The 144,179-nt window shown below is 38.8% G+C and overlaps 5 protein-coding genes and 1 non-coding gene across 8 annotated transcripts in view; 2 read left to right on the top strand and 4 right to left on the bottom strand.

Annotated features, from left to right (window-relative positions):
• Nucleotides 1–8,803, top strand: part of ANP32E (acidic nuclear phosphoprotein 32 family member E) — an 18,919-nt gene extending 10,116 nt beyond the window's left edge. The window contains exons 6-7 of the mRNA XM_045544977.1: nucleotides 4,649–4,703; nucleotides 6,444–8,803. Coding sequence (XP_045400933.1) covers nucleotides 4,649–4,703; nucleotides 6,444–6,514 — 126 coding nt within the window. The 3' untranslated portion in view covers nucleotides 6,515–8,803. The remainder of the gene's footprint in view (nucleotides 1–4,648; nucleotides 4,704–6,443) is intronic.
• A 22,998-nt stretch (nucleotides 8,804–31,801) lies between these two features.
• LOC123633934 (39S ribosomal protein L35, mitochondrial-like) lies at nucleotides 31,802–32,361 on the bottom strand. Its single transcript, XM_045544979.1, is given in 2 exon segments — nucleotides 31,802–32,301; nucleotides 32,304–32,361. Coding segments are annotated over 2 exon segments (558 nt in total).
• Nucleotides 32,362–65,480: 33,119 nt separating this feature from the next.
• PLEKHO1 (pleckstrin homology domain containing O1) lies at nucleotides 65,481–74,523 on the bottom strand. Of its 3 annotated transcripts, none has more exons than XM_045544973.1 (6): nucleotides 74,386–74,523; nucleotides 73,119–73,265; nucleotides 68,694–68,834; nucleotides 67,879–67,983; nucleotides 67,385–67,486; nucleotides 65,481–66,288 (listed from the first exon to the last, which is right to left on the bottom strand). In XM_045544973.1, exons 5-6 carry the CDS (start codon nucleotides 67,391–67,393, stop codon nucleotides 65,587–65,589), a joined length of 711 nt encoding a protein of 236 aa, XP_045400929.1. In that variant the 5' UTR covers nucleotides 67,394–67,486; nucleotides 67,879–67,983; nucleotides 68,694–68,834; nucleotides 73,119–73,265; nucleotides 74,386–74,523; the 3' UTR covers nucleotides 65,481–65,586. The 3 variants fall into 3 exon arrangements, with proteins under 3 accessions (XP_045400929.1, XP_045400928.1, XP_045400930.1); XM_045544972.1 differs by lacking the exon at nucleotides 74,386–74,523 and adding an exon at nucleotides 73,912–74,285; XM_045544974.1 differs by lacking the exons at nucleotides 73,119–73,265; nucleotides 74,386–74,523 and having other exon boundaries at nucleotides 67,879–68,035; nucleotides 68,694–68,781.
• A 3,994-nt stretch (nucleotides 74,524–78,517) lies between these two features.
• On the bottom strand, nucleotides 78,518–140,094 carry VPS45 (vacuolar protein sorting 45 homolog). The gene is made up of 15 exons (XM_045544956.1): nucleotides 139,702–140,094; nucleotides 138,912–139,046; nucleotides 135,894–135,954; nucleotides 131,604–131,683; nucleotides 131,017–131,085; nucleotides 130,762–130,899; nucleotides 129,865–129,975; nucleotides 127,515–127,649; nucleotides 126,988–127,101; nucleotides 126,069–126,236; nucleotides 115,961–116,119; nucleotides 115,642–115,749; nucleotides 114,727–114,848; nucleotides 104,864–104,995; nucleotides 78,518–79,163 (listed from the first exon to the last, which is right to left on the bottom strand). Exons 1-15 carry the CDS (start codon nucleotides 139,792–139,794, stop codon nucleotides 79,076–79,078), a joined length of 1,713 nt encoding a protein of 570 aa, XP_045400912.1. The 5' UTR covers nucleotides 139,795–140,094; the 3' UTR covers nucleotides 78,518–79,075.
• Nucleotides 82,020–82,534, top strand: LOC123633935 (ubiquitin-40S ribosomal protein S27a-like). Its single transcript, XM_045544980.1, has one exon. It carries the CDS (start codon nucleotides 82,065–82,067, stop codon nucleotides 82,530–82,532), a length of 468 nt encoding a protein of 155 aa, XP_045400936.1. The 5' UTR covers nucleotides 82,020–82,064; the 3' UTR covers nucleotides 82,533–82,534.
• LOC123636094 lies at nucleotides 119,895–120,035 on the bottom strand. Its single transcript, XR_006734315.1, has one exon. It is a non-coding gene; the product is annotated as a U4 spliceosomal RNA (small nuclear RNA).
• Nucleotides 140,095–144,179: the final 4,085 nt, after the last annotated feature.

The following is a 144,179-nucleotide window of genomic DNA, read 5'->3' as shown; positions in this document are numbered from 1 at the left end:
ATTAATCTAATTATTAGTCTATTTTATTTAAAACAAAATATCAAATAATAAATGTGATTAGTATCTCAAGTATTTTTTAAAATTATAAATATTTAAATGTCCTCTTTTGTTAATTCTTATAAGTTGGAGATGTTTAAAATGTTTCTTCCACTTCTCTTTTCTTTCCCTTCCCCTCCCCTTTCCTACCCTCCCTCTCCTCCACCCCTCTCTTTTCTTTTATTCTTCTTCAGTTTAAGGCTACAGTTTTTTTTTTATTTTTATTGTGGTCCTTTTTGTGCTATTTACTACCCCATTCCTTCTGCTCCTTGTAGCTTACTGGTATTCTGGTATGAAGATGCTTTACAGTGTTTCAGTTGGCTGTATAAGAATGATTTCCAGTATAAGAATCATGCCGTTTGGCTGGCCGTGGTGGCTCACACCTGTAATCCTAGCGCTTTGGGAGACTGAGGCAGGAGGATTGCTTGAGGCCAGGAGTTTGAGACCAGCCTGAGCAAGAGCAAGACCCTATCTCTTCAAAAAATTAAAAAATTAGCTGGGCTTGATGGCATGTGCCAAAGTGCCAGCTGAAGAAGGAGGATCGCTTGAGCCCAGGAGTTTGAGGTTATAGTGAGCTATGATTGCACCATTGTACTCCAACCTGGATGACAGGTAGTAAGACCCTGTCTCAAAAAAAAAAAAAAAAAAAAATTATCCAGGTTAGTTTCTCAGGGGCTTCTAGCTAAATATTGGAAAATTACGTTCTCTTTAGTATTTCTAGACAAAAATGGGATGTGAGTATTGTGAAAAGGGAAGATTGTCCAAGTTTTCCCTAACTACCCAGTGGTTCTTGGCTTTTACAAATTGGTTAGAGTATTTTTGAAGAGCAATAAACTTGTATGGCATTGGGAGACCGTAGATGGGTTCAGTTTTTTGAGCATATAGTAGCACCTCATCTTTCTGGACCTTAGCCATTTGGAACATAGCCTAGAACAAAGCAGTAAGTATAAAAGGTCTCTGAGCTACCAAGATATAAGTAACAAAAGACATTTTATTTTTAGGAGAGGGTTCAAGCTAAACCTATTTTCTTTTTATATTCAATTCTGTAATAAGCTTGTTGATCTGTTTTTCTGATTCCATAGCAGATTAAAATTGATATAGTAACTGATTGCAAAAGAGGGCATAAAAACTAGGAAAAGAAACAACTCAAAATGGAGGCAAGGGTCTTTTTAAAAAGGAGAAAATCATCCTACATATATTAATAGGCTCAGAGGGAATAGTATATACTAATTGGTGTAATGTTATGATCAAAATGGTATGCATAGGCTGCTCTCTGTGCCGCCTTTGGTGGGGCAGAGGGTAGTTGCTGGCAAAAAAATTAAGAAAAGAAAATGGTGTACCTAAAAAAATGGGGACCATGATCATTCAAGAAAGAGAAAGATGTAAATTAAGTCCAGCATAAAATGGTAGAAGAGTATGCAGTGCACTTCAGAGATTTGCAGTCTAGTTGGCTAGAGTTAAAAAAAAATGGTTATAATGCTTCAAGGCAGTATTTAAGTCAGGCGTGGGGAACCTTTGGCCTTAAGGCCACATGTGGCCTTCTAGGTCCTTACGTGCGGCCTTTTGACTGAATGCAAATTTTGCAGAACAAATCCTTTTATTTTTATTAATACATTTTTATTCACCTTTTATATTTTAATTTTATTTTTAAAATGAACATATTTAAAATACCAAAGAATAAATTAAGTTTCAATGAAATAATCCTCCCAGATTGAATGGCACAATTAGAGCATTAGTAAGCCATGAGGGCTAAATTGATGGCTGCTACGCTCATGATTTAGTTCTAACTTCCCCCACCTGACTGGCACCACTACTGCACAAGGCCGGTTGGTAAGAGTTTATGGGGGTCAAGTACACCAGTCTGTTACCAGCTTTTGGATGGTGCACTGTGTTTCTTTTTGAAGTGGAATTTGTGAGTAGTTGCACAGCTCAACAATATTTTTTAATTCTGTCTGCTTAACAGCCCATCATGTCAAAGAAGACCAAGAGAATGCTGAAGGAAGAAAATAGATTTTTTAAAATGAGGATTGGGAATTGCTATGTTATCTTGTTTCTGTTAAATATAAGATGATTTGCTTGCTTTGTGATACTACAATATCAACATTAAAGAAATTCAGTGCTCATCAGCATCAAACCACTCATAAGGACCATAAATATTTTAAATTAGAGGGAGAGGTGTGAAAGGTTGTATTGCAGAAATTTAAAGCAAAAGCAAAGATGATTCTTTCAAGCAGTAATAAGACCCGGAAATAATGCCACTGAAGCAATTTATAAAGTAGCTTATATACTTGGGGGAAAAAAGGGAAGCCATTCAGTGATGTAGAAATTGTGAAAGAATACATTGTCGAAGTTGTAGGATGCTCAGACCCCAGTAATGTTTAAAAGTACAAACAACTGCCTCTTTCAAGGAGAACCATAGCTGATCGCCAGCATGAATTAGCCTTCAACTTAACAGAACAACGTCATGCATTACTTCAAAAGGAAAATATATATTATTGAGTTGCTTTGGATGAATCAACGGATACTACTGACTCGGTACAGGTTTTATACTTCATTCAGGTCATAGCAGAAGATTTTCTTTGCTACAAAGAATTACTCGCTTTGGGCACTCTTGCGAACAGAACTCAGGGAATAGGTATCTTCAACAGCTTTCAAGATAAATGTGAAGTTGGACTGAATTTGGTAAATGTAGTGGGTGTATATGCAGACGGTGCACCTTCCATGACAGGAAAACATGAAGGGTTTTTTGCACAGATATGAAAGTATTAACAGATCCAGATGCTCTTATTTCTTTTTATTGTATCTTGCATTAGCAAAATCTCTATGTTAAAGCTACTGTTTTAAGTGACACTTTGCAACAAATTATGAGTATTAACTATATTCGTGCATGTTCAGTTTTGTAACGTGCTAAAGTTGAGTGATCAAATATTCAGTGCGGCTTTGCCATACCATTCTAAAGTGCATCAGCTGTCACAGGGACAGGTATTAGCCAAAATTTTAGGTCTGTGAGAACAGATAGTTAAATTTTATGAAGAACAGAATCAGCAATGTGAATTATTGAAGGAAGATTTCTATAGGAATGCAGTATTTCTGTGTGATACGTCAAATTAAAACAACTTGAATATTTCTTTGCAAGGTAAAACTAAGTCTATATATGACATGTGGCAAAATATCCAAGCATTTTGGAAAAAGCTATCTTTTTGCAAAACACTTCTTCACAAGGAAATTTCAGATAAACTTTTTCCCCGGTTAGCAAAGGTCATTGATGAGCAGGATGATATACGTGAGTCATTTGAAGAATACACAGCTGTTATGGACCTATTAATTGGAGAATACACTGAAAGTTTCACTGACTTTGAGAATCATGACATCACAACTCAAATTAGCATTTTTGCCTCACCTAGTTGATAGCACCAAGGCACCTACAGATGAAATTGATTGAGCTATCAGTACATGACATTTTAAAATCATTATTTGATGCTAAGAAAGATCCAACTGAAACATGGAAAAATGTAGCGGAATACCCATGCCTTTGGCAACATGCCCGAAAAATGCTTTCTTGCTTTTCAACCACTTATTCCTGCAAAGCTACATTCTCCTACCTAACTCAAATCATGACACCCTTAAGGTCACAAATGACCGATACCTATCTGGAGGATCAACTGAAACTGCAGGCCTCCGTGCTGCAACCAAATATTCAAATGCTTTCCAACAAAAAGTAGACACAACAAAGTCATTTAAAGGTTAGGTAACTTTAAAATTAACAAATAGTTTTCATTTTTTGAAATTATTAAGTACATAGTAGTAGTTAGATTTTTACAAAGTAATGTATATTTTTAAAGAGATCTAATTGAAGTTTCTTGAATGTGGCCTTATTTGATTACAGTGAAATTAATGCAGCCTTCCAACATGAAAAGGTTCCCCACTCCTGGTTTAAATCATAGCTATCCAGAATAACTTACTTCACAAGAGTTGTAGATCATTTTTTAAATTGTGATTTTTATTGACATTTGCTATTTTGTTGTGTACATTTTTAGATGTAGGAGGAACTTACAGGTTTTTCTAGATAAATATTTTATTGATTGAAAAACTGAGGTCCAGAGAGATAAAGTGACTTATTCAAAACACATAACTGTATTGGGACTAGGACTCAGTGCATTCCTACCTTTATCTGTAAAATAGAAGATCTTGTTTTTAACATTGTCAAAAGTTGGTCTGTTCATTATGATAGGTGGTAGGTGTATGTGACTATTTAAATTGGTTCAAATTAAATAAAAATTAAAAATTCAGTTTTTCATTTGCACTGGTTGTATTTCAAATGCTCAGTAGCCATGTGTGGCTGGTTGTTACTATATTGCACAACACAGATATAGAACATTTCCATTGTTACAGAAAGTTCTTTTGAATAGTGCTGGTCTAAAGCATAATTTATTTTCATAAAGAAACTAGAGATTTAGGTAGATTTTAAAAAGGACATATAGAAGGTAGACAGAGGTTGTCAGAATACAAAATAACCATAGTTTCTTTGTTCTTATTGGAATATATTACAACAAACAGTGAAAAATCTGTGTCATTGTTTATTTATTCTCAAACTGAATATTTGAATTTCAAGGATGAAGAAGATGATGATGACTATGTTGAAGAAGGAGAAGAAGAGGAAGAAGAAGGTGAGTTACACTAGCCATAAACAAATTCTAAAATTAAAGACACAGCTGTTTTTCATGGGCTTTAAAGAATGAGTCTAGCAAGTTATTATTGATCCCTTTGATTTTGCTTTGTTTGTTGTAGAGTGCCTTGAAAGGTATAAAAGTTTTTTAAAGAGTAATTGTCTCAGGGCATTCATTAATTCCATTAAAAAAATAAACAGTTTATAACTTTTGTTTTATTTGATTTTATTTTATTAATTTATTCATTTGGAGACAGGGTCTTGCTCTGCTGCCTAGGCTGGAATGCAGTGTCATGATCATAGTTGGCTGCAACCTCGAACTCTTGGGCTCAAGCGATCCTCCTGCATCAGTCTCCAAAGTAGCTGGGACAAACGGGTGTTCGGCACCACACCCGACTAGTTTTTTAATTTTTTGTAGAGACGAGTCTTACTGTGTTGCCCAAGCTGATGTTTATTTTAAAAACAGTAATGAAGAGATTAATGGAAACTTGAACTGAATTTATTAATTTTTTAAAGGTCTGTCTTTTTTTTTTTTTTTTTTTATTTCAGCTCATCATGGGGGTACATAAGTTTAGGTTATATACATTTTCCATGTCCCACCCATCCCCCCGAGTCAGAGTCCCAAGCGCGTCCGTTCTCATTCTCCAGACAGTACGCCTGGCACTCATCATGTAGTCATACCTCCATCCCCTCCCCCCCCCCCACCTCCCCGGGTCTGCACCTTCAAGCATGACCATTCCCCAGAGGGTGTGCAACGCACTCATCATGTAGGCATACACTCACCCCCTCCCCCCACCCCCCATCCCAGTCTGATATCCAATTGGTATCCTTCCCTGATGTACATTTAGGTGATGATCAGGGAAACCAGTTTTCTGGTGAGTACATGTGATGCTTGTTAGGGCATTATCGAGTTCAACTGTTCCTCTTCTATGGATAAGACTTCACTCTTTCCAAAATGACAGACCTTTCAAAGAAAGAAAGGTCTGTCATTTTGGAAAGAGTGAAGTCTTATCCATAGAAGAGGAACAGTTAGGTCTGTCATTTTGGAAAGAGTGAAGTCTTATCCATAGAAGAGGAACAGTTGAACTCGATAATGCCCTTTTTAGATTTGTTCTTTGGTACTCTTTACCTAGCGCTTTCAAAATAATTGTTAAAATTTACCAACAATTCCACTGATGTCAAGTCCTGTTTCTTGATACGTACTTCATGATTTGGCCACAAGGGTGCATAGCAAACTGTCATTATTTATGGATTTGCAAGTCTTCATCACACAGCAATGGAAAGAAATTCAGAGAGGAGGCTGGGAGCAGTAGCTCATGCCTGTAATCCTAGCACTTTGGGAGGCCGGGGTGGGAGGATCACTTGAGGCCAGGAGTTCAAGACCAGCCTGAGCAACATAGTGAGACCCCATCTCTACAAAAAATAGAAAAAGTAGTCAGGCATGGTGGTGCATGCCTGTGGTCCCAGCTACTGGGAGGCTGAGGCAGGAGGATTGACTTGAGCCCAGGAGTTTGAGGTTGCAGTGAGCTATGATAATGCCACTGTACTCCAGCCTGGGCAAGACAGTGAGACCCTGTCTCAAAAAAAAAAAAAAAAAAAAAGAAAGAGAAAAGAAGAGAAATTCAGAGAGGAAACAATTTTCTTTTGCCATTAACTTTTCACTAAGATCCAAAACTTTGTAACTTAACATATATTCACATGTCAAAATTAATTATTTTACACTTTTCCTCTATTCTTTCAGAAGAAGAAAGTCTTCGAGGGGAGAAGAGGAAACGAGATGCTGAAGATGATGGAGAGGAAGAAGATGACTAGATCATTCTAGGACCAGATTCCCTAATGTTCGTGGGTGTGCAGTAGAGTGATCACATCTTCTTTGTTTCTTCATGTACAATAGCTGTCCCTACAGAAGATAATGTGTAACTTTTTATAGGAAAAATGTGGTTTTACTATTTTTGCCTTATCATTCCAAATAAGATTTACTAGTCTGTTAATGATCATATTGTATGTAGAGAAAAAATTTTTTGACCCCCGATTTGAAATTCCCTAGCAATTTATTTAGAATCTTAATTTTTCTAATGTAAGCTCACTGTATTAGTCATTTTTAGCCCATAATTAAAACATGATCACTTTTACACAGGTGTAGTATGGTGCATTTCACTCATAAGGTTTTAAAGTTATTTATAAATTAACTGAAATTACAGTCAGCTGTAATATGAAATGACAATAGTTTCTTGAATGATGGGTTGATTATTTTTTTAGAGGTGGTGCAGAGATGAATAGTTTGAAGGCAATGAATTTTTTTTTTAGTAAGAGTATTTGAGTGCTTTTTTTTGTTACATAAGTAACTTGGAAAGTAGGAGCAGAATAGTAAAGGTTCTGTTCAGCAATATATTAATAGTTCATGGATTTTGTGGAGGTTCCATTCAGTAATACAGTTCATGGAGTTTGTGGTGACCTATAATATTTTCTTTTTAAAGGATGAATTGCTTATAAGTCCAGAGATATGCAGGTGAGCCCTTTCTTCAGGCTGCAGATCATGACACGCCAACGGTTGTTTATTTTGTTTTGTTTTTAGGTGTGCATTCTTTTTCTCAGCATTTCCTTTATAATCACCCTCCCTTCTTGTTTCACTCCCTTCCCTCTATCTCAGAAGAAAGATAGGAAATTTGTGGATACCTAGGAAAACCTTTTAGTCGTATACCTCAACCACTTTTTCAGATCTGTCTGAGTTTTAAATAAGTGAAGTGAAAGTAATTGAGTATTTTCTGAGCTACAAATATTATTGATACAGTTTTATGCAACAAGGTCTGCTTACTGTAAATCTTTCTTGGTCGACAACATCTAAGACCATATTAGTAGGAAGAAAAAAGAAAAGCAGAGGTTTTTGGAAGCAGCATTAGTGTTTCTTGAAAGTCAGAACAATTGCCTATTGATAATAAGATATTCAAGTCAAATTTTTAAGTTGGCTTCTCGGATGATTTGGATATCACTGTGCAAAGTATTTCTAATTTTCCTGAGTAGAACCTTTAATAGTTTTAAAGCATTACCAGCTATAGCATTTAATTGGAATATACTAGGCAGTAGGAAAAATACTTGAAACTAAATTGGTATTAAAATTAAGATTTGTTTTCAAGTGGATGTCCATTAAAAATAGAAAAAATATTTGGGATAAGTGTGTGTGTTCCCTTATATGGCTACTAAATAAAATATAATGAGTAGACCAGTGCATCTTCCTTTTTGTCATGGATGCTCCATGTTCAAGGCAAATGCTTTTTTAGTCTTGGCTATCTAAAATTTTTTTGCTTTGTTTTGAATATTTGTAAATTTTTAAAAAGTTAGTGTCAGCAAATTAACTGAAATTATGCTTCTATACTGGGACACATTTAAATTACTGCTGCTGCTGCTGCTTTTTTAGTTTAAAATGTATGACTTGGCATTTTAAATTAAAAATTATGAAGTTATTTGTGGAGAAACTAAAAAAGTTGCACAACTGACTGAAATAAAACACTTAGGACAAGTTTAGTAGTAGGGGGATTGGAATCTCCAAAAGACTCACATTTTTCTTCTGATTTTAAAAATTGAAATGCCCTGTTCTAGTCCCTAAGAATTCTCATTGCATACATACTATACCAGATTATAAAATACTTATTTTTAAAATGAAATCTATATATTAACTTTCTTATCAATCATCTTATTGTGCAATCAAAATTAGAGTTCTTTGGTTTGAAAACAACACTTAGAGCCTCCTGATAACTTTTAAGACTTAGTTAGCTTTGTGGGTGGTATTTTCATGCAAATAAGTAAGGGTGGGTTTTATATTTTGTAGAAGTTTTTGGTCCTATTTTAATGCTCTTTGTATGGCAGTATGTATATAGTGTGTTAAGTTCCTTAAGAATCTCTCCTTAAAAACTTTGAAGTTAATACTTTTGTGCAACTGTGTTTTGAATAAAGCCATGACAGTGTTAAAAACAAACAAAAAAATGCAGTACTCTTGATTATTCTTTTATTGTTTCTGTTTCTTGTTTTTTCTGTGACTGCTGTAACTTAAAGTTTTTGAAACTGAATTGCTTCAAATAAACTGAAGATTTGTTATAATGATTAGTTTCAGTGTATAATATTCACTTTTTCAACAATACCTTTGGTGACTTTGAGGGCTTTTTAAAAATAGAAACAGGTTGAAAATTATTCATTACTCATTCAAACACTAGGATGTGATATGAGGCATTACAGTTTAATAGTTTACCTCATCATCTTCAATAGTAACTTTTTCCAAGAATCAAAAAAAATTCTAGGCAGGTGCAGTGGCTCACGCCTGTAATCCTAGCACTCTGGGAGGCTGAGGTGAGTGGATCGTTTGAGCTCAGGAGTTCGAGACCAGCCTGAGCAAGAGCAAGACCCCATCTCTACTAAAAATAGAAAGAAATTATATGGACAGCTAAAAATATATATAGAAAAAATTAGCCAGGCATGGTGCCAATGCCTGTAGTCCCAGCTACTTGGGAGCCTGAGGCAGGAGGATCGCTTGAGCCCGGGAGTTTGAGGTTGCTGTGAGCTAGGCTGACACCACGGCACTCTAGCCTGGGCAACACGGTGAGACTCTGCCTCAAAAAAAAAAAATTCTGGATTCCCATATTTTTTCCTTTTGGGGTTCAAACTGAACCAATACTTTTTGTATTTTGATTTGAAATAATAACTTTATTACCTATGGCTGAAATAAATATTATCTGTGGTTAATTAAAGTGACTATAAAACTACCGTACACCAATAGTTTTTTCTAAAGTGAATCCAGTGTCTCCATTTAGCATGTGTAATGTTTATCTTCCGAATCTTTTGATCATATAAATATACAAAATTCTTACATGTTTACTTCAAGCAAATCAAACTTTAAATTGTTTTTTCTGCTCTTTCTTTGGTTTTCTGGTGATAAGTGATTTTTAAAATGTTTATTTTTAGACAACTCTGGGATGTATTTTGTAAAGTCAAGGCACAAATATAATGCTAAGTATAATAATGTTTTCATGAGCGAGACCCCATCTCTACTAAAAAAATAGAAGAAATTAGCTGGACAACTAAAAATATATATATTAAAAAAAAAAATTAGCCGGGCATGGTGGCACATGCCTGCAGTCCCTGCTACTCAGGAGACTGAGGCAGTAGGATTGCTTGAGCCCAGGAGTTTGAGGTTGCTGTGAGCTGGGATGCCAGGGCGCTCTAGCCCAGGCAACAGAGTGAGATTCTGTCCGCGCCCCCCAAAAAATAATGTTTTCATGATTGCTTTACAGTTAAATATTCAAAAAGTATTTTTAATTTATTGTTATTTTTTTGGACTTCTTGTTCTCAGAATTGAAAAGGCATTTTAATTATAGAACTGTGCTTCCTGAGAGATGGACAATATTGAAGTGTTTTCAACTATAGGTATTTACTGAAATTAGTATTTTGTTTTATGTCTTTGAAAAATTCAAAGCCTTTCTCCTCTTGGTTAAAGAAAATGGTAGAACCACACTAAAAGTTTCTGGTGAAGTTGTTAGGTAATGAAGCAATTCAGTGACAGATTGTGATTCATAATTTTTTTGAAGTTGAATTTTTAAAAAACTTTTTATTTTTAATTATGGGTACATAATAGTTGTATAATAGGGTACATGTGATGTTTTGATACAGGCATACAAGGTGAATTAATCAAATCAGGGTAACTGGGATATCCATCACTTCAGGCATCTAACATTTGTGGCAGGAACATTCCGATTCCACTCTTTTACTTATTTTGAAGTATAATGTGACTTATTGTTGATGAATGTCACTTTGTTGTGCCAAAATGCTTTTAAGTATTGTTTATTCCTTGTTCTACGTTTTAAAGAGGAGCTTTGAAATGTGACATTTATGCTTCTAGTTCCTGAAAATTTCCCCTCTATTGTTTCTAGTACTGGATGCAATCATATTCTGCAGCTGTTGCTTAATAATAGCATTCTACTACTGCATGCCTTTTTCATGTACTAATCAGCCTAAGATTAAGAACCTTGCATGGGTACTTTGGCCCCAGGCAGCTGCTTGTGTTACTTGTCTGTTGAACAACCTTAATGTCCAGTCGGCAATCTTGTCTGTTCTCGGTTCTTGGTGTGCTCTTGGCTGAAGAATAACCAGTCACACCAAAAGCAAGGCAAGCATGAAAGTTTATTGAGAAAGGACAAGATAGGTTTACAGAGCAAGAGCAAGACTAGGTTCACAGAGCAAGAGCAAGATACGTTCACCGAAAGGGCTCTGGTTATGGTCTAGGGTCCTGTTTTATACTGTCCGGATTGGGCTCTCCTCTCATGGAACCACTCTGATGGACAGTTAATGACATGATAATTAGCCTTAGGTTATTCTAGGTCACTTTCCAAATCCTATTGTGCCTGGGCTGGGGAATTCCCTGCATTCTTTTGCAGATCGGCAGGGTGCCTGGGGCAGGATCAAGGTGGGGCAGCACCAAGAGGGGGCACCTTGTCCTTCCCCAGGTGGGGCAATTGCTTGAGGCAGCACCGAGGTGAGGCCCCTGTCTTTGTCCCTAGGATAGCCAGAGGTCCCTCACTATCTACCTAACACTAACTTGAAGGAAAACAGGTTACACCACAAAATGGAAATTACAAAATGAGTTGGTCTCCAGGAGCATCTTTAAAAAGACTTTATATACATGTAAAATACTTTTATTTCATACAAATCTAGTCACTATTTTGGGTACTAGGACTCTAAAATAGGGTTGCTTCATAACAGCCCTGATTAAGATGATTAAGAAAGAATCGTTCTGCTCTAGTCAGCAAGCAAAAAAACAAACAAAAACAACAACAAAAAACCAGGTATGACTTTTTCAACTTCATGAATATTTACAAATAATTATAATTCAAATTTTTGTTAAGGCATCATTTGGACTTGGTTACTTATAAAATGGACACATCCACATTGATGGTTAATGCTGACACAGGCCACCAAATAGGCACCCAGCACTAGTGAAAACAACTTGTTCTAGCTTCAAGAAGTAACTTTTGACACTGACACTGGCCTATTTTCTCTGGTTGTCCTATTAAACACTCATGATCTCTGCTTTCCACTTTGGTTGTGACTTTTCCTGGATAGGGTCACTCTACAGTCCCAGAATTAGTTACAGTGGCCACAGATTTTCTACACTTGGGAGGATTTTCTCCCAGAGTCCCTTTCTCTTGGCACTGAGCAGATAGCAACAGTGTAGTCAGTAGCACTCAAAGTCATTTATGTAGAGAGCTGTGACTGAGGACTACTGGGATCCGTAGAACTGGGGCCCCAGTATAATGGAAGGAACTGCAGTTGAAGCAACTATACTTAAAAACCAATGACAGAGCACCAAAAGAAACCAAGGGAAGTAGCAATTACAATCATACTGCAAGTCTGCAGTGAAGGCAGTTGAAGCCTAGCGCTCTACCCCCACCACTTTTCTGACAATATTCTGAGTTAGGAACAAACCCCTTTCTGCAGTGTTAAGGATTTATTATTTGTAGGAAATTAGTGAAATCTTCCTGAATAGGATTACTGGTGAGGAATTTTTACCAAATTTGGTAATTTTACCAAAAATTATTTTTTTACGAAGCCTTCTAATATTGGGGTATGTGGCAGGAACCACTGCCAAGGACCCTGGGCTGTAGTGGTCAGTAGTGAAGGATTAGAGCTCTAGAACTCAGCCTCATTCATTTTGCTTTTACCCCATACCCTTCTTATTTCAAGGACTCCAGCCGTAAGATTAAATTTCTAAGGCTTTGTTTCCCGTCACACTCCTCCAGGACGAACGAAACACATATTCGCAGCATCACTACTTCAGATTCTTGATAAGAGGCTTGAATACACACTGGGGGATTTTATTAAATGTTTCAACTGACAAAGTAATCATTTGAGGGTATGTTTTTGAGTTACCCGTTGTAGTCCTAGGGGACACTTGCCTCTTTAAATTTTTACCTTGATTTCCCCACTCCTCAACCCCAGAGATACACATAAAACAGTTTTCCTTTCCTTTTCTGGGGTGCTGTTTTTACAACAGGGCGCCCCTCCAGCGATTCGGGAATCTCAAACAGGAGGATTAGAATTTGAAGGCCTCGGGGAGACAGCAACAGGACTTGAAATTAGAGAAATGCCACTTTAGTCATGGAGAAAAAATAAAATTGAAAGCGCTAATCACTTTAGAGTGTGTTCCTAATGTGACTCTGGAGCACGGGCAACAATTTCTGCTAAGCCAAATTATTACACCCAACAGCGGAGCCGAAAAGTCAGAAGCAAATAAAGAGGTCACGACTCCGGAAGGACCGGGGCTACCCGAAGTGCTCTACAAGGGCGCTTTCCCAAACGCCCCGGATTGGGCCAGAAATGCCGCAATGCCGGTCACGTGATCTCACCCCGCCCTTCCCCCCCCACTCTAGATACGGGAGGGCTGGCGCTCACGGCCACACCGTTCAAAGCTAGAAGCTTGCGCGTGCGCGGGGGAAGGGTCGGGGTCGTGCCGCCGCCCCGGGGGCTGGAGGGGAGGCCCTCGCAGGCTACCGCCGCTCGCCTCCGGGCCAGTCCCGATAGCGCGGACCGAAACCCTTCTGTCAGGGGTTTAGGACTTTGCTTTTCTTTATTGTCCTTTACAGTTTGCAGTCTTCGCTGAACGATTAACAGAGCCTCGATTTTCTTTCTAATTTAATTTTTAGTATTGCATTATTCCAAATCCCACTTTCACGAATACCATCCACCTTCTCAGTGTTATGTACTTTTTCAGGCTCTCGACGGTGGAAATGAGCATTAATAATGAGTGTGGTTTATTTCTCAAGTGCTGCGTTTGAGTGCCACTTTGACTTTTCCCACTTGTTTGTGCCGGGTCTGGTTAGCACTTGGGTGACCTTTGTTCGGTGAACTGCCCCTGGGGCTAGCCTGCTATTCCGCGTTGTTCCTATCCAAATTTTTCTTATCTTAAAGCCAGAATTGCTGAATTGATCAGTGAAGTTGGTACCTAAGGACAAATCAATTCTGGAAGATAGTGCAGCAACCAATTACCCAGAGGGAGCCCATGGAAAAACGACACATGTAAAGTGATAAAGAGCTTTAATATATGTAGGCTCTTTTTTATTTTTCCCCTTGAAGGAAAGAATGGTTCCACTGGGGAAATTTTATACAGGTCAGCATGTGGGATTAGGAGTTACAATTTTTTCTTCTTTTACTTAGGGCAACTGAATTGTAGTTTGTTAGAATTGTCTCAAACTATTGAAGAAAAACTATCAAATTATATTTTTATTGGAATCAGTCACTTTCCAGGGGATGTTTGCTTCAGGTTGTCTTGTGCAACAGAAAGAGTTCTTCAAAGGTATGAAAGATAGAATAATTGAATTCTTGTATACACAATTTTTGTAAAAATATCAAAGAGTGGGTGCATGTTTCTATAGAATTAACAACTGTAAATACCTAACTGTAGGAAAACTAATGCCAATAATTTCTCAAGCATTTTCAATGGGTTTTACAAAACGACCACAAAATTGGGTAAAATGAGGGCCATTTACTTCATTTAAAAATAAGAGATGAGAATATACCTGGGTTTTGAGAAGCCAAGATTTTCTGTTGGGTAATGGCATTTCTGAGAAAAGGATTTTCTTTTTGACAGAGGAAATATTTAGAAAATTTTTGTTCTCATATTGAGGGATTGTGTATGTTTTCAGCATTGTTTTGATGCTGCCACAATATTAAAAAATAATTAGCAGGTGAAGTTGATGTCAATTTGTTGTTTATAACCCGTAGGACATTGAGAAGCTCCTTGCTGAGAAAGGAGTTATTGCCATCTGGTCTATGCTGTGAGGCCAAAGCATTACACTGATGGTATGATAAACCTACTTTTCCTTTTGTGTCATCTATTTTCCTTTCCACTGCTATTCTATATCAGCCTTGAGGTTGCTTTTGGAGTTTAGGGACAAATAAGAGGTCATATAATATAGGCAATCACATAATGATGAAATACCAGTGCTGTGGTCTGTTTCGAGGACTCTCTCCTTGGTAATAAAATGTGCTGTAATGGTTATCAAACTTTCTTGCCATATTAGATATTATTCACCATTTTTAGTTTTAATGACTGTAAATAGCTGCTTTCTTTTAAGTCTTTACATGATCAGTATTTACAAGCCATTTGCAATTAACATGAAAAAACAATGGAGAGTTATGTACAAATCCTTTTTGAGGTAAGTAGGCTTATAGCTATGATCAAAGGCATAAAATGTAGAATATTTATTTAACAAACTTTTGAATACACCTGTTTAAGGAATCTAAATGATAGGAAAACAATGACGGATGATACACAGCCCTATCGCTTGAGGAACACAGCCTAAACACAAGATTATGAGCCAAGAGAGAAATGGCTGAGCTGACAGCTTGTGCCCAGGAAGCTCAGAAGGTGCCAAAATTTGGATTTGCTCACTTTGGTGAAGGTCTGATCTTCCATTTTGCAGTGCTTGATTTTGTCAATACAAAATTGAACAGTTTGTGAGAGACAGACAGACTTGTGCCATGCATGAAAACTGGCCAGAGTCAGATGTCTAAACCAGGGTGTCAATTTATTAATTTATAGGGAGGTTGTATACATACACTGACCACAGTATTATTGTTCAATGTTTTAGATACATGTCTTCAATGGAAATATAATACAAGTGAATTTATATGTAATATTATGTGATACAATTGAATTTATATTTCAATAGAAATATAAATGCAAGTCACAGGTATATTTAAAATCTTCTAGTAGGCATATTAAAAAAGTAAAAAGAAACAGGTAAAATTGATATTAATATATTTTAATTAACCCAACATATTCAAAATGTTATAATTTCAACATGTAATCAATATAAAAATCATTAATGAGATATTTTACACTTTTTTTTCTTAAAAAGTCTTAAAAATCTGGAATGGATTTTACACTTCTAGCTCATCTAAACTGGGATTAGCCACATTTCAAATACATAACTCATGTGGCCAGGTGGAAGTCTACTATATCCCCTTCCTAGGAAAAGGTAAATGAGAGGCCAAATTAATAATCAGAAGCCTCTCTGTTGAGCATAGAATCAGAGAATAGGGTGTTAGACGGTCTTGAGCAGCAGTCCCCAACCTTTTTGGCACCAGGGACCGGTTTCATGGAAGACGATTTCTCCATGGACCGAGGGAAGGGAGGGATGGTTTTGGGATGAGTCCAGCGCATTACATTTATTGTACACTTTATTTCTATTATTACATTGTCACTTGTCACTTACTGATAGCATTTTGATATGAATCTGTAAGCAATTGATTTATTATGGTTTCTGTGCATTCAAACCTCTCTGCCAGTGTTAATCTGTATTTGCGGCCTCTCCCCAGTGCTAGCATCACTGCCTCAGCTCCACCCCAGATCATCAGGCATTAGATTCTCATAAGGAGCACGCAAACTAGATCTATCACATGTGCAGTTTACAGTAGGGTTCGAGCTCTTATAAGAATCTAATGCTACTGCAGATCTGAGAAGAGATGGAGCTCAGGCGGTGATGCTAGTGATGGGGAGGGGCTGTAAATACAGAGGAAGCTTCGCTTGCTCCCCCACCGCTCACCTCCTGCTCTGCAGCCTGGGTCCTAACCGGCCACGGACCAGTACCTGTCCTCAGCCCAGGTGGGGACCGCAGGTCTTGAGGGGTATTTTATCGACTCGGCAAGCATAGCGAACCTACCCTGATCCACACTAGAGTATTCTTTTTAGTAGTTTTAGTATTTATTGTGTTAAGCTTGTCTCACTTCGGCACTACTAGACTGGGCAGTGTTAGGCCACTGCTGCCAAATTCTTGCTTCCTTTGAGTCTATGTAAACTGCTTTCTTCTGTTAACAATACTTTGTTTTCTTCAAAGAGGTTTTTTTTAAAAAAAAAAATCTGTTTTTTTTTCTGTTTAGTCATATTTGATTACACACCAGTCTTTGATTTGCATGTTTCTAAATCCCTTCACCCAAGCAGTTACTTTCTTTCAGGGGTTTAATACTTTCTACATTTGGCTAATTTTATCCATGGCATGTTTTTTAAAACATAAATATATTTTTATTAAAATTATTTTAAGAATGTAAATGATAACTATTACTAACAATTTGGAAAATAGAGAAAAGCAAATGAAAATTGACATAATACCATAATTGCTTAGTCTTTACAGTACATTTTTATTTAGTTGGAATCACAGATTACAATCCATATTCAGTTTATTTTTTTTACTTCATGTAATAATACATAAAAACATTTTTCTCATATTATTGGAATTTGAACTGAAATAGAATTTCAAATAGAATGTCAATCTGTGGGTATGGTATAATTTATCCAACTTTATTAGGGGGTATATTTCTCTTTTTTGTATAAATAACACTATAGTGAACAGCTTGACACTGTGATTGCCTTTCCAAATTTTTGGATAGTTCTTTGGAATAAGTTTCCAGAAATGGAATTTCTGGGTTAAAGGATATTAATATTTTTATGACTCTTCAATTGCCAGATTATTTTCCAAAAGCACTTTTAACAAGTTGTCATCAATGATGAGAGTAACAGTTTTACTTCACCTGTCCACGTATTGGGTATTATCTTTCTTAAAACATTTACTTATTTAATAGGCTTGTTCCATTCATTTATTCATTAAATATTTATTGAACATCTATCATGCTCCGGGCAATGTTCTAAGTGCTTGGGACACAGCAGTGAATAAAACAGACAGAAATTCCCACTCTCATGGATTCTTCTGGGTGAAACAATCAACTGGATAAAATATGTGTGCTAAAGGAAACAAGGCAGGAAGAGGAGTATGATGTGTCATTGGGGTGAACATTGAAATTTTAGTTAGGTTGACTAGTAAAAGTCTCATTGAGTAGTTGATACATTTTTTAAATAAATATTTTAAATTTAAATCACAAAGCTACAGAAACCTTGCAAGTATAGTAGCAAAAACTTTTTTCTCCTGAACCATTTGAGAGTTAATGTCCCATCTCCCCAAATACTTGAGTGTATCTTTCCTACAAACAAGGACATTCTCCTACATAAGCAAAATATAAACATCAAAATAAAGGTATTAACTTTGATACATTAATAGGCCCCTCTCAAATTTTGCAAGTTGTCTTTTTTTTTTTTTTTTTTTGAGACAGTTTTACTCCATTGCCCTGAGTAGAGTGCCGTGGCATTAGCCAAGCTCACAGCAACCTCAAACTTCTGGGCTTAAGTGATCATTCTGCCTCAGCCTCCCAAGTGGCTGGGACTACAGGCATGTGCCACCATGCCTGGCTAATTTTTTCTATATATTTTTAGTTGTCCAGAAATTTCTTTCTATTTTTTAGTAGAGATGGGGGTCTCGCCCTTGCTCAGGCTGGTCTCGAACTCCTGACCTCGAGGGATCCTTTCACTCCTGCCTCCCAGAGTGCTAGGAGTACAGGCGTGAGCCACCGCGCCCGGCCTCAATTGGCTTTTATAGTTTAATTTTTTTCTTTTTTTTAGAGACAGGGTCTCACTCTGTTGCCCAGGCTGTGGTGCAGTGGCGCAATCATAGCTCACTGAAACCTCGAACTCCTGGGCTCAAGAGATCCTCCTGTCTCAGACTCTGTAGTAGCTGGGACTGCAGGTGTGTTCCACCATACCCTGCTATTGTTTTCTTATTTTTTTAAATATGGGATCTTGCTAAGTTGCCCAGGCTAGTCTTGAACTCCTAGGCTCAAGCAGTCCTCTCACCTCAGCCTCCCAAGTAGCTAGGACTACAGAAGCATGCCACTGTACCCAGCTAATTTTTAAAATTCAATGTGTTAATTTTTAATGTAATCATGATACCTCTTGTCATATGAGATGACAATATTTCTTCTTTTATTTTGGTTATATGAAGGTTTATTTTGGTCATATGAAAGTTTAAAATATTTGTGTAGTAAATTGATTACTGCTTTTATTTGTGATTTATCTTATTCTTATGAAGCCTAGGAATTTGTCTCATCCTCCAGAGATTTGATAGTCATTGAATTCTGCTTTATTCTAGCATTTCATTGTTTTGATTTACTTTTTTTACTAACTTGTTAACCATCTAGAATTAGTTTTAGTGCATATTGTGAGGTCAGAGTTTAAACCCATTTTCTCAAGCAAAGGGCTTAGGAAAATACCAGCAAGCATTATTTGGTTCAAGCAGGAATTCATAAATAGGAGGATCCACAGGAGGCACAGGGCCATGCCTTCACCATGCAGGGGAGAGGTGTGCTCGCATGAGCGTACCAGAGTGCACTGTGGTCAAATATGGGAGTGGTCTTGAGAATGGTGCTGAATTTGGGTGCCAAATAGCCTGAGCTTGGGTACCAATTCTTTAGGGAACTGCTAGGAACACGAGTTACCCAGCACTTGGAGATGTTGAAGGAAGATGAGATTAGCAACTGTAAATGCCAGCCAGCCCATTGTCAGGTAACCCGGGGCTGTCACGACCATTCTTTGGACCATCTTTTTTGTCTCTCCACGACCCCAAATTGTTTGTTATCTCAACATTATTTATTACTGAATAATCTATTTGCCAATGATTTGTGATGTCTTCTTTTTAGTGTATATTAAATTCTTATGTATTATATTTTACTTATATCTAATTACTTTAAAATATTAATATCATTAATATCAGGATGTTAACTTCATGAAGTTAAATTTTAAGCATGTATAAATCTGATCTGTAAGACATATATTGTCATTTAATACAAGAATAGGTCAGTGTTAAAAGCAAGCATTATTGTTATGTATTTACTATTCCTATTTCAGAGAAGTCTTAAGTTCTAATATCAACAGTCATTATTAAACAATATTGTATTTTCAGGGTGTGTAAAATTTAAATACTGTTTTCCAAGAAAGACTAAATTGTAATCTATGCAAATAAAACTAAGAAAGAATATGGCAAACTTCCTTTAAATGTCATACAACATTATCTATAATGAAAGACTGTTTTCATCTCAGTAGGTTTCCTCACAATTCCCAAGAAGTTAGCGGAATTAATGTATTTGTGCCAAAAGCAGAACATACTTTGAAGTGCAGCCTCTCTGGAAAAAAGATAGAAAGCCCAGCTTTCCCTTTGGAGGCTTATGTTATTATAGGTGAAGTAAATTCTGCAATTTTGATTTTATTTGTGATTCTGAAAATATATATGACTCAAAAGAAAAGTGGTTCATTTTACCAGGATGTATTTAGGCCTACTAATGTAAAGTTAGCATATAAGAACTTTTATTGATCTAAAGTAGAAATCTACCAGCTCCACAAATGGAAGAAACAAGTTGATATCGACATCAGTTTTGAGTAAGCTCCATGCATAATGGAATTCTAACCACACTAAAAAGGATTTTACCTGGCATGTTTTGGAGCTTTGGGAGAGAAACAGAACCATCAGATTAATAGGGCAGTCATTCCATAACTTGTCTCTCCCTCAATCTTCTTTTCTTATAGATGTATAAGGTGCACATCATTTGAATATCTCTGTTTAATAATGTTTGACTTATTAAATACTATATTTTAGTTCAGTAATTTATTTAGTTTTTTCTTTTTTTCTGAGACAGAGTCTCTCTCTGTTGCCCAGGCTAGAGTGCCATGGCGTCAGCCTAGCTCACAGCAACCTCAAACTCCTGGGCTCAAGCGATGCTCCTGCCTCAGCCTCCCGAGTAGCTGGGACTACAGGCATGTGCCACCATGGCTGGCTAATTTTTTCTCTATGTATTTTTAGTTGTCCATCTAATTTCTTTCTATTTTTAGTAGAGATGGGGTCTCGCTCTTGCTCAGGTTGGTCTTGAACTCCTGACCTTGAGCGATCCTCCCATCTCAGCCTCTCAGAGTGCTAGGATTATAGGCATGAGCCGCCTCGCCCAGCCCAGTAATTTAAAATTTATAAATTAATTAATACATTCAACAGATATTTATTGAAACTTTGTTACATATCGAGTCCCATTTTAAGCAGGGTGATATATAAGAAAATGAAACATATTTCCTTGTATCTTGGATACAAATTCTGAGAATTTTCTCTTCTCTAGCTTGAATGCCACAGTTCTCTATAGTAGAGAATTTCTAATAAAGACAATATTTTATATTTAATTGAAGCAGAAATTTGCAAGTAACTTTATTTTCACTTCATGTCTGAATACATTTGGATTGTTGTTATACTTTTTTTTGGTTAATCTATTTTAATAGCAAACTTAACAGTAACAGCACAGAAGACAGACAACATTAAAAACATGCTTGCACGTAGAACAACTCAATTAGAAAAGCATAGTGAATGGATGGATTCTACTGTGTGATGAAAATGCTACAAACACCATTTAATTGCTGTGAATAAGAAATTTACTTGTTTTAAGAGCATCCAAATGCTGGCATTGTGCAGAAAAAAACTAGGTTTATTTATAATTGGTATAAAGTTGAACTGCTTAAACTTGTTCACTAAAACATTTTGACTTGCATTAATGCTTTACCTCCTGGCATTTATGTTAAAAATTCTTACACAAGTGAAAGTGGAAAAACTGCCACTACCTGATTTCTGTTCCTGGTTTTTCTACTGTCAATCATATACTTAGGTACTTTTTGACCCCATGCAAAAAAGTATCTAATGTTCATAAGTACCCATAATAGGAAGAAGGGATTTTTTTTTTTTGAGAATGAACTCTTTCCCATCATAGCGGATTCTTTTTTTTTTATTATTTATTATTTTATTATTTAGTTATTATTTTTTTTTATGGTCAAGTGAAGCAGTGGGGGTGGAGAAGGAACAAAGGAATCTGTAACTGGTTGTGATCAATTAGTTGTAAACACCACTGCACTCGGACCAACCCATAGTGGATCCTTCAAGCACGTTATCCACGTATTTGGTGCATTCGCTGGATGTCTTTTGACAAAATTGTTACATGTTTGGCATGAATAGCACACAAGTTGTACCTTCAAAAAGGCCAACCAGGTAGGCCTCACTTGCCTCCTGCAAAGCATCCATAGCTGTGCTGTGGAAGCCCAGATTTGTTTTAAAGTCCTGAGCAATTTCTCGCACCAGATGCTGAAGGGGAAGTTTGTGAGTCAGAAGTTTAGTGGACTAAACTACCATGGAGTGCCACAGTAGCAGGCCTGTAATGATGAGGTTTTTTCACCGCTCTAATAGAATATGCACTCTTGGGAGTGGCTTTTGTAGCCGGTTGCTTCTTGGTTGCTTTGCCATTGGTGAGTTTGGGGGCAGTCAGCCTTGTACCAGCCGTAATATAGAGACCTCTCTTCTTGTCTCCCTTCTCTTCTGACTGGAGCTCAGGGGGCTAGAGGCAGCACTCGTTAGAAAGCAACGGCAAACGCAGTTCTGGATTGTTGCTGCACTCTTGAAGGCGAGGCATTTGTTTATTATTCCTTAGTAATGATCAATGGCTAATAATGTTCTGGTTTATTTTTTTCAGTTACCTGAAAGATGCCCTCTCAATCTGGAAATAAAATCATCCATTGAAAAACAGAACAAGATTAATACCGAAAACTAAAAATAAATCCTACTCATAAATATAGACTTCAAATCTTTCATAAAAAAACCAAGCAAGTATATGTTGCAATTTATTGAAAGAATAATTCATCATAACTGTTTATCTCAGAAATTTGAGGATGGTTTAATAATAAGAAATCTGACCTTAAAACACTGAATATATATAAAAATAGACCTTTTCAGTTGCTGAAAGACATCCGATAAAAGGAAACTTTTTATTTTAAGTATTTATTAGGAATGGAATAGGATTCCTCAACATGATAAAATCTTTTTCAAAATAACAACCAATATTATTGTTGTAGGGGAGGAAAAAAATAATTTTCCCTCTACCCTTTCTGAGTTCTTAGCTGGGATGGACCCTTGTAACAAAAGATAGATCAATAAGAGAAAAGCAGGTTATTAACATGTATACCAATGTAACCATGAGAGACAGATACCCAAAGAAACAAGTAAATATCAAAGAGGTGGCCTAGAGCTCAGGCTTGCATAGCATCTTCAACAAAGAACAGTACATTTTTAGAGAAGTGACTAGACAAAGGAAAAGGACTTTTTTTTTTTTTTTTTGAAAAGGACTTTGAGTCTCTATGGGCAGCAAACTGTGAGAAGGCAAATAAATGAGAGTTTGTCGTGTAGATTCCTCTGCTTTCTCCAGGCTGAAAAGGGTCTAAAGTTGTCTTCATTGATCAACCTTTGTCCTTCCTGGTAGTGAGGGGAGGAGAGACACCTTTGCCTTTGCAAATTTATGTTCTGCCTTTAGGCAAATAGAGGAGGGCAGAGAGCTGTTCTTGTATCTGTTTCTTTTCAGTTGCCCTCAGTTGAAAATAATCCTTATGCCTAAGTGGTATATTTTGGGGTGGCTTGTTCTGGTCTCCTACGTTCTTTTTTATTTTTATTTTTTCAAGACAGAGTCTCGCTCTGTTGCCCAGGCTAGAGTGCCGTGGCGTCAGCCTAGCTCACAGGAACCTCAAACTCCTGGGCTCAAGCAATCCTCCTGCCTCGGGCTCCCGAGTAGCTGGGACTACAGGTGCTCACCACCACTCATAGCTAATTTTTTATTTCTATTTTTAGTTGACGTGCTAATTTTTTCTATTTTTAGTAGAGATGGGGTCTTGCTCTTGCTTAGGCTGGTCTTGAACTCCTGACCTCAAGTGATCCTCCCACCTCAGCCTCCCAGAGTGCTAGGATTACAGGTGTGAGCCATTGCGCCCAGCCTCCTATGGTCCTAATGGCAAAAAAATTAAGAACGTTTCCATTAAAATGAAGAGTGTGCCAGGTACAGTGGCATGTGCTTGTATGCTTATAGTCCCAGCTGCTGGGGAGGCTGAGGCAGGAGGATCACTTGAACTCAAGAGTTCAAGGCCAGCTTGGGCAAAATAACAAGACTCTGTCTTAACAAAAAAAAAAAAAAAAAAAAAAAGAGCAAAATTAAGGATGCCTGCTATATTTCCTCTGTAAATAAATGAAGACCTACCAAATTGGAAAAGGACAGCCTATTTATTCTGACCTTGCTATAGCAAAGGAGTTAGTCATGATCACTGTGTTTGCATTTGGGCAGAAACTCAAAGGCAGAGGAATGGGAAAGTGTTACAGTGGAAAAAAGAGAAGGTGTCAGATGTGCCCTGATTGGAGGCTTTTGGCATGGGGAAGCTGTGAGTGGGCTAATTAGAAGTGGGGCATCCTGTGTGATTGGTTAGGGGTAGATGTTTTGCTTTGGTTGGTCTGATGTTGGACATGGGGACCAAAATTAGGGAAGCTGTCAGTTATTAATCAAGTCCTGGCCATTTTGGGCTGTTATAGAAGTTATTGTTTAGCTTCCTGGATTGTTACTAGAGATAGTAATCTCTGACTTCCTGCAAGTCTGACTTGTAGTACTCTGACTTCCTGGGTTGTTTATTGTAATGTAGATAAAGAAGTAGTTTCCTGGGCAGGTTGCTGCACCTCCTGGGTCAAAGTTTTATTTTTCATATGATCTGGCCACTGTCAGCTGGTATATTCAGTCTTTCAGCCACTATAATCTAAAGTTGTTTTGGAAATTCTTATTAATGCAATAAGATAGTAAATAAGTAAGTGGTTTAAATTCTGGGGAAAAAGCAGATAATGGGATCTTTATGCTCAACTAAACTATTTGAATTAGTAAAGTAGTTCAGAAAAAAACTGCTATAATATTCTGGCAAAAATTAGGTGGAAAATGTAGAGAAAAAAGTCCCATTCACCATGTCAACGAATGAAATTCATAGACTTAGTCTTAGTGAATAATGTACTTGATCTTTTTTTTTTTTTTTTTTGAGACAGAGTCTTGCTCTGTTGCCCAGGCTAGAGTGCCATGGTGTCAGCCTAGCTCACAGCAACATTAAACTCCTGGGCTCAAGCAATCCTCCTTCCTCAGACTCCCGAGTAGCTGGGACTACAGGCATGCACCACCATGCCCGGCTAATTTTTTTTTCTATATATATTTTTAGTTGTCCAGATAATTTTTCTATTTTTAGTAGAGATGGGGTCTCACTCTTGCTCAGACTGGTCTTGAACTCCTGAACTCGAACGATCCTCCCGCTTCAGCCTCCCAGAGAATTAGGAGTTACAGGCGTGAGCCACCATGCCCAGCCTACTTGATCTAAATAGTCCAAACTATCAAATTGTTACCAGAGAGAAAAAAATTAGAAACACCCTTAATTTTTCAACAATGAATAAAAGGAGCAATATGCTAAGTTTTTAGATGGAAAGCTTAAACATTGTAAAGAGTTCAGCCTGTCCTAAATCAACTTAAAAATTCAATACAATTACCATCTAAATTTCTAATGGATTTTTTTCGGGAGAACCAAAACATTTTTCTAAAGTTTATCTAAAAGAATAAACAAAAAGAAGCAATACAAATTCATTCATTCAATAAATATTTATTGATTTCCATGTTCCAAGGCCCAAGAATATGCAGGGGAGAAAATATATCCTTTCCTCAACCATGACAAGGTTCATGGCTGAGGCCCTTATAATGAAAGACAGGTTAATAAGGGAAAAGCGAGCACATTTATTTAATATAAGTTTTATGTGTCGCTGGAGCCTTTAACAATGAAGACTTGGCAGGGCGCGGTGGCTCATGCCTGTAATCCTAGCACTTGGGAGGCCGAGGCGGGTGGATCGTTTGAGCTCAGGAGTTTGAGACCAGCCTGAGCAAGAGCGAGACCCTGTCTCTACTATAAATAGAAAGAAATTAGCTGGACAACTGAAAATATATGGAAAAAATTAGCCGGGCATGGTGGCACATGCCTGTAGTCCCAGCTACTCGGGAGGCTGAGGCAGGAGGATCGCTTGAGCCCAGAAGTTGGAGGTTGCTGTGAGCTAGGTAGGCTGACGCCAAGGTACTCTAGCCAGGGCAACAGAGTGAGACTCTGTCTCAAAAAAAACAAAACCAAAAACAAAAACAAACAAAAAAAACAATGAAGACTCAAGGAAACAGGGAAAGCTGTATATTTTTATGCTAAGTTTGATGAAGAAATGTATAGTTGTGGAGAAGTATGATTGGACAAAGGGGGAATGATCTAGTGGTTATAAACTGGGGGGACTTAGCAAGGCCTGTTGGTTTACATTCTTCCCTGTGTCCCTGTATCTTCAGAAAGGAGGATGTTTCTTTCCTCCAGGTATAGGAGGGAACCTCTGGAATGAAAGTTTTATGACATGCTTTAGGGATGAAGGATGAAGGGAAGATGAGAGTGACCTTCCTGCTTCTGCTGTTTTCTCAAATGTCAAGGTGCCATATTTTGGGGCAGCATGTCCTGAATCCTCCCATCAGATAGATCAATGAACAAGTTATTCAATGTACTTTTTTGAGACAGAGTCTCACTCTGTCATCCCAGGTAAAGTGCGGTGGGATCATCATAGCTCACTGCAACCTCAAATTCCTGGGCTCAAGCCATACTCCTTCCTTAGCCTCCCAAGTAGCTGGGACTACAGGTGCACATCACCACACCTGGCTAATTTTTTCTATTTTTAGTAGAGATGGGGTCTTGCTTTTGTTCAGGCTGGTCTTGAACTCCTGACATCAAGCAATCCTCCAGCCTCAGCCTCCCAGAGTGCTAAGGTTAAGGGTGTGAGCCACCATGCCTGGCCAAGGTATTAAACATTTAAGGTAATCTGGTATATGTAAAATATGTTATCTTCTTTTCTTATTAATTGCTATTATTCATTAACAAATTTGATTTTGTGAAGATAATAAGGTCTAGACTTTGTATATGTTAACCTAAATAATGAACAGAGAAAGGCTCCCTGAAAGAAAATGATGTTTATTTGGGAATAGAGCATTGCAATGGGAATATGCATGCCACAGTAAACTATGTGCATATTCAAGGAGGTAAAAGAAAACTAAGGTTTTTAAAGGAAAAAATGAGGAGGATTACATTGTTGTTTTGAAATAATTATCTTTGGCTACAAAGATTAATTACAAGGATGATGCCAGTTCAATGTTGGATAGGCAGTAGTTGGGCAGATGGCCTTGTAGAAGTATTCTTTTTTTTTTTTTATATTGTGATGGCATTGGTGTAAGGTTGTGGTTTTGTAGAGTCTTTTTTGTTATCAGGTATACAAGAGTGAGAACCCTCTCTTTATGGACTCTCCCTGTTTTATTTGTCAGGGTTTTCTTTACATTAGTGATTCCATTTGATTTTGATAACTTTTGCGTATAAAAAATTAATTATAAAAATTTTAAAAGAAATCAAGTAAAAGTAAAATGTGTTACCTTTTTTCTTACTAAATTTCTATAATAGGATGATATTGCTTTTATTTATTATTTTTGAGGTCTCACTCTGTTGCTCAGGCTGGATTTCAGTGGCCTGATTGTGGATCACTATAACCTCCAACTCCTGGGCTCAAGAGATCCTCCTGCCTTAGCCTTCTGAATAGCTGGGACTACAGGTGCGTATCACCATGCCTGGCTAAATTTTTAATTTTTTATAGAGACTTGATGTCTTCAGCCCAGGTTGAAAAAAATCTTCATTACTGGAACAGATTTGGATTGGATTATTTATAAGGTTTTATTCTAAGGAAATAATGTGTAAAGCAGTAAGATGTTCATTGCAGGGTTAATTATATTAGGGAAAAACTAGAAGCAGCCTAAATGTCCAACAGTAGGTTAACAGTAAATTATCCTGTATTCATAAGTAGGATAAGTAGGATAAACCCACTGTGGAGACCTACTGTTTAGGAAAAGAAAGATTTCTTAAAAAGTATTACTGCTCATTGACAATGTACCTGGTCACCCAAAAGCTCTGATGGAAATGTACAAGGAGATTAATTTTGTTTTCATGCCTGCTAACACAATGTCCATTCTGTAGCCCACAGATAAAGGAGTGAGTTGGACTTTCAGTTTTATTATTTAAGAAATACATTTCATAAAGCTGCCATGGACAATGATTCCTCTAAATGGATCTGGACAAAGTAAATTGAAAGCCTTTTAGAAAGGATTCACTGTTCTAGATGCCATTAAAAATATTTGTGATTCATGGGAGGAGGTCAAAATGCCAACATTAACAGGAGTTTGGGAGAAGTTGATTTCAGTTCTTATGGATAACTTTGAGGGGTTCAAGATTTCAGTGGAGGATGTAACTGCAGATGTGGTAAAATAGCAAGAGACTAGAATTAAAAGTGGAGCCTGAATATTTGACTGAATTGCTGCAATCTCATGGTAAAACTTTAACAGATGAGGAATTGCTTCTTATAGATAAGCAAAGAAAGTGTTTTCTTGAAATTAAATCTACTCTTGGTGAAGTTGGTGTGAACGTTGTTGAAATGGCAACAAAAGATCTAGACTATTACATCAACTTAGTTGTTAAAGCAGCAGCAGGGTTGGAGAAGATTGACTCCAATTTTGAAAGAAGTTCTACTGTGGGTAAATGCTATCAGACAGCATCACATACTGCAGGGAAATCTTCTGTGAAAGGAAGAGTCAATGATGTGTTAAACTTCATTGTTGTCTTATTTTAAGAAATTGCCACAGCAACCCTAACCTTCAGCAACCACCACCCTGATCAATCAGCAGAGGGAAGACCCTCCACCAGCAAAAAGGTTACCATTTGCTGAAGGCTCAGATGATCGTTGGTATTTTTTAGTAATAAGATATATGTATGTACCTTGTTTTTTTAGACATAATACTATTGTCTGAATAGGCTACAATATAGTATAAATGTAACCTTTATATGCACTAGGAAACCAAAATATTTGTAACTTGCTTCATTGCAATATTTACTTAATTGCTGTGATCTGGAACCCAACCTGCAATATCTCTGAGGTATGTCTGCATACCTGGTCTTTGTCTCTGGTTCCAGGTACAGAGCTTCAAAAGTCCTTGGAATTTCCTAAGTGATAGAAGTGTCCTTTGTTATTCATTATGAGCCCCTTTTGATCATACCTGAGTTTATGCTAATAAAGTGATTCATGGTGGGTCCTTAGATATTTCCAAGGGAGGGGTTGGCCATACCAGAAAAACCAAGTACATGATTATAGATTGGAACTTTCAATTCCACTTCCCCCCTCAACCCTGACCTCCTTGGAGGAGAGAGGGTCTAGAGATTGGGTTCAGTCAATAGACCAGTGATTTAATCAATCATGTCTACATAATGAAACTCCAATATTCTGGACTCTGAGGCTCAGTGGAGCTTCCTTGTTTGTGAACGCATTGATGTGCTGGGAGGGTGACATGCCCAGATTGCATAAGGAGAGGGTGTGGGAAGCTCTGTGTTCCATCCTTCCCTCCACCACCCTTAGACCTTGCCCTATGTGTCTCCTCCAATTGATTTTTCTTGAATTGTATTCTATTTTTTTTTTTTTTTACAGGGTTGGGCTTGAGCGCAAGAGTTTGAGACTAGCCTGAGTAAAAGTGAGACCCCGTCTCTACTAAAAATAGAAAAATTAGCCAGGCATTGTAGTGTGCACTTGTAGTCCCAGCTACTTGGGAGGCTGAGACAGGAGGATTGCTTGAGTTGAGCCCTACCCAGAGACTCTGTCTCAAAGAAAAAAGGAAAGAAAGAAAAAAAGAAAGTGTGGCTCTGCCAACAACTTGATTTCAGAACTGTGAAAGAACTGTGAAAGAATAGATTTCTATTGTTTGAAGCCACCCAGTTTGTGGGACTTTGTTACAGTAGCCCTAGGAAACTAATACACCTATCTCTGTTTTTGCTCACACTTTTCCTTCTGCCTGGAATGTTTCCCATCTGTACTCATCAAGATCCTACCCATCCTCAGGCAGTCCCTTTTATGGAGCCCTCTGGACACAGTCTTTCTCTTGCATATTCATGAGTTGCTTGTCTAGAGCTCCCTCATTGTATGGCCATTACTTAGCTTCTCACCATTGTTCTTTCTGTCCCCACAAAAGGGAAAGCTCCTGGGGGGGCAGGAATTGTCTTTGCATCTTCCACCTTTTGTAGCAATGTCTTGCTTATAATGCTTGTTTAGGTCTTCATAATCGCCTTAGTTGTGATTAGCTGCCACATGACAGAAATGCAAGAAGAGAAAGGTCTCAAGTATGGCTCAAAATGGTTATAGTTTACTTTCCATCAGATATTATTCCTTAAACCCAAATTGTACTTGCTGTTTAGAATTAAACCATAAAGTTCTCTAGAGGCAGTTTAACACACAAAATAAATTATGCAAAGCATTCCATAAGAGAAATGCAGTAAAATCCCCATTACTATACACAAGTAATCTGTATATAACCAGTTCAGATTAAACAAACTGCTTAGTACAAAGGACACCTTGATGCCTGAATTGATAGCAGCTGAAAATAAAGGAAATGTTCTGTAATGAATTAATTTAGTCTGAGGACACTATTTTAAAAGTCAGTATACTACATGACCATTGGTTGTAGCTAAGAAGAAATGAACTCATGGTCTCCTTGAAGCCAAAGGGCAAATGATATTGAAACATGAGAAGACAAAATGAGAATTTCTGAAGCTTGCTTTCTCAAACTATAAGTGCTAATCTAAAATAATTTTGCACATTTCAAATCAGGGAATAAGACATTTTGGCCAATTTAGAAAACAGCAGCTGGATTAGATATTCTTGTTTTTCATAAGTACTTTGGGAAAGATGAGGAACTAGTCTGTACAGAGTTTTCTTCATAAAGTTTTAAGAGTCATAATCATAATAATAATGAAAATTATATTTGGGATTGAATCTTTTCCAAATTTGTCAATGTGTTGGCAAAGGAAGGAGAGTTGTTCTCTTTTGTGAGTATATGCTATTGCTGTAGTTATTTGAAGAAATTACAACCCTTAAAAGTTGTGATTATAATTCCTTAAGAGTGTCTGAATAATATCTCGCCATGAATATGTTGCTTGCAATCAAGAACACTTCTGGGAGCTGCTAGATATGAATGAGGCCTAGTGGGCATCACAGTGGCCGTTTCCACCAGGAAAACACTGGTGGAATGAGATGAGAGTAAACTGTCAGCCACTTCTATCTACCTTATAGGGATAAGCCTATTGTCATCATTTGTCAAGCTCAGCTCTCTCCTACAAAGACATAACTTGTTTTTAACAACTGTTAAAAAGGTCAACTTTCTGCTGAAAGGGTCACATTAAAGTAGCATTGTTAACTTCGCCATCTTTGTCTTCTGAAGTCAGTTTCTATTTTCTGAATCAAATTTCGGCTTAACAGCCAGTATGGTTGGGCTGCTGGACTTACTTTATCTCTTGTGATTTGATAGGTAGCTGCTTAGAATTTGACACATATTTAGATGTATGTGTCCTGTCCACTAAATTTTTCTTGCAGTGCTAGAGTGGATGCTCCTTATTGCATGCGCATTGGCCTCTAGATTTTAATTTTAAAATATATTATTTACTTAAAGGTAAATAGCAAGTATATTTTAGCAAAAACTTGGTTATTAGCAACCAGAAAAAGAGTGCACATGGTTTCATAACACAGATGTGGTAATAACACAAGATATAACTATTCAAATGCTGAATTTCTGACTTAATAGGATACTAAAAGTACTAAAAAATTAACAAAATAGTCCTGTATTAGTTTTCTATTGCTGCTATAACAAATTACCACCAACATAGCTGCTTAACACAACACTAATTTTCTTACAGTTTTGGAGGTCAGAAGTCTGAAATGGGTCTTATGGGACTAAAATCGAGGTGTCTGCAGGGCTGTGTTCCTTCTGGAGGCTCTCAGGGAGGATTCACCCCTTGTCTTTTCCAGCTTCTAGGTACAGCCCACATTCCGTTGCTCGTGGTCGCTTCAGGTGCCGCGCCTCATTCCCACCTCTACTCCCATCATCACATCTCCTCTGACTCTGACTCTCCTGTCTCCCTATAAGGACCTTTGTGATTACACTGGGCTCCGGATAATCTCCCCATCTCAAAATCCTTAATCACATCTGCAAAAGCCCTTTTGTCATGTAAGGCAATATATTCACAGGCTCTGGGCATAGGGGCAGGGAGTGATTATTATCATTATTTATTTATTTATTTATTTAAGTTTTAAAACTTTCTTAAGTTTAATGATGGCATTGTACATTTACATATCAATTGGTACAACTTACATCAAATTTTATAGTTACTCATTTTTGCAAAGACATCATTATGCAAAGATACCTATTCAATAACTGGGAAATCTATACTTTCGGGTTCCTTCGATCATGGTACTTCTGATAAGGATCATCAACATACCAGTTCCACCTCTTCCAGAAAGACGTCGTCATTTTATCTAAGAGTTTACTCTGAGTTTTATTACAGAACATATACTCCCTCAAGCGTTTTTTTCTTGCAGGTGTCTTCTTCCATAAGTTTTTCTTATAACCAGCCTTTCTCCTTATCCAAAGGCCAGAGTGAAGTCGAAGAAACCTATAGACGACAGCTTTCACAGTCTTTCTCTTGCCTTTTAGTGTACTGAAGTATGTTACAGTTCTGACTGGCAGCTTCAGGACACTTGGAAACAAGGGGGCCACTCTATTAAGGATTGTTGCAGTATGCCCACATGTCAGGTTTCTGGCCGATATCAAAAGTCTGGGCGCAGAGGAAACAACTGGTGTCTGAATATGACTAAAATGTCCAGTGGACAGTGCAGAAATAAAAGAGGCATTCTTGGTGCAGTTCCGATAGGCTGAGGGGCCGTAAGATTCCGTAAGCAGCCGTTAGCTGCTCTCATGGCACCGGCAAAAGCAGAGGCAGCCATCTTGCTCTCATCATTATTATTTTATTTTATTTTATTTTATTTTAATTTTATTTTTTTGAGACAGTCTCACTCTGTTGCCCTGGCTAGAGTGCCGTGGCATCGGCCTAGCTCATAGCAACCTCAAGCGATCCTCCTGCCTCAGCCTCCCGAGTAGCTAGGACTATAGGCCTGCTAATTTTTTCTATATATTTTTAGTTGTCCAGCTAATTTCTTTCTATTTTTTTAGTAGAGACAGAGTCTCCCTCTTGCTCAGGCTGGTCTCTGGCTCCTGAGCTCAAGTGATCCTCCTGCCTCGGCCTCCCAGAGTGCTAGGATTACAGGCGTGAGCCACCACGCCAGGCCAGGGGGTGATTATTCTGCCTGCTACAGTTCCTTAAAATAAAAACTTAAAGAAATATTTTCCTTGACTAATGAATTTTAAGTGCTATGAAATTAGCAATGAATATATAAACTAACTTCTAGAATAATTTGCTTTTTAAAAAAAAACTTTTGGGTGCTTTAAAATAATTGCATATTCCAGAACAACCTGAACTTTTTGTCTAACTGAAAAAAGATCCTTTTAACATCCGATGACATACACCTTTCCTCTCTCTCTGATCAGAGCAATTTCTTTCCAGATTTTGTTTTCCTTTAGTTTTTTACTTCCATCTAAGTCATGTAACTTTTCTAAGTTATAGTTTTAAATATATGTCCTGAATCATTTGTTTGCCCTTTAAAAGATAAAAGCCTGGAAACTATTTGTGCTTTGCTTTCTTTTATGATTAGAAGATTTTCTAATTGCATTTAATTAGAGAGAATAGGATGAAACCAATATAAACACAGTAAAGTAATAGCCTCTGAAGAGGAGGTAGGGGAGAGATCACAAACTGCTCTGTGTAGCTAAAATAGATTTCAGTTTTAAAGTTCTGCTAATAAGAGCTTGACAGTTATGACTTTCAATTTCACTAAATAATAAAAAATTAGGTCTGAATGTATTAATAAAGAGAAATATTTTAATCATATACATGAGTTAAAATTGTTTATTGATTCTTATTTCTTGTTTAGTTCTTTAATGACATCAATTAAGTCAGTGAGAAATTTGAGAAGTTACTCTCCATGACAGTGCAGACTTTTTATTTTTTTAAATACCTACTTCTCAGTTATTTTCAGGTTTTAAAATTTATAGAACCAGGATTTATGAGTATAATGCATTTACACGAGGAATAAACATTCGTAGCAGATCTGAATAAATCCTCCTAAATGCCTTTCTAAAAACCAGATTTAAGCTTCTTTTGATATTTTATAAGAATTTTGATATTAGGCTTACAATCAATACAGCTTCTTGGTTGCCTGCATTGTTAATGCTGACCCTCCAAGTTTTGCTAGAACCCTTTTGTTTGAGTACAAACGCTCATACCTCCCTCCATCCTTTTCCCTACCACATTCCCTGCAGTGGGCTAGAAGGGCAAGCTTTGTTTTCTAAGCACTCTGAAAGGAAGTGAACAGGTCTAAGAAGTACAGCTGGAACAGAAAGCTAACAGTGTAAGGAATGTCCCATTAACCAGGACTTCGAAGGTGTGTAGGGGAGTTGAAAATCATAATTCTCTATTTTATTTTATTTTTTTAATGCAGAAATGAAGTTCTTTATCTCACTCAAAAGAATCCAGAGAAGCCTCTTTTCCTTATGATTTTCAGGTCTAATGTGAATGTTTTGGACAACCTTTAGGCTAATACGTGGTTCTCAACCAGGAGTGAATTTGCTCCCTTGGGGACATTTAGGTACGTCTGGAGATATTTTTGGTTGTCACAACTGAGGTGTGTGTGGGGGTCCCATCTAGTGGGTAGATGCCAGGGATGCTGCTAAACGTCCAAAAATGTACAAGCCCTGCAACAAAGAATGATCTGGTCTAGAATGTCAACAGCGTGAAGTTGAAAAATCTTGGGTTAATAGGATGTCATTTAATTTTTGACACTTTCTGTGCTTTGATGTCAGATAAAAGGGCGGCGTTTAAAGTTTTCATTATAAAAGTGTAAGCACTAGAGGGCAGTACCTGCCCAATAGTTGCAACTAATGTTATTTTTGGGGGGTCTTTGAAGGAAAACAGGAACTTGAGATTTAGGTAAGTGGAAGATAAGTGACTGTAGGAGACCCTTAAAAAACTATTTGAATTATTTTAAATCAAAAGCCAGTTTTGCCAGGGCGATGGTGCGAACCTGTTGTCCCAGCTACTCAGGAGGCTCCGTTTGAGCTCAGGAGTTCCAGACCAGCCTGGGCAACACAGCGAGACTCTATCTCTAAAAAAAAAAAAAAAAAAATGGCAGTTTTAACTACTGCTTCTAAAGTCAGTAAAAGCAGAGCAAACAGTTTTTTTTTCTTCTTTCTATAATGATGCCTATGAGCTTTTGCCAGAGAAAGGGCAAAATTCACGCTAGGTTTTTCACATACAGAAACGCTAACGTCATTGCCACTTACACTTCTATTTGCTCTGTCGAGGCAGGTGATGGAAAGTCGCTATTCCTAGGGCATGTGGATCATTGTAATGCTGTGGAAGATGTGTCTGGAACAGGTGAACTTGGAGCAAAGCATCATGAGTGATCCATTAGAATAGTCAGAGTCTGACTCAGCTCTTTGAAACAGATCAATAATACTTAGTTTGTTGCTTGAAGCTATTTACATCAGTTAACTATGCAAGAATGCAATACAATTTTCTGTTTTCTCATAAGGTTCAGTCCAATTTTTAAAAATGAAGCTATTATTTATTTATTTTTAGTATCAGAGATCCAGGCTCAAACCTAAGTTTTTGGATAATTTAATAAACATGGATTCAACCTCCCCCCCCCCAATAGGACAAACATTTGCTAAACTCACATTAAACCCATTCCTTTTTATTTATTATTAAATATTTAAGGTATACAACACAGTATCAAGAATGAACATCCATGGACCTGACACCCAGCTTAAAAATCAAAACATCAACAATCCAGTTGAATTCCCCCTGCACCGTTCTTTAGTTGCTTCCTTCTTCTGCCTCCCATGGGCCATCATTCCCAAGTAAATGAATTTGAGGTTGAACATTCCTTTATGTTTCTTCATACTTTTATTATATACATTAAATATGCACAGTAATATATAATTTCTGCATATTTTAAAGCTTTATATAAATGGCATTGTAAGTGTCCTGTAATTTGTGTTTTCCCTTAAACATATTTGTAAGATTCATACATGTTGATACATGTAGCTCCAGTTATAGTACACCAACATTTTGGGGTATTTGTGTATTTGCTAATGCAAATAATGATGTTATGAACGTTCTCATGTGTAGCTGAGTTTGTGCATGTGTAAGAGTGCTCTAGGGCAGGGGTCTGCAAACCATGGCCCAGCCCATGGACCCTCTACCTGCTTTTTGAATGACCCAGAAGTTAAGGTGGTTTTTAAATTTCTGAATGGTGTTTAAAAATCAAAAGAAGATTAATATTTTGTGACATGTGAAAATTACATACAAATTCAAATTTCTGTGTCCGTAAATAAAATTTTATTGAAACAGCCAAACTCATGCATTAGTATATTATCTAAGGCTGTTTTCAGGCCTACTGAATAGTTGTACAGAGACTGGATGCCTGCAAAGCCTAAATTATTTACTACCTGACCATTTTCAGAAAAAGTTTGCTGATTTCTACTTTAGTGTGTATGTGGAATGGGATTGTTGGGTTGCACATATTCATTTTTTGCTGTCTTATGAATTAGATCTAAGTTTTTAAACAATGCAAAACCCTATAATCTGTTGCATCAGATTGTATATTTTCTAAAACTCTTTTCTTTTCTTTCTTTATTTTTTCTTTAGAGATGGGGTTTTGCTATGTTGCCCAGGCTGGACATGAACTCCTGGGCTCAAGTGATCCCCCTGCCTCAGCCTTCTAAGTAGCTGGGACTACTGGTACCTGCCACTGCGCTCAGCCTTTCTAAAACTCTTATACCTAAAAAGAACTCTCTGAATCTTACACCGTCATTTGGTTTAAGTAATGAGCTTCAAATACATCCTCAATATAGCTTCTTTTCCTATTGTTCTGGTGGGTCCTGATTGTTGTACTGGTAAGGAACACAGATTAGGTTTATCTTTGGAGAGGATGCTGAGAGTGGGGAAAAGACTAGGAAAATGATGGGCTGGTATAATTTTCCAATTTACTTTTGAGGTCTTTTTTAAATATGCAAGAATAACTCATCTAAAAAGCCCAAGTAGTTCAGATTGACTTTATTGGCTGCAGACATTGATTTCAGAAAACTGCCCTCTACTAGGACATAGGAATCTAGGAAGACACGTAGAACGTAGGAAGACAGGAATCTTTGTCTACTTTTGTTTATTCTTGTAAAAATGCCTAGCATGTAGTAGATGCTCAAGGAATATTTATTAGTTAAATGAATATAAAGAACACCATCCGTGTGAAAGCTTGAAGTTTGAAATTTATTGAACTACTTGGATATTTATATCACTTAATACTAAGCAACACTATATTTGGAATTATGTAAGACATTTCCTGTTTTTATGTAGGTATTTTACACAGTAATGACATAGTTTGTGACTTTGCTTTTCATGGTGAATAATAATGATAATGAAAATAGCTAATATTAATACTTAGTAAGTGTTGGACACTGTTCTGGGTTACACGTATAGAGTCATTTAATCCATATAACAACACTATGAAGTAGTACTATTATTATCATTATATTCATTTTTACCGATGAGGAAACTAAACAGAGTTTAAATAACTTGCTCAAGGTCACAGAGGTAGTCAATGGCAGAGCAGAGATTTGGACCTAAACAGTTTGGAAGAATTTTTTTTTTTTTTTTGAGACAGAGTCTTGCTGTGTTGCCCAGGCTAGAGTGAGTGCCGTGGCATCAGCCTAGCTCACAGCAACCTCAAACTCCTGGGCTTAAGCAATCCTACTGCCTCAGCCTCCCGAGTAGCTGGGACTACAGGCATGCGCCACCATGCCTGGCTAATTTTTTGTATATATTTTTAGCTGTCCAGATCATTTCTTTCTATTTTTAGTAGAGATGGGGTCTCGCTCTTGCTGAGGCTGGTCTCGAACTCCTAACCTCAAGCGATCCACCTGCCTCGGCCTCCCAGAGTGCTAGGATTACAGGCGTGAGCCACCGCGCCCGGCAAGTTTGGAAGAATTTTGTTGTCTAAACTTGGAAGGGATCTGTGAAGCCCTCTAGTCCAATCCTCTACGTCAAACTATGGGATAGAAATATAATAGGAGCTGCTTTTGTAATTTAAAATTTTCTAGTAGCCACATTTTAAAAAATAAAAAGAAATAGATGAAATTAATTTTAATGATATATTTTACTTAGTCCAATACTTTATGAAAATACTATCATTTTAACATGTAATCCATATAAAATTATTAACAAGATAGTTTACATTATTTTGTTCATATTAAATCTGTAAAATGCAATATGTATTTTACACATACAGCACATTTGAATTTGTAGAAGGTATATTCTGAGTGATCAAGCCACATGTAGCTAGTGGCTACTGGAATTGAACAGTGTAACTCTAAATTATAGAAGAGGGAATCTAAACCTTGAAAGCACATAATTTGACCAAAGTCATGCAATTAGTTGGGTGATTCACAGGTACATGTAAAAATCTTACAATTTTGGGGGTGGTGGGTGTGGTGATAATACGGTTGATGGCAAATCAGAGTGTCTAAAACTCTGAGCAGTAGATGGGGACCAGGGCAGACCCTTACAAATACAGGGTGATAAGAAAGTCCCCTAGAACTGCTAAGTAGGTCTCAAATGGATTGATTTTAGTGGCCAAGAAGTTATTTGTTCACATTCTAAGTTGACATTCACTTAGTCACTTATTCTTTTGTTCACTAGGCATTTATTGCTGGCTAAATACGGCTAGAGAAGTAAATATGCACAATATACCCTTGTCACACCCCAGGACAATGAAAGGTCCTGGTGTCAATTATATTTGATTATTTCACTAGCCATACTATCCTAGCTCTTTACCAATTAGAGAAACAAATAGTCACCCAGAAGTTCTGGTTTTGTGCAAAAGGATGGGGGCCGTGGGTGTCCAGGCTTGTCACAAAAACTGTATGATCTTGTATCTCAATATGCTTGAATTCTAGTGGGAAAGTAATATTAATATGGAGATTTAGTTTAGCCCAAAGGGCTAAACTCCCAAAGTACAAAATTCATACTTCCAGAAATGCTGAAAGGGAAGAGAAAGAGATCATCATGGATTCTGAGTTAAAATGAAATATCTAGTTCTTTCAAAACCAACTTCATATTAACCCTAGCAGTCAAACTGGTATTATTTGCACATTATGAAAGCAGTAGTTTTTAAATTTATGTTTAATCTATTTTTCCCTTTATGAAAAGGGCCCTTTGAAAAAAGGGCCATAATCCTAATGACAACTATTTTTGTATATTTCCTTCCACATCTTTTAAACACATTTTTAAAAAGTTGTGATCATGGAATATAGTTGTTTATTTTGCTTTTTTCTCTTAAAATTATCTCATAAGCATTTGTTTTAAAGTGTTCATAAATACCATTTAAAATGCCTACGTGTGACAATAGTGTGGTGTGTTATAATATGTTCATAACTCTCCCCCAGGTGTAGGTATTTTATTCCATTTTCCCATGACTGATGAATCAATGATCATCTTTTGTGCACAAACTCTTTTTCATATTTGGAATTTTTTTTCCTTTAGGTCTGATTCCTGGTTGTGGAGCTGCCAGGCTGAAGACCATAATCATTTTTAAGGTTCTTGACATGTTTTGACAAATTGCTTACTGGAAGGGTTGTCCCCATTTGCATTCATACCACATGGTGTGACAGACCCATTTCATGATGTCACCAGCACTGAAGTAGTCACTTGTGAAATTGGGAGACAAAAAATGTTATTTTTGTTTTAATACCAATTCTTTGGTTACCATTAAGTATGAACATTTCCCCATATTTATGGTAATTTCCTATTTTTTTATATTATTATTATTTACTTGGTCCTTTTCTCAAGTTTTGGTGATTAGTTCATGTGAGTTCTTGATGTGTCAAGAAATTAACTGTTTTTTCTAAATAAACACCACTGATAGTTCTTTTAAAATAATATTAAATTATAATATTACCAATTGTAGTGTTGCTTAGTATCAAGTGATGTAAACACCAATTTTCAACATGTAGAGGTATTTTTTTTTTTGGTATGCTGTTTGTGGAAAACATTTAATTTCCGTTCTTTTTAGGCACTCTTTTTGACTGCTTTCCTGTGCTGCCAGTGGGTATGTGCTCAAGTGGTATACACTACTTATATTAAGCAACTGTTTACAAAAAATGAAATTATGAAGATAAATTTTCTGTAAAATGGATATAGAGTATACCAAAGTGTAGTAAAGAATGCTTTTGAAAAAAATGCTTTTGGAAATATTTACTACTTTGGATTATCTGCACCATTAATATTTTCCTACAGTAGTGCCGATAGAGTTAATTGAATGTGAAAAGATTTTTTAAAAATTACTTTATTGAGACGAAATCCACATGTGAAAAGATTTTTAAGTTTTGGGAAGATTTTTATGTTTAAATTATTGTTGATTCCCAGAGCTCAGGACTGATTTTTTAAAAAATTAGTGCTGATTTCTATGGGATGCAAACTTTCTCTAACAGCTGAAAGGAGAGGCTTCTGGGCACTTTTAAATTTCTTCTTTCTTCACAGTTTTAAAAGAGCCCGTTGCCTGCTCTGTCTGTCATTACGGGTATTGGAGTATAGAATAGAAAATGCAAAACAAGACAGCTGTACAGGAGGTTTTTCTTTTTAAAGAAGTTGATAGACAAATGGCACAGGGTTCACTGTTCTCGCCAGCTGAGGGTTTAGCTTACAGAAAGCACTACTTTAGGGGAACAAGTGAGGTAGTGTGGAGGGCCTGAAAGGCTTCATTGACACAACAGCCGGGAAGCTCTTGTACCACATTGCCTGGTATGCAGTGCCCTTCGGAAACCAGCTCTTGAGATTTCTACACCCCCAACATCCCGAAAGCTTAAAAAATTAGAGTTTTGTTTCGGGTTTTTTTTGGCCATTATAGTTGGTTTTCCAAGTTAAATTCCTGGAAAGGTATTTGCTTTTGTTTATTTATTTATTTTTATTGTTTGCCTTTGGGTGTCAATGATTTGCATGGTCACTTGGCTCACTTAGTAGCAACACTGGGGACCTGGGTGGTAGGGCTGAGGCAGTTTCCCTGACAAATCAGTGATATAGCATGAGTGTGTTTGTTTTCTGAACTAAAATCTAATTACTGCTGCAAGAAAGGAGTGTTTGGGTAGGGGAAATGAGGCAAATTTGAAGCTGACAATTTAAATTGTTGGTAGTCTCATAGTTTTCCTGAAGGTTGATCTTGAAAGATTGAAGTCTAAGCTAAGGAATAACTTTCTAGTGGACCAAAATATTAAAAGTTATTAGATGTGTATCAGTGAAGTTGTAGACTCACTTGTAGACTTTGAGAGTCTTTTGCAGGGAAGACACAATCATCTGTGGCATGTTGGTTTGGTATGGAAAGGCCAGGGCCAGGCAACCTCTTCATCTATGGTTTTCTTTCAAGTATTAATAGAGCTTCTATTATGTGTCTGGCCTTGAGAAAGGATGTAGCCTGTGTTCCTGGACTTGGAGGAATTCAGAGTCATAGAGCCATAGACTGTGGAAGATTCTTAGAGGTCATCAATTCTCTCTTTATTCTGCAGGGAGCCCTAAGGCCCAGCAAGGTGACTTGCTCAAGGTTACACAGAAAGTTAATTATAGACTCTTGATGAGAAGCTGGAAGGATCTTTTTACTCCCAGTTCGGTATTTTTCCATTCAACTATTGTTGAAAGTGCCTTGTAGTTGTTACAGAACAATTAAAGACAATATTCAGTTCAGTGTTAAATAGAATAATCAATTGCCATTGCATATGGGGAAAGTTCCTTGTTAACTGGTGTTATCTGGAGGTGTAACAGATTTTGAAGAATGGGAATGGTGTGGACATTACAAAAGAACCAGAAAATCTGGTCTCTGTTCTGTGTTGTCTGGGGACATACATGACAAAATTTATATCCTTCAATTCCAGTGTGAAGCCTTTACACACGCCTTCTGTTGCAGCAGCCCAGGAAGCGCCCCTGCTGAGCTTCCTGCCCATTGCTAGGGAGAGGGACGTATCATGCCGAAAACCAGCCTCTTCCCAGTCAAAACTGAAGCTAGGTGGGAAGTGGAGTCCCAGACAGTCACAGATTTCTGCGCAGGCTTGGAAAGGCCATTACACCTTTGAGGATGAACCTAGATTGCTGGACCCTTGACTCCATGACAGGAGGGGCCTTTATGGAGGTCTGGATGTAAAGAACACAAGTCACCTCTCGTAATGCCTGTATGGCTGCTGGAAGAGTCAATTATGGGCCTTAATGTTTGATCTCATTTCATCTCTATGACATGCAGTTTCCTTTTCTTTTTTACAGAATTGCTGTAACAATCTTAACCATCTGCCACTTAAATAAGAGGAGGTGTGTTACTTTTAATGGAGAGGACACTTGTTCCAACAGGGGGAGGTTATGCATCAGAGAGGCAAGCCTGTGGCAGCTGCTGCTTAGTCTCTTTGGCCTCCCCGGGCATATATTTTGGTCACTGCTCTGCAGTCAAGCTGGGGGCGGGAGGGTGTCCCCAAAGAGCAAACAGCAAATATGAGTGTTAGAGGCCAGAGAGAACAATGCTAGTTCCTGGAATGGAAAGTTAAGTAATATGCAGCATGGCCTGGGGGAGTGGAGAGGGAGGATAAAGCTAAAGAAAGATGCAGCTCCAGATCCCAGAGGCCCTGTAAACCGTGTCAAAGAAGGTGGACTTTAAGGACAACAGGGAATATGGGTATCAGTTTTAAAATTTTATTAGCCAGGTTTAGTGGTGCATGCGTATGGTCTCTGCTACTCGGGTGGCTGAGGCAGGAGGATGGCTTGAACCCAGGAGTTCAAAGTGCTGTGAGTTATGATCCCACCACTGCACTCCAGCCTAAGTGACAGAGTGAAGCTCTGTTTCTAAATGAAAAACAAACAAAAGATTTAAAATTTTTGATCACTCCAATTGCAATGGGAGAGGAGGAAGAGAACAGTGGAATCAGTGAGACTCATTAGTAGAGTGTTGTAGTAGTTGAAGAGAGAGGGGTTGATGGCTTGAACCTGTAGAGGCCAAACCACAAGTAGCAATTTTGGCGCTAAGGGCAAACAACGCAAAATTGACCTTCAAACAACTGTAATTCATGACATAGCTTGCAAATGGGTGTGACTGGTAATGTGCCTTTTGATAGTTTTCAATTTAAATAAATATTCCAGATAACCAGATGCTAGTCCTTTAAAATAATTATGTAGAAAATGAAAATCTGTCCCCTGTAGGTTTTGGTATTCAGGGACAAAGCATAGTCAAATCCTGTGGTTAGGCTGGGTCAGAGGCAGTAGCAGGGAGGGAGGTAATCGTATTTGGGAGCTATTTAGGAAGTAGGATGGACAAGTAAAGCTTTTGAGGGAAAAAGATTTTTCGTTAGTTTTAAGGTTTTGTTTTTTCATATTGAAATAGTAAATGTCACTGTAAAATCTGAACAGTACTAAAGGTATACAATGAAAAGTATGTCTCCTTAACCAGATCAGCCACTGTTAATAGTTCTTGTGTATTCAAGATTTTTTTTGTGCCGTTGTAAGCTTATTTAATATTTCTCTTTTATAAAAATTGGAACATACTATACCCCTGCTCTTCCCTTTACTAATTAATTTACTTAACACTGTATTTGGTAGTCTTGCTACATCTACTTTATTCTTTTTAGAGACTGCGGAATAGGCCATTGTATGAATATGTTATCATTAATTTACTTAAATTGGTTTCCAAACTGATTAACATTGAGACTGTTTTTAATTTTTGATATTTGAATTATATTTTTAAAAATTAGTTTGTTTTTTTTTTTTTTTTGAGACAGAGTCTCACTCTGTTGCTGGGGCTAGAGTGCCGTGACATCACCCTAGCTCACAGCAACCTCAAACTCCTGGGCTCAAGCAATCCTACTGCCTCAGCCTCCCGAGTAGCTGGGATTACAGGCATGTGCCACCATGCCCGGCTAATTTTTTCTATATATATTTTTAGTTGTCCATATAATTTCTTTCTATTTTTAGTAGAGACGAGGGTCTCGCTCTTGCTCAGGCTGGTCTCGAACTCCTGAGCTCAAATGATCCACCCGCCTCGGCCTCCCAGAGTGCTAGGATTACAGGCGTGAGCCACGTGCCCGGCCAAAAATTAGATTTTAAGTAAGGGAAGAGACACAAATTAATGAAAGAAGAATTCTAGGTGGTGAAAAAAGATTTATACATAAACAGGGACCACTAGAATTTTTGTGTCTGAGGAACTACTCTTGACCTGTCTAAGCCACAGGCTGAACATTTTTATGAGGATGGAGGTGGAGATTAGTGGGTATGCATGCCGATCTTTGAGTCTGTGTGGTGAATTTGGATGTGACTTAAGCCTGGACATTTTCTGACAGGGACGGATTGAAGCTGGCCATAGCTACTTCTTTATCAATTAAAGATCTTTCAGGAAAGCAAGCTGCTACAGCTGTGAACATGGACCATACTCTCCTCTGATAAAAATGCCTTCTTGCCCATCCATGGCCGTCACTCTGTTGCATCCTAAATCAACCTGTTATCATAATTGTATCTCTGGACATCCTAGCCATGGTAAGAGACCTGATGTATTTGTGAAGGACAGAAAAGGTTTGCTGGCTTGAGTAGAAAGTTGTGTCAGGGAGGGATGAGAGGTGGGCTGTTTGTTTAAGGCCATCGCCCACTAGTTCCTCCTTTTTGTTTAAACACACGTTGTCCTCTTCTGTACTGATATTGGAAGAATTAGTTTTAGGTCCAGCCATTTACCAGCTGTATTATCTTAGGTAAGATTCAACATCTCCAAGCTTCAGTTTCCCCATCAGTAAAATGGGCATAATAATTGCCAGTTGGCACAAGTGTTGGGAAGATTTATTGGGCCAATGGATGTGAAAGGGCCTGTTTCATTTTACTTCTTCCCAAGGCCTTGACAGAATGGAGTTTGTAAGGCAATGTGTAATCCAACCCAAGACAACAGATACAAGCATGTTCTATTGTTTCCTGAGATGTGACTGCCAAGGTAAGCCTCCCATACCCTCAGCCTGTGTAATACATTGAAACTATTTCTGAATGTCATCATCTTTAGGGGATTCTTACAAGATTTCTTTACATTTGTGTAGCACTTTATGGCTGGCAAAGAGACCTTAGCAACAATTATCTAATTTGAAGCCCCTAGCAAAACTTCTGGGGCAAGTAAGCCATGTTTTAGGCCCACATAACAGATAACATAACTGAGGCTCAGAGAGATTGATATAAAGAAACTGAGGCTCAGAGAAGACACATAAATAATAAACAGCAGAGACTAGGAATAGGTCACTTCTAGACTACTTCATGACTGATGAGGTAAGAGGTAGCCTCCCTAATCTCAATCTGCCAGGGTTTGGAATTCTTGAGTCTGTTTCCTCAATCATATTTTGCATCCTAGTAAATGCATGCTACTTCTAAAATAATTGTTTTTGAAATAATAAATAACATTAGCGAAGTACTTTATAGTTTGCAAAACACCTTAAAATCCATTGGCTCATTTGATTCTTATAATAATTAATTTAATTCTCACCCATGGTGTACGTAGAATAAATATGAGTTATTCCATTTTTCAGATGAGGAAATAGGTTTAGGAATTGAGACCCACCCAATGTCAACCAACCAGCAAGGAGCAGAGCAGAAGCCTGGCCTTTTGGGCAGCCACTTCAATACCTTTTTAAACTTTCACTATTGTTATTATATTTTTATTATACTTTTATGTTTCTGTGTAATTCTTTTTAAAAAAATTCAAATTAGCTCACCTCTTGTAGACATTCACTAAAAAACATTTATTAAGCACCTCTGTAAACTGCTCACCATCTAGTTGGGAGAAAGGTAAATAAATAAATGGTTACAAGGACAAAACATACTTTGCAATTTGGAGACTTAATAAATGTTTTTGGTGACAGGATGATGACAACTTTTACTCCAAAGTCAATAAACCACAATTGATTTTTATAAAATGCAGGAGAAAGAAGCCACACATACCCACACCCATGTGTGTAACCCCTCCTCCACACACCAGTGAAAACCATCCAAATTTTGCATTTCAGTAAGGAACTGGCATTTTCTTGGCATGTTAATCTGTAGGAAATTATAGGCTGTAGTGTTGTAGCATATTATCAGAGAATGTCAAGTAGATTATAGTATTATGTTACTTTAATGTCACTGCCCAGCATTGTTTTGGTCTTTTCCTTACTAACAGATACATTCACTAGATCTTATTTCAACATCATGTAAAAAAAGAGAGACTTTGTAATAATTTCCTTCATAAACAGCACATTTCTTGTTTGATAATAAAGACTTTGGTTACTCCTGTCCTCTTGCTGTGAATTTCCAGTCATAGCTGGCTGGGAGTCTGCTCAGCCTTCTCGGCTCTCCACAGCAATAGGGGACCTGACGCAGACTCACAAAGAGAAGGAATAGGTCAAAGACGTAGAGATCAAAGGTAAAGCAGAACAGTGTTTTTAGAGTACTTGATTTGGAATTAAAAAAAAAAAAGAGTAATACTTCCATGTGTAGTGAAGAATTAATTTTACCCAAAGAGAGGTCTGGCCTTGGCCCTCAGCTACTGGGAGACGATCTCTAGGCCCTTGGAATGTCCTGCCTGATAGGAATGTCTTTGTTCGCCTCGAGAGTTTGGCCACCAGATGGTCAAACGACATGATTTATAATGGGGGCTTTGGAATATGCCACATCAATTCCAACCTCTGGAGGACCTGAGACTAAAGATCAGTCGTGTGGGCGGTATGTGATCAGACTCCAGTAGAAACTGTGGACACCAAAGACTTGGGTGAGGTTTCCGGATTGGCAATACTCTTCAGCGTTGTCACACTTTGTATTAAATAGCTGGGACGAGTAATGATGTCCGGAACTCCACAGGGGACAACTGAAGCTTTTAGCTCTTCCCAGATTTTGCTCTATGTATTTCTTCTTTTGGCTGGTTCTGATTGTACCCCTTTGCTATAATAAAACTTTAATTAAAGTATGGTGCTTTCCTGAGTTCTGTGAGTCGTTCTAGCAAATTATCAAACCTGAGGGATAGTGGGACCCCTGAACTTGTTGCCGGTATATGAAGTGAGGGCAGCCTTGTAGAGCAGTGGTCCCCAGCCTTTTTGGCACCAGGGACCATTTTCATGGAAAACAATTTTTCCATGAACTGGGAAAGGAGGGGATGGTTTCAGGATGATTCAAGTGCATTATATTTATTGTGCACTTTATTTCTACTATTATTATCATTGTAATATACAATGAAATAATTATACAACTCACCCTAGGTTGGGAACCCCTGTTGTAAAGGACTGTACCCTTACCCTGGCCTAACTCTGGGTAGTTGGTGTCAGACATCATTGCATCTCCCAAAACCTGCTTTTAGATTTAGATTTTGGCACTTTCTAGCTCAGTTACTTATCTCAGCTTCAATTTTTTAAAAACTTTAATTTGGGGGTCATCCCTGTCCTATTTTCTTCACAATGTTAATTATGAAGATCAAAAATTAAATAAGCTGGGCACAGCAGTGTATTCCCGTAGTCCCCACTACTTGTGAGGCTGAGGCAGGAAGATAACTTGAGCCCCAAAGTTTGAGGCCAGCCTGGGCAATATAGCGAGACTCTGTCTCAAAAAAAAATTATATAAATAATGTGTATGAAAGCTATTATTAATAGCAAAAAAGAATAAGCTATTTAAAAATGTAAAGGGGTTGGGAACAGTGGCTCATGCCTATGATCCCAATACTTTGGAAGGCTGAGGTGGAGGATTTCTTAGGGCCAGGAATTCAAAACCAGCCTGGGCAACATAGTGAAACCCCCATCTCTGCAAAAAAATTAGGAAAAAGTAGCTGGACATTGTGGTACACATCTGTATTCCCAGCTACTCGGGAGACTGAGGCAGGAGGATTGCTTGTGTCCAGGAGTTTGAGGTTGTAGTGAGCTGTGATGATGCCACTGCACTCTAGCCCGGGCAACAGAGTGAGACTCTGTCTCAAAACAACAACAACAAACCACTCCCCCAAAAGAAAAAACAAAAAAAAAAAGATTTTAAGGAAGAGAATGAGAACATTTTAGGCAGAGGGACGAGCAAGGGCAAAGGCCCCGAGGTGGGAAAGAGGCTGAAGTGTTTGAAGAACAGAAAGGAGGTCTGTGCTGCTGGACTGGGGACAAGGTTGGCGTGGGTCGATGGGTCAGTGGATTGATAGGTCGATGGGTCGATGGGCTGGTTGACAAAGGGCCTTATTTGCCAGGGAAAGGATTTGGATTTTCTTTTTAAGGAGTGACATGAAGCTTGGTTGATTTTAAGTAGGTGAGTGACAGGAATTCCTTTAAGAAGACATGCCAGTAACTGAGTGGGGAAGAAGAGAAGCAGAGAGAGAGCATCAGGGGACTGTGCAGTTACTCATGTGAGGCGCTGCCAGAGGAGAGAGAGCCTGACATATTCTAGGTGTGCTGTTAAGGTAGAACCAAAAAGACTTCCTGGTGGATTAGATGTCGAGGATGGGGAAGGCGAGAGGAATGTGTGTCAGTGGGGTCCTCTGGGAAGCAGATGCTGAGGAGTCAGGAATGTGAGAGGTAGAAGGGGTGATGCCTATGAAAGGAGAGGAGAGGAAGCAGGATTGGGCAGGGAGCGCCTCAGACTGAAAGGCAGATAAAATCCTGGGCAACCCACTGGAGAACTCGAGAGCAAAGGCACGTCATTAGAGGAGTTTCCATTGGGCAGGAACACCCAGGCCCTGGTAAGCCCTCCATTCTGCTCAGTCACTGGCTGGGGGCAGCCTGGAGGAGTATGCTTGGGCTTGAAAACTTAGACAGATCCTGAAGGCACTAACAGCTGTAGGCCAAGAGTTAACTGAACTCCTTGTAGCTGAACAGCAGATTCTTATATTTATTTCTTTATATATTTTTAGCGACAGGGTTTCACTATTACCCAGGCTGGTCTTGAACTCCTGGCCTCAAGCAATTTTCCCACCTCAGCCTCCCAAGTAGCTGGGACTATAGCTGTGCCCCACCACACTCAGCTGTAAGTTCTTTCTGGAGGACAGATCCAAGTGGGGCAACCACAGCCTTCCTCTTGTACCATGTGGATCTCCTTTTCCGCACACATTGAGGGGTAGCTCTTCTGGGGGGTTCCAGTGGGCTCTCTTCCTGAAGGGACTTAGAAAAGGGCGGTCAGTGGGAAAAAAATCATAGACTGTTTCTGCAGTTGGTCTTGGGGCTGCAACTAGTAACTTACCATCTCCCTCCTTCATTATCCATTCTGTATTCCACTCTTCCTCTCTGCTAGAGAGGAAACCACTATCATCTCTGCTGGTCTCTGCGGCTTACCTGGCGGTGTAATACAACCCTGATTCTAGAGGGGGTCTGAGTCTCTGATAGCCTCACCCTTCACAGGCTGGGCTGCGCTTGCCATTCATGTCAAAATTGGGCATGCAAAGTATCAGAAGCTTCCCACATGGATCGCCTGGGTTCCACACATATTCCTGCCCTATTGTATAATCAGCCTTTGCTGATCAGGCTCAATATCCCTGTCCCCAGCCCTCTCAGAGCTGCAACCTTGCATGTCACCCAGCATATAGGCCACAGCAGTATTCCTAGGTGTGGAATGTGTTGCCTCCAGAACCCAAAGAGGCTCTCCAGGCATTGTGTTTCCTTCTTGGTGGATGCAAGAGGCAACATTTGTCTTATCTTTTAGAGGGGATGTCCCAGCACACTCCTGATCACTGGATCCCGAAAAACTTCCCTGAAGGGGCAGGTCCCAGAATCATCATAGAGTTTATGTCCCACTCTCTAGAGTGCATGTGTCTTACCAAGGCTTCTAGGTGCAAGCCACTTCTTGCTCATTCTCCCAAATTAGCATAATGTCATTGATGCATGGATCATTGTGATGTTCTGTGGGAAGTCCAGATGGTCTAAATCTCTTCTGAATATGTCGTGACTTAGATTGGGAGAGTTAACATAGCCTGAGGGTGGGGAGAAAACTAAGTGATTATTGTCCAGTCCATGTGAATGCTGTTTCTGATCCTCGTCCTGACTAGGATAAAGAAGAATATATTTGCCAGATCAATGCCTATATGTCTTGTACTCGAAGCTCTATTTATATGTTGTAGTAATGAGATCATGTCCAGCACGATGGCTGCAATCAGGGCTTGGGTTGAGCTGGCAGTCGTCTACAGTCATTCTCCAGGATCCATGTGTTTTCTGCAGGGGTCAGACTGATGAATTCAACAGAGATATGATAGAGGCCACTATCCCTGCAGCCTTGAGATCCTTAAAGGTGGCACTGATCTCTATCTTCCTTCCAAAGTGAGATACTGTTTTTTATTTGCCATCTTGGCTGGGTTGGTGGGGAGAAGGGCACAATTTCAGAGGCCTTCCCCACCATGATAGCTCTTGTACCATAAACCAAGGACCTACTACTGTGGGGGCTTCTCCAACTGCCAAATATATCAATTCCAGTTACACATTCAGTGACCACTGGGTGGGGCCATGGACCCAGTGGACCCACTCTAAACTGAACTTTGGCCAGGACTCCATATTACCTGGCTTATAGACCATCACTCTAACAGGGGCCCATCATATTTCAGGTCTCTGAATATCAGTGTCATTTCAGACAGTGTCATTTTGAAGATCCTATGTCCTCCCTCCAGATTACAATCACCTAAGTAAATGGCACTAGGTTCCTCTGGGGGAAGGATTGGTGGAATTATTATAGTACGTACTTGCTGTGATGTTGCAGAGTCCTTACTCCTGAGGACCTGGGTACTTTTTCACGCAATAGATTTCAGGCCTGAAAACTGTCTCAGGTCTAGGAAATGGGCAAGAAATCATGGATTTTTGTTTTTTTTCTTTTGAGATGAGGTCTTGCTATGTTGCCCAAACTGGTCTTTTTTTTTTTCTTTTTGAGACAGAGTCTCTCACTCTGTTGCCCAGGCTAGAGTGCCATGGTGTCAGCCTAGCTCACAGCAACCTCAAACTCCTGGGCTCAAGCAATAATCCTGCCTCAGCCTCCCGAGTAGCTGGGACTACAGGCATGTGCCACCATGCCCAGCTAATTTTTTCTATATATTTTTAGTTGCCCATCTAATTTCTTTCTATTTTTAGTAGAGACGGGGTCTTGCTCTTGCTCAGGCTGGTCTCGAACTCCTGAGCTCAAATGATCCACCTGCTTCAGACTCCCAGATTGCTAGGATTACCCAAACTGGTCTTGAATTCCTGAGCTCGAGTGATTCTCTGGCCTGAGTATCCTCAATAGCTGGGATTACAGGCGTGTATTTTTTAAAAAATGTATTTTATTTTTAATTATGATTAAAAAACATAAAATTTATCATTTTAACCATTTTAAGTGCACAGTCCAGTAGTTTTTAAGTATATTCACAATGTCGTGCAACTGAGCTCTAGAACTTTTTCATCTTTGATACTGAAACTCTATACCCATTAAACAACTGCATTTCCCCCTCCCCCAGCCCCTGGAAGCCACCATTTTACTTTATATTCCTATGAATTTGACTAATTTAGATACCTCACATAAGTGGAATAATACAGTATTTGTCTTTTTGTGACTGGATTATTTCACTTAGCATAATATCCTCAAGGTTCATCTATGTTGTAGTATGTGACACAGTTTCCTTCCTTTTTAAGACTAAATATTATTCCATTGTATGTATATATTTGATTTTGTTAATTCATTCATCTATTGATGGATGCATGTTGCTTCTGCATGTTGGCTATTGTGAATAATGCTGCTATAAACACGAGTATGCAAATATCTCTTGAAGATCCTGCCTTTTAGAAAAGTTTTTATTTTTAATTATTATGGGTACATAATAGTTGTATTACATATCTTTACAGGGTACATGTGATGTTTTGATACAGGCATACAATGTGAATTAATCAAATCAGGATAATTGGGGTATCCATTACCTCAGGCATTTAACATTTCTTTGTGTTAGGAGCATTCTAATTCCACTCTTTTAGTTATTTTAAAGTAAACCCTAACTTATTGTTGATTACAGTCACTTTGTTGTGCTGTCAAATATTGTCCATTCTATCTAACTATCTAACTATATTTTTGCACCCAGTAGCCATCCCCACTTTATTCTCCCCTTCCCCTCATACCTTTCCCAGCCTCTGGTAATTGTCATTCTATTCTCTGTCTCCATGAGATCAATGGTTTTTAATATTTAGCTCCCACATATGAGTGAGAACATGTGAGATTTGTCTTTCTGTGCTTGGCTTATTTCACTTAACATAATGTTCTCCAGTTTCATCCATGTTATTGCAAATGGCAGGATTTCATTCTTTTTTTGGCTATATAATATTCCATTGTGCATATGTACCACTGTTTCTTTATCCATGCATCCACTGATGGACACTTAGGTTGATTTCGTATCTTGGCTTTTGTGAATAGTGCTGCAATAAACATGGGAGTGCAGATATCTTTTCAATATACTGAATTTCCCTCCTTTGGATATATACTCAGCACTGGGATTGCTGGGTCATATGGTTGTTTTATTTTTAGTTTTTTGAGGAACCTCCATACTGTTCTCCATAGTGGTTGCACTAATTTACATTCCCACCAACAGTGTACAAGGGTTCCCCTTTCTCCACATCCTTTAACTGGTGTGAGATGATATCTCACTGTAGTTTTGACTTTCATTTCTCTGATAACTAATGATGTTGAGCAATTTTTCATATACCCATTGGTCATTTGTATGTCTTCTTTTGAGAAAAGTCTATTCAGATCCTTTGCTCATTTTTAAATTGCAGTATTTGATTTTTTCCTATTGAGTTGTTGGAGCTCCTTGTATAATGTAGTTATTAATCCCTTGTTAGATGGGTATAATAGTTTGCAAATATTTTTCTCCCATTCTGTGCATTGTCTCTTAACTTTGGTGATTGTTTCCTTTGCTGTGTAGAAGCTTTTTAGCTTGTTGTGATCCCATTTGTCCAATTTTGCTTTGGTTACCTGTGCTTTGGGGGTATTACTCAAGAAGTCCTTGCCCAGACCAATGTCCTGAAGCATTTCCCCTGTGTTTTCTTTTAGTAGTTTCATAGTTTCAGGTCTTAGATTTAAGTCTTTAATCCATTCTGATTTGATTTTTGTATATGGCAAGAAATAAGGGTCTAGTTTTAGTCTTCTGCATATGGATATCTCGCTTTCTCAACACCATTTCTTGAAGAGACTGTCCTTTCCCCACTGTATATTCTTGGCACTTCTGTCAAAGATAAGTTCACTATAGATGTGTGGATTTATTTATGAGTTCTATATTCTGTTCCATTGATCTATGTGTCTGTTTTTATGCCAGTACCATCTTGTTTTGGTTACTACAGCTCTATAGTGTGATTTGAAGTCAGGTAATGTGATTCCTCCAGTTTTGTTCTTTTTGCTCAGGGTGGCTTTGGCTACTCTGGGTCTTTTGTGGTTCCACATAAATGTTAGGATTATTTTTTCTATTTCTGTGAAGAATGTCATTGATATTTTGATGGAGATTGCATTGATTCTGTAGATTACTTTGGGTAATATGGACATTTTAACAATACTGACTCCTCCAAACCATGAGCATGAAATATCTTTCCATTTTTTAAAATATCCTCTTCAACTTCTTTTTATAGTTTTCATTATAGAGATATTTCACTTCTTTGGTTAAATTTATTCTTAGGTATTTTATTTTATTTGTAGCTATTGTAAATGAGATTACTTTCTTGGTTTCTTTTTCAGATTTTCTGTTGGCATATGGAAATATTATTGATTTTTTGTATGTCACTGATTTTAGAAATGTTACTGATTTTGTATCCTGCAACTTTACTGAATTTGTTTATTGGTTCTAACAGTTTTTGGGTGGAGTCTTTAGGTTTCTCTTGATATAAGATCATATCATTTGCAAACAAGGAGAATTTGACTTCTTTCTTTCCAATATGGATGCCCTTCCTTTCTTTCTGTTATCTGATTGCTCTAGCTAGAACTTCCAGTACTATGTTGAGTAACAGTGGTGAAAGTGAGCATCCTTGTCTTGTTCCAGATCTTAGAGGAAAGGCTTTCAGTTTTTCCCCATTCAGTACGATCCCAGTTGTGGGTCTGCCATGTATGGTTTTTATTGTATTGAGGTAAGTTCCTCCTATACCAAGTTTTTTGAGAGTTTTTGTCATGAAGGGATGTTAAATTTTATCAAATGCTTTTTCAGCATCAATTGAAATGATCATATGTTTTTTGTCCTTTGTTCTTTTGATATGATCCATCACATTGGTTGATTTGTGCATGTTTAACTATCCTTCCATCCCTGGGATGAATCCCACTTCATCATGATGAATAATCTTTTTAATGTGTTGTTGAATTTGGTTTGCTAGTATTTTGTTGAGGATTTTTGTATCTATGTTTATCAGAGATACTGAACTATTGTTTTCTTTTTTGTTTTGTCTTTCTCTGGTTTTGGTATCAGGGTGATACAGGCCTCATAGAATGAGTTTGAGAGTATCCCCTCCTCCTTGATTTTTTGGAATAGTTTAAGTAGGATTGGTATTAGTTCTTCTTTGAATGCTTGGTAGAATTCAGCAGTGAAGCCATCAGGTCCTGGGTTTTTCTTTGATGGGAGACTTTTTATTACTGATTCTATCTCATTACTTGTTATTGGTTTATTCAGGTTTTGGATTTCTTCCTGGTTCAGTCTTGGTAGGTTGTATGTGTCTGGGAATTAATCCATTTCCTCTAGGTTTTCTAATTTATTGGAATATAGTTTCTCATAATAATTTTATTTATTTTGATCTCTCTTTTTTTCTTAGTCTGGCTAATGGTGTGTCTATTTTGTTTATCTTTTCAAAAAACAAAACTTTTGTTGATCTTTTGCATATTTTTTGGTTTCAATTTCATTTATTTTTGCTTTGATCTGTATTTATTTACTTATTCATTTGAGACAGAGTCTTGCTCTGTTGCCTGGGCTAGAGTGCCATGGTGTCATCATAGCTCACATCAATCTCAAACTCCTAGGCTGAAGCAGTCCTCCTGCCTCAACCTCCCGAATAGCTAGGACTACAGGTACATGCCACCAGGCCAGGCTAATTTTTCTATTTTTTGTAGAGATGGGGTCTTGCTTGCTCAGGTTGGTCTCGAACTCTGACCTTAAGTGATCCTCCGGCCTTGCCTTCCCAGAGTGCTAGGATTACAGGCATGAGCCACCGTGCCCAGCTGATCTTTATTATTTCTTCTAGTAATTTTGAGTTTGGTTTGCTCTTGTTTTTCTAGTTCTTTGAGATGCATTGTTACGTTGTTTATTTGAAGCTTTTCTACTTTTTTGATGTAGGCACTTATTGCTATAAACTTTGTTCTTATTATTGCTTTTATTGTATCCCACAGGTTTTGATATGTTGTGTTTTCATTTTCATTTGCTTTGAGAAATTTTTTGATTTCCTTCTTAATCTCTTCATTGTTCCACTGGTCATTCAGGAACATACTGTTTAATTTCCATGTGTTTGTATATTTTCCAATATCCCTCTTGTTATTGATTTCCAGTTATTCCATTGTGGTAAGAGAAAATACTTGGTATGATTTCAATTTCTAAAAATATTTCGAGACTTGTTTTGTGGCCTAACAAAATATGGTCTGTCCTTGAGGATGGTCCATTAGCTGAGGAGAACATGAATTCTGCAGCTGTTGGATGAGATGTTCTGTAAATATCTATTAGGTCTATTTGGTCTATAGTGCAGATTAAGTCCAATGTTTCATTGTTAGTTTTCTGTCTGGATGATCTGTCCAATGCTGAAAGTGGAGTGTTGAGGTCTCTAATGATTATTGTATTGCTCTCTATCTCTCTTTATCTCTGATAATAGTTGCCTTATATATCTGGGTGCTCCAGTGTTGGGTGCATAGATATTTAGAATTGTTATATCCTCTTGATGAATTGACCCGTTTATCATTATATAACTACATTATTTGTCCTTCTTACAGTTTTTGTCTTGAAATCTATTTTATCTGATAGAAATATAGCTATTCCTGCTCTTTTGTGGGTTTCCATTTACATGGAATATCTTTTCCCATCCCTTTATTTTCAGTCTATGTGTCTTTATAGGTGAAGTCTATTTCTTGCAGACAACATATAGTTAGTTGGCTCTTGTTTTTTATCCATTCAGCCACGCTACATCTTTTGATTGGACAGTTTAGTCCATTCACATTCAATGTTATTACTGATAGGTGAAGACTTACTATTGGCATGTCGTTATTTGATTTCTGGTTGTTTTGTGGTTCTCTCTTTCTTTCTTCCTTCCTGTCTTCCTTTGTTAAAAGTGATTTTCTCTCATAGTGTTAAGCAATAGAGTAGTCTGTATTTGTATCCTCACTGTGAGGATACCAGTGAGTTGTATACCTTCAGAAGATTTTTTATTGTCCATTAATGTCTTTTTCTTTCAGATTGAAGAACTCCTTTTAGCATTTCTTATAGGACAAGTCTGGTGTTTATGAAATCCCTCAGCTTTTGTTTGTCTGGGAAAGTCTTTATTTCTTGGAGATCCTACTTTTAATTCTTTTGGATACATACTCAAAAGTAGGATTACTGGATCATATGGTAAGTCTATTTTTAATTTTTTGAGAAACCATCATACTATTTTCCACAGTGACCGCACCATTTTACATTTCTACCAACGGTGCACAAGGGTTCCTCTTTCTGTACTTTAAGACTTTATGACTTTTTATTGGGGCGACTGTGCTCAACCTCCTGCTCATTTATTCTTGCTCATTTATTAAGCAGTACCCTGGTTGGCTAGCCGTTTATTTTGTCCCTAGGGACATCATGTACTATTTTTTTTTTTTTTGAGACAGAGTCTTGCTCTGTTGCCCAGGCTAGAGTGCTGTGGCGTCAGCCTAGCTCACAGCAACCTCAAACTCCTGGGCTCAAGCGATCCTACTGCCTCAGCCTCCTGAGTAGCTGGGACTACAGGCATGCGCCACCATGCCCAGCTAATTTTTTCTATATATATTTTTAGCTGGCCAGATAATTTCTTTCTAATTTTAGTAGAGACGGAGGTCTCGCTCTTGTTCAGGCTGGTTTTGAATTCCTGACCTCGAGTGATCCACCCGCCTCGGCCTCACAGAGTGCTAGGATTACAGGTGTGAGCCACCCGCACCCGGCCCATCATGTTCTATTAACCAACTTAATTCCTTATTGGCCAAGCCTCCTTGACTGGCCCTTTGACTTTGCTGGTCATTAAGATACTTGTGACCCCCTGGCTTGTATTGTTACCACCTGGCCTCTATTGCTTGGCATTGGGGATGGGGTCAGTTATTTCTATTTCTATCAGTAACCCCAGCTGTGTTGTGACCTCTCCTACCTTCACCTCTGGCCTACAGAGAGGAGCCACCCCGGGGTCTAGTGGTGCTTGTGCCCCTCCCACCAGTGCACTCCTGATGGCCATGGTGAAGGGTGTGTCTTTGGGGTTTTCCACGGAACATAATTCCATGGTGAGTCTTCAGGCCTCAAATAATAGATTCATTCCTGCATGTCTACTTCCCTAAACTTTTTAATCCTTTCCTCCACTGCTAATGTGGGAATTCAAGCATTTCAACTTTGCTCTGTGGGCCATCACTTTTTCTAGGCTTTTAGGAGCACCCTAATAGTATGTTTGAAACACTCTCATGGGGTGTAGCTGGAGTGTAAATCCTATATAACAAGAGTGCTCCCAAATGAATAAACTCTTATCTAGTTTTATATTGTGGTATCTTCAAAAATCTAGATCCAGGCCGGGCGCGGTGGTTCACACCTGTAACCCAGCTCTCTGGGAGGCCGAGGAGGGCGGATCGTTTGAGCTCGGGAGTTCAAGACCAACCTGAGCAAGAGTGAGACCCCTGTCTCTACTAAAAAATAGAAAGAAATTACCTGGACAACTAAAAATATTTAGAAAAAATTAGCCAGGGATGGTGGCGCATGCCTGTAGTCCCAGCTACTTGGGAGGCTGAGGCAGGAGGATTGCTTGAGCCCAGGAGTTTGAGGTTGCTGTGAGCTAGGCTGATGCCACGGCACTCTAGTCTGGGCAACAGAGTGAGACTCTGTCTCAAAAACAAAAAAAAAAGAAAAAAAAAATCTAGATCCATGGGAACCTTCCTGGGTACATGCTGGGTACTACTTCCTTTCCTACCTATAAGGTCCAGCATGTTCATGGCTGAATTATGCTGTGACTTAGCCCTAGTTACCATTCTAGTAGCCAGAGGAGGAGACAGGGCAGATCTGAGGGTGCTCCTATTACCTTTGAGGGAAAGGCCTCTGTGTTGTCTTTCTTGGGCTGCAGGTGGTGCTGGCTCTTCACAGGGAGGGGTGGGCCACCGTTGCAGGATTCAGAGGAATCTGGGGAACCAAAATCTTCAGGGACATCCACCATCTAAGGTACCAGATGTCCCCATTCCATGTGTTAGGGTTCCAGTCCAGGTTTTCTCATCCAGCGCCCTGATCCTGGCATAGCAGATCTACCTTGGCTGAGGATTCTAGCTACCTGTCTCTCTATTGAGTGTTAGTTTTTGAAGCTCCACATCTCTCTCTCTCTCTCTCTTTTTTTTTTAGTTTTCCTTTTTTTTTTATTTCAGCATATTATGGGGGTACAAGAGTTTAGGTTATGTATATTGCCCTTGCTCCCCCACTCCCCTAAGTCAGAACTTCAAGCATGTCCATTCCCCAGACAGTGCGCATCGCACTCATTATGTAGGTATACATCCATCCCCTCCCCGCCCACATCTGCCCGACACCGAATTGGTGTTATTCCCAAATGTGCACTTAGGTGATGATCAGGGAAACCAATTTGCTGGTGAGTACATGTGGTGCTTATTTTTCCATTCTTGGGATACTTCACTTAGCAGAATGGGTTCCAACTCTATCCAGGAGAACATAAGAGATTCTATATCACCATTATTTCTTATAGCTGAGTAATACTCCATAGTATACATATACCACATTTTATTAATCCACTCATGTATTGATGGGCACTTGGGTTGTTTTCACATCTTTGCGATTGTGAATTGTGCTGCTATAAACATTCGGGTGCAGATGTCTTTTTTATAGAAGGACTTTTGTTCTTTTGGGTAGATGCCCACTAATGGGATTGCTGGATTGAATGATAGGTCTACTTGAGTCTGTTTAAGGTATCTCCATATTGCTTTCCACAGAGATTGTACTAGTTTGCTTAATTTCTAAGTTGGCGCTTCATCGTTTACTGCTCTTCTGGTGTAGGAGATAGCGGCCTCTTTGTAAGCTACCAAAGAAGCCTCTGGCGCTCATACTTAGTTTCAGTTGTTGGTTAACTGCTTTTCCTTATCTCTCTGTAAGACACCAGTGCAGTTTAGTAACAGCCAATTCCCTGTCCTTGTGTGCATTGTTTCTTTTCTTTTTTTTTTTTTTTTTTTGAGACAGAGTCTCACTCTGTTGCCCAGGCTAGAGTGCCGTGGTGTCAGCCTAGCTCACAGCAACCTCAAACTCCTGGGCTCAAGCGATCCTTCTGCCTCAGCCTCCCAAGTAGTTGGAATTATAGGCATGCACCACCATGCCTGGCTAATTATTTTCTATATATTTTTAGTTGTCCATATAATTTCTTTCTATTTTTAGTAGAGACGGGGTCTCGCTCTTGCTCAGGCTGGTCTGGAACTCCTGAGCTCAAACGATCCGCCCACCTCGGCCTCCCAGAGTGCTAGGATAACAGCCATGAGCCACCACACCCGGTCTGCATTGTTCCTTTGTAGTTTTTAAAAAAGTTTTTAACTTTAATTTTTAAAAAATTGGCACATAGTAATCATACATATTTATGGGGTACAATTTACCCCTGTACTTTTCAAATGCCTGAATCATTTCACTGGCCAGGTGGTCCCTTCCATCAGATCATTCTCCTAAATTACCACTGGTGAAGTTTTTCTAGGTAGGGACTGCTCCCAGCTCTGTACTATTTTTCCTTCAAATTTTGCTTGCAAACTGAAAAGTTCCTTTTTTAGTTCCTTTTTCTTGCAATACCTTATCACTGATAGTTAAGAAAAGCCTGTAGATACTTTTAGCATTCTACCTGGAAATCTCTTTAGGCTCCTCCAACAAGTTTATTAGGTATATTTTCTAGCTTCTAAGTTACCACAGGCGATAGTTTTGTAAATTATTTTACAACATGGGAGATCCTTCTCCAGTCTCTAATAGCAATTTCCTCCCTGCTCATCCGGACCCTAGGAACTGTCCCCCTTGTCACCCTTCTAGGATGTCTGCTGCCTGGTCCCAATGTCATTGCCACGTGTTTTAGTTTTAATTTATGGCAGCATCTCACTTCCAAGAACCAATTTTAATTTCATTATCTATTGCTGAGTAACAAACCACCCCAAAATATAGTGGCTTAAGACAGCAACGATTAATTTCTCACAATTCTGGGGGTTGACTGGGCGGTTGCTCCTCTGGTCTTGCCTGGTGTGCTGCCTTCAGCTGGAGGCGTGGATGTTGGGATGGATCCATGTGGTTTCAGGGTCTCTTTCAACACATGATCTCATATCAAGGTGCCAGCCCAGCCTTCTTACATGCAACTGAATTTTAAAAGGGTCAAAGAATGGAAACTACAAGATTTCTGCAGTCCTAAGCTCTGAACTTACACAATGACATATTCTGTTGGTCACAGCAAGTCACAAGGCAAACCCAGATTCAAGCAGCAGTTGGAGAAATAGCAATGTCTCTTGGATGGGAGGAACAGCATGCAAAGGAGGTGTGGAGGGAAGTTGATTCCTTGAGGACAACTATTTAATGATCTACCTCATTTATAATAAGCTTAAGATGTTAGTTAGATGCCCAGGTGAAGATGCCCTTGGCTGTAAGTGGCTTGATTGAGGGGAGATTTAGGTTGGAGAAATAGATTTGGGATCAGCAACATATAGACATGGTGCTTATGTGAATCATCCTGCCCTCTGGGTTCCTGGTTGCTGCGTGAGTCTGGACTGCCATGAAGCATGGAGCTGGCTCAGTGAGGCCTTCTGCAGCTGGCGCTGGGTAGAGGCTGGGGGAACAGGAGCATTCTGTTTTTGAGGTGGCTCTAAGTTCACTTCCCTACTTGCTCACCGAGCACTCCACTAGCCCTCTCTCCTCCCCTCCCACCTCCACAGAGTCACAAGCATTAGGGATGGAGGTTAGGACAGCTGTCCTGCATGCCAAGGACACAGGACAGGAAACTATTCCTTTGCGTTGTTTTGCCATCTAAAGAAAGGAAACTTGGGAGAAAGGGGCTCTTTGCTGTTGTGGTTTTAATATTTGGAAGAAGGAAAAGCAAGAATGAGGTTGAGTCTAGTATTTCTGAAAAAAAATGGGTGATTTCTGAGCTATCCCAAACCAGCAGGAAAGACGGGGGAGATAACCCCACCTTGTCCAAAGCAGGAAGCGAAGAGAAAAAGGAATTAAGAGTCGGAGATCATGATACAGATCAAGAGTTGTAGGGCTACCTGCTCTTCAGTGAGTGACTTTTCCTCATATTAAGTCTGTGAAAACTGCCGTGTGTCCACCGTTTCTGTAGCTGCACCGACCTCTATACTTCTATAATTTATGAGGAGTTGGGAATCTTTATTCTTCAGTTGCCCCTCAACCTTAATGCAGTTTACCCTACATTTGTTAACTCTCCAAGACCCTGTTTTAAACTGGTCCTGCTAATTTTTGCATTCTCCTTGTCCTTGCTCCCGACCCTAGGGTTGGGGTGAGGATGGGGTGAGGCACGCACAACACTTTCTGGCTCCCTCTCTCATTTCCTGAGCAGAGACAGGCTGCACTAATTGACCTCGAGGGTCTCAGCTGTGCTAAGTTGGGTGTTTGTTAGATCTCGTTAGGCTTGTAATTAGTGCAGGGAATCTAGGTCAGAGGCAACGGGTTGGAGTGATGGTCTCCTGGGACATGAATAAAGGTGGGGAATAGCAAACAGGCTCCTCACTCTGTGGGTGGGGTGAGCCCGGGGAAGGGAATGGTGGGATTCGTGTCACACACACAGAGAAACACACAGGATCACATGTGCAGAAAGGCGCTCAAACTCTGCTCTGTGTGTGTGTGTGCTCGCTCCTGCATTTCCTCGGGTTTCCTTCCAACCTCTCCATATATGGTGCGGCTCTAGAGCGAGCTGGGGATTGGCTGCTGTTGTTGGGAGATTGGGAGGTCGGGAGAAAGCAGAAAAAGAAAGGAACCCAGTTTAGGGAAGGGAGCGAGAAGGGGGAGGGGTAGACAAGCTTTGAGGGCTGCAGAACGAGGCCAGGTCTGCTGGCCTGTGGGGTGTAGAGAGGGGAGACATCCCTTGGGGCTGGTTCTGGGGAGAATGAGGTAAATGTACGGTTGGCAGAGGGGTTGGGAGAGTGAGAGGGGAGAGGCAAGAGCTATTTCCCAGGGTCAGAGCTTAGGCTCAGCGGCACGGTTTGTGAGGGCTAGAGCAGGAGGTAGGGAAACGTGTTTTCTCTCTTCCCCTTCTCTTTTCACCCCAGACAACCTATGCTGTGGAAATAGCATGCAAATGACCTCGGCAGGTGCCGGCCCAGCGCCTCAGACGCGCTTCCTAATGGCGGGAGGTCGGGACTGCGCAGTACCTTTCTCAGCGCCCCAACTGCCTGGTTAACAACTTGATGGTGACCAACAGGAAGAGTGGAGGAAAATGTCATTGAAATATGAATCAAGCATTTAGTTCTTTACCTGGAGCTACCCCTCACCCCATTTCACCTCTGTGTCCTGGATTTCCCCATCTCTCCATCCTAGGGCCTCCCAAAGGAGTTTCTCTTTTCCAGTTTATTTGGGTAAGAAGGGAATATAGCAAAGTTGTTGGCAGGGAGGAAGGGAGGAAGAATGAACACATCCTCAAACGTCTGCTGGCAGCTGTGCAGTGAGAAGGTGGCCACACACAGCCACAAGCTCAGTCCCCCCATTTATCACAAAGTCCAGTGACTGGGAGGATAAGGGAAATACTGCAGGTCAGGGACTGGAATGAAGGCATGAGGGGGAGAGGTGCTGGGAGGAGGGAGACTAGAGTAACTGCATCACTATCCTCCTGCCATGGTGCCAAGCCTCAAATATACATGCCAAGTGAACAGAAATCATGCTAGTAGCCACCACAAGGGTACACTTTAAGCTGTTTTTCTAGTGGGCAGCTTGGCTTTGTGCTAAGCTCTGGAATTCTTAAAGACCAGGGACCAGGCTTTCTCCCTCTTTCTAGCTCTAGGCTTTAGCACAGTACCTGGTGCGCTCTCTCCTCTGCAGAGAGGAGACGTATGGGCACAGCCTGTGGCCTGGATTAAGCCAAGTGACAGTGATTAACCCATGCCTAGCCTTCATCAGACTGTGCTCCCGCCACCTGAGCTAGCTGTTCATTGCTCACTGAGTCAAACTCATAATAGTAGCTGCAACAGCCGTCAATTGACTGACAGGCATTTCCACACACTGTCCTTCCCCATCCAATGACAACTGTGCAGGTTGCAGATGAGAAAGCTTGTGCCTTGCCCAGGGCCTCAGAACCAAAAAGTCAGAGTTAGAATCTGAATCCAGGTCTTTCTGGTTTCAAAGCTGGGCTCATTTCACTACCCTGTGGCCTGGATGTTCCAGCAACTGCCGGAGAACTGGAAACTGCTGGTTTTGGTGTCTTAAGAGCCCAGGAGCTCAGTGCCCAGCTCTTCTCTTAGTCTCCTGAGGTCCCTGATCTTTCTTTCTGTGTCCCTCACCTGCCATTCTCCTCTCCAGTGTCTCCCTCCATTTTCTGGATCCCCTGGGAGCCACAGATAATTGGCATGTTGGGATACATATGTCATTCTTGCTTTTGTCTTTTTCCTTATTATGTGGGAGCGACAAGGAAGAAAAAAAGAGAAAAGGGAAAATGCTGGTAAAATAAAATCTATACAAAGATACAGACTTATAAAAAGAAAGTCAGTCTGACTTTAACCCAGACCTTCAATATTTGTGACAACAGGTGGCTCTGCTGACCATGCTTAGAGTTTTAGAGATTGAAGCCTATTTGGAGGACAGGAAGCCCGGAGACCAGGTGCTTTCACCTCACACCCCAGGAGGCCCTGGGAATGACAGTAAGGTGGCACTCTCCTGCACTTTCCATCACTCAGAAGGGTACTTGTTCCTTAGGGAAGAGATAAGTTAGATAACTACTAGATCTAGGCCAGATCTGGGGGAAATCCTGATGACAGTGAGTGGTAGGGTGCTAAAGAGAGCAGGAGTCCCTCCTTCCTTAGAGAGCGTTAACACATTAACTGCCATGTGAGTTGTATTTAACTCAAGCTAGTTTTGAGCCCAGGGCTTCATGAAGCAAAACCCTGCAGTTGGTTCATGAAAATCTTACTTGTTGATGTTCTTGTTACAATTAATATTCACAATTTAATTCTAAAAGTGTGGATTGCGTTGCCTCTAACTCATGCAAACAATAAAAATAACAAATTAGAAATGATCGTTTTAATAAAACACCATGGCCCCAGGGAAAAAATTTTTTTTCTAGTGTGGCAGTCAATGTGTTAAACTTGGAAAGATCTCCCCGTCTTCCTTACATGGGCTGTAGGAGTAATGTTAGAGTAGAAGAATGGGAATTGAAGAGTATGCTTGTTACTCCTACCGGATTTTCCTTGTCTCCCTCATACCCCATCGAACTTTAGGGCAGCCTCATGGCCAGGACCTACATGCATTTGTCCCCATTTCCTCTCCCTTCTGCCCTCACTCCTCGTGAAGCTCTAGGCCTTGGCTCTTAAGAGGTGAGAGGAAATCTGGGGAAGAGGATCAGGAAGCTAGCAAGGGATATGCTTCTAGCATTTTTTTAACTCCTCATTTACTTCACTGATGGAGTTCTCTGTCCCCTTCTTTCCAAAAATCATTCATGTCTTGCCTTCACAACTCTTCTTTGGATCTGATCACTGTTATTAAACTTAATCTTAGAAACTTCAGAGGAAACAAGCACACAAAATAAGATAACTTGTGTAGGACCTGCTGTAGACAGGAATGCAGAGGGCTGGTAGCTCCAGAGGTGTTGAGGAAGGATGGCGGTATGAGCATAAGGATGTTTTTCTAAAGTTGGGGCTTGATTAGTGTTGGAAGAAAGATTTGAGGAAGGAGAGGGAGAGGCTACAGGAAACCCTAGCTTGGCCGAAAGAGGAACCTGGACACATGTTTGGTTTTCCCCTTCATCCTACCCAGCTTGCATCACAAATCAGTTTCATTCTTAGTTCAGTTCTTCCGTGGGGTCAGCTGTCTCTAGTTCCTCTTGCTAGGCCCCCCTAGTCAAATATCCAAACCAGTCTCATCCATCTAAGGTTGTATCTTTGAATGAATGTTGGGAAGGGTGTGGAACATGAAAGGAAAAAACACCTCAAATAAGAAAATCCAGGCAGCTCGATCTCAATCACAGATTGTTATGAGTGCGAAGCCAGCATCTGGCTGGGGAGACTTTAATCCCACACATGCTCCTCAAGGCTGGGGCAAATTTCACTTCCCCTATGTGCATGGAGGGTGGCACTGGCCTCCATATTCCTTATAACTAGAGTTGGGCTGCTGAAATTTCACCCACAAATAAACCTGGACTGGGTATGGTGGCTCATGCCTATAATCCTAGCACTTTGGAAGGCTGAGGCAGGAGGATCACTTGAGCCCAGGAGTTTGAGACCCACCTGGGCAATATAGTGAGACCCTGTCTCTACAAAAACCAAACCAAACCAAAAAAAACCTGAAAACCTGGAAAGGGACATAAGAGAAAACCTCTCCTCTTCCCCCTTTCCCTCTAAATTTAGAAGCCCATACACATACTTGGGAGCAGCAGTGCGTTTCCCGTTACACCTTAAGGTGGGCAGTGTGTGTGTGAAATGGTCAGACTGTCTTCATTACCCTTTCTCTCTCTTTGTCCAGGTGGAAGCTTCTAAATACTGCTATAGGGGTCACCTCCTCAAACCTGAGGTGGGTAAGTAAGGAAAGCGGGTTGGGAAAGAAGGGTGGTAGGGGTGTCAGGCATCAGCAAGAGCAATGAGTTTGTGTTTTGTTTTCTTTTTTTGTTGAGGTAAGTAAAAAAGCTTTATCCTGCAACACTTGGAGATAAGAGTCTGTCCACCCCCGACAAGTTCCAGAACCCGACCCCTTCCTTCACATCAGGCTCTTCCGGTACTGACTGTGCGGGGTGGTCTGTCTGAGGTGGGAGTCCGGGGTCTGCAGGTCCATCTGTCTGTACAGGTCTCTCAGCTCCCTGACTTCCTGCAGCACCCTCTTCGCCTGGCTCCAATTTGATGACGCCTCTCCCAGCAGCCGCTCTGTCTCCAGCAGCAGCTGCTCTGACTCAGAGTCGGGTGGAGACCGAGGGGGGTCCTTGGCCTTTCGCTTCCCATCTCCCAGTCCCTGAACCTCTGCCAGCAGCTCCTGAGTCTTCTCCAGTTTCCTTGCTACCAGGTCCTGGATCCGGGACAGCTGCCCCGGGTGGGGTAGGATGGGGGTTGGGGGTTCCTCAGCCCGCAGTTGGAGGGTGTGGGCTGGGGCAGCGTCCCGCTGAGACAGGATCTCCTCCAGGGAGGCACAGCGGCCTTTCTCTGTGGGGGTCAACTTCTTGGGTGCCTGAGGGGTGTAGGTGGCCCCCTTGTCTGGCTTTTCCCAAGGCCGGGGAAGGCTGCTTGCCCGTTCTGAGGGCTGGATACGGTCTGAGTCCGCTCTCCGCCGGCTGCTGGCCAGTTGGGCCACAGACTTGTCCAGGTCAACCCGAAAGCTCTCAGCGCAAGAGGTTGGTTCCTCAGGGGAAGGGTCTTCCTCTTGGATCAGGTCCAAGGTCAGCATCCCATCCGAGGTAGAGGTCGAAGCCTGGGGAGTAAAGGGGGGAATGAAGGAGGTAAACTGTCTGAGAGGGATGTAAGTTGTGGTCATTCTTCTCTCAACACACCGTCCCTGAGTGTGAAGCCCTCCACTCTTGACTGGGCCCTTCTACTTAATTTGCTATTTATTATTCCTTTGATAGTGATTTGAACTTTTCTTTCTTTTATTTTTCTGTGATTGAATTTCTCCTGCTTGTTTCCCATATTCCCCACTTTACTACACGCTTCCTGAGGAGTGTCTTCTTCCTCTGTACTGAGCATCACGGTGGGTTTGACACCACAGGTGCTGCCCACGGCACGGCAACTATCCTCTTCTGTCTGCATCTCCTGAGCCACACACCCCAGCCCCCTCTGCTACTTGGAACTCAGAACCCCTGGCCTCAGAGTAAAACTTGTTATCTTATTTTCAGAATACTAGAAAACGAGACAAGGGTAGTCAATACCTCATATGTAGTTATACAGATGTTGTTTTAATAATTTCTTATATGAATCCATCAAGGCAGGCATGATTATTGTACCATTTTACAGTTGGAGACATGCAGCTTTCAGGGAACCACATGGGTAGTTAATTGCAACGTGAGGCTCCAGCTCAGGTTCCGCCTAACTCTAAAGCCTATGTTCTTTTCACTATAGCTGACTGCCTCTCTCCCTGCACACTCAGAGCTTGGCAGAATGAAAGAAACCACTACTCTGTATGTTACAGGGGTTCACTGTTACCCTTCCTTCTCTGAATGCCTGTGGTTACTTGATGCTGTGAGCCATAGGACAGTCGGCCACCAGACAGCAGCTGCCACTGTGTGGCACAGTACCCTTCTAATTTCACCTTCCTCTGCGTATAAGTCACTTTCCCCAAAAGATGCTAGAATTATTGAGAGCAGAAAATTTTGAACTTGTAAGAGGTGTTGAATTAATATTTTTGACTTAGATCAGGCAGGGCTGTGGGGTGGAAGGACTTCCCTAGCCTTTGATCTTGGTATCAAGGGGGCCTCCCACAAACGCCTCTGGTGGTATACACTTCTGTCTGAGATGCACTGACACAGAATTGGCCCTTTGGCAATCTTTATTCCTTTTATAGTTTTACATACCACGGCCATTAGGTGTCCCCTAGTTGGGGGGCGGCGGGAGTGTTGGATTTTCGCCCTGTCTCGAGTGGGGTGGGCGAGATAGCTGTCTTCCTCAACGGTGACCTGAAGAGACACACTGTGAGTCATGGGTGTTCTTCAGAGACCTCTGTCCCAACCCAGCAGCCCCCAAGGCTTGAACATGCCTGGACTGGGAAATAAAACCACCCCATTAATGGCTTCGGAGCAAATCCATGGGCAAAGGAATTTAAAGGACATGAAGGGGCTCCTTAAGCTGACCCAACACTACACTGGCTCACGCATCATGAAGCAGGGAAGAGGAGCTGTCAGAAGAGACTCAGAGAGAAGGCAGAAGGGAAGTAGGGTTTTCAAAAGGGAGATAAAGTAGAGCTGGTGGGGGCACAAAAAGGGGGCCCTCCTGCACAATAACCCTCCCTCTTTGGTGCATCACAGCCACTCCCTCTGCCCAGCACCCTCTTCCCACAATGAGCCCCGACCTCGTCCAGGATGCGGTTCTTGGCTCGGGTGATAGCGGAGTTGAGGGCACTGATCCATGATTCCTTCTCTTCTGGACTCACTGCCAGGAAGATCAGGTTGGGGGCCTGTGAGGGGAAGATTCTTGTTTCAGCCAGGGTTTTAGAGTTGGTGCCTCACCTTGACAGTGAAGAAATAAGAAATTATAATCTCATTCTCTCAGATCCAGCTCCTGGAAGGAGAGAGATTCTGCTTCCAGAGTCATCCATCACTTCAGGAAACCCAGCCTCTATTTCTGTAAAATGCATAGCTTGGAGGTTGTTTTAGGAATGACCAAAGAAGAGCTGAGGAGAGTACTGGTACTAGAGATAAGTAGAGGAAGTATGATAAAGGACAGTATTAAAATAAAAATCTTTAAATGTTTGAAGAAATAGAATGTGACAGGAATAGTTTCCCTGGGTTCCCTTAGACAAGAGGAAGTAGATTTAGAACTTCAACCAGCTATCAGGGTACAGAGACTAGTGATTTCCTCCCAAGTGATGTATGTGTGTACACGTGTGTGTGTGTGTATGTGTGTGTGTGTATTTGTGTGAGAGAGAGAGAGAGAGAGAGAGAGAGAGAGAGAGAGAGAGAGCGCCTATTCTCTGTGGCTGAAATAGGTTAAGGGATGATCTGCCTAGAGGGAAGGAAATGGCGACAATATTCTCAGGTTAAATAATAAAAGCCAGCAGGGCCTCCAGCCAAGACTGCTGAGAGAGAGAACCTGAAGGGGAAGTTCTCCCCTGCCCCCTCCAACCCTGTCAATGTCCCAGTGGCCAGGGTGGCAGGAGAAACATACCGTGTTACCGGGCTGTTTGGAGTGGGCAAGAGTAAACTTGCTATGATTTTTCTTGCTCCTGCTCTTGGATTTCCGGAGCTCTTCACACTTCTCATAGTCACTCAGGTCAAATACCTCTTGAATATTTTTCTCATCTTTTACCTAAGGGAGGGTTGGGGGTAAAGTGAGGAAGATAAAATCACTTGGCCCCTCTCCTCCCATTGTTAGTTTTAATCATGTTGGGAACTAGAAGAAGCCTGAGGAGAGGGAGGGAAGACAGGACAGGAAAGGGCCATCCTACCCAAAGTCTATAAAGGCCTGACATGGGTGACGAGATTGGGGCAGCCCCCATGTCCTGACGCCTCAGGTGAGTTCTGTTTAAACCCTTATCCCCATTCTCCTCAGCCAAGCTACCATTTCCAGAGCCCTAGGATGCCTCTTTTCACCCACAGCCCCCACTCTGTTCCTAAAGGACATAACTTATGTCCTAAAAAGGCTCATGTCCTTAAAGGGACATGGTGAACAGGTTTATCCAATCATCTGGAAGCAAGAAAGACCTGGATACCCTTGATGGTCCAGAGGAAGAAGACAAAGGTAGGGCCAGTATCAGGGGACATCTGGAGGGAGTGAAGGGCTGCCTCTGGCCTCCCCAGTCATATGTAGTTCCTACCCCTCCTTACTCCCTCCAAGGTACTGTGACAATCCAACCTAATCCTCCAGACATGAAAAGCCATTTAAATTATCCACCTATCTCTAGGCAAAGATGCACTTAGGCTCTGCCTGGATGACTGAAACTTCAGACTTGGAAGTGCAGTCTTCCAGGGAGTACTCTGTTACCTCTTTTCATTATTCCAGTTTGAGTGCCTGAGTCCTTTATTGCCAGGAAGCTCTTCCTTGTAGCTAAGCTTAGCCCCTCCTGCTGCAGTATCTGTCTTGCACTCTGCTTCAACCTTTAGCAGCTTCAAGCAACGTTTGGCTCTTAATACTTTTGCTGAATGTCTAATCAGAGACCACTATTCTAACGACATCATCCAGCCCCAACCGGCCTTTTCTAAGCATCAAAACCAAATTCTTTTAACATTTCTTCAAAGTGCCATTTTAAACCTCTCAGAATTTTTCCTTTCCCCTAAGGTAGTATTCCCTGTAGCCCTGGTACCCTGAATAGATCTGTCTTGCCTTGCAAGGACCACAGTTACAGAGGAGAGACTTAGTTACTGGCCGTGACAGAGTGGCCCCTTCACCCTCTGCTATGTGAGCCTGGGGCTAGAATACCCCAGGAATGAGTTGGTCATGTTTTTCTGGGATAAGAAATGAAAACCACCAGCACTTGTTGTGTTAAAACTAAAACAAACAAGTAAGAGTAGCCTCATATCTTCCTTGGAAGACATCTACCCTCCCTGACTAGAATTATTTCACGGAAGAGTCCCTACTTCCCAAGCTCTGAAACAGGCACTGCGTGCATGGAGGTGTGACCTCATCTATCCCCCTAGTTCTTGTCAGCCTTGAAGTGGGCAAGTGGTTCTCTCTGATTCCCCAGCTCACCTATAGTCTTGTATCTGCCTGTCCTTCGGAACTGCTGCTGTACCCTGGGGCTGACGACACAGGACGGATGATCAGACAGCTCCATTCAGGTGCATGACTGCTCATACATCTACATTTGTTTCAGCAAGGGTTGGCTCCTCTGGGGCTCACCCCCTCCCCGAGGGCTCCCTGGCTTTGGGCTGCAAAGTGACCAGAGGCCTTGAAAGATTATGGGTGGAAATGGGACAAGGTGCTGGCAAGGGGTGTCTGAGAACAATTCCCAGAAACATGGGGCAGGGATGTAGGATGATGCATCATCCCTCCTCTCCCCCTCCTTTTCCAGAGTTGAGACTATCAGCAGAGTCCAGAAACCTTGGAGAGGAAAGTGCTGGGTGTGTGAATGTAGCCAGGGGAAGAGAGTAAGTTGTTCTGTTTTCCTTAGGGGAAGGGAAGGGAGTTATTCTGGCTTGGACACATGCTGATAAGTACCTCTGCGGAGAGGAGATACCGACAGAGGTTAGCCCTTGGTGGGGTGGGGGTAGGACATGGGACGAGGCCAACAATAGGACAAGTATATTCTAGTGCCCAGGGAAGATGGACAATCCCAGGAGCCTTGTTCACCACTGTATTCTGTTCCCCCCGCATCCAATTCCCAAAGTTTCATTTATAATTTCCCATCTTTCAGATTAACTCTTCCTTTCTCCTGATTCTTCATCCTTGCCCACAGAAAGGGATTTTTCCCATGCTTGCCAAAAGGGCTGCCCTGAACCCAGTTTCCTCTACCATGGGGTCTCCCTATGGTCTAGCTTCTGTTCCTACACACCAGCCCATGCTTGTCAGGTGCCTCTGCCCTCTGGTGCCCTTTGAGAAGGAGGAAAAGGATTAACAACAAACACAGAAGGTGGTGGAGGCAATAGTGGGAGACTCTGCCTTTATGAGTGGAAGTAACAAAAAATGACTGGTACAAATTCTGGGAGAGGGTTAGGCATTTTCTTGGATTAACAGTAAATTACAAACATTATACTCTGCATTTTTTTCTTTTTAAATCTTGAATCTGTTGGCTCTGAGGCTTTTGGGAAGTGGGCAGAATAAAGCCTGGAGTCCTCTGTCAGCTTCGCCTTTAACCCATGCCCACTGTAGCATGGAAACTGGCTCTAAAGAAGAGAAACAGCAATATGCTCAGTCCTCTCTTCCTATGCCCTTCCCAGCGGGAGGCAGTTGGCTCTGTAACCAGTCAGATGCTCCTGACTCATAGGACACTAAAGATCCTAAACATCCTAGGCTGAGGTCATTCCATCCTTTCCCCTGCCTCTGTACCCCTTCCTCCACAAAACATACTCTTCTGCCCCCAGACTCTGCTCTTTGGGCAAATACAAACAAGAAAAAAAAAAACTTACTCCTTCTACCCTTTCACTGCTCTTATGTTTTCCCCTTTGACGTGTAGGAAGTTCTGCCTGATTGCTCACCACGGTTTCCTGCAATTATGTAGTTCGGGAAAGACAGGAGATACACTTTGACACTTGCCTTTTTTTTTTTTTTTTACTAGAAAGCCAGAAAATTGTGGAGAAAACTTTCTGTAGGCTTTGTGATTGGGCAGAGGAAACCCTCAAAAGCAAGTCCTCCAGAGTCTTCTCTCACCTCACTCCTAAGAGTCCCCATCACCAAGTTCCTAGCTTAGTGTAAATGGCTGGGTTTCAACATCCTTAAGTGGGGACCCTTTGGCTGTGGCATAGCTTAGCTCTTCCCTAGCTGCCTCAGTAGATGCTCTTTTCAGACGAGTACTTTCTCTTAGACTGCGTGTGTATCTGTTTCAATACCATAAAAGGATTTATTTACCTAACTATAATCTACTGAGTAAGAGTGTCTACTGCTGAAAGCAGAAGAGGTTAGAACTCGAGGAAGACTTCCCGGTTAGCCCTGGGTGATGAAGGAAGCCAGAATTGGGGAAGGGCCACCTTAAGGGGAACACAGGACAGTCTCCCAGGCTGTACTGACACAGTCACCAGGGACAGACACCAGCCATCACAGGGGTAGGGACTGAATGACTTCTAATCCATGGAGGGGCAATTCCAATTTCTCAATATTACTATGTGTTATTGATCCCAAGAGTTGAGGGGAAAAGGGAGAAGAGTCTGGATTCAATGATCTGAGCTCAGGTTTTGAACCAGTGTGGACTTTGGTTTTGGTGGTGAACTACAGAGCCAAAGCTATCCAGAGACATGCAGGGGTTCATAACCCCATTTTTCTCCCTTCTGATACAAATGGGGGGCGGGCAGGAAGGAGGTGGAACATGAGCTCCTCACCTTTTTAAAAAAGTGGAGTCAGGGTGGGGAACAGGGAGCATACTGATTAGGGACACTGGCTTCAGCAAAAATAACTATCTGCCACTCACAGATTCTCTACCCGAGGACACAGGAGACTGACCCTGGGCTGTATGCGTGTTTTCTATGATTCAGGGTGGATGCACTGCTGATATGACCTGTGCATGTCCCTGCTACAGACAGGAAAACGGAGGCTAGCTCGGTTGAGGTGGGGGACAGGAAGGGGTGGAGAATAAGCTGAACAGAGAGTTTCAGCAGCAACAGCAAAGAAAAAAATCCTATATTCCGGAGGCCAGGATAGGATAGGAGGCAGCAAGGGACACTCAGAAGTTTTGGGACATCTTGGGAGGGGATTATCATCGTTATCAGAAAGGTATTTGCAAAGGAAAAGCACTGGATAAGAGGCAAACTTAACTTCTAATTCTCCCTCAGGTCTCCCCACTAAAGGGTGACCTTTCTCTGCAGACAAGAGGGGGTAGAGACTAATCGGACCGCGGAACTTGCTTCTGGAGAAAATGGGGGGTGGATGTAGACGAGCCTCCTGTGGAGTGATAAAGTGTGGAATGTGAGAAAATCCGGATAGTTAGAGGCAAAGGGCACCTACCTCCTTATCAGAGATGTAGAGCTGGTCCCCTTTCAGCACCACATAGCGGTTTTTCCAAATCTCCCTGAAAATCCCTTTCCCGCAGAATTTCCGGACCCAGCCGACCTTCTCAGGCGGTGCAGACTGATGGTTTCCATCCTGAGGCCCCTGCCCCAGGGGCAAGATAAGAACCAGACGATTAGGTGATTACAGCTTTTTCCCTCTCTCCATTCCGTCTCTTACGGCCTTCTCAGTTCCCCTCTCTCCTCCGAAGGCTGGAGTCGGGGAGCCCGGGCTTCGGTCCCCACTTCTTAAAAGGTTTCCACTGGAGGAACTCTCTCCCCCACCGCTCCCCTCCCTCCCTCCCGGCAGCTGCAGCGGAGAGGAAGGGGCTCGGCAGGGCCAGGGCGGAGAGGTGGCCCCGAGGATTTCCATCCCGGTCCCCCTCCCCCCGCCCCTCTCCTCGCAGCGCCGGGACTGACGGCATCTATTTTATTTCTCATTGTCTTCTCGCCACCGCAGAGCGCGATGCGATCGGCTGCCCGTCGCCCGGGGGAGGCGGAGGGTGCGGGTCGGGCAGCAACTAAGCCAAGTTAAAGCCCCCCGACGCAAGTAAATAAACAAAAGCCCCCGTCGGCGCCTCGCCGCGGGGCCGGGCGCGCCCGGGCGGAGGGCCGGGGCCGGGGGCGCCGGCAGCCGGGGCGGGGGCGCGGCCGGGGCCGGGGGCTCGCGCCGGCCGCTCGCAGCCCCGACGGGGCCGGGGTGGTCGGAGCACGGAGTCAGCCGCGGCGGCAGGGCCGGCGGGCGCACTCACCCTCTTGGCGGAATTGTTCTTCTTCATCATTCCGGGTGGGCGCGGGCGCGGGGCAACGGGGCGAGCGGCGGGCCCGCGTCGGGGCCGAGGCCGCTCGAGGGGGCGCCTTCCCAGCAGGAGGGTGTCGGAGCCGCCCCGGAGCCGCCGCCGCTCCTCCCTGCCGCCCTCCCTCTCCCGGACTCTCCCCTTCTTTGTAGCTCCGGTTACACTAAAGGCCGGCCTCCCTCGCACTCGCACTCGCACACACACGCACGCCCGCTCCCCGCCCCTCGGCGCCCTCCATCGCGGCGCCCCCGCCGCCCGCCCGCCCGGCCCGGCGCGGCCGCTCCCCCGGCCCGGCGCGCTGTGGGCGGCCCAGCCCGCGCCCCGCAGCTCCATCCGCGGGCCGCTGACGTTGCGAGTTCAGAATAAAGGGCGAATCGCGGAGCCGCAGCTCGTGCGCTCCCCGCCCCCCCGCCTTTGTTTCTGACTCACCGAGGGTGAAGAAGACAGACCTAAACCCAGTGGAGGACGCCTTCCAGGGGCCAGAGACCCGCACGCGGACGGACAGCCGGGGCGCGAGGCGGCGCCGCAAAGCCGGAGTGGCCGGACCTGCCGGGAGACCCAGCAGAGCGGGCGGAGTGGATAATAGACACACCGACGCGTGAAGACCGGAGACGACCAAGATCGGGATCGTCTCCCTCCCACTCCGCAAACAAACCAGAGCGTGAGCTGGGAGGGCGCGCCACCCAGACCTGGCGTCAGGAATTCGCGCTCCCTAGGTGGTAGAGTGGCCTGGGCAGGTCAAATGTCGGGGAAAAGTTTTATGCTTCGGAGGGTGTCGACGCGTTGGGGGATGGGGTGGGAGAGAAGTGAATAATGTTAATACACATTTCTTCCAGTTTACAAAAAGCCTCAGGCCTTATTTGAGCCCCGAGAGAATAACCCTAACTATGAGGTGGATATTATGATCTCCATTGCATGGGGAGAAAAGTGAGGCTCGGAATGGCTGAGGGATTTGCAGACATACTGTATAAAAATGTTGGCAGGAATAGAATTCTCTGACTTCAAACCATGATTCATTATACCAAGTGACTTATATTTAAATATAAGTTACAGGTGAGGCTTAAACTTCCTGTTACCTGGGTATCTTTCCCTGATGCACTGACGCGTAGAAAGCCCATCCGCTTGACAGGACTCGAGTCCGTGCCCAGAGGATGCCCTGACTCTGGGAACCTCTGCTGATCCTTCCTACACTAGCTCTGCCTAAGAGCCTGCAGGACACATCTTAGTAACTTCTTGTCTTTCAATACATATGTGATGGGAAGAAGGGAGTCAGAAACCTAACTAAGTTGGGTACTGGTTTTGTCACCACTCTGTGGCCTTTGGTCAAGTTGCTGAATTTCTTTAGGCCTCTGTTCCTCCATATGTTAAATGGTGAAGGATGAACTGCCATTCCATCAACAAGGAGAATATAAGAGATGACCTGTGAAAGTCCTTTGAAGATATAAGTGTTGTCCTCTAGGGCTAATTATGAAATAATACATAAAACCTAATAAACACATTGCCTGACATATGGTAGGCACACAATAACCACACAATGAATGAAAATCCCTGGCACAGAGGAGCAGGAAAAAGGAAAAACCCTTTTTCCAGAGATGTCTCAAGATAAAGAAAGTATTGGCTAAATTTGTGGTTTGAGGAGGATGTTTTGGCTTTTCCTGGTATCTGTCAGGTGAAGGAGGAGCTCCATCTCCACTTCCAGCCTGACCTTTCCTCCTAATCCGGTAATATTCCTCTCAACCTCTTTCCATTAACCACCCCAATTAATTCCACTATTTTAAACTGATACAGAAGTTCATCCTTTCAAAATGGTCTTATATGTCATTTCTTTACATCTTTAATGCCACCTTGTGAGGTTTATAGAGTAAGTATTAATATTTCCACTTGGAAAATGAGGAAACAAGGCATAGCAGATCAACTGCCTTGCCATGCAAGTTACTGGCTCAGTGGATTAGAAACCAGGTTTTCTGACTCGAGTCTCCTCTTTAGACTTTGTACACACACACACACACACACACACACACACACACACACTCTCTCTCTCTCTCTCTCTCTCTCTCTCTTTTCCCCAAACCACCATTTCATCCTTTTCCCACAATCTCTATTTCCTACCCCCCTGTTTAAAAGGTGATGAAAAAAGAATGAGAAAATCCAGGATATCTTCATAAGGGAGGAAGCAAAATATCCCAAAGCACAGGGGAGGAAGCTAGCCTGCATGCTCTTTTGAGGACTAGCTCTCCAGGAAGATAGAAGTGGTCCAAATTATAGTTTAAATAGATTCTCAGCTGACCAAGCATGGTGGCTCACACCTGTAATCCTAGCACTTTGGGAGGCCAAGGCAGGAGGATCAGGGCAGGAGGATTGCTTGAAGTTTGAGACCAGCCTGGGCAATAGCAAGATCCTGTATCTACAAAAGAAAATAGATTCTGGTTTATGGGAAAAAAGTAATTCATCACTTGCCCTATCTTCCTCCTTTCCCAGTTTTTATTAGTCAACAAATATTTGAGTGCCTCCTATATGCAAGGTACTGGGCCCCTTGTGTGCTGCATCAGATAGGAACTAAAGCTTTGTGAAACATCAGGCAGAGGAACTGATAAAAAATAAAAACCCTCCAAAGTAATTTTCAGATTCCAGAGCAGATGCATGTGGGCTGCAGAACCTTCCCTGCCTCTCTGCTCCTTAAGATGTTACATAAATCTCTGGCGTCCTCTCTCTCCCTCTCTGTCTCTGTACTGCTTCATCCTCTGGTCCTGCCTCTGCCTTCCCTCACCTTTTGTCCCTTTGTCCTGTCACTCACCCCTCTTTCCACTTCCCCTGGCCTGTTCTTCAAGCTGATTTCGCTCTCACTAGGTGAACTTCATCGCACCTGAATTGGGATCTATGTGGGACTGTTTTCCAAAGACCAATGCTTAAGTGAGAACTCTGAGTAAGAACTTATGGGTTCCTTTACACATTTTTATAGCACTGTCTCCTCAGTGAGCTTGACACTACCACACACACAAACCACAAAAATAACTCTCAAGCCAATTTATGTCTTTGGTGGAGATAAGACACTGGGAGGACCTCATTCTGGGGTTATTTCCCTAACTACATCCATGAATAAGACACCACTGCCAGTAGCTTTATTCTTCAACTGAATATTTTATAACTAAAGAGAGGAAGAAGGGAGCTATCAGAGATAAAAACTTGTGAATTGCTGCTTGCAAGTTTACTAGGTGGAAACTGTTATTCAAACAGTTGATTAAAAACAAATATCCTTGGCTTTTGTAGAGTAAACGGGACATAGAGGTTTTGAATAAGGCATTTCAGTCTATGGGGGAGAGGATTATTAAAAGCATACAAGACCGTTAATTAAAATGATGTTTTTAAAGGGAAAAAAATAAAGGGCCAGTAATAATGGAATCAACTCTGTAAACCTTACATAAAAATATGAGTCTTTGATTCTTTATAAACAAATGCCAACTCTGGCATCAAACACCCTGAGGGTAGGGCTCATTTCTTAGACTTCTTGATATTGTTAGCTGAGTAAGCACAATGGAAGCAGGTAAATAATGTGGAGAATGATGTAAGAAAGGTCTGTTCTTGTTTCTATTTTTATCCACAGAGTTATCTTGCCAATAGGAAGGGAAGCCCAGGTAGTCCTGCTTGGAGGTGGGAGGTTTCTGTTTATTTGAAAAGACTATATAACTTGTCAACTGCTGCCTCCCTGAGTGCAGGCTGTCTCAAAGACTTATAAAAAATGAAGAGTTAAAAATATGTACCCAAAGGGACCCACAAAAGCAAAAAAAAAAAAAAAAGCAAAAAAGAAAAGAACTTGGATCTTAAGCTGTAATATGGACAGAAGCCTTAGGCTTCACGTGATTGTGCGTAAGGAAACAACAGCTGAGAGCTGGGGGGAGTGGAGAAAAGGGAGATGGACAGGATGACCTTTCAGCTTTTCCCTCTATGTCTTGAACTGCTGATTAGTGCAGTGGAAGGGTTGACAAGAATCCAATCATTTTGCACAGTGATTCCATACCCCCAACTTGGAAACAGCAATCAATCTTATTCACTATTATTGGCCAAATTTTATTGACTGATTACTCTGCACCAGACAATGTTCTAAGCACTTTACATGTATTATCTCATTTCATTTAATCCTTAGAATCCTATGAGGAGAGTACTATTTTATAGATGAGGAAGCTGAGCCACAAAGAAACTGAATAATATTCCCAAAGCTACATAAATATGACATAGATTTGACCTTAGGCTGTCTGACACTAGGGAACATTTATCAACATATTAGCTAAAAAAAAAAAAAAACTACACAGAGAACCAGGGAGGGATTATGCTATGGTATTTTTGCTATTTTGATTTGAAGATGCTTTCATTTTCTGGCATTAATGATACCATCACTTTCTACTGCATTCAAGAGAGTTGAAATTGACACCAGAATTTATTATTTGCCTTGACATACTTTAAATATCCTTTGCATAGAGGCAATGCCTTCATTATGTTTGGTGTAAAGCCATCATGAATTCCCATAAATTAACCCCAATGAAATAAAACCAAATCACTCATATCTTTTCACAAAATGGATTTTTATTATAGTCATATATGGTTTCTCAGTGCCACAGAAAATTGCAATGTAGGGACAATTTTGGGATGGCTCACTAAAGAAACATGGTGAGTTTCCAGAAAAGAGTTGTATAGGAATGTGGTTAATGAAAAGTAAAAAGGGTCAAGGGAAGAGAAAGGAAATCAAGGAGTGTGGCATGTACATGAAAGGACTATTTTTTAAACCTATCTAAGCTCTGATAACCCTTTCCCCAAATAAGATCCCAACAAAATTCATCATAAATGGAACTGATTGTGCTATCAAATACACAAAGAATACATTTATTTATTCAATAAAGAAACCATGAGAAAAGTGGATTGGGATGGGCTCAGACTTATCGTTAGCTCATCACTGGGAGTCTTGGTGTCTGTGCCAACAGTTCAGAAATCAGCAGGCCACCTGAAGATGAGTTATAACAACAAGCACAAAACCCAAAGCCTTTCTCAACACCTCTGGTTAATGGGGAAAGCCTGTAGTGGGGACAAGAGGGGAAGCTTGCCATTCCCCCACCTCTCCATCAACATTTCATCTTCTGCTTGCTGACCTTGATGTGACTTGAGAGCCCTCCTTGCTTCGGCTGTGCAGTCCAGAAGCCAGAACTTCCTCTAGGAAACTGACAAGTAGATCTGAGGTTACTTAAAGGACAAACAAAAGCATCTCCAATAATAGAATATCTTACTCTTAACATCTAACTTGATAAAAAGATATCATGACCAGTATGCAGGAAGTACTAGTCTGATATTTGGGTGTGGAAGCATCAGTTAAACACTAAAATATCCAGACTAGAGGAAGAGCCCCTTTGTGTTCTTCCCCAGGGTCCTCACTGTATTTTTTTTTTTTTTTAGAATTAAACTGGTAAGATCTGTTAAGAATAATATTTCAAGTTTGAAATTTCTATTTAGGAACCCATAATTTTTAAGGCCATTATATTAACTCAGGACCATGTTACATCAGCATCTCTTATCTATACTCTTGAAACTGCCTCAGAACTTGTATTGTGCCTCTAGTCTCTTCCTTACCCAGTGGCACCAGAGTTACTTTTCTAAAATACAGATTATATCCTGTTGCATATTCTGCTCTTCTGCTTTAAAACTTCTCTTTTACTTACAGAAAAATGTACATATTAAAGTTCAAGGCTCTTCATAATGTGGCCTACTAGTAACTAATACTTGTATATATTTTGTTATGAGAACTGTTTTAGCCGCATGTATATGCATGCAGCCCTATGAAATAGACGCTACTAGTATCCTCATTTAAAAAACGAAGAAACAGGCCGGTGCGATGGCTCATGCCTGTAATCCTAGCACTCTGGGAGGCCGAGGCGGGAGGATCGCTTGAGGCCAGGAGTTCGAGACCAGCCTGAGCAAGAGCTAGATCCCGTCTCTACTAAAAATAGAAAGAAATTATTTGGCCAACTAAAATATATATAGAAAAAATTAGCCGGGCATGGTGGCACATGCCTGTAGTCCCAGCTACTCGGGAGGCTGAGGCAGTAGGATAGCTTAAGCCCAGGAGTTTGAGGTTGCTGTGAGCTAGGCTGATGCCACGGCACTCACTCTAGCCCGGGCAACAAAGTGACACTCTGTCTCAAAAAAAAAAAAAGTAAGTGGCTCAGCTGGGCTTCAAACCCAGGCTCTAGAGTCCATGCCCCTCAGCATCACATGGTACTGCCTCTGCCTCCCACTCGTCTGGTTCCATCTCTCACAGTGCAGCCTATGTGCTGTCCACGCCCAGCTGCGCACTGTTCCCTCTACACGTCATGAGCTTTCATATCTGCATGCTGTTACTCTTAGTATGTTCTATGTCTGAAATGTAAGGCTACCCCCCTTCTCTGTGTGATGAAATCTTTTTTATTCTTTAAGGCTAATGATTAAAAGTCATTTTTTTTTCCCTGCAGAGCCTTCTCAGACCCCACCATGCTGAACTAATCACTCCTGATTACTATCACTATTACCACTGTCTCACTGCTATTTTAGCACTGTATTATTATTAACCAGGTACTGTATATATTATTGTTGCCAAAATAGACTGTGAGCTCCTTAGGGCGGGAGTAAGTCTTACTCAGCTTCAATCTCTAAGGCTTAACACAGAGGTACCCTATCAGGTATGTTGAACAAATGAATTAATAAAATAGCTACCCACTGGCAAGAGAGCCTTCTTTATAATATAGGGGTTATTTGAATGCTCAGGGCTTTCTCTCAGAGGAGACAGATCTTTAACAGACACAGTGTTGGAGGCATGACCAGGTGCCTCATTATTACCATTGTTCTACAGTTTTAGACTGGAAGGCTCTGGGCTTGGATAATTTAAATTTCAAACTCCTTTGCAACAGAAAAAAATTGTGAAGTAGAGGTAAAGGAGGAGAAGCTAAGTTTATTTGTTCCTCTACTGAAATACAGGCACCTCTGTCTGGCCTGGCTTTTTGGCCAGCTGGACTGGAGACACTTGGAGGTCACAAAACAAGTGTTTGGAAATGAGGTAGCGTTGCTTTTTTGAAAGATAACACAAATCTTTGACTAGTGACTTCTAGTAAGAATAAAACAAATGTGTGGGGAAGCCCTATAGGAATTTATCAGGCGATTTTTGCTTCATTTCTAACTCTGCTACAAAGAAAAGAAATAATTTAAAGATCTTCCTCTGTATATCAATAAGACCCCATATTCCTGACTGCAAAGAAATATAAAGATATTTATATCTGTCAAGCCTAATTTTGTTTCCTAGGGCCACTGTGACTTTTAAAAAAATATCTATTTGGGGACTTTGATGAGTCATTGCACAGAGTGCTTAAAAAATTATGGGCAATGAACATATTGGTAGCTATACCCCAAATTTAGACTATGCTTCAAAACAAAACAAAACAAAATAATAATTTTTCTTTCTAGATTTGTTTTAAATCAATCTCACTTAAAAAGTAAACTCAAAAATCCCCTTCTCCCATGGTGCTATAATCCAATTCAATTTAGTTTAGTTCAATCCAATTTGACAAATTTTACTGAGCATCCATTATGAACTAGGCACTGAACTAGGTGTACGAATGAATACCTGTTATGATTCCTACCTTAAGGGGCTCTCAGTTGGAGACAGATACACAATCACAACTCAGTATGAGACGTGGTACACACAGAGACAGTACCAGGAACTAACAGAGTGGATTAATGCTATTGCTTTTCTCAGTTTGTGCTGTCATCAAGGGTGCTTTCCTGACTCTACAGATACAAGGAAGGTGGGTGGAAAAAAGCAGAACCCCAACCCTGACTTTAAAAAATCAACCTCAAAAAGTCTTGAGTCACACAATGAAAAGCAACTTCACTTTTAAATCTTTGGTAAGGGACTAGAGACTAACATTTATAGGATTAAAAATTTTAATTACCAAAGTAATTCAGCTGAACAACTGTGTTCCTAACAAAGCTATACGCTATAACAAAACAAAACTATGTGTGTGTATGTACATATATTTAAATTAAAGATATGTCTTGCTTTTGGATCCGCCATCTGCGGTGGAACCGCCACCAAGATGCAGATTTTCGTAAAAACCCTTACAGGGAAGACTATCACTCTTGAGGTCGAACCCTTGGATACAATAGAAAATGTAAAGGCCAAGATCCAGAATAAGGAAGGAATTCCTCCTGATCAGCAAAGACTGATCTTTGCTGACAAGCAACTGGAAGATGGACGTACTTTGTCTGACTACAACATTCAAAAGGAGTCCACTCTTCATCTTGTGTTGAGACTTCGTGGTGGTGCTAAGAAAAGGAAGAAGTCTTACACCACTCCCAAGAAGAATAAGCATAAGAGAAAGAAGGTTAAGTTGGCTGTCCTGAAATACTATAAGGTGGATGAGAATGGCAAAATTAGTCGCCTTCGTCGGGAATGTCCTTCAGATGAATGTGGTGCTGGAGTTTTTATGGCCAGCCACTTTGATAGACATTATTGTGGCAAATGTTGTCTAACTTACTGCTTCAATAAACCAGAAGACAAGTAATTGTATATGAGTTAATGAAAGTCATGAACTAAAAAACAAACAAACAAACAAAAAAATCCCAAGAATGGAAAAACAAGCATCACATGTACTCACCAAAAAATTGGTTTCCCTGATCATCACCTAAATGCACATTTGGGAATGATACCAATTGGATATCAGACTGAGGCAGGGGGTGGAGGGAGGGGATGGATGTATGCCTACATGATGAGTGCGTTGCACACCGTCTGGGGAATGGTCATGTTTGAAGGTGGGGGGAGGGGACGGAGGTATGACTACATGGTGAGTGCCAGGCGCACTGTCTGAGGAATGGACACGCTTGAAGCTCTGACTCAGGGGGATGGGCGGGACATGGGCAATATATATAACCTGAACTTTTGTACCCCCATAATAAGCTGAAATAAAAAAAAAAGAAAAAAAAAAGATAAAAAATGACAAAAAACAAAACAAAACAAAAAAGATATGTCTTCCTCCTTTTTCTCTGTACTCCACAGATAAAAATTACATGTGGGTTTCTTGTACCAAAGACACCAAGGGAATCTATAATAGAATCTGAGCAGTGGTATAATGAAAAAATAAATGGAACTTGTGGGGAGCAGGAAAATAGAGAAAGACTTTCTGGAAAATAATAAGGAGAAAACCCCCCAAGACATTTGCTTTAATGGAGTAATAAGCTTCTAATTATAGCCAAACACTTAGCTGGAGATGTTGGATATGGGAATGTGTGAGGGAGAAGGATAAGATGAAATTTTTTATAGCTCAAAACACGGAAAACTCTCTTCACCTCTCCTCTCAATTCTCACTGCTTACAGTTTTCAGAGCCATTACTATGTTTCATCCCTCTTTGCTTTTGCGCACAGTATTCCTTCTGCCTAGAAGGCTGCCCCATCCCTCCCATACTGCGTCTAGTGGAACTATGCCTCTTTTAAAACCCAGCTCTCACATCATCGCTCCTCTAGGAAGCTTTACTTAGCTGCACTGCCTCTCCGTTAGAGTTACATACTCATTTTTCCATGTCATGTAAATATATTGTATTGTAATTTATTTGTCCACACATCTATTTTCCATATAAGTGTATGAGTTTTGGGGGGTACAAGTGATACATGAATACATTCTCTTTGTAAAAGTTTTTTTTTTTTTTGAAACAGGGTCTCTGTTGCCTGGGTTGGAGTGCAGTAGCATCATCATAGCTCACTGCAACCTCTAACTGGGCACAAGTTATCCTCCTGCCTCAGCCTCCCAAGTAGCTGGGTCTACAGCCGTGTGCCACTGTGCCCGGCTAATTTATCTATTTTTTTGTAGAGATGGGGTCTAACTCTTGCTCAGGCTAGTCTCAAACTCCTGGCCTCAAGTGATCCTCCTGCCTTGACCTCCCAAAATACTAGGATTACAGGGGTAAACCACTGTGCCCGGGCTCTTTGTAAAAGTTTTAAACAGGACACATAAACCTCTAATTTTCTTTTACTCTTCTTTTCCCCATTACTCTTCCCAGAGAAAACAACAATTTGACCAACAAATATTTACTGAATGCCTACTGTGTGCTAGGCACTATTCTAGAAGCTGTGAATACAGTAGAGAAAGTAAAAATCCAGGCATGATGGCTCACACTTGTAATCTTAGCACTCTGGGAGGCCATGGTGGGAGGATTGCTTGAGGTCAGGTGTTCCAGTCCAGCCTGGGCAAGAGGGAGACCTCCATCTCTACTAAAAATAGAAAAATTAGCCAGGCGTCCTGGTGCACACTTGTAGTCCCACCTACTTGGAAGGCTGAGGCAGAAGGATCCCTTAAGCCTAGGAGTTTGAGGTTGCAGTGAGCTACGATGACACCACTACATTCTACCCAGGGTGAGGTGACAGAGTAAGACCCTGTCTCAAAAAAATGAAAGTAAAAAAACCTCTGCCCTCATGGAATTTATATTCCAATGGGGAAGGAAGGAAGATAAACAAAATTAATTAGTAGGAAAATATAATAATGTGATATCACTTACTATATGTAAAGTACTATTCTAATGGATAGACTATTCCACTTCGCAGACAAAAAAATTGAAGCATAGAGAAGTCAAAAGTCTTACATCTTGGAAGTGACAGAGTTGGGATATAATCCCAGAGTTTGTTCTCTTGACTATGATGCTACGCTGTCTCTTTGTAGTATGTTAGAAGAAAATACTATGGAAAAAAATAAAGCAGGTTTAAAGAAGGAGAATTGGAGAGGCGATGGTGGTATGAGATTTTTCAAACCAGTGCTCAAGGAAAGCCCCACTGAGAAACTGACATTTAAGCCAAGTCCTCACTTAGGCAACAGAGCATCTACTTGAGGGAAAAGCAAATGCAAAGGGATCAAGGCCTGGTATGTTCAAGGACCAGAAAAAAGGCTAGCGTGGCTGGAGCAAAGTGAACAAGGTGTTGGGTAGTAAGGGATGAGATCAGAGAGGGTAAGGAAGGGAATGGAGGGGCTTTGTAGAGGAGATCATGTAGGGCCTGGCAGGTCATTGTAAGGATTTTGGTTTTTACTTAGAGTAAGATGGGAGACATCTGGAGGGTTTTGCACAAAGATGCGCATACCCTGAATTACATTTTCACAAGATCACTCTACTTTGAAAATACACTGAGAAGAGATTGTAGGGGGAACAAGAGTGAGGTAGCTGCAACAATCCTGGGCCAGGGCAGTAGTGGTGAGAAGGCATCAGATTCTGGACATCTTTTGAAGGTGAGGCTCACAGGATTTACTGATGAATCAAGATATAGGTGTGAGAGAAAGAGGAGATTCAAAAAAACAACAGGTTTTTGGACTAAGCAACTAAAAGAATGGATGTGCCACTAACTGCGATGGGAAGTCTGAGGGAGGATTATGTTTAGGAAGAAAGATCGGAAGTTTGGTTTTGGTCAAGTTAAGTACAGATGTTTATTAGACATTCAAGTAGAAATGTCAAAAAGACAGTTGTATAGACAAGTCTGGAGTTTGGGGGAGAAGTTCAGACTATAAACAGTGGTTCTCAATGGGGAAGAGGGTGATTTTACTCTCAGGGAACATCTGACAATGTCTGGAAACATTTGTAGTTGTCATAACTGGTAGAATGCTACTGGCATCTAGTGAGTAGAAGCCTGGGATGTTGCTGAACATGTATAATGCAAAGGATAGTACCCTGCAACAAAGAATTATCTGGTCCAAAATACCAATAGTGTTCAGGTTGAGAAACTTTGGATTAGAGATATAAATTTGGAATTTGTAGTGGAGAGATAGAATTTAAAGCCATGAGACTGGATGGGATTGCCAAGGGAGTGAGTGAACAAGTTCTAGGGATTCCAAAAATAGGAGAAACCAGCAAATGAGACCGAGAAGGAATGGCCAGTGAGGTAGGAAGACCAGGAGAGTATAGTTCCTGGAAGCTAAGTGATAAAAATGTCAATGTGAAGGGACTGATCAACTGTGTCAAGTGCTGCTGATAGGTCAAGTAAAATGAGGACTAAAAGTTGAGTCTAGGTTTAGCCTTCTCGAGGTCCCTGGGGACCATGACAAGAGCAATTTTGGGAGTGATGGGAGTGAAGGCCTGAATGGAGTGGTTTAGGAGAACAGGTGAGGTTTGAGAGAATACGTGAGGGGAGGATGAAGACAGTAAGTATAAACAACTCTTAGAGAACTTTCCTATAAAAGAGACCAGAGAAAAGAGAGAGAACCTGGAGAGAGAAAGGAGGTTAAAGAGAGAGTTTTTAGAGATGAGAAAAATAGCAGGATGTTTCTGTGCTTCCATGAATGACTCAACAAAGTGGGGAAAAAATGATTCAGGAAAGAAAGGGAAGCAAGTCTGGAGTGATATCCTGGAGTAGGTGGCAGGGATGTGATGTGGTGCCCCAGTGGAAGGGCTGGCCTTAGCTAGGAGCGTGCATCCACTGGGACAGCACAGAAGGCAGTGGGTAGTAGTGGGAGCTCTGGGAATTCTCTTTACTGGCTTCTCTTACCAGTTAATATACATCTTCAGTATTATCTTCTCCACATGTTATCCTTAGTATAAAGTAGAGGTGAATGAAGTGTTTGCTGAGTGAATAGATGCATCAGATACATAAATGTTTAAAGAAGTTAAGACCCCAGCTTAAGTGTCACCTAGCATGCTACATTTTTTCTAAATATCTAACAGTAATTTTATTAATATCAGGAGCAAGGGAAAAGGTTGACATGCACATCTATGTCTAAAAATACCAGGAATCTCACACACACAGATCATCCTGCTCCTCACAGGAGGTATACTTTACTCATAAAGAACTTCTCATTCTTTCTCAAACGGGTTGAACCTTTTTTTTTTTTTTGTCTGTTGTCTTAATTAAAGAATTATGCTGTTTCCTCAGCCCTTACTGCTCTTTCTTCCTGTGGAAATCCTACTTATCCTTTAAGGCCTACTTCAAATGCTGTCTCCTCTGTGAGGCATTTCCTCATTACTCTCTTAGAATTATTTCTGTATAGGATACATTTTATTTAACTTATATACATTAATACTTCTCAAATTTTATACCTAAGAACTCCTAATAACAAGAGAATAAACTTATTAGTTCTGAGGGTGTAGTCCACATTGGTATACCAGATATACCTTTGAGTTCCAGTATTTTGTTTTAAAAAATGCATAGTAATTTTATATTACTTTTCATAAAAGGGCTTTTAAAATTTTGACATAAACATATTTTAAGGTACTCATCAGCTAAATTATTTAATTCTACCCCTGCACATCCCCCCAAATTTTAAGAAAATGGGCACTTCAAAAGATGTGTCACATTTACTTTGTGCCATTGTGTGTCCTTGGGACTAACCGTATGCTAATTTGAGAAAAACAGATTTGTTTGACTCCCCCACTGGACTATAACAGCACTGAAGATAAGGACATATTATTTATCTTTTTATTTTAGCCCTTGCCTTGAATAGTACCTTATATAAAGCAGCTACTCAATATTCTCCTTCATGCTCCCAAACAATAGAATCATAATATTCTGTTAATATTCTTGGCTCACACTTTCTTCTTGTTGCTCTTTGAGAGGAGCAATAGTAATAGTAAAAACAAAAACAAAAACAAAAAAACCCAAAAAACCCCTCAGAAGTCTATGGATAGGTGAATGGAGAAGTAAACTGTGGTATATTCACATAGTGGAATGTTATATAGCATTGAAAAGTGAATGAACAAGGTTACATGCAACAATATAAATGAATCTTAGAAGCAATGTTTAGTGAAAAAAGTATGATACCATTTTTATAAAGCTCAAAAACAAGCAAAAATAAACAATACATTGTTGAGAAATAAATGATAAAAATACAGTCTTCCTCCACTAAAGCAAGGGAATTAAACACAAAATTTAGGATAGCACATCCTTGTTGTGGGGAGATGAGGCATGTAATTAGAGAGGAACACATGGATAGATCTATGTTACTGGAAATTTTCTAGTCCTTGGATTAGGTGAAGGGTTCAGGGTATTCATTATGTTATTATACTTTGTAACTTACATGTTACATATATTCTTTTATAAATATCAAATATTACTTTAAAATACAATTAAAAAACATAAAAGCTGAGTGGGTTCTTTGCTCTAGAATTTCCCAGAATCTTTAATATGCTAATGTAAATTTTTACTTTCCAAAAAAGGGATACAATGTTTTCCAAACTTAGTTGATTCTAGAACCCTTTTTTTAATGGAATACCTATCAATATCTCCCCAAATTTTCTGTAGAACAAAGCTTGAATACATTGAATGAAGGTAGAAAATATTCTCTTAATTATAACCAGTTCCACTGAGGTTACTTTATGCTATGACATTTTCCTAATGAATAACTGCCTATTAAAAAATGTAGCTATTGTTTCCCATTCCCACCTTAGTACTGGACACCTGACTTATGAAGAAACAAAAACAAAGCAAAACAAAACAAAGAAACAAACAGGAGCCCCTGGCCCTATTTCGTCTCCCATTGAGAAGAAATGGGACAAAAAAAGCAAACAATGAGATTCTTCTCCATGTATCCAGCATTGTGTATATATCATTCATTGGAACATCTTGTGAAGGGAAAGGAAGGAATTACCCTCATAGTCCACAGGGTAGAAGATGACTCCTCAGGGACAGAACTGCCTGTAATATCAGTTACACAGAGGTCTGAAAGGAGATTATCATCTGAGAATAAAAGAGCTATAGATGTGCTTTCTCACCACTGGGAACATTCAAGACCACATCAGTTTGTCAGAGCTGTCACCACTCCAGAAGTAGAATGGTGACCACTATTAAAAAAAAAAAAAAAAAAAAAGGAAGAAACAGAGCCCCAAGTAACCCAGCTATTGCAACCAAGAATGCTGAAGACTGTTAGCAAGTCTTTTAATTATAGAGGTCCTGACTGTAGGGACCTCAAAGGAGAAATTTTAAATGTGCACAAATGGAAATGGAACTACGAAAAGTTTTTCTCCTCACAGACTGCAAAGGTCATCTGGCATATGGACTACCTTTACAGTAAATTTCCTCACTGCCTCAGTATATTCTCGCTTGGGATAATAATATAATTCTGCCTTGAATTATGTTAAAGTAAGGGTTTTTAAAACAAGTGATTTGGAAGTAAGGGTGATGACAGAGGTGATGATGAATATCCAATGTCTTTTTCACTTTATCTCCCCCAGATGTAATAGTAAAAACAGCAGCAGCAACAAGTAGCATCTATGGAGTGCTTATCCTCTGCCAGATCTCCTCTAAACATTTTAAATATATTATACCATCTAATTGTCACAGTAATGGTATGAAGGAGCTGTTAGTACCTCCATTTTATAGTTGAAAAAGCTGAGGCACAAAAAGGTTAAAGGATTTGCCTTAGGTCATATAAGTGGATGTGTGGCAAAACTGGGATTTAAACAAGATAGCCTGGCACTGAAGCTCATGCTCTTAACTGCTATGCTACACCGCTTACAAGACCAAAGGCTACCAAAAGGTGAGTTATAAATAACAGGTCCCATTTAAGCCCAGAAACTCTAATGATAATCCTAGTGAAAGAACATATGGTTTGAAGGATGCATCATTCATTTGGGGAAGCTAATATTGTACAGTTTTGGCAGAGGAATGACAACTCAGGGCTGTGCTGAGGATAATCAACTAGTTACTTTATTGTTTAAATAACTCCAGTGGCATCAAATTGATGACTTTTTAAAATTAGTGTAACATTTTTTTTTTTTTTTTTTTTGAGACAGAGTCTCGCTCTGTTGCCTGGGCTAGAGTGCTGTGGCATCTGCCTAGCTCACAGCAACCTCAAACTCCTGGGCTTAAGCAATCCTCCTGCCTCAGCCTCCCGGGTAGCTGGGACTACAGGCATGTGCCCCCATGCCTGGCTAATTTTTTCTATATATATTTTTAGTTGGCCAGATAATTTCTTTCTATTTTTAGTAGAGACAGGGGTCTCACTCTTGCTCAGGCTGGTCTCGAACTCCTGACCTCGAGCGATCCTCCCACCTCGGCCTCCCAGAGTGCTAGTATTACAGGTGTGAGCCAGCACGCCTGGCCTAGTGTAGCATTTTAACAGTTTTTGATCATAAAAACAAATATAGATGCTATAGGAAATAATGAAGTAAATGGGTCACTTTTGTCTCACTATGCAGAGTTAACATGTTTGAGCTTTTCTTTCCATTGTAAACTTTTTATCGTTTTACTCGGCAAGTCCTGAAATGAATATGAAAATACTGTATTGGATCTTACATACTACACAAAAAGGCATATCTTACAAACCTGTGAGAGAGAAAAACATTTTCCTATAACATTTTAACATAACTCAACGTTCTGGCTGATAGAAACCCACTCAAATTAGCTTAAGCAAAAGAAAAATGTTTATTATATGGCACTGGGAGGCAGGAGTGTCTGTCACTGAACCAATGTAGGAAGGTCAGTGCCTCGTAAGAGCCTGGAATCTGGAACTAGAAGGCTGCTTTCCAGACAGCATCTACCTCTTTGACTCTTGCCTCCATTGCTGTCTCTCATTTATTTATTGGTCTCTTCTTTAAGCTTCACACTGTTAATCTGTTTCTTTGTTCTGTTTCTGTAACTGGGTTGAATTAAACTGCTTTTAACCACCCTTCCCTTTACAAACTGGTAATTTTAAAATTTAAGTTTATTTTTAAGAATCAGCAGCTACCCTCTGTGTTGGCAAGGGCATGGTGCGAAGGTATAAACACACTTTTAGATATATATACTATAAAGGTATAATAAAAATTTTTGGCTGGCAATTTAGTATCTTAAAAATGTTATTATCCTCTGATACAGTAATTTCATTTCAACATTGCTAGCAGTACATAAAATCTAGCATCACACAAATTTGAACTTAAATTCTAGCTCTGCACTTCCCTAGCAAATTACTTAATTTCTCCATGTTCCAGTTTCTTCATTTGAAAATTGGGATCACAATAATCTCACCTCTTGGACCATGAAGATTAAATGAGATAATATATATAATGAAGTTAGCAGGTATCTGTCTTATAAAACATGCTCAATTATTATCCCAAGTGAATAAAGGTACAAATGTGTAAAAATGCATATAAAATGTTTATTATAGCACTGTTTATAAGAGTGAAAAATTATGAATATTATATAAAACAATATTTGTTTTGTTCACCACTGTACATCCAATCTCAAGATAGCTCCTAGAATATAGTAGGTGCTCAATAAGTATTTGTTGAATGAACAAAAAACTAAGGGTTGGTTAAATAAATTGTGGCACAATTGACTGTGATTCGGTTATTAAAAATGATATAGATATTTTCATTGACAGGTACATTTCCTGTTACTTAAAATTATATGTGTATATATTCACAGCAAAAGGTCTAAAAGACCATTATGCATCAGGATGCTGACAACATTCCCTATGGTGGGATGGTGGCAGTATGGATATTTTTATTTTCTTTTTGCGTCTCTGTATTAAAATTTTTTTGCTACAATGATTATGAATTGATTTTGTAATAAAAAGCTATTTTCAATTTTAAAAATACATATTATAGTGTACAAATAAATTGGAATCAGAGGACACACTTAGATTTGAATCCTGGGTTAAATTCAGCTTAAAAAATTTTTATTAGAGTTATTCATTTATATATATATTTTTCCATTAGACATTGAGATCCTTAAAGATAGAGAATATGTCTTCATCTTTATAGCACCTTCCCCAGAATCTTACATATAATCAGCACTCAAAAAATGCTTGTCAGTGACAGGCGATAATCTCCATCACAGCTCTTGCAATGTTGTCTAATACTTTGGTCAAAGGAGGAAAATAACCTTCCAAAGAAAATATCTACAAAGAAGGTGATGGTTCCAACAGTTTCAAAACTGATCTTGAAATGCCCACAAATGAAGAGGAATGAATGCCCTATGAATTCCTTCCCCTTTGAAATGCAAATTCTGTCACAGTATCCTAATTTTTCTGTAAATAATTCAGAGATTGAACCAACTCGTGGTTACAGGAGAAGGTCCAAGTTTCTAGTGTTACTTGTTTAGGTAGAAATCTATAAGGTACCCGTTGATAACATGAATTGGCCCCTTCCCAGCTTCAAATCTACTTACAGAAATTCAATATGCCAATTATTTTCTAAGCCCTCAACTGTATTCTCTACAAAAAGTATTAATGTCACTGACTTACTCTGTCAAAGTTAAATTATTATTAACACTTAGACATCATTTCAGATGGTGATGAAACTAAAAGTTGCCACTAATTAATGAAGTTTATCATTTTTATTCAAAGACCAATACACTCTTAAATCTCATTCTTAATCATCTTTGAATGACAAAAATCTTAAAACATAACTAAATGATTACTCAGTTTTATATTATTTTTTTCCCTTGTTTTGGTTTACAAGATTTCTTAGTAGGCAGAAAGCTTCATATATTGTCCATTTGATAAAAACATATTTGCCTATCTTATAAGTGATGTTTACAAGCAAAGGGTTTTAAAAAAAATCCTAGCTAGATAAATCTTCCTAAAATATTATTTCAGCTAGGTGCCTAGGTGCTCAGACTGGAAACAGACTGTGTTCAATTCCAGCTTTACCATTTATTAGCTTTATGAGTTTGGGCAAAGTACATAACCCCTCTCTACCTTGATTTCCTCACTTGAAAAATAAGGTTGATGATAATAATACAAATACTGACCTCACTGAGTCATTATGAGAATTAAACAAAATTAGATGAATAAAGCAGTGCAAGTCACAAATGTGAGCTGCATAAGTAATTTTAAATGTTCTATTTGCCACATTAAAAAAATGAAACGGATAAAATTAATTTTAATAGCATATGTATTTAACCCATATATACAAAATATCATTTCAGCATGTAATCAACTTTAAGTCTTTAAAATCTAAGTATTTTACATTTGTAGCACACCTCAAATTAGACTACCCACATTTTAAGGGCTCAATAGTTACATTTGGCTAGAGGCGACCTTATTGGATAGCACAGGTGTAAAGTATTAAAACAGTATCTAGCACATAGTGTGTGCTAAATAAATTTTAGTTCTTAGTATCATCATAAGCCCCTTCTTAGAAATTGCTATAGACCAATGTTTCTCAAAGTGTGTGACTCATAATACCAACTGAGACCAGGTGGTTCCAGGGCATGGCATTAAATAACACTGAATTACATAGTGAGAAAACTATTCCATTTTAAATCACCTTTTTATCTTTCCGAGTATATGTAGGAGAAAGTGTCAGTTTAGTACTACAATGCTTTGGTTTTTTGCATTTTAATTTTTTTATTGAGCTATTCATAGATAATCAAATTTACTGATTTTAAGGATATTGTTTGATGAGTTTGCCAAATGTATTCAGTTGTATAACCACCTCCTCAATCAAATATAGCTCATTTCCATCACCTGAGCAAGGGCTTCTTAAAAATCAAGAAACAAAACCCAACAACACGAGCCAATGGCTTTCCAGAAATGTTATACTAGTTTATACTTCTACTGGCAATATTCAAGACTGCTTCACTGCACATTTATCTTAAGGAAATAATCAGAGAAGGGGACAGAGGTTTATCAATATGTAAGATGTTTATTGCAGCATTATTTATATAAAAATGTAAACAATAGTAATGATTAAAGACACAGCCTTAAAAATGAAATTATATAGCCATTAAGATTATTTCAAAGAATTTTTAATAACATGAGAAAATGTTCCTGATATAATTAAAAGAAAGACAGGTATAAAACTGTATAGATCCTAATTATATTATAAACAATGGCCGGGCGTGGCGGCTCACGCCTGTAATCCTGGCACTCTGGAGGCCGAGGCAGGTGGATCGCTCGAGGTCAGCAGTTCGAGACCAGCCTCAGCAAGAGCAAGACCCCCGTCTCTACTAAAAATAGAAAGAAATTATCTGGCCAACTAAAATATATATAGAAAAAATTAGCTGGGCATGGTGGCGCATGCCTGTAGTCCCAGCTACTCGGGAGGCTGAGGCAGTAGGATCGCTTAAGCCCAGGAGTTTGAGGTTGCTGTGAGCTAGGCTGACGCCACGGCACTCACTCTAGCCAGGGCAACAAAGCGACACTCTGTCTCAAAAAAAAAAAAACAAAAAAACCAAAACATAAACAAAACTCTAAAACATTTAGGTAAAGAAAAAAATTAGAAGGAATTAATGGTTAGCTCTGAGTTGTATTTATGAATGACATTTACTTTTATGTTTAATTTTTTTTAACAGTGAGCATGAATGACGTGGTGGAGGAGAATGCCTATTTTTCTTTATCTGTTTGCTGGCACTGTTTTTGCTAGGTAGAAGAAAAATAATTGAAAAATGGGATCCTTAACTATTTTGCAGGTTTATAGCTAATGAGGGTTAAGTTGAATCCAGTAGAACCCACTACGTACAGTAATAATTACTGGCTTGAAAGGGAATCTGGCTGTAAGAGGATTGTTGATCTGGAGTCACCTTCTAGCAGCATTCATCTTTCTCTTTGTCAAAAGTTTTAAGAAGTACTGGACACTAAAGTTCAGGTGGTACTCAGGCAAAGGCAGTGCCACTGGCCAACACATTCACCTATCCTCCTGTATCCCCTCTACTTCTATCCTGAATCCCGTGAAGACAGGGATTTTTTTTTCTATTAGGAGAACAATTCTATCTATATGGATCAGGTTCTTGGCCTCTCAGCTCACACAGCTAACTTAAAGTGTCAATTGCTGCCAGGAGGGACTAGAACTCTTTAATATTGATTGACTTGTGAAGTGATAAGGCAGGCCAGCTCAAAACCCAAACCAATATGCTCATTTATTTTCAAGGTAGGATCATGTGCTTCAGAAATACAACTAGGATAATGGCTCAGTTTATTGCAGGTGAATAAATAATGGGTATATTTTGTTTAAATACATCTAGGAATTTGCATTTTCGTAATAAACAAATGCTCATTTTGGTGGGTAATTCTCTTAATTCACATTCGCTTCTATAGCCAGGTGATCCTCCTAAACCATGTCATGGCTCTGCTTAAAACCCCACAATGCACATAAAACTTGTACATGAATGTTTAAAACAACATTATTCATAATAGCCAAAAGATGGAAACAACTCAAATGTCCATCGATTGACAAATGGATAAACATAATTTGGTACATGCATACAATGAAATATTATTCAGCTATGAAAAGGAATGAGGTACCAATGTATGCTACAACATGGATGAACCTTGCAAACATTATGCTAAGTGAAAGAAGCTAGACACAAAAGACTGCATATTATATGATTCCATTCATATGAAATGTCTAGAATGAGGAAATCTATAGAGACAGAAGTAGATTACTAGTTGCTCAGGACTGGAATGGGAGATTCTTTGAGATGATTAAAATGTTCTAAAATTGACTATGGCAATAGTTGCACATATCTGTGAATATACTAAAAAAACATTGAATTTTACACTTTAAATGAATTGTATGATATGTGAATTATGTCTCAATATGTATATTTTTAAAAAACCCAGCCCTACAATGCTGACAGTGAAAATCAGTCCTCACATAGTCTACAGGGGCCTTCCAGGATCAGGTCCCAGATATCTCTCTGATTGCATCTCCCTCTCCTTTTCTGCTTGCTCACTCCACCCAGACTCACCAGCCTCCTTGTGCCTCCTCCAACACACTGCATGCTTCTGTCTTAGGACACAGCTCTGGCTGCACCCAGGATCCTTTCCCCCTGTATATGTTTGGCTTACACTCTCACCTTCAAGTCTTTGCACAAATCTCTCTTTTTTTTTTTTTGAGACAGAGTCTCACTTTGTTGCCCAGGCTAGAGTGAGTGCCGTGGTGTCAGCCTAGCTCACAGCAACCTCAAACTCCTGGGCTTAAGTGATCCTCCTGCCTCAGCCTCCCGAGTAGCTGGGACTACAGGCATGCGCCACCATGCCTAGCTAATTTTTTTTCTATATATATTTTTAGTTGTCCAGATAATTTATTTCTATTTTTAGTAGAGACGGGGTCTCGCTCAGGCTGGTCTCGAACTCCTGACCTCCAGTGATCCACCCGCCTCAGCCTCCCAGAGGGCTAGGATTACAGGCGTGAGCCACCGCACCTGGCCCACAAATCTCTTTTTAATGAGGCCTTCCCTAACACCATACTTAGTAGTGTGTGTCCTCCTCCCCTGTCCCTAAGCACTATCAATTTCCCTTTACCTTGCTCTACATTTTTCCCTCATAGCGTTTATCACCTTCTGATTTACGTAAAATTTACTTATTTATTAAGTTTACTATTTATTTCTGTCTACCTGCATTAAAATTAAAGCTTCACAAGGGTTAGGATCTTTGTTTTATTAATGGAAGTATCCTAGTGCTCAGTAAATATTTGAGTGAACACATTACTGACTTTGTTGTTCTCATGTGTTCAATAAATATTTATCTATTCTAGATCTCATAATTAGGGCAATATGACTTCTGACTGTTCTCCAGAGATGTTGGTGAAAATATCTGTGGTGCTATACCAATGACTCATATCATATAATTCCTAGAAATTGAAATTTGACATTCTTCCTCTAAATGAGGATATATTAGGTTAACATGACTAATGAGACAAATGACTAGGGAAATAATGGGGGGGGGATAATTCCATAAGAAGGGCAAATACTGAGACAAGAGATGGCAGTTTGTACATTACAAACCTGCACGTACCCCAGAGACCTACTGGACTAACTGCTTAGGGCAGCATTGCATATGTTCAGGTCACTGCTGAATCCATTGCCCAAATCCTTTTTCAGGGCAGGTTCTCTGCCTTTAAAAAAGCATGAAAGCTATGCCTTTAAAGAGGTTTTGCCAGGCATGGTGGCTTACGCCTGTAATCCTAGCACTCTGGGAGGCTCAGAGGGGAGGATAGATTGAGCTCAGGAGTTTGAGACCAGCCTGAGCAAGAGTGAGACCCCCGTCTCTACTAAAAATAGAAAAAATTAGCCAGGCATGGTGGTACATGCCTGTAAGTCCCAGCTACTTGGGAGGCTGAGGCAGGAGGATCACTTGAGCCCAGGAGTTTAAAGTTGCTGTGAGCTAGGCTGACGCCATGGCACTTGTCCAGCTCTGTCTCAAAAAAAAAAAAAAAAAAAGAGGTCCCTATATTGTTTGCTATATTTTATTTCTTTATATTTCATCATACATGAAGGAAAAGGGAAAGCAATAGAAAATTCATATTAAACTTCATATGGCTATGGAGAGAAGAAAATATTGACTGCCTCTCTTTATTTAGAAGGCAATTTTATTAAGAATGTTGCTAAGGAGATAATTGGCTTCTGCAAAGTTCCTTGGTGTCTTAGTAGCAAATACACACCTTCTATTTTAAATGGTGTGTGAATCTAAACAAAGATAATCACAATTACGCCTAATCAGAGCAGGCCCTATGGAAACAAATCACACAATTCCAAAAGGCCTGCATATGTAGAATTCTGCTTCATTATAACCAGTGTGTGAATCACTGAAAAATATTACCTCAAATAAACTGTTTTATAGAAATAAAATAAGAAAGAGCCACTAAGTTATAACTTTGAATGGTAACTTGAATTTCACATTAACCTAATCCATATTTCCTTTTAAGATCTAAGGGACATATATCTTCGGGTACCTTCTGCCTAAGATGAGGAAGCTTACTTATACAAAGGCCCTACTCTCATACCAAAAATTACATTCATTTCAGGAGGGAAAGAAAGAATTGCTTTTTATTCCTTATTTTTTAGTCTTGTTTGCAACTAAGATTTTGTTTCAATTTACAGGAAAGGCAATCTTCATGTACATCTCCTAGGATGAAGGTTGTTAAAATCGCTACATGAGGGGTAATGGTTCATATAATTTTCTGGGATGCAGAAAACCAATTTTGACCCATCTACCCATTATGTTAAGTATAACAAGTAATATAGAGAAAATAATAAACTAGTAAGTGGTGGTTCTGGGATAGGACTGCAGAATAAATCTGTAATAATCTCATATTTTATTTAAAAGTTATAAAGATCAGGGAAACCAAGTGACTTGTGTACCAGAAATATCCCAAAACAGGCATTTCCCATGTTGGAAGGATGGTAGCTCCTATGTCATCACACCATACTCATAGTGACAAGATATGATTTCTTTCCTGTTTACTGGGGTACCCACTAATCCAAATCCTTATGGGGCAGACCATACCATGTCTTACATGACTCAAAGGATAAAAGGTGGGCATTCATCATAGCATATTTTAAGAGTTCACTATTTACTAATCTCCATATTCTCTCAAAATGATACTTCTGTGCTGTAGAGCTCTTGAGATCAAGGCTGTATCTTTGTCACATATTCCTTTGGCCTCTTCCTTAAGAAATAACCCATGTATTACATGGGAAATTGTACAATAAAACCCCCTACAAATTAAACCCTTATAACTCACAGAAATACATTTTTCAACTTTTTCTCCCCTATATTAAGGTTTTTAATTGCTAGCTCACAGAAGCCCCACTATATCCAGGTAGAAAAATGATTTGCAAAAAGTATTAGCTGTTCTCTAGTATTTCAATATGTATTAAGAGTTGTGAGCTTACTCAGTTTGCTAGTAATACCCAAGGGAGCCCATATTCATCATGAAAATTGAGCTTTTCCACTAAAAACCGAAACTGTGTTGCTTTTAATTACTTAAGCCTTTACAATAAGTGATCTCTGAAATATAAATTCCACTATCTTCTTACTATAAGTCAGTCATGTTTACTTGACGAAGTTAATTACCCTTTCTGTGCCTCAGTTTCTAAACAAAGAGTGCAGATGATAGTACATATCTTATGTGTGGATTCAGTGAATTAATATGTGTAAAGTACTCAGCACAGTACCTAGCACACAGTATATGCTCATTAAATATTGACTATTATTACTGTTTTATTAGCAGCAAAAGCAGCAAAGGGAGAAGTTTGAATAAAAAGGCTGTGATAGTACCATGTCACTTCTGTGCTCAAAAATATTCAAGGGGTGTCCTTGAATTAGGTATAAAAACTTCAATTTGACATGTTAGGATACAGAGCTACCTTTCCAAATAATATTATCTAATAGTGTTCAAAATAAAATTCATATAATGTCACTACTATTTTATATTCTCGCAAGATCATAACGACATATCTGTTTCTGGAATTAAGGTGAAACTTCTCTTGCAATAAAACACAAAGAAATGCAAGATAAAAAATGTCAAACATCCTTTTAAATGAATATCTAACCTCTTAAGAAAGTAAGAGAAATCACCAAGGGTAATCACAAAAAGGGAATCAAAACTTAGGTTGATAATCAGTATAAACAGATGCTGAGAATACCTGATAGGTGTGTGGCAGTGTTATTAAACAAGGGCACTGTATTTTAGTAGCCACAGAGGGTCAGGGAACAAGGCCTAGGTCTCATAAAAAAAGAAATTAGAATTGAGATTCCCACATAAGAGAGAGACCCTCACTGAAAAAGTGGACTAAAAAGAAATTTATCTGCACAGAGAGATAACGAGGAAGCTTGAACATAAGCTCGTACCAGCTTTGAATGGTTCAAAGCCATATAGAAATGAAACATTAAAAAATCACTCAAGACTGAAATGTTCTTGGGGTACCTAGCCAAAATGAAAGGAAAAATAGGCCGCTCGTGGGTCCCATAGATAAAACCATGTTAGGATAACTCAATTTAAAATTATAGAACACCCAAGGAAATGATTCATCATGAACTAATGTTAGCAGATACAACAGCAGAATTAGACCTCCAAGTACTCCAGTTTATAGAATTAATGTGATTAAAGAAAAATGAAAGATTTTAAAACATGAGAAAAAAAGAGGATAACAAAAACATCAGGCAAATTTGAAAAGGAAGCAAATAGAACTTGTAGGACTAAAAATACAATCTTTAAATTAAAAACTACTGGACAAATTAAACACAGATTGGACATAACTGACAAGTGAATTACTGAACTGGAATACTGATTTTAAAAAATTACATAGAAAGCAGCATAGACAGATAACACATTGGTAATAAAAATAACAGATTAAGAGACATGAACATCCAATATATATTTCATAGGAGTTCCAGGAAAGACCAGAGGAAATGGAAGAAAAGCAACATTCAAAGAAATAATGACTGTAAAAATTTCAGAATTTATGCCAAACATGAATTTTCATACCACGTAACATAAATAAAAATAAATTCACATTTAGATACAGAATAGTGAAACTAGAACATTAAAAATAAAAATATAATCTTAAGGCCAGGCGCAGTGGCTCATGCCTGTAATCCTAGCAATTTGGGAGGCTAAGGCAGGAGGATTGCTTGAGCCAGGAGTTCGAGAACAGCTTGAGCAAGAGCGAGACCCCTTTTTGCAAAAAATAGAAAAATTAGCTGGGAGTGATGGCATACGCCTATAGTTGCTACTCAGGAGACTGAGGCAGGAAGATTGCTCGAGCCCAGGAGTTTGAGTTTGCAGTGAGCTATGATGATGCCACTGTACTCTAGTCTGGGTGACGGAGAGAGATCCTGTCTCAAAAAAAAATTTATAAATATATAATCTTAAAAAATAATCAGAAAAGAAAGATTACCTACAAATGAAAATTATATTGAGAGCAAATATCTTTATTTTTAGATATTTATTTTTAGGGTTTCTTTTCTTTTCTTTTTTTTTTCTGAGAGAGAGTCTTGCTCTGTTGCCCAGGCTACAGTGCCATGGCATCAGCCTAGCTCACAGCAACCTCAAACTCCTGGGCTCAAGCGATCCTCCTGTCTTAGCCTCCCAAGTAGCTGGGACTACAGGCACGTGCCATAATGCTCAGCTAATTTTTCTATTTTTTTTTTTTTTGTAGAGATGGGGTCTTGCTGTTTCTCAGGCTAGTCTTAAACTCCTGAGCTCAAGTGATCCTCCTGCCTCGGCCTACCAGAGTGCTAGGTTACAGGCGTGACCCACCACACCTGGCCTAGAGACAGGGTCTTGCTCCATTACCCAGGCTGGGATGCCGTGTCATGATCATAGTCTATTGCAACCTTGAGATCCTGGGCTCCAGGGATCCTCCTGCCTCAGCCTTGTGAGCACCTGGGACTACAGGCATGCACCACCATGCCTGGCTAATTTTTTTTTTTTTAATAGAGATGGGGTCTCAGTATGTTGCCCAGGCTGCTCTCAAACTCCTGGGCCCAAGCAATCCTTCTGCCTCAGCCTCCTGAGTAGCTGGGATTACAGGTGGGGAGCCACTGTGCCTGGCTAGGATGTTTTTAGACAAAGATACCAAGTTGGCCAGTAGCTGAAAGAACTACTAAAAAATGTTTTTGGTAAGAAGAAAATAGGGTTGAAGGAAGGGCTAGGGTGAAAGAAACAAAGTGGAAAGAAAAAAGGGGGCAACTATGTAGGTAAATGTAAACATTGACTAGTGAAAATAATGATTGATTTGGGGATTTAAAAAGGTAGAACCAAAACATTGGGCAATGATGGTGTTTAAGTTGGGAGGAAGGTGATTGGAGTTAAAACATTCTGAGATCTTTGTATTACTTGTGAGAAAGGTGGGGATAGATTAAGTTTAGCCTCTATTTCTTCATTCATTCAACAAATATCTTTTAAGGACAGGTAAAATTAACAGATGGTGACAGAAGTCATAATGAATACTTTGCAAGGAGTTGTGACAAGGGGGCATGAGGCATAAGAGGCTTTTGGGAGTGCTGGTGATAATTCTATTTCTTGATCTGGATGGTGGTTACACAGATGTATTCACTTTGTGATATTTTATTAAGCTGTCTGCTTATTATTTATATACTTTTCTGTATGTAACTAAGTACCATTATATATGTATATGTATGTGGTATCACAGAAAGATTTTGGTCTTTGTCTTCAGTTCTTGGCACAGAGCTCCTATACCCCTTAGAATTTCCTGAGTGATAAGAGTGATAGGAGTGTCTTTTGTTCCAATGAGGTGGCTCTTGGTGGGCCTCTAGGTAGCTTCAGGATGGGGACTAGTTGTCAGAAAGACCAAGCCTTGATTAGAAGCTCCAAACTTTCAGCCCCACCCCCAAATCTCCAAGGAGGAGAGAATGGCTGGAGACTAAGTCAATCACCAATGGCCACTGATTTGATCAACCATGTCCATGTTATGAAACTTCCACAAAAACTCCCTAACCAATAGGGTTCAGAGAGCTTTCAGGTTGGTAAACAACACACTGAGGTGCTAGGAGGGTCGTGTGCTTGGAGTGGGCATGGAAACTCCACATGCTACCCCTATACCTTGCCCTCTGCCTCTCTTCCATTTGGCTATTCCTGAGTTTTATCCTTTATAAGAAACTGGCAAATGTATATAAAGTGTTTTCCTGAGTTCTATGACGCATTCTAGTGAATTATCAAATCTGAGGAAGAGGTTATGGAAACCTCTGATTTACAGCCAGTCAGAAGTACAGGTGGTCTGGGACTTGTGACTGGCATCTGAAGTGGCGGCAGTCTTGTGGTATTGAGCCCTTTTAACTTGTGAGATCTGATGCTAACTCTAGGTACATAGTGTCAGAACTGAACTGAATTGTTGGACGTGCAGTTGGTATCCAGAGAATTGGAGATGTGGTATTGGAAAACACATCATGTATTTGGTGTTAGGAGGAAAATAACCTCTCAATGGAGTATTTCTATAAAAGTTATTAAAAAAAACCCTACTGTACAGTTTATACCAAAATAAAATTCTGATAGATTATAAAGATATAACCCTAAATATGTATCTTAAAAATAATGAAGAAAATGTTAGTATTTATATAATCTTGGCTGAGAAAGACCTTTCTTTCTTTCTTTTTTTTCTTTCTTTTTTTTTTTTTGAGACAGAGTCTCACTCTGTTGCCCGGGCTAGAGTGCCATGGCGTCGCGTCAGCATAGCTCACAGCAACCTCAAACTCCTGGGCTCAAGCAATCCTACTGCCTCAGCCTCCCAAGTGGCTGGCACTTACAGGCATGCGCCACCATGCCCAGCTAATTTTTTTAAATATATATTTTTAGTTTTCCAGCTAATTTCTTTCTATTTTTTAGTAGAGATGGGGTCTTACTCTTGCTCAGGTTGGTCTTGAACTCCTGAGCTCAAACTATCCACCCTCCTCAGCCTCCCAGAGTGGTAGGATTACAGGTGTGAGCCACCATGCCCAGCTGAGAAAGAGCTTTCTAAGCATGACACCAAAAGAGAAATCACTGGTAGCTTTGACTATATAAAATTAAAACAATAATAACAAAACTTTTATACAACAAAACTTTGTGAATAATACAAAACAAAAACATCGAATAGGGGAAAAAGATTACTACTCACATAACAGACAAATAGTCAATATCCTTAATTAGTACATAGAATTTTTTTAAATTGTTAAGGAAAAAAAATACTCCAATTGTGATATGGGCAAAGAACATGAACTGGCAATTCACAAAAGAAATACATAAATGCCAGTGAGCTCTGGAAACTGACAAACACATAAGTAATTTGCCCAAGTTCACAAAAATAATAAGAGGGAAATCAGAATTCAAACCCAGGCAATCTTACCCTTCAATAAGTATTTGCTTAATGAATGAATGACTGCATATTTAATACTAAAAGATGTTTACAGAAGACTAGAAAATGTAGGTTATAAGACAGAATGTACAATGAAATCCTTTTCTGCCCACACATGCACATAAATGTCTACCTAGACTTAGAAAAAAGTCTGAGAAGACCAAGATGTAACAGTGGTTAGATTATGGGAGCTTTTTGTTCTTTTTATACTTTACTAATTAAAAAAAAATTCAGAATAAGCACATATGACTTCCATAATAAAGGAGAAAAATTATGTTAAAAAACTGAACAATAATAGGAAATTTAAACAGTACACAAACACTTCTAATGACTCCCAATTATCCATATGTGGCTCAGCATGGATCTCTCGGGGTCCCCAATCATTAAATTCAAACATCTTGCCATGGTTCCCCAGTTTCTTCTCCTCTACCCTTAGCTGCCAAATTAATCTTCCTAAAATACCGTGACCCTCTTGTAATTTCATTGCTTAAAAACTGTCAACAATTCCCCATTTTCTACATAAGAAAGTAGAAATTCCTCAGCCTAGCATTCAAGCCCTTCCACAATTATGGCATTCAACCAATCTTTTCACTTCATTACACACATTCCAGCTAGCTGACTACTTGCTGTTCTTTGTGTATCTGTATTGCCTATAGCTTTTATAACTTGTTCATGTGGTTAACTCTACCTAGAATGTACTCTCCCTCTGTATGTCCATTTTCTACCCAAGGCTCAGCTTATATATGATCTTCTCCATGAAACATTTGCTAATTTCCCTTAGCCACTCTGAGAATCCTTTGCTCTTTTATCTGTCTCTCCAGGCACTTACTTCCTTATTTTTTAATGTCCTATCTTTCCAAACAGACAATGACTTACTTAAGGTAGGATCTTTAGCTTATTCATCTTTGTATTATTCTTACTAAATACTTACTGAGTGAATAGGGTTAATTAACAAAATAGAAAAGCTCACAGAATTCACTACTATTAAATTTAGGTATTTTCAAAGTGTCAGTCTGTGGCTATTAGGTTTCTCCTCCTTTTTTAAAAAAAGTTTTTTCCCTTCCTTACGAAGTAGGTGCAAGGGTTTCTCCTTCTTTGAGCATAAGAAACACAAATTGTTAACAGTGAAGGATAGGATGGTTCTTACTCTTCAGGTCATTGACCTATTAAAGTGATTTATGAATTTAATGGACCATAGATCCTTCATCTCAAACTCTAGATTATTGTATAAACTGATGCTATAAATGCCAGAGCATTTTGGTCTATAGCAGTATGGTTAGCATTGGCCAAACTTTTTCAATGAAAGGGAAATTTATGCTCTATTCTTTAGGAAAAGGTAGAGTTGTAGGACTGAATGTTCTTCTTTACCTTTTTGTGTTGTGCACTGTGGTGCCTCCCAGGACAATCCTTACTCCAGGAGTAGTGCGGTTCAGGTTATAAATCGTTAGAGCCTCTTCATAGGTGGCTCCTCCAATTACAAATACAATGATATCCTGAGGTCTGTGATAATGAAGAAAGAAATATTATCATAGGATAAGGGAAAAAAAGGGCAAGACTTATTATTATATACACAGAGTTTTAATTTCTAAATCTTTCTTTTTTGGTGGAGGAAGCAGAATTAAAGCAGAATAGAATAAAAGGTTTAAAAAAAGTTTTAATTATCTGAAATTGGCAGGAAACAGAGCAGGAAATGCTGAATAGTGATTTGCTTTCTGTATATGAGCGGATGTCTTATAATTTCTGTGCTGTGGATTTCAGAATAGCAAAATAGTGTTTGCTGGAACCAAATGTAGAAAATATTCTTCTATATTCAAGAGGCTGCAGAGTGCCTCACTGTGACACGATATCAAGATAGCAGTATTTTGTGCTTGTATCACACATCTCCTTTCATGTATAAGCCCTTTGTCAAATACTTAGTACAGCATTTTGGAAAGTATTGGTATATTTGGATGTCTCTATAACACAGGAAGTAGAAATGTTTAGTATTTTGAATATAAAAAAAGAATGGGACATATAAATTAAAGCTCCTAGGAACTCCACCTCTTCTTAAAATCTTTATACTAAATCCTTTGATAAACCCCCCCCCCCAAAAAAAGAAAGAAACCATGGAAACAAACACTAAAAAAAACATGAGAGTAGTTTTGATACTGGACATGCTGACACATCAGCTCAGCCACTAGCATCATTTGGGTAGCACTGTGTAGCTTTTACTATGTTTCAATCTTTATCAAAATGGTTTCATAACAAATGTGAGTGTCCTTCCTATTACTCTTTCTACAGATATCAACAAGAAGGAGACATTATTTTCAAACTGTTAAAATTTGTCTTATTTTTCTTTCCTCACGCCACCAAAAAAAGATAAAATTACTTAATCTTAGTAGGCAACTAATTTTGTTAAATCACTCACAGGACACTATTTAAAACTACATCAAGCAGAAGCATCCATCTTGGAGGTTATAGCACAAAACTAAACAGAATCATCTTTAATCAAGGAATATACATGCACATGTATAAATCATGCAAAAAAAAAAAAAACCCAACCCAACATTTCCTTCTATTTATTTGTCTTTCTCTAAAATACCTTGAAGGAATTAACTGAGAGAATATTTGTTCTTGTGGGGCTTCATGGAAACAGAATCAGCTATTGTGGTTATTTTAAAATGTTCAGATGGTCTTTGAATTGCAGAGATTCCCCAATGAAATGTATATAAGCTCCCAGTGATGAACAAGTTGTTATTTTGTAATTAATTAGGTAGAGAGTCCATTATGACATTTCTATGTGGACTTGGAACTTAAAAATCATATATTTGAAATGCTAATTTACTTTTTAAGACAAAATAAACTTCATTTAAGACTACCCACCATAGACATTCTTAAGAGGGTGGAAAAACAGGAAAAAAAAGAAAATACTACCCACCAAAACAATGTATCTAGCATCACAGTGCTTTAAGAGTTACATACTGTTGTATGCTCTACAATAAATAATGTTTTGCTATGTAAGGAAACACTGTTTTGACTAGACAAATGCATGCACATAGTATAAAATACAAAAGGATATACTAAAAATGTAAGTTTCCCTCTCACTACAGTCCTTACCCAGGTACTTCCCTGCAGCCCTACCTCCCTTCTTTCTAGAGGCAAACACTGTTATTCATCTCTTATGTATCCTTTCAGAGATATTATCTGTGTGTATATACATTTAAACACAAACGGAAGCATTTTATATACACCATTCTGCCCCTTGCCCATATCCTGGATATACTGTGATTTTAAAATTTTGATGGATATTGCCAAGTTGCTTCACAGATGTCATCCCACCAGCAACACAGGAAAGTGCTTATTTCTCCACATCCTTATCAACACTGTGTATTATCAAGGCTTTTGGACCTTCTAAACTGATAAGTTAAAAAGTGTTATCTCATCATGGCTTCTTATTATGATCTGTCCAATACAAATTTGAACTACAGACATAGATCTGTGAATCATCAGCATGTGAAGTTTGGGAGATGGTATAGCGTGAGAAAAGAGGACAAGGATGGAACCCGGTGAACTCCAACATTGAAGAAATGAAGGAACAGGAACTCTCAAAGGAGACAAAGAAGGAACAGTCAGAGGACAGAAGGTAACAATAAAACCAAAGGATATGGTGCTATGGTAGCCAAGTATTTCAAGGAACAGGAAATTAACACAGTCTTTAAACCCGCAGACAGGTCAAATAAGATTAGGACTGAAAAGTGTCCACTGGATTTATCAATAGAGGTCATAGATGATTATGGTGACAGCAGGTTTGGTAGAATAGTCTTTTTTAAAAAATGCTTTTTCTGCATCCAATTTATGAGTTATTCTCAACATCCTGTTTTGATCATCATTTTAAAAAATTCTGCATATTTTACCTAGATTGAACCATGCTCTCATGACACCAAACCTTTATCTTTCGGCTTAATATTCATCCTTGGTTCAAGATTCACATATCTGTACACCACAGACGTTTCAGACTAATCATGTCTAAAACTATATTTTATTATTTAGTTTCTACCTTTAATCTGCTACTCTTCTTATATTTCCTATTTTGATCAATGGTACTGTATTAGTTTTCTATTGTTGTTGAAATAAATGACTACAAACAGTGGCTTTAACAATATAAATTTATTACCTCATAGTTCTGGAGATCAAAAGTCTGTCATGGGTCTCAACTGAACTTAAACTAAGGTGTCAGGAGGGCTGTGTTCCTTTTGGAAGCTCTAGGGTAGAATCTATTTCCTTGACTTTTGCAGCTTCAAAAGGCTGCCTGTATCCCTTGGCTGTGGCTCCTTCCTCCATCTTTAAAGCCAGCAATGTTTCATGTCTCTTACCCTATTGTTGTCACTTCTCTCTCTGATAACAGTCAGGAAAGTCTCTCTGATTTTATGGACTTGCAATTAGATTGGGCCCACCTGGAGAATCTCCCCCTCGGAAGCTTTCTATACCCTTAATCACATTTGCAAACTCCCTTTGCCAAGTAAGGTAATATACTTATAGGTTCCAGGAATTAGAGTGTGAGAACATCCTGGGGGTGGTGGGTGCATTATGCAGCCTACTATGGGCACAATCTATCCAATCATACCCAATCACCCAAGTCAGAAAGTTTGACACATCTTTTATTTTTCCTTCTTCTCCTATCCTTACTCAGTTGGCCACTGATTTGTGTCAGTTTTATCTCTGGACTAGCTTAACTCCATCCCTTTACTCAGTTTCCCCTGCCTGGTTGCCAGAGTCCTACCATAGTAATGATTTATTTGTACTTCATTTATATTTCATTTGTCAGCCACTTTAATCTTCCAAAACACAGATCTGATCATGCCCTTTCTCTGACAAAAGATAAAGGCAGTTGGAGCAATGCTTAGTTAATGTCTTTCTCAACTAGCCCTTAGTCTATCTTTCCAGCCTTGTTCTCTGTTACACTCTGTTCTCTCATTCTCTAGTTACACATATCACTATAAAATAAACTTTATGAGGTTAGGGATTCTGGTTGTTTTTTTTTTGGTTGCTCATTGCCAAATCTCTAATCCTAGAATAGCATCTAACACACAATCAGTAGTTAATAAATATTTGTGCAACAAATGATTGAATGAGTGAACATCATTCTATTTTCTGTTCCTCAAAGGACCATGTGCCAACAGTAACCATTTATTGAGTACCTACCATTTATCAGGTACTTTGCTTACAATTTTGCAAGACAAAAATCATAGTTGAGGAAGCACAAACTCAACAGAAGATATAGAAGATGCAAAAAATATAGACCCTTCAGTATTTGGTCAATGATTGAAAGTGGAGCATGAGGGTAAAGAAGGAGTCCATGATAACTTTTAAGTTTCCTGGTTTTGGTGACTAGGGGTAGTGGCTTAGGTCTGACAAGAAAGACTGATTTACTGAGAGTAAAGTATCTTTTTAACATTAAATGTCTATGGATGTAAATTCTTAATTCTTCCCACTATATTGGTTCTCGAAGTACCAATAATCTGAGATAATAAAGGCTTCTCAAGTGTAGTCATCACTGCTTTAATACTCATTAAGGATGTAAAAGATGAGTTCTGTGGGGAAAAAAATCCAATGTCCTAAGAATGTACCATCAGGAGACAGAGACAACTCTAACAATAGTTAGGCCAGTGTTGTAACTACTTGGGGGTCAGGAAAAGTAGTGGAAAGCAGGAAAATAAAAGGCAGTTAAAGTGTTCAGAAATAAAGAAGTACTCAAGGGTGAAAAGACATTATATTCACAAAAAAAATGAGGATTTTTTTTACAGTAAGATTCTATATACAGTGTTCCTTATGGTGAGGGACAACTCTATTCTGAGGCCTGTTATGCAGTTTATCTTGCATTTTATGAGTAAGTAAATACTCATGAATTGCACAGTTTATTTTATTAAGAAGTAGGGTTGGGGGTTTTCTTTTGCAGGGGTACGGTGACCATCTTGGTGACTGATGAGAGAAATCAGACAGTATCACTTCTGTTTTGAGCTCTTGATCTGATAAATCAATTTAAAAAGCTGCTGAGCAGACAAATGAGGATAATGATAATACTGGAAAATGATGTTGCTTCTCCACAGCTACCCTCTCACCATCCCTGCCTTCAGAGTACATCTATCTCTTATGGAAAAGAAAGGCAAGAACTGGGAAGGAATAAACTCAAGTAAGCTTTTAGCATAGCCAGAGAACACTGCCCTTTAGTCTGATAATTTCAGGGTACCAGAGTATTTTTGTATTACTGGAGAGGAAAGAAAATGTCATGGATGGTAAACTGTGGGTGTAGGTTATATAAATAAAAGGACAAAATCTAGATACAGGGATAGGCTCTTAGAGCTTGGCTCAATTGTATGACTAATGAAGATGACTGTCATACTTGGTTATGAAAACATTAATAAATATTTTCCTGCACCTTCTATTATTCATTCAAGCTGGCTTAAGGAAGAACATCTATGAAAAAAATTATTTTAAAACATCCCTGACATTTTTCCTTTTCATTCCTTTCCCCAGTGAATTTTAAAAGTAGATGTTCTAATGAGGCCAATGGTAAAATATATAGCAAATCTTTTTAATATGATGGTTGAACCTAAGTGGAATACACAAGTTCAATTCTTTGTGCGCATCTTCCTGTGCTCTGTAATTCGTCACAGCAACCCAAAGCATTAATTAATGCAGACAGCAAACGTTAGAAAACAGCAGCCAGTTTATGCTGTATATATAAGGATAACAAATTTGTATCTTATTTTGCTAGAAGACTAAACAAAAATTTTCACATATAGGATTTCTGGAAATCATTATTTCTAAACGTGGATAAGTTAGGTGGAAAAACAAACTTTAAAATGGCAACATTTTATTAATAATCTGTTGATATCATATTTATGGCTAAAATTCACATTTTTAAATACCCTTATAGGTGATAAAATCCTCATGAATATTTACTACAGGAAAAAAGGCCAATGAAAAAGAAATGCTGCTTTATAGAAACAAAAATAAGCTGCTGTGACAAGATTCTACTACATTTGTGTAAATGTGAAAAGTATTTCCTTTTTGAATTGACTGATTCTGGCATGTAAGATCATATAGCTCCATTTTCTCACCAAATGAAAAAATTGCTTTTTTTTTTTTTAAATCAAAGACAAGAAGCCATTCTGAAGTGAGGAAAAAAAAATTAGCCTGAAAAATAGGATATGTGGGAATTCATCTGCAGGAGAAAGATCAAACCCAATTTGTGGATATAGCTACACAGCCAAACAGGTTAACCACTAATTTAATAGCTAAGGGCTAAGAAATTTCTTTAAGTGTTCTGGTTTTACAAAGTTGTGTTCTTGCCACATTTAGTTTGATGCTTTCTAATATTACAACAATAAAACCAAGAAGTTCTATTTGAGACTTAACCTATCATAAAGATGACTAAAATAAATGGCTCTTCTCCATGTGAAGATCTAGGACCAAGAAAGTGGCTAGAGCTGATAGTGGTGCCAAGTGAATGCACAGCCAAAATACTGTATAGAGTTACTTACAACTGTAAAAATCTAAATTTTCTGTGGCATCAATTAAATTTATTTTCTGGATTAAATTTTCCAGTTGTAAATTTTGTCATATCAACTAGTATAGATACCTACATAATTTAACAAACATCTATTGAACACCTACTGTTTGTAAAGCACTGTGTTAAATGTCGTGAAAACCCCCCAAATTAACAAAATAAACTTCTTACTTCAAGATTACAATACCTAATACAATAACTAAAGGGAAGGACAGATATGTATACAACTAACTACTATCTCAAGAGGTAACAACTATTAGGAATTTCTTGTTTATTCTCTCAGAAATAGTTACTGTATATGTACATATATGTGCTTGTGTATATATATATATATTATATACATATTATGCATATATGTATAGTCAAACACATATTTATATAACATGTATATAGTCACACTCATGCTTATATAGCTTTTTATCAAGAGGGATATTACAGCATCTGGCATTTCTAAACAAGATATCTTACAAAGCTTTGCACAGTACCCTCTGAACAGTCATGCCATTTAAAAAAAAAAAAGAATGTGTAGTATTACACTGTAATTTAGGTAACCAGTCCTCTATTGATGGATATTTAGCTTGTTTCCAGTGTTTTGCCATTACAAATAATGTTTCAGTGAACATCCTTGTTTAAATATCTTTGTGTATTTGTGCAAGAATATCTATATGGTAAATTTTTAAAAGTAGAATTGTTAAGTAGGAATCTTTCAAGTCCTCTGCATCTCCCTTCTGTTAAGCAGGGCCAGGAGGTGGCATAGATATCTTCTCTCCCCTCAACCCCCAATGTAGTTTTGTAACCATTTCTCTGCCTTCTTCCTTCAAAATTTCCACTATTTTATAAGCTCATAATGTAGATGCACTGTTTTCTCCTGACCTCCTTTCCTGGTCACTCTTATTCCCTGAAGACTTTAGTTCAGGCTTACTGTCCTCCTTTTTACCCTCTCTTTGTTCAAGATTTTTAGTGACTTTAACATGTGTAGATTACTCATCTAATATCCTGATCACCGGTCACCTCACCCACACCGACCTTTTTTTCCACCGCCAAAACAACCCATATCCATGATTACAACCTAAACTTCTTCATTACAAGTATCTGCATTACCTATGAAATCTTGAATTCAAGATCTGTTTCCCAGTAACCCCCTTTAAACTTCTAATCCACCTACACTAATACGCTTCTGAAATAATTCTCTGACCTCATCAAACCTTTAATTCATTGACAAATACTTTTTTCACTATCCAATACCCTCTTCCTGTTTTCATTTCCCAAAATCTTGATTGGACCCAACTAAATGCCTTTCCCACATTTAATCCAGAAGAGCTAAAAGTTGCTGGAAAAAAAACCACACAACTGGGCTCACTGGCTGTATTTTAAACTAAAATGACCACAAAACTAAAAAGGGCACTCAACCTTGTCTAGAAGTCTGACTTACATTTCCCTAGCAAATTTGATTCCTAGCCTATGAGAGGACAATTTCACAATGTTTTCTCTTTTTAGCCCTTACTTTAGCTGATAATTTGGCATTGTATTTTACTGAGAACATTAGACATGATAGCCCCGATGTTGATAACCCCCATGTTCTCACCATCAAAATTATAAACCTATTATATCTACATATATTGTTTTCTCTCCTGTTAAGGTATAAGAAGTACCTTTGCTTCTATTGAAGGCAAACCCTCTGTGCTCTGGATGCTCTAAGGACTTCATTTGCATAGCTCCTTCTCTTTCTCTTCTGCATTATCTATTTTTCCTTCTTTACTGGATAATTCTTATCAGATTACAAATATGTTCTTGAATCTCTCTTTCCTCTGAGCTCACAATCTCTACTAGATACCATCCCATTTCTCTGTCCCCTTTATGTAAAAACATCTTAAAAAGTGTTTTATATATATGCTGTCTCCATTTTATCTTATATCCTGTAATCCTCTCTAATTTGGCTTTCAATTTCACTGAAACTGGGGAAGAATACCATCAAAGACCTTCATGTTGTGAAATCTGATGTATTCTTTACTTTCTTTACCTTCTTTACCTCTCAGAAGACTGGGAACAGTTTACCATCCACTTGTTGGTCATTATGACACCAGGCTTTCCTGTTTTTTCTCCTACATTTCTACTTCCTCCTCACTGTCCATCGCTGGCTCCTAATTCTCTACTCAATGTTTGGTCCTGGGCTCTCTTCTTTTTCCTTTTCTATGCTTTCTCCTTAAGATCTTATTTAGTCTCATGGCTTTCAATGTCACTAATATCTTGTCAACTCCTAATTTAGTATATGACATTTCCACTTGGTTATCTAATAGGCATCTCCAACTTAACAACAAAACTCATTATTTTTCCTCAAAACCTAAGAGTTATCCTTGAGTTCTCTCTTACCCTTGTTCCACCAATCTACTCTATTAAATAAATCTATTGATTCTACCTTCTCTATCAGCCTCCTATCCAAACTACTTTCTCTCCTGGACTGTTGCAGCTACCTCCTCAGTAGTCTCCCTGCTTCTATTTTTGCCTTCAATAATCCATTCTTTCTTTTTTTTTTTTTTTTTCAGACAGAGTCTTGCTCTGTTGCCCGGGCTAGAGTGCCATGGCATCAGCCTAGTTCACAGCAACCTCAAACTCCTGGGCTCAAGCGATCCTCCTGCCTCAGCCTCCTGAGTAGCTGGGACTACAGGCATGTGCCACTATGCCTAGCTAACTTTTTTCTATATGTTTTTAGTTTTCCAGTTAATTTCTTTCTATTTTTTAGTAGAGATGGGGTCTTGCTCTTGCTCAGGCTGGTCTCGAACTCCTGACCTCAAGTGATCCTCCTGCCTTGGCCTCCCAGAGTACTAGGATTATAGGCGTGAGCCACCCGCGCCCAGCCCTCAAAATATTTTCTCCTTTCAGAAATTTGTTATATTTATAAAACACTTACTTCCATGGCTCTTACATTATTATTAGCTGAAATAATAGAAAAATTATACCAATAGTAAAATTTTCACATTAATCTGTTCAATAGGATTCAACTACATATGTTAGGCCCTTTATAACATGTGGTCCAAATAAAAAAAATAGGAATATAATTTTTAACTAGGTAGAATTTGTGCATATAGTATTTCAAATTTCAAGTTGGCCTAAGTAAGTTGTTCTGGACAAGTTTTGTTTTTATTGAAATTAACTAACCACTGGATTAATATGATAACTAATTGCTTCCTTTTGTTAATACTAGAAAAGAAAGCCATCCTTTTCCCTTGTGTAACAAATGGCCTTTATTAAATAGATCTCTCAGTTTGTGTGCTGGCCACATTTGGCAAAGTCCAGTCCTCACCCCAAATAGTAACAACCTGCTCTGGATGGCAATCAAGCAGCAAATCTATTTTTGACTTTAATGTTTGAAACTCCAAATGCCTCTGAACTGAACCTTAAATGGCATAAGTAAACCGGTCTGAAACTAAAATACAGAATATGAGGATTTGGAGCCCTCCAAAACACTGTCTCTTTAGTACAAAACAAATAAATGTTTCAGGCTTAGCAGGAGAATTCATATCTAATGTCGATATATGAAAACCAAAAGAATCTTAAGACTGAAACAACAGGGGAAGGAGGAGCAGAATGAAATAACCTCAGCTTTAATCCCTAACATTACTCTAAATTTCCTATTTGCTCAGTGTTGCAGGTTTTATTATTATTAGTATCTTTGTTACCTTACCTGTCTCTGAGTGTGCTCGGGCCTAGATAAGGATACAGGTTTTCTTTAAGCTTTCCTTTGATGAGATGATCCAAGGTCTCATGTAGGAAAGGTTGATGCTGTGTATATACATTTTCTACTCCCTAAAACAGGGGAAAATGGTTCTTATGTCATATTTGGGAAACTAGCAATATAACAGTTAATAGTACTCATATCAGAAAAGAATATTCACTCAATAGAGATTTCATGAGATAGATACAATAGGAATTTTAGGAAATTTAAAAATTATTTTAATCCACCAGAAAAATCTCATTAAAAATACTCTGTAATTTAGTGTTAGCTGTTGTAAAGGAATTTTAAAAATGGAATTGCTTCAATCCTTTATCATTGTCTTCACTGATTCTCATTCTTTTGCGAAAATGTTAAATGACAGGTAGAGGAAATAAAAGGAAAAGACCATATATAAAAGGAGATTGGAAACACCCAGGAAAACAGAAAAACTTCAGGAAACATAAGAAAGGCTAGCACATTAAAATTAATTTTTGACCATTTCAAGAAAACAGGTATTTTTAAAAGATTAACAAATGTTTGCTTCATCTTTAATTTCCTTCAAAGAGAAACTACCTACCAAATCTTAAATTATAAACAAATGAAATAAAATAGCTGTGACTAAAAGAATTGTCTTTTTAGTCTTGAGTATTTCCTGGAAATATCTCAGTTATTTTCTGCTCAGCTATTTGGTCCAATGCTGATACTGCTCCAATATAGAAAGCACTAAAAGAAATGGCTTTCAAGAGGATGTCTGCTTTAATTTCATTTAATTGACATAGTACTAAATCAGCAGCAATCTTGAAGATACTTTGAAGATCATATTCATTCACTCTCAGGGGCTTCAATTGTTTGTCACTTAGGAAAGTATAGCGGAGATGTCTATACCTTCAATCCTTTGAGGAACTGTTTAGTGATAGCCACAGCATCTTTGGGGCTGAAGAGATCACTTCCTCTGACTCGTTTACCACCATATTCAACAACTGCAGACACGAGCTATAAAAAAAAAGAAAAGCAACTTTTATTGTTTAGGGATCAGGAAGTTCATTTCATAAGAAAATAGCTTTATTAAGGAAATGAAGACATAAGAAGAAAGAATTACATATTTCCGTAAATAAAAAGAGTATGATTTAACATTTGTTAGCACTAAGAATATAATAATAGAGTTGGTTCCCATTTGGTGGGCTTAATATGTAAATTCAGTTACCTTTCGATACTTCTCAGAAACACCTTTATTCCTGAGGTCCATCATTAGTCCTGGTAGGCTATTGCTGCTGTGTCGCTCATAATGTAAAGCATAAAGCATCACCAGGCGGGCAGCATCAAACTCTGTCACTTTGGGGTTCTGCAGGAGCCTTTTTACATTCTGAAAAAAGACAGAGCTGGCATTTATCCCCCTTTCACTTGAGTGATCTGTTGTATAATGCTTTAGATCTAATAATTATTGAATGGTAGTAACAAATCTGAGTTCATGGTTGAGATTACTACTATGACAATGTACAGGTCATACATTTAGCAACTGTCTCAACTATAGAAAATTAAATGTCTTTTGTCCAAGATAAGAATTAAATAAGGAAATATATTCCCATTGTAACTGCTTTAGGACAAGAATGAATTGAATAATGAATAGTTCTTCTTTTCCAATAGCCTGAGTTGTAATTTCCTTGCTGAAAGAAGGAACATGTACTATTTCCACCACTTCAATCAACAGAACACACAGTAGAACTGACCAGTTAAGCTGTAAAACCCTACTGCTTTCTCTTTTTTTCCCCTTTTATTCTTTTCTTCTTTCCTTAGATCTGGATTCCTAGCTACTGCTTTCTCTTACTGTTAGTGATTGACCAGTGAAATGGAGACAAGTTGGTAGAATTTTACATAGGACTAGGGTTAATCTTCAAGAAACATCAGAAGTAACAATGTATTTCAAAATGGTTGACCAAGATACAAGTATATAATAGTATGTAATCTCTAAATTGACTACTTATAATTTTAAGAGGCAGGTACTGACAGGAAAGGGAGCCAGGAGAAATCATATCCAGGTTTTGCCAATCCTCACATTACACACCTTCGATGTAGTACACATTTGTATTTATTATGCAGCAGAATACATAATTTAATTCAAGTCAACAAATACTTTTTGAGCCTCCATTTGGTACTATGCCAGGCACTGTTGGGGGAACACAGATGAATTAGAGACAATTCCTGTCTTCAGTGAGTTCACTGACAATGGGGTGAAAGGTGTTGAAAGTAATATAATCTATTCTGCTATAAAGAATGTTTCTTTAATGTACTTGGCCGGGCGCGGTGGCTCATGCCTGTAATCCAAGCACTCTGGGAGGCCGAGGCGGGCGGATTGTTTGAGCTCAGGAGTTCGAGACCAGCCTGAGCAAGACTGAGACCCCGTCTCTACTAAAAATAGAAAGAAATTATATGGACAGCTAAAATATATATATAGAAAAAATTAGCTGGGCATGGTGGTGCATGCCTGTAGTCCCAGCTACTCGGGAGGCTGAGGCAGAAGGATCGCTTGAGTCCAGGAGTTTGAGGTTGCTGTGAGCTGGGATGATGCCACGGCACTCACTCTAGCCCGGGCAACAGAGTGAGACTCTGTCTCAAAAAAAAAAAAAAAAAAAATGTACTTTAGCTCTAAGAGATTGATAAATATGGAAATAGTGTCGGTTTAACAGAGAAGGCATATTGGTTCCTATGTAATTTTTACAGCATGGACAGGCTTCCTCATGGTTACAGAGGAAGCTTCACCAATATGTTAAGAAAAAAAGATGAAAATCCTCAGAAGTGTTTTCTGCAAGAAGTATCTGGTTTTATAGTTTCAAGAACTGCTGTACTTTCTACTATGTTAAACTATCTAGGGAACGGGCAAGTGCAAATGAAAAGGATGTTAATATTTTGCACTGTGTTAAGAAGTAAAACAAAACAAAATTATAACCAAACGCTGACTGATGAAAAAGGCTGTCTCCATAAGGCATTTTTAATTTTGATGAAATTGTCTCTATGAGAAACAAATATTTTCAAGAACTTACAATTTGAAGAACAAAACATGAGCCCCAAGAATAAAACTGCAGATGATGAACTGACTCAATTTCTAGGTGCAAATGCCAGTACTAGTATTTTTATTAGGATTGTTATTTTTATTAGGGCTCTGATTACATTATGTGGATTTTTTTCCTTTTTTTAGTTATATAGAATTTAAGTAGTCTGATTATAACCCTATTTTCCCATAACCTTGTTTATTTTTAGTGTATGATTTTGTAGAACATGAGATTTTTCAGGAGCAAATATGTGTTATAACAAAAACATATGTATGCAAAAAAACAAAATAAATCAAAACACAAAAGCTGAAAATCAGTGAAATCAGGGGAAAGGGAGACAAAGGGAAGAGAAAGTGTATCTTGTTGTTGAGAAATCAAGAAAGATTTCATAAAGGAGGTGACATGTGCAAAAGTCCCTGAAGAATAAATAAAAGCTGGAATTAGTATGACAGACTGAAAGCTGTGACACTCTTAACAGGGATATGGAAATCATAGGAAGAAATGGCTTGGTTTGAAAGTCTGGCAAGAGCTTTGGTGGGCACCGGATTCCGAGGACATAACTAACATCTGTATGATACTTTACAACTTACAAGATGCTTTCACATAACATTATCTCTTTAGTACCTCACAACAACCATGTCCAATGTCTAAGAACTCTACTGTGCACACTGAATAGGGACTATGATGATACGGAGAACCTCACAGGTAGCTCTCAAGTAGGAAGCTTTCTGAGAGGAATTCCTATTGTTGCTCTTCTGGGTTAATAATTCACTACCATCATCCTTAGGGATCAAAAGGGAAGAAATTTCTCTTCTATGGATTTAGACCACAAATTCATAAGAATTTCTTTACTTTTTTTTTCCTTTTCCAGTATCTTTCCCAGATAGCAGCCATGGAATACAGCCTATTTAGAATATCTATTCAAATACTCCCCTATTTTCTATTACAATATGAAGAAATTTGAGTATAAATTATTTATCAAGTACACATACACAATTTCATACGTATTTCAATCAACTTGGCATAGGTTTAAAATATTGAGAAATCCTAATGGGTATCTCTGTTATCACTCTTCTTACGGGCACAATGTTTCATTTCCTGCCCTTGCAGTCACTCTCTTACCACTTTAAAACTACTCAGTTTCTGGCTGACCTGTCTCTGTACTTTTAAGCAAATCTAAGCATCAACCCACAAAACTGGTATGAAGACAGTCAAAGACTATTTGCAATAATCAGTACGTACCCTTCCTACTTGTTCCCTTTCTAATTACCTTCACTTGGATCTTGACTCTTGGCTCTGTTTCTTATTAAAGGTAACAAGTGTTGGTGATGATATGGAGAAATGGAAACCCTTACACATGCTGGTGGGAATGTAAATTAGCTATTATGGAAAACAGTATAAAGGTCCCTCAAAAAATTAAAAATAGAACTACCATATGATTCAGCAATCCCACTACTGGATATATATCTGAAGGAAATGAAATCAGTATGTTGAAGAGATATCTGCACTTTCATGTTTATTGCAGCACTATTCACTATAGCCAAGATATAAAATCAACCTAAGTGTCCATCAACAAATGAATGGATAAATAAAATGTGGTATATAGAAACGATATATATGAAATACTATTCAACCACAAAAAAGAAGGAAATCCTGTCATCTGTGGCAAAATGGATGAACCTGGAGGACATTATGTTAAGTGAAATAAGCCAGGCACAGAAAAACAAAATACTGTATGATCTCACTCCTATGTGGAATCTAAAAAGTGTTCTCATAGAAGTAGAGAGTAGAACAGTGGTCACTAGAGGATGAGGAAGGTAAGGGGTGGGAGTCATGAGAGATTAGCCTACGAGTACAGAGCTACAATTAGATAGGAATACGTTCTGGTGTTCTATTTTAGTAGGATGACTACAGTTCACAATAATGCATTATATATTTCAAAATAGCTAGAAGAGAGGTTTTTGAATGTTCTCATCACAAAAAAATGACGAATGTTTAGGGTGATATACTAATTAACCTGATTTTATCATTACACAATGTATATATGTATCAAAACATCAGGTTGTCTTTTTTTTTTTTTTTTTCATTCAGCCCCCATAGGGGCCATCAGAAATTGCCAATGCCGACTATATTGCAAGTCGTCATGGTGGGGTATTGGGAAAAGTTTTCAATTAGCAATAATCATGCCTCAGATAAACCTCATTGGCTATGATACTGCCAATGCACAGAGCTAAAACATCATGTTATATTCCATAAGTATGTATAATTATTATGCATTAATAATAATTAAAAAGAAGAATTCACTTCTATTTCTTGAGATTTGGTACTGGTATTTAGATTCCCTCGCTTGACTCTTAGCTTTTCCTGAGGACTTGGCCCAGATCTGACCTAGGCCTACTTTGAGTAGACTATTTTGCCTACTTTTGAGCCCCTGGGACCCAAATCATGGCTCAGGTACATGTTCTGGCTAGACTTATCTATTCTCTCATGAAAAGAAACCTGTAGGTACATGCTGAATTCTTTCTTTTCTTTCAGCTATATCAGTGGTTGGAGAAGCAGGGCCTTTTTGTTATCCTTTGACTTAATTTTGAAGAATTTCTCTCAGTGGCTACTTGACTCATCTCTTGACTAATAGTGGCACACATTATATTGAGATTTCAGGGCACTAACCAGAGAAAAGGAGAAAAAGGAATTAGAGAAGCTTCTAATTACATAGCAGGTGTGTACTACATGATAGCATTTATTTGTTGGAAATACAACTGAATTACATAATGAACTTTTTGCCTTCTCTTTTCTTATTAAATTTTCCATAAGCCTTGCGATCAAGAGAGAAAAGTACATTGTCACATAATAACAGTGACTGAGTAAAGAGCAAAACAGAAAACTATTGCCTGCTTAAGAAGAGAGGACTCAAAAACCTTGCACTGAACTCTCACATTTGTTTAAGCCTAATCAAGGAATAGGAAAAGCAAAGCAAAAGTACTGTCTTTGGAGGTCAAGTTTCCAAAAGGAACTAACATTCATTTGCAAGTTATCAATGGGAAAACCATTCTTTTTTCCTGATATTTACAGATTCTTCCATTGTTTCTGGCTGACTACTTTTCTACTCTTCTGTTTCCTTCTATCAAAACTATGATGAAGCAGCATAGCACGAACAAATTTTTATTATGACATATGTACATTTTATTTTATTTATTTTTTTTGAGACAGAGTCTCACTCTGTTGCCTGGGCTAGAGTGCCGTGGTGTCAGCCTAGCTCACAGCAACCTCAAACTCCTGGGCTCAGGCAATCCTCCTGCCTCAGCCTCCTGAGAAGCTGGGACTACAGGCATGTGCCACCATGCTTGGCTAATTTTTTGTATATATATTTTTAGCTGTCCATATAATTTCTTTCTGGTTTTGGTAGAGACTGGGTCTTGCTCTTGCTCAGGCTGGTCTTGAACTCCTAAGCTCAAACGATCTGCCCACCTTGGCCTCCCAGAGTGCTAGGATTACAGGTGTGAGCCACTGTGCCCGGCCCATATGTACATTTTAAATGATTATATAAATTACAGATGAACTTAGCAATTAGTCTCCATTTTTTGCTTTAGTTTCACCTAAATAACAGGATCCCTTCCTTGTTATCTACCATTATATTAGGGTAGTAAACAGTGAATAACAAAATTAATGGAATTAGCAGAAGTCTTCAACATGCTGATACGACAAAAATGAGTCTAATCTAAGGGTCTGAGGGAATATGGACTATAAAGAGCTTATGTAGGAAACATGATAGAAAGTAGGCAGCTCCTAATTTCACTGACTGGTTAAGTATATTTGAGTCAATATTCCTTTTCCTAATGACTAAAATTTGGCTTTGCAGTAGGTCTTCTGCTGATCAACACTGTTTTGGAAATATTGACTAAATGTTGGTTTAGAGAAAAAAAGGATAATTTTTACACTTAGTTGATCAAAGTAAAATGATCAGTTCAATGTGCTCCAAACAATTTTCTCATAATTTTAATGAGAAACAAACAAACAAACAAACAAAAACACATAAAAAACATTTCTGAAATCAGAGATCTAAGGTCATCAGTGGACTAAAAAACATGTCTTGAATGCCATAAAGAAAACAGAATGTACCATCAAATAATAATACTCAAATGGTGATAGTTAATATTTGTTGAAAGTTATAAGTATCAGGTACCACATTAAGTTGCTTTACATGTATTAGCTCATTGTACCCTCCCAACAATCTTTGAGGTAAGTACTGTTATCTTTCCCCATTTTACAAACAAAAAGACAGAGTTAGAGTGGTTAAGAATCATTTTCAAAACCAAGCCATTAAAGGCCCAAGCTCTTAGCCACTACTCTATATAACTTCAAATAGAACTCTTCCCCATTTTTCTAATAAGTATTTATTGAGTCTTTATTATGGGTCATTAACAGAATAATTGAGATGTTTTACACAAGGTTCAGGAAAGAAGGATATAAAATAGACTGATTCGTCTCTCCAAATGAAAAGCTGTGATATGATAACATAGGCAGAGCATGGAGAGGGGACTGCTCACTTTCTCAAGATGTTTCTCTTCATGGTATGAAAAATCTTCCTTACTAATCAAATGAATTTTTTCTGAGGATATGGATATGTTTTAATGGTAATACACTGCACTTTGGTTCTTTCAAAATGAAATTCTTTCTAAATCAAACTTCTGTTAGCTTCTAAAATAACAGGTTAGAATGGCAGCAATTTATAAGTTAGTTTTTACCAATACATGAGCATTTTTTTTCTTACCATGATACACTTACTATTCAATAAAACAAACCCCATCTCTACTCAAAAACCTCATTTCATTGCTTCATGACGCATTATTATCTGAGGTCAAGCCATGGAATGCTATGATCCCTCTAGATGTCATGCCCCCGGTGGCCACTCACTATCAAACAAAAGTTCCCTTTATAGACAATTTAAACCATGTTGCCAAAGAAATTCTTTATGATGGGGTAGTCCAAATCAACTGCTCACTGTAAAACCCCAATACCCTGGACAAGAAATCCTTCAAAAGATAAATTTTAAAAATATAAAGCGGATCACAAATAGGGCTCATATTTTTAAAGTATCTATTTTTCTTTTAAAGTAAACAAAAAATAAAGTGTCAGGCAAGGAATTACAATAACTTTTCTAACTGCTTTCCATATGGTAGAGAGATACAAATAAAGACACTAAAATTGGCTAGTGATTAAGTTTGGCTCTATTGTTTTCAAGGGAAAAATCAAATGATAAAGAAACATAAGGAAATTTAAATTTAGTTACAGAACAAAATTATGTTTTTTATTTAATAAGAGGCAGAAAACTTATTTTATTGTGATAAATATAGGAGTACTTCTATTAAGCCCACAAAACAATTATAAACTATTATTAGTAGTGTTGTTTTAAGTAAGTTGGACAAGTTAAATAGATTATGATACATCTTTACAAAGATACCATTTAGTGATTAGAAAGAATGAGTCTTTAGGTTCTGGTCTAGAACAGTCTCTGAGGTACATGGTTAAATGAACAAAATGCAGAACACTGTGTATAGTATGGTATCATCTGAATTAAAAAAGAAAGAGAGATACACACAGACTTGCACATACAATGAATAACTGTAAGGATATATATGAAACTATTAACATACTGAGTTTTTACTTTACATCTCTTTCACCAAATACTTATATTATCTATTTAAGAATTAGAATTTAATACAATTAAAAAATAATAAAGTCAGCCTAAAGAGAGCCCTTTGTAAAGATTTAAGAACATGGGGACAAAACTAAAACTGTGATGACAGAAGCACTTTACATAAATATAAAGCAAATACCATCCTTATGATTCTCAAAATGCTGGTATTTTCAGAGGAAATCTTGATAAACATTAAAAAGTCAAAAGCCAACAACTACAAATCCTAGTAAAGACCTTAGTATAAATATAGCACACACAGGTGCATTTCTTTCTTTTGGTTGCACTACGTATATAAAAAATTATGCTTAGAGGAAGGGAACCAACCTTTACAAAGTACAAAGCACCTATTACATGTGAAGCATTTTACATATCTCATTGAATGCTCATCACAATCTAAAAGTTTGAAATCATTATTCCTGAGGCTTGGGCAAAGTAAGTAATTTTCCCAAAGAAACTTTGGTAAGTAGAGATAGGATATAAGCCAGTACAGTCTGGCTCCAAAGCCTGTGTTGTTTTCAACATACCAGGCTGGCTTTATTTTACAAAATAAAGTAGAATTGGAGCAGAGAAAGAAAGAACTAAGTTTTAGAATAGAGGGTCCTACTAATAAGGAAATGTGCTTCTTATAAGTGGCTTAGAAATTGCTATTTCCCAAAGGACTCTTATTCCTAAATTACTTAGTTGTCAGTGACATATTTTGTCATTTCACAGGAACTTTAAAATTACCTTTGATTTGTTCTTCTTTTCTTTATATTCAATCTGTCATTTGTTTTCTCCCTTTGAAATGTTTCTCAGATTTGCTCCTTACTAAACATTTCTACTATCACTATAAGTCTACAAGCCTCTCTGACTTCAGTTTGACACCTCTAAAGAACCCTTACTAGATTAAATTTCCTAAAATACTACTGTTATTACCTTAACTTTCTATGTAAGATCCTATACTGGATCTCTTTGCCTATCTCAGCAAGTATAAATTCCTCTTACAAGTGTCTTCATAAACTGGTTCCTCTTTACCAATTCAATTTTATTTCCTATTTTTCTTCTACACCCACTCTCAACAGGTCAAACTGTTTATTATTTCCTGCATACTTCTGCATCCTTGCTTTTGCTGTTATCGCTACTGAAATCCTCCCCCAAATTCTATTCATTCTTTATGGTCCATCTTCATCTTGCCTTCTCTAAGAAAATTCTATTAGGATTTTGACTTAATTAAATATCATCTTGAAACAATATCTAATTTTTTCTTGTGGTACAGTTTTGTCTCTTTAATTAGACTATAAATTTCTTGAGGCCACAGTCTGATTATGTCACTTTTCTTCTAAAATCCTCTGGTAGCTCTCATCAAGATTAAAGCCCAACTTTATATATACATATATTAAACATATATATTAAAAAATATATTTTTTTCTGTATCTCCATGCCTGCATTCTCTCTGCTGAGAACGTTTCTCCCTTTCTCTGCTTGGTGCATTCCTACTATTTATCTGTCCAAACTCAGTTCTAATGTCATTTTCTCTAAGAAGGTCTAAGAAGCCTTGGGGAAAACTCTGTTTTCCTTCCCCTACATTTCCATATTCTTTTGTAAATACTTCTTTTTTTTTTTTCTTTGAGACAGAGTCTCGCTCTGTTGCCCGGCTAGAGTGAGTGCCGTGGTGTCAGCCTAGCTCACAGCAACCTCAAACTTGTGGGCTTAAGGGATCCTACTGCCTCAGCCTCCCGAGTAGCTGGGACTACAGGCATGCGCCACCATGCCCGGCTAATTTTTTCTCTATATATTTTTAGTTGTCCAGATAATTTCTTTCTATTTTTAGTAAGACGGGGTCTCGCTCTTGCTCAGGCTGGTCTCAAACTCCTGACCTCGAACGATCCACCTGCCTCGGCCTCCCAGAGTGCTAGGATTACAGGCGTGAGCCACCGCGCCCGGCCTGTAAATACTTCTATTATAGCACTTACTGCATGGGATTATAATTCCTGGCTTAAACTTCTTTCTCCTCTACTGTCGTGTGAGCTCCTTGAGGAATGAGATTGTATCTTAGTTGTCTTTGTACTCCTAGATCCTCATAGCAGTATGTACATATAGCAGGCATTCACATGTTTGTGGGATAAAGAGCAGATCTTCAACATAAAAAACTTAGATAATGCCTTTTAATATACATTGTATCTTTTAAAGGCTTCCTAACAACGCTGTGAGATAAGTATTATTATATCTATTTTACAAATGAGGAAACTGGCTCAAAGATTAAATCAACACCTCCAGGTCACAAAGTCAGTAAATAATAAACCAAACACTAAAATCCAGATCTTCTGATTCTAGTCTAGTGCTCTTTCTAGTAGATTAGGCTCCTATCATAAATACTCAAGTAACTGAACCCCTGGGGATTGCACATTATACTTCTCCTGTGAATCTTATTATATATCTATATTAAAAAATATTAATTTGTGTTCTTGTCTCAATTCCTTGTTAGACTAAATTCCATGTTGGTGAAGAAGGATTACTTGCCTTTGTATCTCTTGCTCTGCCTGGCACAGTGCCTTACACATAGTAGGTGCTCATCAAATTGGACTGACCTGGAGAGCACTAGAATGGTCATTTTGACAGGCCAGTTCTTGCTCAACCTCTGAAACCTCCAGCAGATTCCGCTCACTGACCAATCGAGACAGTTCTCCAACCACTGTCACATGCTTTGATACAGTCCCAGACATCTTCTTGAACTGTGGATAATTCTCCACAAAGGCCTGCCATGGGAAAAACATCAATGGGAGGTTCTGTTATTTTTTGACCAAGGATAGGCATGTATGAAGAAGGAAAAAAAAAAAAACCCAAAAAACCAGAGGGACTGTTTTTCAGCCCAGACTAAAGTAGTTACAACTCTCAGTCACATGGCATTTTGTTATGCTTAAGAGAAGAAGTGGTATATATTGGTAGACTGAGTCTTTAAATAGTCCAGATATGACTGAAAGAAGCACATGACTTATTAAGAAGTTTTCATGGCTGGCCACGGTGGCTCACACCTGTAATCCTAGCACTCTGGGAAGCCGAGGCGGGTGGATCACTCGAGGTCAGGAGTTCAAGACCAGCCTGAACAAGAGTGAGACCCTGTCTCTATTAAAAATAGAAAGAAATTACCTGGCCAACTAAAAATATATATAGAAAAAATTAGCAGGGCATGGTGGCACATGCCTGTAGTCTCAGCTACTCAGGAGGCTGAGGGAGGAGGATCGCTTAAGCTCAGGAGTTTGAGGTTGCCGTGAGCTAGGCTGACGCCACAGCACTCACTCTAGCCCGGGCAACAGAGTGAGACTCTGTCTCAAAAAAAAAAGAAGTTTTCACTATACTGTTTACTAAAAAGAGACATTACAGAAAATTTCTCAAACCAAACAAAATGAATCAAGGTAGAAATCAGACCCAGAAGATTCCTGAAATGTTGCTTACGTGAATGATTCCAAAGTCTCACATGTTAGTCATCCATGTATATGTTTGATTTACCTTCATGTCTGCTATTGATTCTAGCTTTTGCTGTTCTTTTGGTTTCCTCTTCTGAAAGTCTTCCATGAGATTCTTTATATTGCTACCAATTTCAGCAAAGTTCAGATACATATTCTGCAAAAAAAGGAAGATGGAAGCACAGTTCACCATCTAGTCTGACTTTCAGACAATTTAAAAGAAGTCAAAAAGAATCCTGAACACAGAACTGAAGGGCAGGAAAATTCCATTTTAATTACCAAATTTGGACATCAGCCAGGATACTGGTGATGAATACCATTACTATTCTCACAAAGAGCTACTGTAAAGGAGGGAAGTAAATAACTATGTGGTCTCCATGAAAAAAGATATTGCTAAAGGGTCAGAATCCAAATCTTTTGCCTTCCCTTGAGATCCAGCCTATCTATAGGACACCTCTATCATCCTTTCATATGAAATCCCATACCTGCTCCAATTCTAAGAAGCCAATATTGATCTTCTTACATTAAAAGCAGCTAAAAACAATTCTAAAAAATTTAAAAGCCACCTACATTAGCATAGAATTCATCATTTTCAGCAGATAGGACCACCTCTCTTAAGTCTTTACTGATCCCCGGCACTCTGGAAAGATCAATTCGATTGTTGTTTATGCCTAGTAGTTCATGGACCATGGCCTGATACGTCCACTAAATAAAGAAATATGACAAAAAAACTGGTAACTGACAAAATACAGAAATAGTAAACATTCAGGAAATAAAAAAATTGATAACATTCTTAGTAACTAGTCTTCTTGGAGATTCTCTATTTAGTCCAAATTTTATTAATACTTTGCTACCATAAGTATTAAGATTGTCATTTTAATTGGTTAAACACTGAAAAGTCAAAATACTTTTAGATTTCACACAAGGATAACAAGATTAATATATTCTTGATAGAAAGAGAACAAATTAGATCTATCATTAGCTTCAATTTTTGCCTGTGAATTAACAGTATATTTTTGGCTTCACAGATAGAGCTATATTGGTACTGCAGTTACAAGCTGTACTATTTCCTGTACGCTTCTGTGGTTTTCTGCAGCATGAGAAGTGTGTTCTTGCAGATCTGAGTGGTACTATATTTATCCTGGGAACACTAATATTATCAGAAGAAACCTTATGAGTTGATCAAAACACTGGCATATTCAGAAACTTGTCTCTAAATCTATTTTATTGTATATTTTTACCTAATACGAATTGTGAAGGATTGGTTTCCAGTCTTATAAAATATAGAGTTATGTAGTAAAACTGGAAAGGAGAAATCCCAAAATTTTGCCTTTTCACCACTTATACAGAATGGGTTACTTTCAGTAATAGGCCCATTAGATAAAACTAAGTATTTTTCAGCAGATTATCTTCTAAATATAGAATCTAGATGCTAAAAATATTTTCATACATAATATTTTATCTTAAGCAAATTAGATTTATTAAGAAATAATTTAAGGTTTTAAAAGAAGATGCTTTATTTGCTACAAGATTCCCCAAAAGAATCCTTTAAAAAGCAAGTTCCATTAGGGCACTTAAAATCAGGATAACAAAATGTTTTATACTTCTATGGATATCTTCCATAGCATTTACTCTGTAATTAAAATTATCTGTTCACTTCTCTCATCATTGGATCATGAGCTCTTTGAGGGCAGAGATTGTATCTTTTAACCTTTTATCTCCAGTACTTAGTTCAGTGTGTGGCACATAACAGATCCTCAATGAAATTTGTTGGGTGAATTGTTGCTTTTCTTTGAGAAACAGAGTTATAGGCAATTATTTTTCTTTCTACTTTTTGATATTATCAAAAGTTTCTTTAGTGAACATATATTACTTTGAATTTTAGGAGTACAGGGGTATCTTATACTGTAGAAAAGTTTCATTACACACCCACAGATTTCCCTTAGCATTAAGTTAGGAAGAAATTGGTATGTAAAATGTGACTTTCCCTATAAATTCAAAGTTACTATTAATAGAACACCTACTATATGCAAGTGACTGTGGTTATACTTGCAGGAGAACAAACACTGGGGAGACACAGTCTGCCTTTAAGGAATGTATAATCTAGGAGAGGGTGAAAACAACCAAAGGTACAAATGTAGCAACTGCAGCATGAGACATAAAGGTCTACACTGATTTTCAGGAGAAAAGAACATGTCTGACTGAAAGAATACAGGCTTCAAGGAGATGTCAGATGGCTTCTGAGTGGTTTTAAAGAAGTATTTTGATAGGTAAAGATAGGAAGAGAAGCTATTTCAAAAATTCCAGAGTTTAGACAGTGATCACAGTAAAAGCATGAAGGCAGGAAACCATGTGGCATATCCATATAGCAGTGAACTTTAGGTTTTATATGAGGTTTGGCCCACATTGTGAAGGCTCTTGGATGCCAAATCCAGGAGTTTGTTTTTTAATCTAGCAGGCAAATGGGAGCCAATGAAGATTTTTAAGCCAGAAGTAATAGGATCGGACCTGTGCTTTAAAAAAAGTAATTTAATAACATGTGTCTGTGGAATATGTTAGAGTGAGAAGAAATTAAAAGTAGGGAATCAAGTAGATGACTGTTTTAGTTTTCCTACAAGAGATTAGGGTCTACATCAAGGCAATGGTAGTAACAATGGAAAAGATCATACAGAAGGAAACATGGGAAATTAGAATCTATAGAATTCAGAAGTTGCTTTGATTGGGGGGGTGGTGGCAGAAAGAGACAGGAAGGATAAGGCAGAAGAAAAAGTTAACAATGACTATGGATGGAAGAAGAAACACAAGGCAAAACCAAGAATAGCTAAGAATAAGGAGGCAAATGCTGTTTATTTCCATTATCTGCATTTTGATGAATATCACTTAAATCATCTTTCTCTTGTGCTAACAAAGGGTTCTGCACCTGGTTTAGCAATGGGGTGATGGCATCATCACAGCGATCTAAAATAAGTAGCAATGGAGGAACTTCTGTACGCCGGAATTCAAACAGTTCATATTCTTTAGTTATCACTTGCTGTGGGTGAGAGAGAAAGATGGTTTGGTCAACCAGTTAGTTGCAGATACAGATGATATACATAGAAAACTTATAAATAGAAATCACATTTAACAATAGTTCTTTCTGCATAGGCCTCCCCTAAAAGGATTCAAAAGCTTCACAAAATTTAGTAGCATACTGTTTAAAAGGTTAGGATTTGAAACTCTATTCGACCAGTGGTTTTTGTTTTTGTTTTTGTTTTTTTTTGAGACAGAGTGTCGCTTTGTTGCCCTGGCTAGAGTGAGTGCCGTGGCGTCAGCCTAGCTCACAGCAACCTCAAACTCCTGGGCTTAAGCAATCCTACTGCCTCAGCCTCCCGAGTAGCTGGGACTACAGGCATGCGCCACCATGCCCAGCTAATTTTTTTTTTCTATATATATTTTTAGTTGGCCAGATAATTTGTTTCTATTTTTAGTAGAGATGAGGTCTCGCTCTTGCTCAGGCTGGTCTCGAACTCCTGACCTTGAGCGATCCACCCGCCTCAGCCTCCCAGAGTGCTAGGATTACAGACGTGAGCCACCGCGCCCGGCCCGACCAGTGGTTTAATAGGACCAAAAAGCATTAAATAGGCTGTGAATATTTCTTATGTTAAACCTAAGAATCTTAGCTCTAATTTGTTACTTTTGTTTTCAATTACATATACCTACCTCTTTTTCAGTAAACCTAACATATTATCATCTCCTTGGTCGTTTCCTTAGTTTATGAAATGTGACAGGGAAATAAATGGCCTCGATGTTTTGGAGCCAGGGACAGGGAATGCCATACCTTAACACATTCTGCAAGTCTCTTTGCTGCCTCTGATGAAAGCTGATAACGAATCATGGGACACTTCTTCAGAGATAAAAGGAGAGCTGTGAGTCCTTGAGTTGTTCTAGATAGCTGGGCTGGATCCCAATTTCGACCCTTTTTGTCAAAAACATATACTCAGAGAAAATATTTACATTTTATCTTACAAGTCTAATTACTTGGTAAATTAACTCCCAACTGATAAATTATTTTTTTTATCCTTTCCTTCCATACCTGGCAGCAACCCAAAATATTGAGGGAAAACAAATGTGGATTCACAGCAATGTAATCACCATAAAATTCCTGCAAATAAAGCACCAAGAACAGTTATTCCATGAACTTCAACTAGATCAAGCAGTAATATTTTCATGTGATATAATACTATATGATATAACCAAATAGTGAAATACAGGTGTAAAGAGATATAAAAATTGCTTAATTAATAACTGAGTAACAATAGTCAATGTGGGAGAATTAAAATAATTATAAAACAGTAGGAATAATAGATCTATAGTTTTATATATGTGTGTGTGTGTGTGTGTGTGTGTGTATATCCGATTCTGTCCCTAACCCTGTGTAACCCTTCCTGTCAATTCATCAGCCCAATCTCCTTATTCCCACTTATTCCTTTAATTCTGTTCCTATCCAATTTGATATTAATACCTCTTCCAAACTTTCTAAATGGAAGTATAGTCTGACACGATGCACATTATTTTGTCTGATCAGTAGCCTCTCTTTTTTTGAGAAAGAACCTTATTTTTAGATTCAAATCTTTTGAAAGGGCCAATATAAGAGATGTGTTATAGGACCAACATGTTTACCTGAACCTCAGCCACAACTTCCTGCTCATCAGCTTCAGCCAATGACTTCACGTCACTCTTGCTGATCACATTACTGAAATCTGAAACAGACATACGAGTTGCAGTTGACTCAAAGGAGATCATCTCTGCTACAATTAGATGTAAATGGGCCTGATAGTTAAAGTCTAATGAGTAAGTAAAGTTCGGTACACATTGTGATACCAAACTTTGTCAAAGTCAAACACCTTCAAATTGGTATAAGTAGCACAAATATGTCAAGTTTATAATAATAATAATAATAATAAATAAAAGGACCACCACTGGAGGCATTGACGGATACTAGGGAACCGAGTAATTATATTGAAAATAGCAAACAATGAGAAAGAAGTAAGCTTTTATCTTGTCTTTTATATATAAACTGTACCACCAAGTAACCAAATAGTAGATGAGGGGAAATTTTTCCTTATAGAAATATTCCAGCTAAAAAACAAAGAAGGAATATTAATGACAGGATTATAATAGCATGATTTTTTCCAACCTCTAATGAATCAATAGATGGACCTAGGCATTGAACATCAGCAGCTGCTAACATCACAAGAAGAGACAACCTATGAAAACATACAACATCACCTATAAAGTATTCTTGCCAAAAAAAATAGAATCTTCATCTAATTAAGGCTCTATATCTACCTATAAATTTATAGGAACTAGAGAATAGAGTAACATTTTAAACTCAAGGAACATGTTAAACTACTCCATAGGGATTCAATCAGCAAAATCCAGGCTGCGGAAAACTTAACAGTTTCTTCAATAAACAAATTTCAGAGAAAGAGAGAGAGAGAGATGGGGCAGAGATGGGGAGGGGACCTATAGAAGACTAAAGAAACTTAACATCTCAACTAATAGCAGTGTGTGGACCTACTTTGATACTGATACAAACAAACAAAAAAAAAAGACATGAGAAAACTTGAAATTTGAACACTGAACATTTGAAAATAGTAAGGAATTATTTTTCATTTTTATTTGGATGTAATAATGGAACAGTGGTTTTTAAAAAATGAGTCATTTTTTAGAGATGTACACTGAAATATTTATGGATAAAATTATATGATGTCTTAGATTTGCTTCAAAATAATATTGGTGGGGGAGTAGGTGGCAGTATGGCTAAAACAAGAATGGGCATGTCTCAATAATTGTTGAAATTGGGCCAGGTGCAATGGCTCATGCTTGTAATCCCAGCACTTTGGGAGGCAGAAGTGGGAGGATCACTTGAGCCCAGGAATTCAGACCAGCCTGGGCAACATGGCAAGACCCTGTTCTCTACAAAAAATAAAACAATTAGCTGGGCATGGTGGTGTGTGCCTGTAGTCTCAGCTACTCAGGAGGCTGAGGCAGGAGGATCACTGGAGTCTGGGAGTTCGAGGCTGCAGTGAGCTATGAATGACAGAGCGAGACCTAGTCTCAAAAAAAAAAAAAAATGTTGAAAACAGGTGACAGGTACACTGGAATTTATTATACTGTTCTACTTTTGTTTGTATTTGAAAATTTCTATAATAAAATGTATTTTAATAAAGGGAGGAGCCTGCTATAAAAGATTTAGTAGACATAAAAGTATACGAAAAGAAAATTACAAAAAATGAGATAAATGATAGGCCAGTTTAGTGCTGATATAAATTGTGCTGAAAGTTTGTAATGAATAAAATTACTATATATAAATTTATTTTGGTTTGCTTCAATCAAATAAAATTTGGAAATTGCTCTACCCAAGAAATTTCAGTAGTCCATTTTTCATAGATTTTGGTGCTAACTACTTTATATTTTTTCTTCTGCTTCATAGATTTACAGTCCAAATCAATCTTTAGAATCATAAGAGTAAATACTGGATTTATTATCCTTTATTAATCTCAACTGCTGCAAAGAACTCTCTTTAGAGGAAAAAAGGGTCTTATACCTCATGACCTCTTCAATTTTTAGCCAAGAGACTCACCAAGAGTGATTCTATTATATGTTCACTTAAATTTGGCAGCACATGGAAAAAAAATACACATACACACACACGTAACTGAGCATAAAAGTGTTTACACCTTCCTAAGGATCTAGTTTTGGTCAGACTAAAAAATACTAGAATGACCACACAACTATCCAATGGCTAAAATAAAAAATAGAGACAACACCAAGTGTTTGTGAGGATATAAAGAAACCAGATCACCCATGCATTACTAGTGAAAATGTAAAATGGTATAGTCACTCTGGAAAACATTTGGCAGTTTCTTACAACATAGAACATGCAACTACCACATGACCCAGCAGTTGCATTCCTGGGCATTATTTATCCCAGAGAAATGAAAACTTGTGTTCACACAAAAACCACAGATGTTTATAGCAGTTTTATTTGTAGTAATCAAAACTGGAAACAACTCAGATGTCCTTCAATGGTGAATAGATAAACAAACTGAAGTACATCCATATAATAGAATATTACTCAGCAATAAAAACGAATGAACTACTGATACATGCAGTAACCTGGATGGGTCTCCAGAGAATTATGCTGAATGAAAAAAGCCAATCCCAAAAGGTTATATACTGTGTGAATCCATTTATAGAACATTCTTGAAATGACAAAATTATAGAATAAGGAACAGATTAGTGGCTGTCAGGGTTAATGACGGGGTTGGGGTGGGAGAGTTGTGGATGTGGCTAATAAAAGGGCAATATAAAGGATCCTTGTGGAGATGAAAATGTTCTGCATCCTGACTGTATCAATGTTAATACCCTGATTGTGATACTGTATTATTTTCATTTAAGATGCTACATTGGGGGAAATCGGGTAAAGGGTATCCAGGATATCGTTATTATTTTTTTACAACTGCATGTGACTCTACAATTATTTCAAAACAGAAAGTGTAATTAAAAAACCCCTGTGGATATCAGCCAAAAACCAACCAACCAACCAACAAACAAATAAAAAACACCCCTAGGATGCTAGAGACTAATAAAACTACCTACTTTTCCCTCTTGGGGTGTTCTATACTGAAAACTCACTGGCAAGCTTTATATAACTTTTCAATTCTACACAGAACTGAACAAAATAAAATGAAGGAGCTCTTTATAACATATCAAGTCTTATTCTAAATGTTAATTTTTGGTACCATTATTAAATAGTGTATGCTGAAGAAAGTATATATGTCTTAGGTTACAGTCTAAACTCTAAAACTCTAAAACCTTTAAGTGAGCTTTAAAACTTCTCAAATGCCGTAATTACCCAGCATTAAGTTTGGTCCTTGGTTTTGGAAAAGCTAAGTAGACTACAGTCCTATGAAGATCAATAATGACATCTAGAGGAGAACAGATGTAACTTCTACAGCAGAATGTACTGGATCAAAAAAATCCACCTAAATTGTATAGTAACCACAAACCTAGTTTATTTCTAGACCTCCCCTATCCACTCCCTGCCCAAAAAAAGTTGTGCACATAAGAGATACCTACCTGATGACTTCTACTTTCATGCATTACATACAGTAGCAAAAAGAAGTGGAATGTTTTCTTCTGGTATGTAAAATAAATCTCTGCTTTTCCAACAAACTCAAGTATATCCTCCCCCAAAATAAATAAATCAGCTTCTATGCCTCAATTCATAAGTGCAAAATAGGAATAAGCATACACTTTTTTTGGCAGAGGTGAGATGTGAACTTTGGCTACTTACAACTTTTTTTTTTTTTTTTTTGAGACAGAGTGTCGCTTTGTTGCCCTGGCTAGAGTGAGTGCCGTGGCGTCAGCCTAGCTCACAGCAACCTCAAACTCGTGGGCTTAAGCAATCCTACTGCCTCAGCCTCCCGAGTAGCTGGGACTACAGGCATGTGCCACCATGCCCAGCTAATTTTTTCTATATATATTTTAGTTGGCCAGATAATTTCTATTTTTTTAGTAGAGACGGGGTCTCCCTCTTGCTGAGGCTGGTCTCGAACTCCTGACCTCGAGTGATCCACCCGCCTCGGCCTCCCAGAGTGCTAGGATTACAGGCGTGAGCCACCGCGCCCGGCCATGCTACTTAACTTTTGACTTACAAAGCATCTTGAAAGGCAAAGTAAGACAAAATTTTTTATCTAAACAATCAGTGATGAATGGAAATCACTTTTAGCTTTCTGAAATAGAATGCTGGTCACAAGACTTTCAATACTCTGAAAGGACATTAAAGAAGCCAGATTTTTATAGTGATAGATTCAATAAACTATTAATGACATGAGAGTGTTCGATGAAACATACTAGCTAGGATGTAGTTACATCATTGAAAAAGTGAACTAATGTACTTACAAATAAAATATATACTGTATTTGGGTCTTCGGAGCTCCTGGATCAGATAATCCACATTCTCCTAGATAATAAAGAACAAAGTAACAAAATATGAAGAGTTGCTAAAGTAAAAAAGTAATTAAGTATCATCCACTGATTTATTTATTTACTGAGAGTCTACCATATATTGAGGTTTAGATTAAGTGTGTGTATGTTGTGGGGTAAGGGCTGGGGACAAAAAAGATTAATAATTAAATAATCATTAAATAACATGTAATAACATTAAATAATCAGGAATCATATATGATTTAATATTATATATAATATTAAATATTAACCAGTTACAATATTTTGGCCAAATTAAAGAAAATATATAAGGGACATGAATATTGAACACAACATAAAATTGGTAATAATTCTGCAAATTTGCCTCAGTATAGCTGCTTGGCTATAAATTGTATTCCTCTGATCAGAATTTTTATATAGAACATCAAAATATGCCTAGTCCTTTAAAAATTAACATTTGAGAGAAAGTATAGTTAACTATATTCATATTTTATTTATTAACTTATCAGGACCTAAGACTCTGCACAACTGCAATGTTTGTGAAGTATTTGCAAATAGCAGGCTAAGACCTTTTCTATAATTACATTATTTTAAAATAAAATATGACAAAAACAAAAAAAAGTTGACTTTTTTATGGTCAAAACATAAGAATTCCAATTACATAAGATTATAATTCAGGCTTATCTATATTTGATACTATGACACATGGTTAAAATATAAATTGGGTCTCCTAAACATAATATATCATATCATGTTTCTTAGGCCAAGGTAGGAGGATCACTTGAGCTCAGGAGTTTGAGACCAGCCTGAGCAAGAGTGAGACCCCATCTCTACTAAAAAAAATTAGCTGGGCGTGGTGGCATGTGCTTGTAGTGTGGTGCACCTGTAGCCTGTAGTGGCACACCCACCATGCCTGACTGATTTTTCTATTTTTTGTAGACAAGGTCTCGCTATGTTGCTCAGGCTGGTCTTGAACTCCTGGCCTCACATGATCCTCTTGCCTTGGCCTCCCAAAGTGCTAGGATATAGGCATGAGCCACTGTGCCTGGCCAAAATTGTTTTTAATAACAAATATTTTACACTTAAAATTACTTCTTCATAATATGCTAGGCAAAAATGACAATGTGAATTAAAAGATTCTTAAGAGAGCTTGAGAGAGTATATATAGCTGTGAAAGAGGTTCTCTAATTAAAAATATTAGGAAATAATGAACTAGATGATCTCTAAGATCCTTCCTGAACCAAAATTTCACAACTAAGAGCTACAAATACGAAACAATTAGAAACTAGTACAACACAACCTGTATTCATTAATTCAGCAACTATTTATTGAGTGTTCATTGTGTAGCAGGCATTGAGAATATAAGAGTGAGAAAAAAGAGATACCATTTCTGTTGTCATGGAGCTTACTGCTGGTAGGTGAGATAGATAAACTATATACATCTTCAACCATGACAAGCATTAGGGAGGAAAAAATGGTGCTATGAGCGCTTATAAGAGTGGGTTTGACCTGGTCAGCAAAACCATGGAAGGTTTGCTTGAGGAAGTAAAGAAGTTCCAGGCAGAGGGAGGAGCCTATGTGAAGGTTCTGTGGCATGATAGAACAAGGGGACTATAGCAGACCAAAAGATTAGTACTGCTAAGGCACAGAGTGCAAAACGGGGAATGGTTTGAAATGAGGCTGGAGAAATGGTAGGAACTAGACCACACTCGACCTTGCAGGCCACAATTAAGGAGTTTTGTCTACCATAAAAGCAATAAGAAGTCATTCAAGGATTTCAAGCAGGAATGACATGCTCAGATTTGCATTTTAGAAAATATATGATGTACCAGCGTGGTAAAAATGCACTGGAGTTGAAGAAAATGAATATGAAGCAAGAGAGTATACATATATAAGATTGAAACAGGAAAGGATTTTTAAAGGAGAGACTCAAGCAAGATTTAGAAGGTGATGGACAAAACGGACAAATGACTAAAGAAATTAGGGGAAGAAGTGCCCACCAAATACGAGTGGATTAATAAAATGTGGTATATGTATCCCATGGAGTACTACTCAGCCATAAAAAAATGGTGAACTAATACTTTTTGCAACAACGTGGATGGAACCAGAGACCATTCTTCTAAGTGAAGTATCACAAGAATGGAAAAACAAACATCACACGTACTATTAAATTGGAACTAATTGATCAACACTTATGTGCACATATGGAAGTAAAACTCAATGGAAATCAAGTCGGGGGGGGGGGGGAGGGAATGGATGAATTCACACCTAACAGGTACAATGCACACTATCTGGGTGATGGGCACACTTATAACTTTGACTCAAACTGTACAAAAGCAATTTATGTAACCAAAATGTTTGTACTCCTGTAATATTCTGAAATTAAAAAAAAAAGAAAGAAAGAAATTAGGGGAAGAGAACAAATAAAGGACAAGAATGAGCATGTAAAATGATGACAAAAAGGCCTATTTGGACATAGTGGAGGAACAGAGTTGGGACACAAGAAAGCTGGATACATAAGGGCAGACCAAACCAGCTAAAGGAAGACTTTGACTGCTGGGCTAAATATAGATCTAATCATGGAAGTAAAATTGAGCCACTATAGGTTCCTGAGCATAGATGTGAATAAAATGATTGAAAACACTGATAGCTATATATAAGATTAAGTGGCAGTGGTGTTCAGTGTGACAAGTACGGAGGTTAATTCAGGAATAAAGTGATGTGGATCTCTGTTAAGAGCAGTTCATTAGTGGCTTTGGGAATAGCTGTGAACCTAAAAGACAGCTTGAAGGAAGAACTGGCTGTAAGGGGTGAACTGAGATACGGAAAGAAGAATGAAGGTTATGACACTGACAAACCAGGATAATTATGATGCCACAAATGATGATAATACAAATTTATTTTGCCTTAATGCTTTCAGATCAGAGTGTTCTACATTTGCCTGGGTAGGTGGCAGCTCAGTTTATGTAGTACCTTCGTAGGGCGAAGAAAACAAATTGCCTTCAGGTGTTTCATGGTCTCTCGATTTTGAGAATCAATGCGCTCAAAGAGGTACACTTCCTTCTGAAGAATCTCCGATTGTGTGTATACCATACTCACTATGCCAGTCTGAAAAAAAAGAATTAAATAAGATCATGCTATTCCAGAATAATAATAACAAGCAGCAATATCTAAGCCTTTATTAATACTTAGCTGGATAACTTAAATACTAACACATGGAATAAACATTCACTAAACATCCGAAACAGGTAGGTAATGTACCAGAATGAAAAACATCCTCTCTGAACAGGAACAATCCATAAATTTCCAAAAATAATTTTTTTAATTTTTTGTTTTTGATCTGTGACCAACACATGACCTGTCATTTCAGTTTAAGCACCAACAGTTTTACTTAAAAAACACAATGTTGAATGGAAATAACAGGCCTATCCCTAAGTCTTCCAAGTGCTCTGTCTCATATATTAATGATTTCTTGGCAGAGGCTACTTAGAAAAGGATTTGATTCCAATAAATTGTTCTGAGTACATTAAGTCTCTGGGCAGTGGTTAGAGCCATCTAGACTGAAAGCATAATGGGCAAGCTTTACACAACTTTTTTTTCTTTTTTAATTGCAACTAACTTAATATACAACTTTTCAGATCCACACAGAACTGACCCTTATTTAAAAATCTTTAAATACTAAACCTTACAGTGGAATGGGACCAGCTATTGTAAGGAAGGAAGGGTTCCGTCACAAACAAATACTGAGCAAAAGCAAACTCACCGTCTCTTTATCCATGAGAAGTACTTTCATACCTGGCCCGCTGTCCTCTATCATTTTAGAAATGTACTGCTTCACAGCAAAAACCACGTTCATGGTGGCGAACTGACAGATGCCGAGCCCTTCCCACCCCCTTTTTGTTGCTAAATTAACCCCCGCCTGTTGGAGGGGTCTCAGCTGCTTCCTCCCGGCTGGGCTCCGGCTTCCGGGAGTCCGGGCAGCCACGGTGCTGGAACTTGTAGTTCCGCTGCGGGTTACCCGGGGCCAAGCCTCCCCGTGGGACGGAAAAATCCGGCTGAAACATTGAGATTCTCGACCCCTTCCGACCGGAGTCTTTTGAGGCCTGACTCTCAGACCCTTTCTTGCCTTTGGTCCTGGAGGCCCGGCTGCGGCCTAAAGCCCCTCCTGCTGGCTTCGGGAAGAGGGTGGCGCCTCGTGGAATGAGGAATTTGGCATAAGGTTTGCTCAGAGGCAAGAACGGCAGCTTGGCTAATGGTCACTATTTGCTATTAGAGCTCTCTAGGGTTGGCAGTGAGGGAGGAAGGGGAGGGAAGTGGCATAATGCTCCCGGCCCCTCGAAACTCGAAGGGACGACATTTAGTAAATCACACGCCGTATTTCCTAAGCTTTGGTCGAAATTCGTCTTCCCAGCCTCATTGGATCTTTAATAAGGCAGGGACGTTGCCCCGGTGTTGAGGCTGCGAAGTGAGATCTGAATTGGTTTTCCGAAGACAGAGGAGCATCTGAAATTGAACAAATATATGTTGAATGAATGAAGAAAGGGGACACCATTTAGGGATGATTTGGGAGAAGCCTCAGATTCCCCAGGAGGGCTGGAGCTGGGGTCGACCACAGGGGCTCGCTGCCCCCGGGACCATCTGTTCGACGCCCTGGGCAATTGGACTCCCCGGGCTCTAGCTGGCGCCGGGCACGGTTTACCCGCGACACTGAAACTGAGGGCAAGAGCCGAGTTTGCAGAGTCCAAAATGGGTAGGGGGCACATATTTAGCGAGGCAAAAACAAACTAGCACGGGGATTTTAAGGGAAAATTCACAAGTTTTTACTTAATGAACAACGAAGTTAAGCAACAAAATTAATCGTGAAGCCATCAACTTCCAAATGTCTGCATTTGTGTTTACACCACACAGGTTTCTTCTCTATCGTGTCATTTCTCGAAAAGGAGGGTAGGGGTTTGTTTTCTGCACCTTTACTTTGGGGAATTGTAAAATCAGGACGAAAACAAGAAGCAACTGCAAGAAATCAGTGACCATAAATGCTTGCAAATGTTTCCACCAAAATGGTGACCAGCGTTTGTGGGGTCACTTTAATCAATAGATTAAGCATTACCAAATAAATTCTTTCATTATATATATTGTAAGAAGTATATAACTGAAATAGACTGATAGCATCTTTACATTAATCTGGCTAAGATTATGCACTTTAACATTAATCTAGCTAAGATTATGCAACATTCTATGCAATTTTTAAATCCTTTATTAAGCGGGAATTAGAAGCCACTTGAAATATCAGAGACTTTTGTCACCTCTGAAACTGTGAAGAATGTATTTATTTTTCTCTCTTTTTCAATTTTTCTATCAAGTAAATAAAACTTCCCATTAGACATTTTACTAATTTTTAGATATGTTTTGAAAGAAAAGTCTAAAGTTATATATTAAAGTGAAGATGTGAATCTTTAAATGGAATACAAATAAAAAAAATCTAACATGTGAAAATTCTAATCAATTTAAAACATTCATATACTATAGAAAACATCAAAACAATGTTAATGAAAAATAAAACTCACTTGCAAATTCTATAAATTACTGATATTTGAAAATTCACCTCCAATCTCCCAGTCATTTGGTTTTTCTTTTTCTTGTCTATAATTTGGGCTTCAGTGTAAGTTTTTTTCCATTTTCTGCATTTTTTAGAAAGAACGAGGAGGAGAAAAAGGCCTGCCTGTGAAATTTGTGCTTTTTAATACAATAGTCAATCTGTAAGTAATAGAATTTGCATCTTTTTGATTTTTTGTACGTGGACACATAACTTTTTGAGGGAAGAGGAAAATGCCTGCTTAAAAAGGCTTACTAACTCATTCTGTTTCCCATAAAATTCCACTGATGTCAGTGGCAGTGTTATTTTATACATTGAGTTATACGATACGGACCATGAACATTTTGAATGAAATAATAATTATTTATTTATTTTGAGTCAGAGTCTTGCTCTGTTGCCCAGGCTAGAGTGCCGTGGCGTCAGCCTCACTCATAGCAACCTCAAACTCCTGGGCTCAAGCAATCCTTCTGCCTCAGCCTCCCGAGTAGCTGGGACTACAGGCATGTGCCACCATGCCAGGCTAATTTTTCTATATATATTTTTAGCTGTCCATATAATTTCTTTCTATTTTTAGTAGAGGCAGGGTCTAGTTCTTGCTCAGGCTGGTCTCGAACTCCTGAGCTCAAACAATCCGCCCGCCTCAGCCTCCCAGAGTGCTAGGATTACAGGTGTGAGCCACTGTGCCCAGCCTAATTATTATATATTTAAAGAATGCTGTGATGATCCTGAAGTTTGACAGTGTACTTCCTTCTTGAAGATAACCACACAAACCATTTTAAATGTCTCCAAATTAAGAACTTCTTTTGTATCCCCATACCTCTAAAAATAGGACTAAAACCAATGATAAAGCCCCAAACTCTTGCTTTGTGACTCATCCAGGATAGACTCAGTTACTTATTTTGTTGTAGGCAAGAGACAGAAGGCAATATGAAGTGCCTTTCTTATCTTTTATTTAGAGTGTAAATAAACTGTAATCAATATTTTCAATAATAAAGACATAAAATTAAAAAAATCATAACATCCTTCAAATATGAATAATTACATTAACTATGAAAGGTTCCATTGCAGTTACTTGAAAAATTGTTTTCACAAGGTCCAAGAAATCAGTGCTTTAAGGATAGAAAACAGGAAGTTAAAAAATGCAGTATTTACATTTGTACATTTTATTTAGGCTTATAAGGATGTGTGTAAATTACTCAGGAATGATTATCCAAGTAATCACATGTACTTCAACTTCCTCCTAGTAGTATGTATAATACTGTTGAGAGGTTTAACTGCTCATTTTATATTTATTCAGAATCATGCTTTTCCCCCAGCAGAACTCAAAGCTTTAATATAAAAGGATGGACAAATAAGACTGAGTATAATTATAATAACAATATGGCCAACTCTTAATTATCTTAAATTATTAATTCTCTATTTACCATAGTCCTTATTGCTTCATGTTAACATTTCTCAGGTGCTGGATAGGAGGGTAGTAAAGATGAAATTCAATGAAACTGAAGTTAATTAGATTTCTTACCTGATAGCAATTGAAAAAATATTTAGAGAAAGAATGGCAGTATTGCTTGTGCCATACAACCAGTCTTTGTGTAATGTTCTTAACCTTTCTAACCACTTCCTTATCTTATAGATCGTAATAATATAACCTACCTCATGAAATTGTGAGAATTAAATGATGTACAGAAAAGTATTTTACATAGTGCCTGGCACATAGTAAATGCTCAATCAAATCAAAACATAGACATGCCTTTTACTTTTTTTTTTGTTTTTTGAGACAGAGTCTCACTCTGTTGCCCTGGGTAGAGTACAGTGGCATCATCACAGCTCACTGCAACCTCCAGCTCCTGGAGTCAAGGGATTCTCCTGCCTCAGCCTCCCAAGTAGCTAGGACTATAGGTGCATGCCACCACACCAGGATAATTTTTCTGTTTTTTGTAGAGACAGGTCTTGCTGTCCCTCAGGCTGTTCTCAAACTCTTGGCCTCAAGCAATCCTTCCATTTGGGCCTCCCAAAGTGCTAGGATTACAGGTGTGGGCTGCCTCGCCCGGCCCAGTGTTTTCTAATTATTAGATTGAGTTTGTGCATTTTTGGCAGGAATATCACAGAAGTGATGTACTCTTCTCAATATCATGAGGTACATAATGTTGATATATGTTATTATTGGTGATGTTAACATTGATCACTTGGTTTAGATGGTGTCTGCTGGGTTTCTCCACTGTAAACGTACTATTTTTCTCCTTACAATTAATATATGTCACATGGAGAGATGTGTAGAGGCTATGAAAATACCCTGTGTCTCATAATACTTTCACCTGTTAATTTAGCTGTTTTGATGGTTCTTGCCTGCAACAATTGGAGTTTCCCTAATGGTAATTATTTTCCTCATTTCTTCTACATTTATTAGTTGGAATCTTTTGTAAAGAAGAAGTGTCCCTTCTCTCCCATTTATTTATTCAGTCATTTATTTGTGTCAGTATATACTCATGGATATTTAAGAAAATTGTTATTTTTAACTAATAGAAAGAGTATAATACAGAGGTCAAAAGTTAAGGCTCTGGAATCAGCCAGCCCATATTGGACTCTGCTGTGCGGTAGCTATGTAACTTGTGGCAAGTTATACAACCTCTCTGTGCCTGAGTTTCCTC

This window comes from Lemur catta, chromosome 3 (assembly GCF_020740605.2).
Source record: "Lemur catta isolate mLemCat1 chromosome 3, mLemCat1.pri, whole genome shotgun sequence".
Classification (NCBI taxonomy): domain Eukaryota; kingdom Metazoa; phylum Chordata; class Mammalia; order Primates; family Lemuridae; genus Lemur; species Lemur catta.
Note: the sequence above shows the minus strand (reverse complement) of the source record. Positions and strands in the feature narration are given on the sequence as shown.

Coding starts and splice junctions, on each gene's coding strand:
- PLEKHO1 (XM_045544972.1), bottom strand. CDS start 73,941: ATGATGAAGAAGAACAATTCCGCCAAGAGG. Junction 67,487..67,878: donor AGAACCGCATCCTGGACGAG/GTCGGGGCTCAT, acceptor GTGTCTCTTCAG/GTCACCGTTGAGGAAGACAG. Junction 66,289..67,384: donor GGGGACACCTAATGGCCGTG/GTATGTAAAACT, acceptor TTTACTCCCCAG/GCTTCGACCTCTACCTCGGA.
- LOC123633935 (XM_045544980.1), top strand. CDS start 82,065: ATGCAGATTTTCGTAAAAACCCTTACAGGGAAGACTATCACTCTTGAG.
- VPS45 (XM_045544956.1), bottom strand. CDS start 139,794: ATGAACGTGGTTTTTGCTGTGAAGCAGTACATTTCTAAAATGATAGAG. Junction 127,102..127,514: donor ATGATGAATTCTATGCTAAT/GTAGGTGGCTTT, acceptor CTTTTTTTGCAG/AATATGTATCTGAACTTTGC. Junction 116,120..126,068: donor ACCATTCTAGTGCTCTCCAG/GTCAGTCCAATT, acceptor GTCTTTTTTCAG/AATGTAAAAAGGCTCCTGCA.